At 44.6% G+C, this 144,179-nt stretch overlaps 5 protein-coding genes across 9 annotated transcripts; 3 read left to right on the top strand and 2 right to left on the bottom strand.

The window, feature by feature from the left end:
* The first annotated feature begins 24,782 nt into the window (after positions 1–24,782).
* On the top strand, positions 24,783–53,165 carry PHAF1 (phagophore assembly factor 1). 2 transcript variants are annotated; one of them, XM_077288305.1, is made up of 17 exons: positions 24,783–24,842; positions 28,137–28,262; positions 30,380–30,462; positions 31,021–31,104; positions 31,184–31,227; positions 32,828–32,907; positions 33,002–33,096; positions 33,217–33,314; positions 33,405–33,517; positions 40,583–40,716; positions 42,085–42,168; positions 48,790–48,872; positions 49,890–49,933; positions 50,035–50,078; positions 51,035–51,093; positions 51,937–52,009; positions 52,738–53,165. In XM_077288305.1, the coding sequence occupies exons 2-17, from the start codon at positions 28,199–28,201 to the stop codon at positions 52,825–52,827; spliced, it is 1,272 nt and encodes a 423-aa protein (XP_077144420.1). In that variant the 5' UTR covers positions 24,783–24,842; positions 28,137–28,198; the 3' UTR covers positions 52,828–53,165. The 2 variants fall into 2 exon arrangements, with proteins under 2 accessions (XP_077144420.1, XP_077144421.1); XM_077288306.1 differs by lacking the exon at positions 24,783–24,842 and adding an exon at positions 25,834–27,045.
* Positions 53,166–61,134: 7,969 nt separating this feature from the next.
* Positions 61,135–75,481, bottom strand: B3GNT9 (UDP-GlcNAc:betaGal beta-1,3-N-acetylglucosaminyltransferase 9). The gene is made up of 2 exons (XM_077288307.1): positions 75,056–75,481; positions 61,135–63,774 (listed from the first exon to the last, which is right to left on the bottom strand). Exon 2 carries the CDS (start codon positions 63,718–63,720, stop codon positions 62,470–62,472), a length of 1,251 nt encoding a protein of 416 aa, XP_077144422.1. The 5' UTR covers positions 63,721–63,774; positions 75,056–75,481; the 3' UTR covers positions 61,135–62,469.
* Positions 75,482–79,262: 3,781 nt separating this feature from the next.
* Positions 79,263–106,205, bottom strand: TRADD (TNFRSF1A associated via death domain). The gene is made up of 5 exons (XM_077288314.1): positions 106,102–106,205; positions 86,574–86,713; positions 86,005–86,285; positions 84,752–84,947; positions 79,263–82,955 (listed from the first exon to the last, which is right to left on the bottom strand). The coding sequence occupies exons 2-5, from the start codon at positions 86,701–86,703 to the stop codon at positions 82,651–82,653; spliced, it is 912 nt and encodes a 303-aa protein (XP_077144429.1). The 5' UTR covers positions 86,704–86,713; positions 106,102–106,205; the 3' UTR covers positions 79,263–82,650.
* On the top strand, positions 105,842–115,480 carry PDCD2L (programmed cell death 2 like). Of its 4 annotated transcripts, none has more exons than XM_077288312.1 (8): positions 105,842–105,864; positions 107,502–107,611; positions 108,239–108,402; positions 109,535–109,604; positions 111,268–111,596; positions 111,765–111,872; positions 112,908–113,053; positions 113,132–115,480. In XM_077288312.1, exons 2-8 carry the CDS (start codon positions 107,504–107,506, stop codon positions 113,263–113,265), a joined length of 1,059 nt encoding a protein of 352 aa, XP_077144427.1. In that variant the 5' UTR covers positions 105,842–105,864; positions 107,502–107,503; the 3' UTR covers positions 113,266–115,480. The 4 variants fall into 4 exon arrangements, with proteins under 4 accessions (XP_077144427.1, XP_077144424.1, XP_077144426.1 ...); XM_077288309.1 differs by lacking the exon at positions 105,842–105,864 and adding an exon at positions 107,101–107,258; XM_077288311.1 differs by lacking the exon at positions 105,842–105,864 and adding an exon at positions 107,164–107,284.
* Positions 115,481–128,380: 12,900 nt separating this feature from the next.
* Positions 128,381–133,851, top strand: FBXL8 (F-box and leucine rich repeat protein 8). The gene is made up of 3 exons (XM_077288308.1): positions 128,381–128,471; positions 129,864–130,037; positions 131,296–133,851. The coding sequence occupies exons 2-3, from the start codon at positions 129,886–129,888 to the stop codon at positions 132,293–132,295; spliced, it is 1,152 nt and encodes a 383-aa protein (XP_077144423.1). The 5' UTR covers positions 128,381–128,471; positions 129,864–129,885; the 3' UTR covers positions 132,296–133,851.
* The last annotated feature ends 10,328 nt before the right edge of the window (positions 133,852–144,179 follow it).

A 144,179-nucleotide genomic window follows, 5' to 3' on the forward strand; every position in this document is an offset into this window, starting at 1 on the left:
CCTGTCGCGGTACCCCCTCTCCCTGGGACCTATAGACTCCGGCGCTTTACACCCTGGGATCGGGCCACGGGTATGGAGCACTTCTTAAAGGCCCCGATCTCGCCGATCACCTTACCGAGCGAGGTCTATGCGGAGCTACGGCCGCCAGAGCGAGAGTAAACCTCGATGCCATGGATATGTAAATAGTTAACTGTTTGTTTCCCTGCTCTTTGCTGCTTTAAACCCGACTAGGGTTATTCTTAAAGGGATCCCTTTGTTTACCCGGGATCCCTATAGCTTTTATTTTTGTTTTCCTTTGCTGCTCCTTTTAACCCCCTATTTGGAAAAGACTGCTGGATCATGAACACTGCATGATTACAAACTCCTTGTAAATAGTTTGCACCTTCTTAAAGGTGCCCTCTACTGGTTTTATAAAAGAAAGGACTCTTTGCGAAGAAACTGTTCCTGGAAGCAGTACCGGAGTCCTTGCTGCGTACGGACTTGCAGCTTGAGAAGTTGCACTACCTCATAGAGACTTGGTCCTCTCTTAAAGGGAACGTTCATCCATAGCACTTAAAGTATAAAGATGCCTTAAGAGAAATAGTGATAATGCTTATATGTAAAGTTATATGTAGTCAGACAGTTGATAGTAAGAAATGTTTAATGATGTGTCAGAGAATGAGGACAGGAAGTGGACCCGTACGGGGTTAGTCGGTGAGTCCTCCTAGGAGCCATACAGAGATGGCTCGGTGATCCTGAACTGAGAGATGGATGATACGTTCTATACTGTGTATAGCAGCAGAAAGGCAGTAGGTCCGGGCTGAAAGGGGCGGTCCTGTAACAGAACGAGAGGCAGTAGGCCTGGGGCAGATAGACAGGCAGGCCTGCAGATGTAAAGATGGAAAATGAAGGAAAAGTTGATTAGCCTTATAGCGTTTTATAAGAAGGTCTTTAGTGGATTCAGTGTGTACATCCTTAAAGGCAATGTTAAATTATTGTTCAAAAATTTGCACTTAATAGAATACCCGGATGGGTAAGAAAAGTTATTTATAGTATGTTATTTAAAGTATTTAACCATGTTGTAACGTTCAAGTGTTCTCACCTCCCGTATAGGGAAGCTCTGTTCAAACTTGCTTAATGTTATTGCATTTCAAAAATTGTATGTCTTTTCGCTGACATGTACTGTTGTTTTCTTCCCAGTCCAGGAGTACTGGATTTAACCGGGGGGGAATGCAGCGCCCCAGAGTCCTGGTCGTTGCAGTACTGATGCTCCGCCGCTAAGGGGGGCTATGGTACGTCTAATGGCACTGAAGGAGTTCTTCTGACCAGGTATCACAGTCACCAAAACACTTCACAGTCTGGCCTCCAGGGGGAGCTAAGGGTGCTATGTATTAGGCCACTCCTCACAATCTGGTAAAACTGGGGGTTAGGCAGAAAGTGAGACAGAAGCTGACTGGGAATCGAACAGGCAACATCCTGTGGCAGAGGGTGTTGCGGGGAGAGACTCAGGGGGGTCCCTGTCAGGGGTGGGATCCTGGCAGAGGCCTAGCGAACAGAGAGAACGTTACGGGACCGCGTCTGCACTTGATCGCGGCGGTACCCTAAGAAAGGACAAGAAGCGAGGTATATTGTGCTGAGTGAGAAACGAGATCAACGCAACAAGGAGAAATACCAGTAGGAGTCGTGCTGTAAGACGAGGCAACATCCTACTGAGGCGCGTAGCCGGTGGCCGGAACGCCGAGGAAGTACTAGGCTCCAAGCAATACTTCAAACCTACGGCAGGACAGTCAGCTATAGGCGGGCTGTCTCACACAAATCACCTACGAAGACACAGGGGGCAACAATAGGAGAGGGGCGACGCTAGGGTCCCGGAAGAACTCCGAGCCTACCCGTCATACGGGTGCGTCCTAGCCATATCATCTGGGGGACGAAGAAGAACATCAGAATCGAGTTGTGAGGGAACTTCAGAAACAGACACAACAGTTGTGGGGACTATCCCGTAAGCACAGCAGGGGAGGACCACAACACACAAGCGCTAGAAGGTAGGCACAGATTTCCACCTGCAAAGGGAACTCTGGAGGTGCCATCGGACCGGCCGGACTTGCGCAGCCCGGTTAACCATATTCCGGACTGAGGATCCTGGGACCTTCAGTAAAGAGGTAAAGAGACTGCAACCTGGTGTCCTCGTTATTTAACCTGCACCGCACCACCACAACATCATCACCATTCCCTCTACCTTCATTGTACGCCCCTCAGCAGGGTCACGGACCGGGTCTAGCCACCGTGACAACCCCAGAAAAGAGACTCAGAGGCCCGGTACCGGGTACCCCTCGGCCCTGCGACAGTGGGGGCGCTACACCACTAACAGAAGGTCATCCAGATACGGCACTACACTGTGTTCCAAATTATTATGCAAATTGGATTCAAGTGTCATAAAGATTTAATTGTTTTGTTTTTCAAATAAACTTATGGATGGCATTGTGCCTCAGGGCTCAATGGATCACTGAAATCAATCTTAAACACATGTGATAATTGGTTTTCCAGGTGATTCTAATTAAAGGAAAACTACTTAAAAATGATGTTCCACATTATTAAGCGGGTCACAGTTTTCAAGTAACATGGGAAAGAAAAAGGATCTCTCTGCTGCTGAAAAGCATCAAATAGTGCAATGCCTTGGTGAAGGGATGAAAACATTAGAAATTTTCCAAAAACATAAGCGTGATCATCGTACTGTTAACCCCTTACTGACCTCGGACGGGATAGTACGTCCGAGGTCAGCTCCCCTGCTTTGATGCAGGGCTCCGCGGTGAGCCCGCATCAAAGCCGGGACATGTCAGCTGTTTTGAACAGCTGACATGTGCCCGCAATAGGCGCGGGCAGAATCGCGATCTGCCCGCGCCTATTAACTAGTTAAATGCCGCTGTCAAACGCAGACAGCGGCATTTAACTACCGCATCCGGCCGGACGGCCGGAAATGACATCATCGCCGACCCCCGTCACATGATCGGAGGTCGGCGATGCTTCAGAATGGTAACCATAGAGGTCCTTGAGACCTCTATGGTTACTGATCCCCGGCAGCTGTGAGCGCCACCCTGCCACACCTGCATTTCTGCTATGTAGCAGAGCCAATCGTGTTGTGCCTGCTTTTAGCCTCCCATGGAGGCTATTGAAGCATGGCAAAAGTAAAAAAAAAAAAGTTAAAAAAAATGTGAAAAAAAAAAAATATATATAAAAGTTTAAATCACCCCCCTTTCGCCCCAATCAAAATAAATCAATAAAAAAAAAATCAAACCTACACATATTTGGTATCGCCGCGTTCAGAATCGCCCGATCTATCAATAAAAAAAAAGAATTAACCTGATCGCTAAACGGTGTAACGAGAAAAAAATTTGAAACGCCAGAATTATGTTTTTTTTGTCGCCGCGACATTGCATTAAAATGCAATAACGGGCGATCAAAAGAACGTATCTGCACCAAAATGCTATCATTAATAACGCCAGCTCGGCACGCAAAAAATAAGCCCTCACCTGACCCCAGATCACGAAAAATGGAGACGCTACGAGTATCGGAAAATGGCGCTTTTTTTTTTTTTGCAAAGTTTGAAATTTTTTTTCACCACTTAGGTGAGAAATAACCTAGTCATGTTAGGTGTCTATGAACTCGTACTGACCTGGAGAATCATAATGGCAGGTCAGTTTTAGCATTCAGTGAACATAGCAAAAAAGCCAAACAAAAAACAAGTGTGGGACTGCACTTTTTTTGCACTTGGAATTTTTTTCCCGTTTTCTAGTAAACAACATGGTAAAACAATGATGTCGTTCAAAAGTACAACTCGTCCCGCAAAAAATAAGCCCTCACATGGCCAAATTGACGGAAAAATAAAAAAGTTATGGCTCTGGGAAGGAGGGGAGTGAAAAACGAACACGGGAAAACGGAAAATCCCAAGGTCATGAAGGGGTTAAGAGATTTGCGGCTGTATCTGAGCACAAATGTGTTTGTGCTGATAAAGGCATAATGAGGAAGATTTCTGCCAGGCAAGTTCATCGGATTAAGAGAGCAGCTGCTAAAACATAACAATGTCACAAAAAAACTTCAACAAGCATCCAGGGTTGCGGAGCGGCGTTGGAAGAAAACACGCCTGCCAGACGACTTCACTGCCTTCAAACAAGCTACTGTACATTTGACTTCAAATCAGCCCTCACCTCTGCTAAACAGACCTATTTCACTAACCTTGTATCTTCACTATCCTACAACCCAAAACAACTGTTCAGCACATTTAATTCCCTCCTCCGCCCACCACTGCCACCTCCAACTCCCTTCATCTCTTCCGAGGACTTTGCCACCTACTTCAAAAACAAGATCGACCAAACAAGGCAAACCTTTACTTGTCCACCACCCCAACCACTCCATATACCAGACCTCTGCCCTTCCCTAATAACCTCCCTCTCCAACATCACTGAAGGAGAGCTTACTCGCCTCTTTTCCAAATCACACCTCACCACCTGTGCACTTGACCCCATGCCTTCCCACCTGCTCCCCAACCTCACTAACACGCTTTTTCCAGCCCTAACCCATCTCTTCAACCTATCGCTCTCTTCTGGTACCTTCCCCTCTGCCTTCAAACATGCCACCATCACAACCATCCTCAAAAAACTAACCTTGACCCAACTGCTATGCCCAGCTATTGCCCCATATCACTGCTCCCGTTTGCTTCAAAACTCCTTGAGCAGCATGTCCATGGTCAACTTTCCTCCCACCTCTCATCTAACTCTTTCCTTGACAACCTCCAATCTGGCTTCCGCCCCCACCACTCCACCGAAACTGCCCTGACAAAAATTACTAATGACCTAGTCACAGCCAAAGCTAACAGACAGTTCTCCATCCTCCTCCTTCTTGACCTGTCCTCTGCTTTCGACAGTCGATCACTGCCTACTGCTACAGATTCTTTCTTCCCTTGGCATCAAAGACCTCGCCCTGTCCTGGATTGCCTCATACCTATCCAACCGCACATTTAGCGTTTCCCACTCCCACACTACCTCCTCATCCCGCCCTCTCTCTGTTGGAGTCCCTCAAGGCTCTGTCCTAGGACCCCTACTTTTTTCCATCTATACCCTTGGCCTAGGACAACTCATAAAGTCCCATGGCTTCCAGTACCACCTGTATGCAGACGACACTCAGATCTACCTCTCTGGCCCAGATGTCACCTCCCTGCTGTCCAGAATCCCGAAGTGTCTGTCAGCCATATGCTCCTTCTTCACCTCTCGCTTCCTAAAACTCAATGTAGACAAAACCGAATTCATCATCTTTCCCCCACCTCACGTATCCCCCCTACCCAATCTATCTATTATGGTAAACGGCATCACGCTCTCTCCCGCTCCTGAAATCCGCTGCCTCGGGGTAACTCTTGACTCTGCCCTGTCCTTCAAACCTCACGTCCAAGCTCTTGCCACCTCCTGTCCCCTCCAACTCAAAAATATTGCCAGAATCCGTTCCTTCCTCAGCCCACAATCTACCAAAACTCTTGTGCATGCTCTCATCATCTCCCGCCTCGATTACTGCAACACCCTCCTCTGTGGCCTCCCCGCTAACTCTCTTGCACCACTCCAGTCTGTCCTCAACTCTGCTGCCCGCCTAATCCACCTCTCTCCTCGCTACTCCCCTGCATCTCCCCTCTGCAAATCCCTCCACTGGTTCCCAATCCCCCAACGAATCCAGTTCAAACTACTAACACTGATCTACAAAGCCATCCACAACCTGTCCCCTTCCTATATCTCTGAACTAATCTCCCACTATCTTCCCTCACGTAATCTTCGTTCATCCCAAGACCTCCTACTCTCCTCCACACTTATTCGTTCCTCACACAATCGCCTCCAAGATTTCTCTCGAATATCCCCCATCCTCTGGAATTCCATGCCTCAACACATCCGATTATCCACCACCCCCGGATCCTTCAGACGGAACCTGAAAACCCATCTCTTCAGGAAAGCCTACAGCCTACAATAACCGAGCCGCCGCCTCACCACCGCCAGAGCCGCCGCCGCCTCACCCCTACTTTCTGTCTCTTCCCCACTATCCCATAGAATGTAAGTCCGCAAGGACAGGGTCCTCTCCCCTCTGTACCAGTGTGTCACTGTAAACCTGTTTACTGTAAATGATATCTATAACCCTGTATGTAACCCCTTTCTCATGTACAGCACCATGGAATTAATGGTGCTATATAAATAAATAATAATAATAATAATAATAATAATAATAATAAAAAGCCATTACAAAGCAGCAAACAGATATTTGAAGCTGCTGGTGCCTCTGGAGTCCCTTGAACCTCAAGGTGTAGGCTCCTTCAAAGGCTTGCTGTGGTGCATAAACCTACTATTCGGCCACCCTTAAACAGTGTTCACAAGCAGAAATAGTTGTATTGTGCCCACACATACATGAAGACTAATTTCCAAACAGTCTTGTTTACTGATAAGTGTTGAGCAACCCTGGATAGTCCAGATGGATGGAGTAGTGGATGGTTGGTGGATGGCCACCATGTCCCAACAAGGCTGCAACGTCAGCGAGGAGGTGGAGGAGTCATGTTTTGGGCCGGAATCATGGGAAACAGCTGGTAAGGCCCTTTAAGGTTCCTGAAGGTGTGAAAATGACCTCTGCAAAGTATATAGAGTTTCTGACTGACAACTTTCTTCCATGGTATAAAAAGCAGAAATGTGCCTTCAGGAGCAAAATCATCTTCATGCTGACAATGCCCCATCTCATGCTGCAAAGAATACCTCTTTGTCATTGGCTGCTATGGGCATAAAAGGAGATAAACTCATGGTGTGGCCACCATCTTCCCCTGACCTCAACCCTAAAGAGAACCTTTAGAGGATCATCAAGCAAAAGATCTATGAGGGTTGGAGGCAGTTCACATCCAAACAGCAGCTCTGGGAGGCTATTCCAACTTCATGCAAAGAAATACAAGCAGAAACTCTCCAAAACCTCACAAGTTCAATGGATGCAAGAATTGTGAAGGTGATATCAAAGAAGGGTCCTATGTTAACATGTAACTTGGCCTGTTAGGATGTTTTGGCGTTAAATAGCTTTTTTGTTCAGTGAATGTGACCTCCTAATGCTGCAAATTCCACAAATGAGCATTTTCAGTTCTTTAAAACATATCAAATATTTAGAAATTCTACTGTGCATAATAATTTGGAACAGTGCATTTTGAGTTTTTATTCATTTTGGAGATTATACTGTTATCATTGGGAGGTTTCTTCAATAAAATTCGATGTATAATCTAACGGGTGATGACTTTTATTAGACTGAGGGTACCGTCTCACAGTGGCACTTTTGTCGCTACGACGGTACGATCCGTGACGTTCCAGCGATATCCATACGATATCGCTGTGTCTGACACGCAGCAGCGATCAGGGACCCCGCTGAGAATCGTACGTTGTAGCAGATCGTTTGGAACTTTATTTCGTCGCTGGATCTCCCGCTGTCATCGCTGGATCGGTGTGTGTGACAGCGATCCAGCGATGCGTTCGCTTGTAACCAGGGTAAACATCGGGTTACTAAGCGCAGGGCCGCGCTTAGTAACCCGATGTTTACCCTGGTTACCATCGTAAATGTAAAAAAAAAAAAAAACAGTACATACTCACATTCCGGTGTCCGTCAGGTCCCCTGCCGTCAGCTTCCCGCACTGACTGTGAGCGCCGGCCGGAAAGCAGGGCACAGCGGTGACGTCACCGCTGTGCTCTGCTTTTACTTTACGGCCGGCGCTCACAGTCAGTGCGGGAAGCCAAACAGTATGTACTGTTTGGGTTTTTTTTACATTTACGATGGTAACCAGGGTAAACATCGGGTTACTAAGCGCAGCCCTGCGCTTAGTAACCCGAAGTTTACCCTGGTTACCCGGGGACTTCGGCATCGTTGGTCGCTGGAGAGCTGTCTGTGTGATATCTTTTGGTTGAAGCACCCCATAAGCCCATGCATTGAGTAGTGGGAATAGGAGCTGGTACAGCGCATCGTGGCACGCCGTTAGGTGATCGCGAAAAGCAGCAGTGCGAGTATTTATTCTTTTTGTTGGACTATTTGAATACTGTTTTTTTCATACTCAGCACGCTGCTGGCGTTTCATTCTAGGCGTTTACCTACAGGGTGATCAATCACCAGCTGTGTTTTTCCAACATGGAACCAGCATCCTTACCCCTCTCTAACGGACTGTTAGCAGGACGGGAGAATGTGGACTCTTTTTTTACTGAATGTGAGTCACAAGAAGATGTTTTTACTTTGAGCACTAAGACTTTGGAATATAGACTTTTTAATACAGCGGAGAGGGAAGTTAATTTGTTTTGGACTAATAATTCGTTGAAGTCGTATGTCGACTGTGGACGTGTACCTCGCGGCCTGAGGGTCTTAAAAGAGATGTCCCAGTTCAGAGATAACCCTGTTTTTGTCATGGAGTGGGAAAAGATCTTGCTTAAATGTTCCCAGGACTTACTCCGATTAGTGTTACAACAAAACATCATGAATTATGAGACCACTAAACTCGAGTTGAATAAGACAAAGGAGGAACTAAAGACTCGCCTAACGGAAGCCCAGTGGGCATCAGTTGACAAAAAATTGGACATCAAGCTGGTGAATTTGCAAACAGAAATCAAGCAGAGGAAGCGTGATAAATTTATCCGCGATAAGAATGACTTCGACACTGGCAAGGTGTTTACATGGAATAGATATGGCCACCAACAGAGTAACCGCAGATCAATGAGGAGGAATTATAGAGCTAGAAATTCTAAGAAAAACAACAGGAGAGACTATCTTACCACCGATTCAGACTCTAGCGCCAATGAAGACAGCTTGGCGGAGGTCACCATTGAGACCCAGACGGGTACAACCTTACCTGTTGCAGCCCCTTTAGACGGGGGACACGCCGGGGGGGGCGCAAGAAATCCGCCCCGAAAAAGGAAACAGGTCTCATGGAGACCGATGGTATAAATAAATTACCGGTTCATACTGTGATAAATTTGACTGACCACGTTTTGACGCAGGCTCATTACAGGGTTCTCTCTAAAGGTCTTAATTACTGTTTACCAGAATCGTTTGATCTAGCACAATTTAAAGTGGATCTTTATAAAGCGGTTAGGAAAATTCATTTACATAAATTCTTTAAAAATACAACACAAGAAGTGGCACATAGCAACCCGGGTGAGGTTCCATGTAAAGTGGGCCCTTTAGGGTTCATGGTGGCGGATGATGGGCATACACAATCACGGCAGGATGCAGACCTATTGCTTAGTCTCACAGACACTGGACCAGTGATAACCCAGTCTCGTGCAACCCCCACGGAACGTTTTTTAGGGGGAGTAAAATCTACTTTTTCACCCCCCGTTTCCCCGGGTAGCCCCATAGACATTTTCGAGGCACGGGTCAATAAAGATATGGAGGCATTGCTATATCGTACTACACCACCTAACCTCACTAGCATAGAGTTTTCCGCACTTAGAGAAATACAGGGTTGGTCTGACGTGATAGTGCGCCCTGCGGATAAAGGGGGTAATATAGTGCTTCTTTCTAAGGAGCAGTATATGATAGAAGCACTCAGGCAGTTGTCTGACGTCTCAACGTATAAGAAATTAAAAAATGACCCCACACATAAATACAACAATGAGTTGCGTACTTTTTTGCGACTACAGGTGGAGAAACGTGTTCTCTCAACAAAACAGGCCGAGAAGTTGATAGCTGAATTCCCGAAAAAACCGTGTTGGTATTATGTTCCTAAGGTGCATAAAAGCCTGGTGAGTCCTCCGGGTCGTCCAATCGTGTCGGGGGTGGGTTCGGTTACAGAATCTCTATCCAGATATTTGGATTGGTTACTAAGACCCCTATTGAACGACGTACCGTCCTATGTAAAAGATACTGGTCATTTTTTGCGCATTATGCGGGGCTTCCAATGGCAGGAGGGGTTTAATTTAACCTCGGTAGATGTGGAGAGTCTTTACACTCGGATCCCTCAAGATCTGGGGGTGGAAGCAATCAGGGAAGTTCTGATGCACACACCTACGGACACAAACACCATTGAGTTTATTTGTGATGCCTTATTATTTGTCCTTAAGCATAATGCTTTTCAATTTGACAACACATGGTATATACAGGAGGAAGGTACAGCCATGGGCACGTCAGTCTCTTGTACGTTCGCCAATCTATTTCTAGCTGTCCTCGAAGAAAGGTTTGTTTATTCAGTTTCTAACCCCTTTTTGAAACATATCAAACTTTTTATTAGGTATGTCGATGATATCATGATTGTATGGGATGGAGATCAGGCTAGTTTTGCACAATTTGTACAGTATTTGGGACAGGTCAACACGATGAATATGAGGTTCACATCCCAGTATGGGGGCAAAGCTTTGGAGTTTTTAGACGTCAAAGTAGAGATTGTGGATGGCACGGTTCACACCAGTGTTTTCCGCAAACCGACTTCCACAAACTCTTTACTCCACTATGGGAGTGCACATCCCCAATATACTAAATGTGCCCTACCATACAGCCAATTCCTCAGGGTGAGGAGACTTAACAGCACAGTAGGGGGTTACAAGGAACAATCTACAGAGATGTATAAACGCTTCCGGGATCGGGGCTATCCTGCCCCGGTTTTGGATGCGGCTTTGAAAAGGGTTGAGGTGAACACAGGGCGTTCTACTTCGGATCTAGACCCTGGACGTAAGAGGGGAAAGGAGGGAAAAGAACATTTCGTTTTTTCTTTCAAGTTTAGCTCTATGGATAGAGAAATTAGGTCCGTGATTAGGAACAACTGGGATATCCTGTGCAGGGACAGTGATCTGGTTGATAAGACATGTAATGGTCCATTGTTCGCGGCTTGTCGCGGTAAGAATATAAAAGACCTGTTGGTACATAATCGAATACGGTCCCATAGCAATAATTGGCTGTCGGGGAGTACTCCGAAGGGCAATTTTAAGTGTGGGCACTGTAGTTTCTGCCCCTACCACCTGACCGGGAAAACTTGCAAAATAGGCCCTATCGAGCACTTGGTACGTGATTTTATTACATGTAGAAGCACACATGTAGTATATGTGATATTTTGCCCTTGTGGCTTCTATTATATAGGTAAAACCTTCCGTCCGCTCTTCGTGCGTATACGCGAACATTTTAACTCTGTAAAAGGGGTCTGCAAAGGGGTCCCTCGCTTCATTCGTCATGTTAGACAGTTCCATAATGCTGATATTAAGTTGCTTTCTTTTGCAGGAATAGAAAGAGTTTCACTGCCACCTGGTGGCGGTGATTTGAATAGGACTCTTCTGAGAAAGGAAGCGATGTGGATTATACGTACAAATGCACAAGGACCGCTGGGACTTAACGAGAAGATCGACATGTCGGTCTTCTTGTGAGATTCCTTTTATTCTGCCGCTATTGTATTTACTGATTATCCAGTCTTATGTATTGTTTGTGATTTTGTTTTTATTATGCACCTTGTTTGCTACGGTTTAATATGTGTTAAGTGTTTCACAATTAGTTCAACGGGAGGTGTCAGATGTGGTGTCAGAGGGAGGGGGGGAGGGGTTTTGGTAGCTATATCATTTGCCTCACTTCCCCCCTCTGACATCGGGATCTGTGGAAGCGCATGTAGCGCGAAACAGCTGTCATCCCTGGACACCATGCTCTCCCTGTCCGTGTCCATGTTCTAATAAAGACTTTTTTAGCATCGGGAATGGTGAGTGCTGACCATTTTTTCTTTTTTGTTTTGGTCATATGCATATCTTTTGGTTGAAGCACCCCATAAGCCCATGCATTGAGTAGTGGGAATAGGAGCTGGTACAGCGCATCGTGGCACGCCGTTAGGTGATCGCGAAAAGCAGCAGTGCGAGTATTTATTCTTTTTGTTGGACTGTCTGTGTGACAGCTCCCCAGCGACCACACAACGACTTACCAACGATCACGGCCAGGTCGTATCGCTGGTCGTGATCGTTGGTAAATCGTTTAGTGTAACGGTACCCTGACTGTCATTTGCACCGAACATTTAGGAAAATCTGATAAAAATGTAATTTGCATAATAATTTGGAACATAGTGTATACAGACGCCTGGCCTCCGGATAAAGGAGACTACTTCCCCCATTATTTTGGAAAATACTCTTGGAGCAGAGGAGATCCCAAACGGAAGGACGTTGAACTGATAGTGCTCTATTAGATGTCCCTTCTGTACTGCAAATTTGAGATACTGACGATGTCTCTGGTGAATGGGGATGTGAAAGTAAGCATCTTTCAGATCGATCGTAGCCATGAAGGAGTGCGGGCTTATCAAGGGAATGGCATTTTTCACTGATTCCATCTTGAACCTTCGGTATTTGACATGCCGGTTGAGGCCCTTTAGATTTATAATAATACGGGACTCGCCCGATGGTTTGGGAACCAGAAACAGACGGGAGAAATGCCCCCGATCTCTGATTCCAGAACCCGAGATATTGCATTTGATATTTTTAGGGCCCTGAGACCCGACTCTAATATGGCCTGGTCTTTCAAGGAGGGAAGGGCGGTAATCTTTAGACCCGAGGGGGGGAGGAAATGAATTCTATTAAGAGACCCTCTTTGATGACGTTGAGGACCCAGGGGCAATTGGTGATGTTTTGCCACTGGAGTACAAAATTTGAGAGTCTCCCCCCCACCGGGTCGAAGTCACCGCTTTTCCTGCTGAGACTGCTGTTGCTGCTGCTGAGGGATAAGGATATTTCTTCCCCCTCCTTTCGGGTAACTCCATCTCCCGGACTTGCCTTTTCCTCTCTGAGAGGTTTGGGCCTGAAAGGGACGAAAAAACTTCTTTTTGGGAGCTTTTTGTTCCGCGAGGGCTTTTTTTCTTATCGGTTGCCTTTTCCAAGATGTCATCTAGGGAAGGTCCGAAAACATAGTTACCCTTAAACGGTATGGCGCATAATTTGGCTTTTGAGGTTATATCACCAGACCACATTTTTAGCCAAAGCGCCCTTCTGGCTGAATTAGTCTGTACCAAAGACCTCGCAGCAATTCTGATGGTTTCCATGGATGCATCCGCTAGGACACCCGTGGCTCTAAGGAGACTGGGTAGAGAGTCTAGCAATTCAGCTCTAGAAGTGCCCTGGGATATGTGGGATTCCAGTTCTCCTAACCAGCGAAAAAGTGCTCTAGCCACACATGTGGAAGCAATATTGGCTTTGAGTGCTACCGTGGAGGTCTCCCGCGATTTTTTTAACAGACTTTCTATTTTTCTGTCCATCGGATCTTTTAATTGTGACGAGTCTTCGAATGGAAGAGCCGTTCTCTTAGCCACTCTTGCCACTTGTGAATCAACCTTGGGGATATCCCATTTGGACGAATCCCCTTCTCAGGGGAATCTATGCTTCATCTCTGATGGGGTACTGAGACGTTTTTCAGGTAGTTCCCATTCCTGATCAATCATATCAGATATATTTGAATGAATCGGGAACCCCACCCGTTTACCCTCAGTTATACCACCAAACATCTGGTCCTGTATGGACTGCGGTTCTGACTCTTCCTCCAGCCCCATAGTACTGCGCACTGCAGCCACTAAGTCCTCAACCTATTCTGAAGAGAAAAGATATTTCCTAGCTTCAGACGTTATAGGGGACGTAGGTTCTTCCCGACGACCCGAGGATGAGGCATAGGAGAGGTCTGATTCAGAATTCTCATCCTGGAGTTTCCTTTTCTTAGCTGGGGAGAGTGGCGGTGGGGGTGGAGGGGTAAAGGCCGCTAGGGATGATTGCACCTCTTGCTTGACCAAGGAGCGGATTTCTTCTAATAAAGAAGGTTGCTCTGCCCTGACAACCTTGTCAGTACAGGTCCTGCAGAGTTTTTTCTCCCATAAGGGTGGCAGCTTAATGTTACAGATGGCACACTTCTTTTTTGCAGTAGTTTTAGGGGCAGACTTTTCTCCATGAAACGAGAGGGGAGAGAGAGTCACTACTAATAATACCCCTAGATCACTACCTAAGGACCCCTGTCCCTGCAACACTTACTGTGGCAGGGGCAGCGCTGGGCTCTGCAGGCGCAGGGCAGGTACTGCTCTCCATGGCAGAAAAGGGCTTACCTGCAAAGTTTTCTGGCAGGTTTTATGCTCTGTAGCATGTCCCTGCCCCCAGCGGTTGTAGAATCCTCCTCCCCTCCATGGTCCCGGGTGGAGGACGGCGTCCTGCACGAGGCACCGCCGGCGGAAGTGCCTCCAGTGAGCGCCGAAAAGACCGGAAGTGACGCGCGCGATCACTTCCGGGTCGCCAGCGGCGTGCAGAGGAGAGGAGACCGGAGAGCTCAGGGAGGACTCCGGTCGGGATCACTGGCCTGCTTTGCCCTCACGGGGGCACGGGAACGGTCCCGAGGACACCGCAGCGCAGCGCGACGGGAGCAGCACGAAAGGGGGAGGTAAGATACGACCCCATGCTGCCCGGATTTACATAGGCAGAGCCTTAGTAGGTGCAGTAGTTACCGGCCACCACAGCACACGAAGGAAACCTCTCCTGACCCATGGGGAACAGGAAAGACACTGGTGAGGGGGAGGTGGGAGGGCCTTTTAACCTCTCCGTATTTCCTGTTCCCGATTAGGGCAAAGAGGCAACCTCCATATGCCGTCGTGGAAGGTGACTAGAGAAAAAGGCAGTAATGCACAAAAGGTAAAAAATGTTCAGAGTCCTGACACGTATATACTCCCGCAGCCCCCGATGTATACACAGACCCGTATATACTCCCGCAGCCCCCGGTATATACACAGACACGGATATACTCCCGCAGCCCCCGGTGTATACACAGACCCGTATATACTCCCACAGCCCCCAGTCTATACAGACCCGTATATACTCCCGCAGCCCCCGATGTATACACAGACACGTATATACTCCCACAACCCCCGGTGTATACACAGACACGTATATACTCCCGCAGCCCCCGGTATATACACAGACCCGGATATACTTCCGCAGCACCCGGAAAGACACGGATATATTCCCGCAGCCCCCGGTGTATACACAGACCCATATATACTCTCGCAGCCCCCGGTGTATACACAGACCCGTATATACTCCCGCAGCCCCCGGTGTATACACAGACCCGTATATACTCCCGCAGCCCCCGGTGTATACACAGACCCGTATATACTCCCGCAGCCCCCGGTGTATACACAGACACGGATATACTCCCGCAGCACCCGGTATATACACAGACACGTATATACTCCCGCAGCCCCCGGTGTATACACAGACCCATATATACTCCCGCAGCCCCCGGTATATACACAGACCCGTATATACTCCTGCAGCCCCGGTATATACACAGACACGGATATACTCCCGCAGCCCCCACTGTATACACAGACCCATATATACTCCCGCAGCCCCCGGTATATACACAGACACGTATATACTTCCGCAGCCCACGGTGTATACACAGACCCGTATATACTTCCGCAGCCCCGGTATATACACAGACACGGATATACTCCCGCAGCCCCCGCTGTATACAGACCCGTATATACACATATACCGCAGCCCCTGGTATATACACAGACACGTATATACTCTCGCAGCCCCCGGTGTATACACAGACCCGTATATACTCCCGCAGCCCCCGGTGTATACACAGACACGGATATACTCCCGCAGCGCCCGGTATATACACAGACACGTATATACTCCCGCAGCCCCCGGTGTATACACAGATCCATATATACTCCCGCACCCCCCAGTGTATACACAGACCCGTATATACTCCCACAGCCCCTGGTGTATACAGACCCGTATATACTCCCGCAGCCCCAGTACATACACAGACCCGTATATACTCCCGCAGCCCCCGGTGTATACACAGACCCGTATATACTCCCGCACCCCCCGGTGTATACACAGACCCGTATATACTCCCACAGCCCCCGGTGTATACAGACCCATATATACTCCCACAGCCCCAGTACATACACAGACACGGATATACTCCCGCAGCCCCCGGTGTATACACAGACCTGTATATACTCCCGCAGCCCCCGGTATATACACAGACACGGATATATTCCCGCAGCCCCCGCTGTATACACAGACCCGTATATACTCCCGCAGCCACCGGTGTATACACAGACCCGTATATACTCCCACAGCCCCAGTACATACACAGACACGGATATACTCCCGCAGCCCCTGGTATATACACAGACCCGTATATACTCCCGCAGCCCCCGGTATATACACAGACACGGATATACTCCCGCACCCCCCGGTGTATACACAGACCTGTATATACTCCCGAAGCCACCGGTGTATACACAGACCCGTATATACTCCCGCAGCCCCTGGTATATACACAGACCCGTATATACTCCCGCACCCCCCGGTGTATACACAGATCTATATATACTCCTGCACCCCCCGGTGTATACACAGACCTGTATATACTCCCACAGCCCCCGGTATACACTGTGTTCCAAATTATTATGCAAATTGGATTTGTTTTGTTTTTTAAATAAACTCGTGGATGGTATTGTGTCTCAGGGCTCAATGGATCACTGAAATCAATCTTAAACACATGTGATAATTGGTTTTCCAGATGATTCTAATTAAAGGAAAACTACTTAAAAATGATGTTCCACATTATTAAGCAGGTCACAGTTTTCAAGTAACATGGGAAAGAAAAAGGATCTCTCTGCTGCTGAAAAGCATCAAATAGTGCAATGCCTTGGTGAAGGGATGAAAACATTCGAAATTTCCCGAAAACTTAAGCGTGATCATCGCAGTGTTAAGAGATTTGTGGCTGTATCTGAGCAGAGATGTGTTTATGCTGATAAAGGCATAATGAGGAAGATTTCTGCCAGGCAAGTTCATCGGATTAAGAGAGCAGCTGCTAAAAAGCCATTACAAAGCAGCAAACAGATATTTGAAGCTGCTGGTGCGTCTGGAGTCCCTCGAACCTCAAGGTGTAGGCTCCTTCAAAGGCTTGCTGTGGTGCATAAACCTACTATTCGGCCACCCTTAAACAGTGTTCACAAGCAGAAATGGTTGCATTGGGCCCACACATACATGAAGACTAATTTCCAAACAGTCTTGTTTACTGATAAGCGTTGAGCAACCCTGGATGGTCCAGATGGATGGAGTAGTGGATGGTTGGTGGATGGCACCATGTCCCAACAAGGCTGCAACGTCAGCAAGGAGGTGGAGGAGTCATGTTTTGGGCCGGAATCATGGAGAAACAGCTGGTAGGGTCCTTTAACGTTCCAGAAGGTGTGAAAATGACCTCTGCAAAGTACACTGTATAGAGTTTCTGACTGACAACTTTCCTCCATGGTATAAAAAGCAGAAATGTGCCTTCAGGAGCAAAATCATCTTCATGCATGACAATGCACCATCTCATGCTGCAAAGAATACCTCATTGGCTGCTATGGGCATAAAAGGAGAAAGACTCATGGTGTGGCCACCATCTTCCCCTGACCACAACCCTATAGAGAACCTTTGGAGTATCACAAGCAAAAGATCTATGAGGGTGGGACGCAGTTCAAATCAAAACAGCAGCTCTGGGAGGCTAGTCTGACTTCATGCAAAGAAATACAAGCAGAAACTCTCCAAAAACTCACAAGTTCAATGGATGCAAGAACTGTGAAGGTGACATCAAAGAAGGGTCCTATGTTAACATGTAACTTGGCCTGTTAGGATGTTTTGGAGTTAAACAGCTTTTTTGTTCAGTGAATGTGACCTCCTAATGCTGCAAATTCCACAAATGAGCATTTTCAGTTCTTTAAAACAAATCAAATGTTTAGAAATTCTACTGTGCATAATAATTTGGAACAGTGCATTTTACGTTTTTATTCATTTTGGAGATTATACTGTTATCATTGGGAGGTTTCTTCAATAAAATTCGATGTATAATCTAACGGGTGATTACTTTTATTAGACTGACTGTCATTTGCACCAACCATTTAGGAAAATCCGAGAAAAATGTCAGTTGCATAATAATTTGGAACACAGTGTATACACAGACCTGTATATACTCCCGCAGCCCCCGGTATATACACAGACGCGTATATACTCCCGCAGCCCCCGATGTATACACAGACACAGAAATACTCCCACAGCCCCCGGTATATACACAGACCCGTGTATACTCCCGCAGTCCCCGGTATATACACAGACCCGTATATACTCCCGCAGCCCCCGGTGTATACACAGACACAGAAATACTCCCGCAGCCCCCGGTGTATACACAGACACAGAAATACTCCCGCAGCCCCCGGTATATACACAGACACAGAAATACTCCCGCAGCCCCCGGTATATACACAGACCCGTATATACTCCCGCAGTCCCCGGTATATACACAGACACGTATATACTCCCGCAGTCCCCGGTATATACACAGACCCGTATATACTCCCGCAGCCCCCGGTGTATACACAGACACAGAAATACTCCCGCAGCCCCCGGTGTATACACAGACACAGAAATACTCCCGCAGCCCCCGGTATATACACAGACACAGAAATACTCCCGCAGCCCCCGGTATATACACAGACCCGTATATACTCCCGCAGTCCCCGGTATATACACAGACACGTATATACTCCCGCAGTCCCTGGTGTATACACAGACACAGAAATACTCCTGCAGTCCCCGGTGTATACACAGACACAGAAATACTCCCGCAGTCCTCGGTGTATACACAGACCCGTATATACTCCCGCAGCCCCCGGTGTATACACAGACCCGTATATACTCCCGCAGTCCCCGGTGTATACACAGACCCGTATATACTCCCGCAGTCCCCGGTGTATACACAGACCCGTATATACTCCCGCAGTCCTCGGTGTATACACAGACCCGTATATACTCCCGCAGCCCCCGGTGTATACACAGACCCGTATATACTCCCACGTCCCCCGGTGTATACACAGACACGGATATACTCCCGCAGTCCCCGGTGTATACACAGACACGGATATACTCCCGCAGTCCCCGGTGTATACACAGACACGGATATACTCCCGCAGCCCCCGGTGTATACACAGACCCGTATATACTCCCGCAGTCCCCGGTATACACAGACCCGTATATACTCCCACAGCCCCCGGTGTATACACAGACCCGTATATACTCCCGCAGTCCCCGGTATATACACAGACCCGTATATACTCCCGCAGCACCCGGTGTATACAGACCCATATATACTCCCGCAGCCCCCGGTGTATACACAGACCCGTATATACTCCCGCAGTCCCCGGTATATACACAGACCCGTATATACTCCCGCAGTCCCCGGTGTATACACAGACCCGTATATACTCCCGCAGCCCCCGGTGTATACACAGACCCGTATATACTCCCGCAGCCCCCGGTGTATACACAGACCCGTATATACTCCCGCAGCCCCCGGTGTATACACAGACCCGTATATACTCCCGCAGCCCCTGGTATATACACAGACCCGTATATACTCCCGCAGCCCCCCGTGTATACAGAGACCCGTATATACTCCCGCAGCCCCCGGTATATACACAGACCCGTATATACTCCCGCAGCCCCCGGTATATACACAGACCCGTATATACTCCCGCAGTCCCCGGTGTATACACAGACCCGTATATACTCCCGCAGCCCCCGCTGTATACACAGACCCGTATATACTCCCGCAGCCCCCGGTGTATACACAGACACGTATATACAGGTCCTTCTCAAAAAATTAGCATATAGTGTTAAATTTCATTATTTACCATAATGTAATGATTACAATGAAACTTTCATATATTATAGATTCATTATCCACCAACTGAAATTTGTCAGGTCTTTTATTGTTTTAATACTGATGATTTTGGCATACAACTCCTGATAACCCAAAAAACCTGTCTCAATAAATTAGCATATTTCACCCGTCCAATCAAATAAAAGTGTTTTTTAATACCAAACAAAAAAACCATCAAATAATAATGTTCAGTTATGCACTCAATACTTGGTCGGGAATCCTTTGGCAGAAATGACTGCTTCAATGCGGCGTGGCATGGAGGCAATCAGCCTGTGACACTGCTGAGATGTTATGGAGGCCCAGGATGCTTCAATAGCGGCCTTAAGCTCATCCAGAGTGTTGGGTCTTGCGTCTCTCAACTTTCTCTTCACAATATCCCACAGATTCTCTATGGGGTTCAGGTCAGGAGAGTTGGCAGGCCAATTGAGCACAGTAATACCATGGTCAGTAAACCATTTACCAGTGGTTTTGGCACTGTGAGCAGGTGCCAGGTCGTGCTGAAAAATGAAATCTTCATCTCCATAAAGCATTTCAGCCGATGGAAGCATGAAGTGCTCCAAAATCTCCTGATAGCTAGCTGCATTGACCCTGCCCTTGATGAAACACAGTGGACCAACACCAGCAGCTGACATGGCACCCCACACCATCACTGACTGTGGGTACTTGACACTGGACTTCAGGCATTTTGGCATTTCCTTCTCCAGTCTTCCTCCAGACTCTGGCACCTTGATTTCCGAATGACATGCAAAATTTGCTTTCATCAGAAAAAAGTACTTGGGACCACTTAGCAACAGTCCAGTGCTGCTTCTCTGTAGCCCAGGTCAGGCGCTTCTGCCGCTGTTTATGGTTCAAAAGTGGCTTTACCTGGGGAATGCGGCACCTGTAGCCCATTTCCTGCACACGCCTGTGCACGGTGGCTCTGGATGTTTCCACACCAGACTCAGTCCACTGCTTCCTCAGGTTCCCCAAGGTCTGGAATCGGTCCTTCTCCACAATCTTCCTCAGGGTCCGGTCACCTCTTCTCGTTGTACAGCGTTTTCTGCCACATTGTTTCCTTCCAACAGACTTACCATTGAGGTGCCTTGATACAGCACTCTGGGAACAGCCTATTTGTTGAGAAATTTCTTTCTGGGTCTTACCCTCTTGCTTGAGGGTGTCAATGATGGCCTTCTTGACATCTGTCAGGTCGCTAGTCTTAAGGCCCCGTCACACTAAGCGAGGTTGCTAGCGAGATCGCTGCTGAGTCACAAGTTTTGTGACGCAACAGCGACCTCAGTAGCGATCTCGCTATGTGTGACACGTACCAGCGACCAGGCCCCTGCTGTGAGATCGCTGGTCGTGTCGGAATGGCCTGGACCTTTTTTTGGTCGTTGAGGTCCCGCTGACATCGCTGAATCGGTGTGTGTGACACCGATCCAGCGATGTCTTCACTGGTAACCAGGGTAAACATCGGGCCGCGCTTAGTAACCCGATGTTTACCCTGGTTACCAAAAAAAACAAACACTACATACTCACCATCTGTTGCCCGTCAGGTCCCTTGGTGTCTGCTTCCTGCTCTGACTGCCGCCGTAAAGTGAGAGCACAGCAGTGACGTCACCGCTGCGCTCTGCTCTCACTGTACGGCGACACACAGTCAGAGCAGGAAGCAGACGGCAAGGGACCTGACAGACATCAGATGGTGAGTATGTAGTGTTTGTTTTTTTTGGTAACCAGGGTAAACATCGGGTTACTAAGCGCGGCCCTGCGCTTAGTAACCCGATGTTTACCCTGGTTACCCGGGTGCTGCAGGGGGACTTCGGCATCGTTGGTCGCTGGAGAGAGCTGTCTGTGTGACAGCTCCCCAGCGACCACACAGCGACAAAACAGCGACGCTGCAGCGATCAGCATCGTTGTCTGTATCGCTGCAGCGTCGCTGTGTGAGACGGGGCCTTTACCCATGATGGGGGTTTTGAGTAATGAACCAGGCAGGGAGTTTTTAAAAGCCTCAGGTATCTTTTGCATGTGTTTAGAGTTAATTAGTTGATTCAGAAGATTAGGGTAATAGGTCATTTAGAGAACCTTTTCTTGATATGCTAATTTATTGAGACAGGTTTTTTGGGTTATCAGGAGTTGTATGCCAAAATCATCAGTATTAAAACAATAAAAGACCTGACAAATTTCAGTTGGTGGATAATGAATCTATAATATATGAAAGTTTAATTGTAATCATTACATTATGGTAAATAATGAAATTTAACACTATATGCTAATTTTTTGAGAAGGACCTGTACTCCCGCAGCCCCCGGTGTATACACAGACCCGTATATACTCCCGCAGCCCCCGGTGTATACAAAGACCCGTATATACTCCCGCAGCCCCCGGTGTATACACAGACCCGTATATACTCCCGCAGCCCCTGGTGTATACACAGACCCGTATATACTCCCGCACCCCCCGGTGTATACACAGACCCGTATATACTCCCGCAGCCCCCGGTGTATACACAGACCCGTATATACTCCCGCACCCCCCGGTATATACACAGACCCATATATACTCCCGCAGCCCCCAGTATATACACAGACACGGATATACTCCTGCACCCCCCGGTGTATACACAGACCCGTATATACTCCCGCAGCCCCCAGTATATACACAGACACGGATATACTCCCGCAGCACCCGGTGTATACACAGACCCGTATATACTCCCGCAGCCCCCGGTATATACACAGACCCGTATATACTCCCGCAGCCCCCGGTATATACACAGACCCGTATATACTCCCGCAGCCCCCGGTATATACACAGACCCGTATATACTCCCGCAGCCCCCGGTGTATACACAGACCCGTATATACTCCCGCAGCCCCCGGTGTATACACAGACCCGTATATACTCCCGCAGCCCCCGGTGTATACACAGACCCGTATATACTCCCGCAGCCCCCGGTATATACACAGACCCGTATATACTCCCGCAGCCCCCGGTGTATACACAGACCCGTATATACTCCCGCAGCCCCCGGTGTATACACAGACCCGTATATACTCCCGCAGCCCCCGGTATATACACAGACCCGTATATACTCCCGCAGCCCCCGGTATATACACAGACCCGTATATACTCCCGCAGCCCCCGGTATATACACAGACCCGTATATACTCCCGCAGCCCCCGGTATATACACAGACCCGTATATACTCCCGCAGCCCCCGGTATATACACAGACACGGATATACTCCCGCAGCCCCCCGTGTATACACAGACCCGTATATACTCCCGCACCCCCCGGTATATACACAGACCCATATATACTCCCGCAGCCCCCAGTATATACACAGACACGGATATACTCCTGCACCCCCCGGTGTATACACAGACCCGTATATACTCCCGCAGCCCCCAGTATATACACAGACACGGATATACTCCCGCAGCACCCGGTGTATACACAGACCCGTATATACTCCCGCAGCCCCCGGTATATACACAGACCCGTATATACTCCCGCAGCCCCCGGTATATACACAGACCCGTATATACTCCCGCAGCCCCCGGTATATACACAGACCCGTATATACTCCCGCAGCCCCCGGTGTATACACAGACCCGTATATACTCCCGCAGCCCCCGGTGTATACACAGACCCGTATATACTCCCGCAGCCCCCGGTGTATACACAGACCCGTATATACTCCCGCAGCCCCCGGTATATACACAGACCCGTATATACTCCCGCAGCCCCCGGTGTATACACAGACCCGTATATACTCCCGCAGCCCCCGGTGTATACACAGACCCGTATATACTCCCGCAGCCCCCGGTGTATACACAGACCCGTATATACTCCCGCAGCCCCCGGTATATACACAGACCCGTATATACTCCCGCAGCCCCCGGTATATACACAGACCCGTATATACTCCCGCAGCCCCCGGTATATACACAGACCCGTATATACTCCCGCAGCCCCCGGTATATACACAGACCCGTATATACTCCCGCAGCCCCCGGTATATACACAGACACGGATATACTCCCGCAGCCCCCGGTGGAGACACAGACATGGATATAGTGCCGCTGCCGCAGCCCCCGGTATATACACAGACCCGTATATACTCCCGCAGCCCCCGGTATATACGCAGACACGGATATACTCCCGCAGCCCCCGGTGGAGACACAGACACGGATATACTCCCGCAGCCCCCGGTGTATACACAGACCCGTATATACTCCCGCAGCCCCCGGTGTATACACAGACCCATATATACTCCCGCAGCTCCCGGTGTATACACAGACCCGTATATACTCCCGCAGCCCCCGGTGTATACACAGACCCGTATATACTCCCGCAGCGCCCGGTGTATACACAGACCCGTATATACTCCCGCAGCCCCCGGTGTATACACAGACCCGTATATACTCCCGCAGCCCCCCGTGTATACACAGCACGTATATACTCCCGCAGCCCCCGGTGTATACACAGACCCGTATATACTCCCGCAGCCCCCGGTATATACACAGACCCATATATACTCCCGCAGCGCCCGGTGTATACACAGACCCGTATATACTCCCGCAGCCCCCGGTATATACACAGACCTGTATATACTCCCGCAGCCCCCGGTGTATACACAGACCCGTATATACTCCCGCAGCCCCCGGTGTATACACAGACCCGTATATACTCCCGCAGCCCCAGTACATACACAGACCCGTATATACTCCCGCAGCCCCAGTACATACACAGACCCGTATATACTCCCGCAGCCCCAGTACATACACAGACCCGTATATACTCCCGCAGCCCCCGGTGTATACACAGACCCGTATATACTCCCGCAGCCCCCGGTATATACACAGACCCGTATATACTCCCGCAGCCCCCGGTATATACACAGACCCGTATATACTCCCGCAGCCCCCGGTATATACACAGACACGGATATACTCCCGCAGCCCCCGGTGGAGACACAGACACGGATATAGTGCCGCTGCCGCAGCCCCGACCTCCTCTCCGCCATCCCCCCCGCACTGCCTCCTCCTGCCGCTAGGCGGAGCTAAGTTTCACTTTACGGCTGTTCTCTCCAGAACCGGAAGTTTTGCAGCAGCGACCGGGAGAAGAACATAAACAGAGGTAAGAGCAGTGCGGGGTGTAGACGTGTCTGTGGTGGGCACCGGGTAGGAGCGTGGCTGACACACGGGAACCCCGGGGCTTCTACTGCAGTGGTGGCACAGGCGACGGCTGCTTGGGGCCAGGGGCTGGGAGGGAGGCTTCTACCTGTGGCTCCGCACCTGGTGTGGGACTACAAGGCTCAGCATGACCTCTTAACCCGTAGTGACCACAGACTGGTGTATGGGGGTGAATATGTATAACTGACCCCACTGTACCATAAGGAGGTGTGTATGTATATATATATATATATATGTGTGTGTGTATCCTGTATGTATCCTGTAGGTATCCTGTAGGTAGGTATGTGTACATATACTGTAGGTAGGTATGTGTGTATGTATGTATGTGTGTGTATATATATATATATATATATATATATATATATATATACTGTGTGTGTATGTATGTATGTATGTATGTATGTATATGTATATATATATATATATATATATATATATATATATATATATATATATATATATATATATATTCCCCATTGTGATTGATGGGACTCATGACATGGTGGTGTCCTGCTGGTCTCTGGGCCGCTGCGGCCCCCCAGGACATCCTGCCCTCGATCTCGTACGCCTTGGCCATATTCCATTTTCAGCGTTGGGGTGGGCTACTACACTATCACAGGCTTTTTTGGGGGAAAGGGGGTGGCAAAATACGGACTTTTGGGGGCAGGGTACTCTGATGGACACCTAGGGATACGTTTCGGCCTCGTTCAGACATCGCTTTTTCCCGTCTGGCTTCTATCCCAGGTATAGATCTCGTACACGCTATAGTTTGCACCGTCGTCGTGTCCTGACCAAGTTTTCCGCACTAAAAAAAAAAAACGACTTCTCCGATTTTTGATCAGTGTCACCAATCAATGCGAGTCTCTAATTCCGGGAGCCATCAGAGATTTACCTGGGGTTTTTTTTTTATAGGAGAAATTTGATGAAAAACTGATACTTGGAGCCAAACTTACATTTTTTTTTTTTTTTTTTTTTTTGTGCGTACTTGAAAAATCGCTGACACCTGAACAAGGAGTATGTGAACAGGGCTTTACGATAACTTAGAAATTGATCCATGTTCCTTACTAAATGAGGGTTTTTACACTTCCTTCATTACTTTCCCACCAGTCTCCCGTGATGTCCCAGCACCAATAAAAACCCTTGGTTTGGTCAAATCTGTTTCTAGGGGCAATGATTATGTCCTAGCATTTAGGATCTGTGTGAATGAGATCTTGGGCGTGTAAGAACTTGTGCTCATCAGTCTTCAGTCCTTGTGTGCAAGTGTCAGATCGCTAGCGGTCCACTGCAAAATATCAAAAAGAACTCCGGCACACACTTCGGTCCACTGCAAAGTACAGTTTATAGCCAGAGATCAAGAAATATCTAAAATAATAGCAGATGGGTGCAGGTAATGACATCCCCTATGCTCAGCCAGCACTGCCTCCAGTCTTGTGACAAGCTGCAGCGGTCACATCCCAACTCCTCAGATCCAGGGTGTATTAGGCACAGGAAATGTGCATTGAAAAGCGCACAATACATGAGTAGTTTTTTATAACCCCCTTAACATATAGCAGAAAAAACATCTGCACAGATTTCAGAGCATTCTGCAGATTTGCAAATCTGCATGCCATCCATTATTTTGAGGATTTTTTGCATGCATTGCAGCCCTTTATCTTGCAGTCTCACCTGAAAATGACAAACGGACAATCCCTGCATGTGTTGCGCCTGGCGAACATAGTATTCGAGTATGCCGAAGACCCTCCATTAGCACCCGAGCATGCTCAGATAACACCTTATCCCATCACGCTCGCTCATCATTAGTGGTATCCATTATAAATGAGTCACTACAGTGAGGGAAGCCGTGATTAGCGCTGCTCATAAATCATCTGACGTTTCATTATCTGCACGAATTAACGTTTCCAGCTTGTTAATAATGTTCATTAATTAAACCTCGATATTAAAAATTCCAGTGCTTAAAAAAAGAAAGAAAAAAAAAACACCATACCTGCTCCGATACAATGAATCGCCTTTTTAGGTGTCGGAGCTTCTATAAGATCCTCAGCGCCCAGCGGCACGATCTTCGGGTGGCTATCGGATCTTGAAATGCGGCCACCAGTTTTCTGTTGAAAATCTGGACCCTGACATTTCTTCAGAGGAAAATATACCAGGTAATTGTATTTCATTGGTGTTGTATATTGGAGCAAAGTTCAGTCGGATCACGTCGGACCCCCACCGGTCTGATATTGATCACATATCATAAGTTAAATGGCCGTATAAATCAGGCCGAGATCAGAATGCAATGCACGGACTGGCCAGCGGCTCTACCTACCCGAGAGTGACATCTTCATATATTTCTATGCACTGTGTTTCATTATCAGTCTGATTTATATGGACCCTAAAGAGAAGTCCTAAATATCACGTCATTGGTCCAAGCTGTTATTTCCTGCATTAACATTCATTATCCTATCCATTATACCGACATGAGGATAGGTGATGACCTGCTGATCGGTAGACCACGACACTTTTACCCCCTGTAGTGTAGAGCAGCAGTGCGGGATCCAGTCATTCCCAATGGAGCTGTCGAAGACATTAGCTCTTTTTTCGGCATCCCCATAGAGAATGAGTGTTGTAACATTTTATAATGGTGTCCTATTGAGGGGGGTGGGGGAGTCCTTATTCCGCCAATTGGAGCGGGTCCCGTCTGTCAGACCCCACTGTTCAGTTATTATCGGGGAACCCCTTTAATTGTGAATCGAACTGTTCTGGAGTTGCCTAATTTCCAGTTGAGGAAATGTTGTGAATACTTTTAACCTCCTATGGGGGTCCTGAATCGATGTACCTATAGTCGTCTAAAGACCCCGCATACACATCAGAGAAGAAGCATCGAACCATAATGAACAATCGTTGGCTGCCTCACCAACTATTCTTTTCGATTGATGCCCGAACGTTGAAAAATTGGGTGTATTGGGATGTTTCTTGTATTTTTGGCCGACCATGAGCACTAGATGCAACATCATCTGAAAAAATCCAACATTATCGATGCCATCTGAGATGTTCTTTTTTTTAAGATGGCCATGTGAGGAATGACTGGTTGTCGGCTCATATTTGTCTTGTGTGTATTTGGGGCGTTAAGGAACTGTTCACATTATGTTTCACTTAAGTCTGATGGAAACTCTTAAACGAAGCTCAGATCCGCAGATAATGACTGAAGATGGATAACCCCAATGTATGATGATCTCCGTCTTCTTGTCCTTTGCAGGTTCAGACGTGGTAACATTCTGGATCTCAGCTGACCTCCAAGAATCCCCCTGTCCTGAGCCAATGCTGGATCTGGAGGTTGTGCCAGAGAGATCCCTGGGCAACCAGCAATGGGAATTTACATTAGGTAGGAATTATACCAAATTATTTTCTTTTTAAATTCCATAAATGTTTACAGGTCAAAAATACAGTATGTCCACCAGGGTCTAATGATGGCTGGAATTATCCTGGCAAACTATGGTGGCCATATATTTTAGGTCGGGTTCAGATGACTGCATCTCGCAATCTAAGGCCTGCTGTCTCTCAAATCTTGTCCTCCCTCTATCTAAAACTTAATCTATCAAAAACTGAGCTCTGTATTTCCTCCCACCACTAACCTCCCCAAACCCAATATTGCCATTTCTGTGTAGCTCCACCATTTCTCCCGAGCACCATGCCCACTGTCTTGGGGTTATATATCACTCAAATCTTTCATTCACTCCCCACTTCCCTCATGTCATCTACACCTTAAAACATATCTAGTATTGGACTTTTTCTTACCTTTTGACTCTGCAGAAACTCTTCCTGTCGCTCTTATTCATTCTCATCTGGACTATTGTACCTCTCTACTAATCGTCCTCTTTTTTAATAAATTCTCCCTTCTCCAGTCCGTCCTGAATGCAGCAGCCAGGATCACATTCCTCTCCAGCCTCTACACCGCTGCCTCCACCCTGTGCCAGTCATTGCACTGGTTACCCATCTGCTACAGATTTCAATATAAACTTATCACTCTCACCCACAAAGCGCTCCATGTTCAGCACCACCCTATATCTTCTCACTCGTCTCCGTCTACCACCCTCCCTGTGCCCTCAGTTTTGCTAATGACTGAGCTAAACTTCCAGCCTCATATATGCCTACGAAGGTGTCAGGAGTCCCGCCATAAGTCCGGGTGCTGAGGTCTTTATCCAGACTGTGAAATATGACCATTTACACTGCACGATTACTGTGAACGGAGGACACTCATTTCATGATGATTATGCAGTGTAAACAGGCTGCCGATCCCCCGATAAACAAGCAAAACTCTCGTTCGTGAAATGGAACGATCTAAATAGCACAAAAAAGCATTGTTCTCGGCAGCACGTCATCCTGTTTACCCAGAACAGTGGCATCCAATACACACGAGGGGTGCAGGCCAGCCACACGTAACCTGGTCCATATTCGTGGACTACATGAATCAGAGGCACCTAACAAGGAAAGCAAAAAGACATTTGGTGTGTAAAGGTTAGTTAGACAATGAATGCGAGACATACGGGGATTGTGGCTTATGTATTATTACACGAGCCACATCCTGATCCTGTTTGTGAAGCTTTTTTTGGCACGTGCCTCATGCCGTCACCTGTTTTAAGGACTCTGACCTCCTCTTTCCTCTGCTGTTGCGACACAAGGAATATCCTGAGTCATTTTGGGAGCAGTCATCTTACCCTTTTTGTTTGTTTTGTTTTTTAAACGCTTGTAAAAAAAAAGTTTGATTGCCCAATAAATCCATGGTTTATAATCACGCCATTATTAGGGGTACAAATAGAGACGCACGGCCTGAATGCTGTCTCTGGCCTTTTGGCTAAAACACCCGTGTCGTCCTCTTATCTCTCCGTAGCCCTTTAACCTCTGGTCCTTTTAAACCTTTTAAAGACCCCTTGGCACATAAAACTGACGGTGAACAAAACCCCCTGATCTGAATGGGTTCAGGGACAGCCTACTCTGTATAGGGGATAGATGTCGTGAGAGATAAGGATCCAGATAAGGATTTTGGACTTCCGATCTATCACCAGAGATGACTGTCAGCACCTCTCCCATAGAAAACAGATAGCCGCCAGCTGATCCATAGTTTAGCCAACAGGTTCTCTTCTCAGCATCTCACATCATAGTTTCTAAGATTTCTTCCATATATCCCACCATATAATGCAGTTTGCTACCCCATGATTCCGCTCAACCCTCCTCCTGACCTCTGAATGAAGGATCGTCTGCAATGGTAACATTGGAACTGTGCTGTACAGGGAAATGGCTCTTTATTTTTTTTATTTATTTATTTATTTTTTTTAAGCACCAATTCTCCAAACCAGGAACAGATATATTGGAATTCTTACCGGTCCTCCGACGATAAACGATACTATTTTCTTGTGTCGTTTCTGTCGCTTTAGTAGAAGTGCAGAACAGGGTGGTCTTTATTCCTGATCTACAGATGCTAACATCGCCTCTCGTTTACAGGCATGCCCCTGGCTCAGGCAGTGTCCATCCTCCAGAAGCATTGCAGGACCATCCGAAATGTGCAGAACCTCTATAGCGAGCAGGTAGGTCACCTCTCATCTGCCAGGGAATAATGGAAACCATTTACTTTTCATGATTTATGGAACCGGCGTAAATCATTGTGTCTGGGAATTGCAGAATTGACAGAGCGGAGCCGACTCGGCTGGTGCAGAGAAATGATAATTCCCTCCCCAGCCCACCTGTGACCAGAGAAACCCTTTAAGTAGTAGGTTCCTCTATAAGTATGACAGCTTGTAAGGATATGTGTCCACGTTCAGGAAACGCTGCGTTTTTGACGCAGCGCTGAGCCGCAGCGTCAAAAACGCAGCGTCCAGATGTTACAGCATAGTGGAGGGGATTTAATGAAATCCCGTCTCCACTGTGCATTAAAAAACACATGCGTTTTTCCCGCAAAAACGCACATGCGGTGCATTTTTTCAGAACGCAGCATGTTGCTACAATGAGCAAAACACGCAAGAACACCTGCCAGTGACCTCAGGTGCATTTTTGGTCAGGATTTTACCTGCATAAAATCCTGACCAAAGCCTGAAGCAAACCTGAACGTGGACACATACCCTAAATAAGTCTTTTCCCCTCCGCAGTGTCCTCTGAATCACGACCTCATCCTCAGCCTGACTCAGGACGGGATCAAACTGCTGTTTGATGCTTATAATCAAAGGCTAAAGGTGAGCGGCTTGTGGACCTCCATTACCAGCGCCGAGCCGGACCACGCTGACCTCTCCAAATCTTTATGTCCCCTCACAGGTGATAGAAGTCTACGATTTGTCAAAAGTGAAATTAAAATACTGGTGAGTGCAAATACCAGGACGCGTGTCTACCGCCATGATTGCTGGTCTGTTTCAATCGTGCGAACGGGATGGGATAAGGTGTTATCTGAGCATGCTCAGGTGTTAACCGAGTGACTTCGGTGAGCTCAAAAAATATGTTTGAGTCCCCGCGGCTGTTCGACAGCCACAACACATGCAGGGATTGCCTAACTGGGTTGCTGCTGTCGAACAGCCACGGGGACGCAAACATATTTTTTGAGCTCACCGAAGTCACTGGGTTAACACCCGAGCATGCTCAGATAACACCTCAGCACGTTCACCACTAATAGGGATATTATAAAAGTTGTGATGGGAGGCCTACTGAACACCCATGAAGCTCAGCCCGCTGCTGGGTTTTACCGGAGCTCGTCTTTGCTATGTACTAAAATATCGATGTATTGCAGTATATATTACTCCATTCATCACAGGTTGAGGTCCCCTAAGGGAAGAAGGGGGCAAAGACTAAAGAAAAAAAAAGAGAAAAATTTTGCAAAATTAGTAAAAACAGCTCTAGAAGTTTGGATTATCTTATTGTCCCAATTTAAAAAAAAAGATTTGGTATCCGTGCATCCGGAAAAGTTTAATGTGTGATCATAAATTACTGTAACTGTGTGCGACTGTCTGCCACTGTCTTTTCACCTATTTCTTTCTTTTGTGAGGCAGTGACTTGTCACAGGTAGGGGTCGCTGTGTGTTCACCCCAGGTTGTGCATGGAAATGTATGAAGTCCATAGGTGTACATGGGAGTCACGGATTTCCGGTCCGGGTTTTCCATGTGGCTGGAAGCCACAGGTTTGTGTGTTTAAAACCCTGCAGTAAGGGGTATGGGGGTGTCAGGACAGGTGCAACATCAGTGTCAGTCTGGTGTGTGCTGGTGTGCAGAGCAGAGGCCTGCGGAGCGCTGGCTGAGTGCATGGAGGCACAGGCCAGCGGAGCCAGCACCCAGGGCAGCTGAATAGCCTGGCACCCGCATTGTATACAGTGATGCAAGTCGTCCATGGTAACTGATCTCGGATGTGGACAGTCCTGTGCCCGAAGGTGGATGTCCTGCGCCCGAAGGAGTCGGATGTGAACAGTCCTGTGCCCGAAAGAGGACTGGCATGTGTAACGATTGCAAACAGGTGGATATGGTGCCCGGCTGCTATCCGGAGGATATCCTGGATTGTGTACAGCTGTGTGAGTAGAGAGACTGTGATACAGGGATGCAGGACTCCCACGAGAACTGGTCAGAGGATGGCTGGCGTGTGTAGTGCCTGCAACATATGAGGCTGTGTATAGAGACTGTAATATGGCGTGCGGTCGCCCCACGGATACTGGACAAGGAGAGGTCCGGTGTGTTTAGGGACTGCAATCTAAAAGCCATGTGATGTGTAGTGCTATGAAACCGGCACTGAGAAGAGATGCAACTGTGTGTATTGAACTTTGATGACGTGTACTGTATAACGCTATGCACCTTTATGTGTGAAGTAACACCGTAAAGAGACTTTTGTGTTTGAACTTTGTGGGTCACTGCCTCTTCACTGTGTACGATGCTACCACGGCATTACACGTCTCAAATTTTTTTTTTTCCTTCCTTGTTCCAGTGGGGTTCACTTCAACTCGCAGGCCATAGCTCCCACCATAGAGCAGATAGATCAGTCGTTCGGAGCTACGCATCCTGGAGGTAAAAGCCGCCCGCACCTCTTTATATAAGGAACCCACAGATAATGGTGCACATGGGGGAAGACCGGAGTAATTATTATTTTTGTTCATTGCAGTATATAACTCAGCAGAACAACTGTTCCACCTCAACTTCCGCGGTTTATCTTTCTCCTTTCAACTGGATTCTTGGACAGAAGCTCCCAAATACGAGGTGGGTAACCTTTCCGTACATCACCGCTCTGTAAGGGGTTAATATGCACAATACAATGTTTTTACTTGTTGAATATGTACGTCGAGAATAAAAGCAAATTATTTTCTCTGCTTTTTAAAGCCCAATTTTGCTCATGGATTAGCGTCAATTCACATACCGCATGGAGCCATGGTGAAACGCATGTACATCTACAGCGGGAACAGCCTGCAAGATACAAAGTGAGGAAGTGCGGCAAACTTTATCCAAGCCTAATTATTGATTTATTTTAATAGACATGCCATGATTGATACTGATTTGTGTCTTCACAGGGCCCCTCCTATGCCTCTGAGCTGCTACCTGGGCAATGTGTATGCAGAAAGTGTCGATGTCCTGCGGGATGCATCTGGCCCTTTAGGACTGAGGCTTCGTCTCATCAGCACAGGTCATTTTTTCTTTTTTTTTTTAACATTTTTATTTGCTCTTGTTTCTGTTGTTCCATTTATAATGATTAACTTTCTTGTGAATTTGCTATAAAAAAAATCTTGGACAGAATTAACAGTACATACAATGGCTTGCAGAAATGTTTAACCCCTTCATGACCCAGCCTATTTTGGCCTTAATGACCTTGCCATTTTTTGCAATTCTGACCAGTGTCCCTTTATGAGGTAATAACTCAGGAACGCTTCAACGGATCCTTGCGGTTCTGAGATTGTTTTTTCGTGACATATTGGGCTTCATGTTAGTGGTAAATTTAGGTTGATAATTTCTGAGTTTATTTGTGAAAAAAACGGAAATTTGGCGAAAAATTTGAAAATTTTGCAATTTTCACATTTTGAATTTTTATTCTGTTAAACCAGAGAGTTATGTGACACAAAATAGTTAATAAATAACATTTCCCACATGTCTACTTTACATCAGCACAATTTTGGAAACAAATTTTTATTTTGCTAGGAAGTTATAAGGGTTAAAATTTGACCAGTGATTTCTCATTTTTACAACAAAATTTACAAAACCATTTTTTTTAGGGACCACCTCACATTTGAAGTCAGTTTGAGGGTTCTATATGGCTGAAAATACCCAAAAGTGACACCATTCTAAAAACTGCACCCCTCAAGGTGCTCAAAACCACATTCAAGAAGTTTATTAACCCTTCAGGTGTTTCACAGCAGCAGAAGCAACATGGAGGGGAAAAATTAACATTTAACTTTTCAGTCACAAAAATGATCTTTTCGCAACAATTTTTTTATTTTCCCAAGGGTAAAAGGAGAAACTGGACCACGAATGTTGTTGTCCAATTTGTCCTGAGTACGCTGATACCTCATATGTGGGGGTAAACCACTGTTTGGGCGCACGGCAGGGCTTGGAAGGGAAGGAGCGCCATTTGACTTTTTGAATGAAAAATTGGCTCCAATCTTTAGCGGACACCATGTCGCGTTTGGAGAGCCCCCGTGTGCCTAAACATTGGAGCTCCCCCACAAGTGACCCCATTTTGGAAACTAGACCCCCCAAGGAACTTATCTAGATGCATAGTGAGCACTTTAAACCATCAGGTGCTTCACAAATTGATCCGTAAAAATGAAAAAGTACTTTTTTTTCACACAAAATTTCTTTTAGCCTCAATTTTTTCATTTTCACATGGGCAACAGGATAAAATGGATCCTAAAATGTGTTGGGCAATTTCTCCTGAGTACGCCGATACCTCATATGTGGGGGTAAACCACTGTTTGGGTGCACGGCAAGGCTCGGAAGGGAAGGCGCGCCATTTGACTTTTTGAATGGAAAATTAGCTCCAATCGTTAGTGGACACCATGTCGCGTTTGGAGAGCCCCTGTGTGCCTAAACATCGGAGCTCCCCTACAAGTGACCCCATTTTGGAAACTAGACCCCCCAAGAAACTAATCTAGATGCATAGTGAGCACTTAAAACCCCCAGGTGCTTCACAGAAGTTTATAACGCAGAGCCATGAAAATAAAAAAATTATTTTTCTTTCCTCAAAAATGATTTTTAGCCCGGAGTTTTTTATTTTCCCAAGGATAATAGGAGAAATTGGACCCCAAATGTTGTTGTCCAGTTTGTCCTGAGTACGATGATACCCCATATGTGGGGGTAAACCACTGTTTGGGCGCACGGCAGGGCTCGGAAGGGAAGTAGTGACATTTGAAATGCAGACTTTGATGGAATGGTCTGCGGGAATCATGTTACGTTTGCAGAGCCCCTGATGTGCCTAAACAGTAGAAACCCCCCACAATTGACCCCATTTTGGAAACTAGACCCCCCAAGGAACTTATCTAGATGTGTGGTGAGCACGTTCAACCCCCAAGTGCTTCACAGAAGTTTACAACGCAGAGCCGTGAAAATAAAAAATCATTTTTCTGTCCTCAAAAAAGATGTTTTAGCAAGCAATTGTTTATTTTCACAAGGGTAACAGGAGAAATTGGACCCCAATATTTGTTGCCCAGTTTGTTGTGAGTATGCTGGTACTCCATATGTGGGGGTAAACCACTGTTTGGGCGCACGTCAGGGCTTGGAAGGGAAGTAGTGACATTTGAAATGCAGACTTTGATGGAATGGTCTGCGGGCGTCACGTTGCATTTGCAGAGCCCCTGATGTGCCTAAAAAGTAGAAACACCCCACAAGTGACCCCATTTTGGAAACTAGACCCCAAACGGATCTTATCTAGATGTGTGGTGAGCACTTTCAACCCCCAAGTGCTTCACATAAGTTTATAACGTAGAGCCATGAAAATAAAAAATAATTGTTCTTTCCTCAAAAATTATGTTTTAGCAAGTAATTTTTTATTTTTGCAAGGGTAACAGGAGAAATTGGACCCCAATAGTTGTTGCCCAGTTTGTCCTGAGTACGCTGGTATCCCATATGTGGGGGTAAACCACTGTTTGGGCGCACGTCGGGGCTTGGAAGGGAGGGCGCACCATTTGACTTTTTGAACGCAAGATTGGCTGGAATCAATGGTGGCGCCATGTTGCGTTTGGAGACCCCTGATGTGCCTAAACAGTGGAAACCCCTCAATTCTAACTTCAACACTAACCCCAACACACCCCTAACCCTAATCCCAACTGTAGCCATAACCCTAATCACAACCCTAACCCCAACACACCCCTAACCACAACCCTAACCCCAACACACCCGTAACCCTAAATCCAACCCTAATCCTAACTCTAATCCCAACCCTACCCACAACTGTAACCCCAACACAACCCTAACCCTATCCTTAACCCTAACCACAAGCCTAATCTTAACCCTATTTCCAACTCTAGCCCTAATTCCAACCCAAAGGGTACCGTCTCACATAACGATTTACCAACGTTCACGACCAGCGATACGACCTGGCCGTGATCGTTGGAAAGTCGTTGTGTGGTCGCTGGGGAGCTGTCACACAGACCGCTCTCCAGCGACCAACGATGCCAAGGTCCCGGGTAACCAGGGTAAACATCGGGTTACTAAGCGCAGGGCCGCGCTTAGTAACCCGATGTTTACCGTGGTTACCAGCGTAAAAGTAAAAAAAACAAACTGTACATACTCACATTTCGGTGTCCTTCAGGTCCCTTGCCGTCTGCTTCCCGCTCTGACTGAGTGCCGCCGTACAGTGAGAGCAGAGCGCAGCGGTGACGTCACTGCTGTGCTGTGCTGTGCTCTCACTTTCTGGCCGGCAGACAGTCAGAGCGGGAAGCAGACGGCAAGGGACCTGAAGGACACCGAAATGTGAGTATGTACGGTTTTATTTTTTTTACTTTTACGCTGGTAACCACGGTAAACATCGGGGTACTAAGCGCGGCCCTGCGCTTAGTAACCCGATGTTTACCCTGGTTACAAGCGAACGCATCGCTGGATCGCTGTCACAACGATCCAGCGATGACAGCGGGAGATCCAGCGACGAAAGAAAGTTCCAAACGATCTGCTACGACGTACGATTCTCAGCAGGGTCCCTGATCGCTGCTGCGTGTCAGACACAGAGATATCGTATGGATATCGCTGGAACGTCACGGATCGTACCGTCGTAGCGATCAAAGTGCCACTGTGAGACAGTACCCTAACTCTAATTCCAACCCTAACCCTAAAGCTATGTGCCCACGTTGCGGATTCGTGTGAGATTTTTCCGCACGATTTTTGAAAAATCCGCAGGTAAAAGGCACTGCATTTTACCTGCAGATTTACAGCAGATTTCCAGTGTTTTTTTGTGCGGATTTCACCTGCGGATTCCTATTGAGGAACAGGTGTAAAACGCTGCGGAATCCGCACAAAGAATTGACATGCTGCAGAAAATACAACGCAGCGTTTCTGCACGGAATTTTCCGCACCATGGGCACAGTGGATTTGGTTTTCCATAGGTGTACATGGTACTGTAAACCTGATGGAAAACTGCAACGAATTCGCAGCGGCCAATCCGCTGCGGATCCGCAGCCAAATCCGCTGCGGATCCGCAGCCAAATCCGCTGCGGATCCGCAGCCAAATCCGCTGCGGATCCGCGGCCAATCCGCTGCGGATCCGCGGCCAAATCCGCACATGCCATAACCCTAACCCTACCCCTAACCCTACCCCTAGTTCTAACCCTAACCCTAGTTCTAACCCTAACCCTAGTGGAAAACGAAAAAAAAAATATATATATATTTTCTTTATTTTATTATTCTCCCTACCTATGGGGGTGATAAAGGGGGGGGGGTATTTATTATTTTTTTTATTTTGATCGCTGTGATAGAACCTACCACAGCGATCAAAATGTACCTGTAAGGAATCTGCCGGCTGGCAGATTTCGTCGGGCGCACTGAGCATGCGCCCGCCATATTGGAAGATGGCGGCGCCCAGCGAGGAGACGTACGGACACCGGGAGGATCGGTAAGTATGAAGGGGTTGTGGGGGGGTGGATTGGAGCACAGGGGGGGTGATCGGACCACAGGGGGGGTGAATTCAAACAAGGAGTGAGCGGACAGGAGGACGGGGGAGCCGGCAGGCGGACGGAGGGGACCGGACCCCATAACGGAGGACTGGGGGGGCGATCGGTGGGTGTGGGGGGGGGGGTCACTTGAGTATTTCCAGCCATGGCCGATGATATTGCAGCATCGGCCACGGCTGGATTGTAATATTTCACCATTTTTTTCGGTGAAATATTACAAATCGCTCTGATTGGCAGTTTCACTTTCAACAGCCAATCAGAGCGATCGTAGCCACGGGGGGGTGAAGCCACCCCCCCTGGGCTGAAGCACCACTCCCCCTGTCTCTGCAGATCGGGTAAAATGGGAGTTAACCCCTTCACCCGATCTGCAGGGACGCGATCATTCCATGACGCATACGCTGCGTCATAGGTCGGATTGGCACAGACTTTCATGACGCAGCGTATGCGTCAAAGGTCGGGAAGGGGTTAAAAGTTAAAAAAAAAATGTCGCCGGGCGCGACCAATTAGTGAAGCCAGGGCCAGCTCCAGGTTTTTGAGGGCCCCGGGCAAAAGAATCTGACAGCCCACGTAGCATATAACACAGCCCACGTAGTATATAGCACAGCCACATAGTATATTGCACAGCCACGTAGCATATAACAGCTCATGTAGTATATGGCACAGCCACGTAGTATATAGCACAGCCACGTAGTATATAGCACAGCCCACGTAGTGTATAGCACAGCCCACGTAGTGTTTAGCACAGCCCACGTAGTGTATAGCACTGCCCACGTAGTGTATAGCACAGCCCACGTAGTCTATAGCACATCCCACGTAGTATATAACACAGCCCACGTAGTATATAGCACAGCCACATAGTATATTGCACAGCCACGTAGCATATAACAGGTCATGTAGTATATAGCACAGCCCACATAGTATATAGCACAGCCCACGTAGTGTATAGCACAGCCCACGTAGTGTATAGCACAGCCCACGTAGTATATAACACAGCCCACGTAGTATATAACACAGCCCACGTAGTATATAACACAGCCACGCAGTATATAACACAGCCCACGTAGTATATAGCAATGTGGGCATCATATCCCTGTGAAAAAAGAAGTAAAATAAAAATTAGTTATATACTCACCTTCCGGTGGCCCCCGGATGAAGCCCAGGCCTTTAGCAATGCTCCTTGTGACGCTTTGTTCCCACTAATGCCTTGCGGCAATAACCCGTGATGATGTAGCGGTCTCGCGAGACCGCTACGTGATCTGGGGTCATTGCCGCAATGCATGCTTGGGACCGGAGCGTTGGGAGGAGCGGTAAAGGCTGGCGCAGAAGGTGAGAAAATATGTTTTTTTTTATTATTATTATTTTTAACATTGTGTCTTTTTACTATTGATGCTGCATAGGCAGCATCAATAGTAAAAAGTGAAGTGGTGTTTAAATCCCACCCCAATATCGCTGATCGGTCGTGGCTGGCCAATCAGCGACGCAGGATTTCCGTTACAGACAGACGGAAGTTACAGACGTATGTGTGTGTGTATATATATATATGTATGTGTGCGTGTGTGTGTATACATATATATATATATATATATATATATATATATATATATACACACACACACACTATATATATATATATATATATATATATATATATATGTATATATATATATATATATATACACACACACACACACACACACTATATATATATATATATATATATATATATATATATATATACATATATATATATATACATATATATATATATATATATATATATATATATATATATGTATATATATATATATATATATAGTGTGTGTGTGTGTGTGTGTGTATATATATATATATATATATATATATATATATATATATATATATAGTGTGTGTGTGTGTGTATATATATATATATATATATATATATATATATATATATATATTAATATTAAAGTTCAAATCAACCCCCATTCAAGTAAAGCAATAAAAATAAGAAAATACACATATTTGGTATCACCACGTTCAGAAACGCCAGAATTTCATTTTTTTTTTTTTTTTTGGGTTGCTGCAACATTGCATTAACAGGCGATTGGAACAAATATCTACCCCAAAATTGTATCTATAAAAATGTCAGCTCTGTACTCAAAAAGTGAGCCATTACCCAGATCCCGAAGAGTGGAGACGCTACGGGTTTCGGAAAATGGTGCCATTTTTTGTTTATTTTTTATCAAACTTTGGATTTATTATCACCACCTAAAAAAGAACCTAGACATGATTGGTATCTGAAAACTCGTAATGACCTGGAGAATCATCATAATGGCAGGTCAGTTATAGCATTTGGTGAACATGGTTTAAAAAAAAAAACAATTGTGAAATTGCACTTTTTTTTTTGCAATTTCACCACACTTGGATTTTTTCCATTACACGATATGGTGAAACCAATGATGTCAAAGTATGATGATGATGAAAAGTACAACTCATCCTGCAAAAAACAAGCCCTCACATGGCCATATTGATGGAAAAATTAACACGTTATGGCTTATGAATCTGCTAATATTGCTTAATAAGAATATTCAGCTGATGCAGTGTGTTTTTTGCAGGCTGTGGTCCTGGAGTGATGGCGGAGGCAAAGACGCGGATGTCTGAGCGCTGTGTACATTTTGGAGACTCCTGCCAGGATGTGTTGAGCACTCTCGGTGCCCCTCACAAAATCTTCTACAAGTCTGAGGATAAAGTGAGTAGACAAAAGGTGGACAATGATGAGTGAACGTGCCGGTATAAGGTGTTATCTGAGCATGCTCGGGTGCTAACCCAGTGTCTTCGGCATGCTCGAAAAATGTTTGATTTTTTTTTTATGTACGTTTTCATGGTAAAATAAACGGTTAAAACTACAACTCTCCTACAAAGAAAAAAACAACATTTCAGTCGGTTTCATCAGTAGAAAACGTAACAAGTTGTGTCTCTTGGAAGAACTTGGGGGGAAATCTAGGCCACGGTGGGAAGGGGTTAATAGATTCGGAATATGTGTCATTTTATTACTATGTTAGTGATTTGTAGGAGTCCTGACCTCCTGTGAAATGTTTTGCTTGTGGTAGTGATGTCTCTTAGTCACTAGGTAGGAGCTGTGAATATTTTTGGCATGCTGATGAAGTTCTTATTCCATAATGTGATAAATGATTCTTCAGCTGCCCACTCATAACTGTGACGGAGGTGATGATGCCCACTGGGTGTGGGAGAGCAGACGAGAAGAGAACTCTCCTACCCCTTGTCCTGTCCTCTGCGGCTCTTCTTTTGGTGTGATGTCATTTGGGAATCAGCAAAGACGTCACTCTAATCAAGAAGAAGGTAGGAGGTGGTTCTCTGCTCTCCCGTCCACATGACCTGCTAATTAATTCGCACCAACTTTAAAATAATAGTGATGATAATTTAAAGGCAATCGATCAGTAGGTTTAATCTTAGAGCAGTATGATGTAGAAGCAGAGATCCTGATTCCAGTGATGTCACTTATTAGGCTGAGTGCTGTCATTCCAATACAATCAGTGTTTTATAAGCAGGCGATTATCGCTGCCAGGACTAGGTCTCACATGCCAGGCAGTCCAGCTGCTCTGGTTAACCCTGCCCCTACCACTGATTGGCAGCTTCCTGTGTACACTGTCAGCAAATAGCCAATCAGGGGTGTGGGCGGGGTTATACACAGCTCAGCATTCAGAGAACTGCTACATCTACAGCAGAGAAAGCAGTGATTGTATCGGAACTACACTAAGCAGCCCAGTAAGTGACATATCGCTGGAATCGGGATCTCTGCCCCTACATCATGCTGCTCTCAGATTACACAGAAAACAAACTGCTGACTGATTCCTATTATTGTGATATTGTCCAAGAGAAAAGCAGAGAGCTGGACACTACAGATGTCACTTGGATACACTCTCGGGCCCTAAGGTATCTCCCCGGTCCCACCCAGCATTGTCTTAGACATTGGTCGTAATACACAAAACAATCGATATCTGCACAGTGTTCATGTTATGTATTATGTGTTCCCTACGAATTCTTTAATTTTTTTTTTTTTTTCAAACCGCTCATTTATCTCCTTTCATTTTTGCAGATGAAGATTCATTCCCCGTCCCCCCACAAACAGGTTCCTGCCAAGTGCAACGATTATTTCTATAATTATTTCACCCTGGGAGTGGTGAGTATTTCTGCCAAGACTCCGGCTCTTTCCACATCACTTGTCATAGTTGGAAATATATTCTGATTTACAGAATGAGTACATTCAATACACAGCCATTTTCCGCATAAAAAAGCAGAAATTATTGTTACGATTCCTAATTTTTCAGCTTCCAAAAAGCAAGGTGACAGGGAGTGTCGCAGGGGCAGGAAGGACCGTCGAAGCCTAAAAGAAAAGCAACAAAACTCTAATCCGCAACAAAAAAGCATAAAAATCCACAATTCTTGAAGCAGATTTTTCATGAATTTTTTTTAAGTTGGAAAAAAAAAATCATTAGGTATATATTTCGGTATATACCTCCAATATACACTACTACATACATTGCCAAACCACATAGTATACTTTTTACTTAAAAGGGGTTTTCAGTGCAGCTCTTATTTCCAGCCGCTGCCAGAAGTGAGTGGGGTATTGGACGAGAGTGAGAACTGATCTTATATTGGTGACCTATTGGAAGGGTATACCATGAGTATCATATGCTTGTGGTTTCTAATGCCTGGACAGTCTTTTGACCTCCCATTGGGTGCCCAGTAAATGGTGGTTGCAGCCCAGTTCTATGTTCTCAAAATCTGTTGCGATGCGGCTAATGTGCGTGTGTCTATTCTCCAATGGTTCCCACCAAGTTACCTGCCACTCACCTATATATACCACGCAGATTTTAAGTTCATAATTTGCACAAGGGCTTAGATCTTCCCATTAAAATCATTAGGATCTGATCTTAAAATGCTTTTTTCTCTATCGCCTCTCATTGGGGGACACAGGAACCATGGGTGTATGCTGCTGCCACTAGGAGGCTGACACTATGCAAATAAAAAAGTTAGCTCCTCCTCTGCAGTGTACACCCCACCGACAGGAAGTAGGATATTCAGTTTAGCTTAGTGTCAGTAGGAGGTGGACACGGGTCTTTCATTAGACCCTTATCTACCTCAATGTGCGTCGTTTTCTTTCAGGTTTTCTGGAGGGATACAGGGTGAACAGTCACACCTGTATTCCCACAATACGGACTATGAGTACGGCGTGTACTGCCACCCCGTATCCTCATAGATCCCTCAACAGGACCATGATCCTAGCACACAAGTGTGCTCAGAAGTCCCGTCCTAGCTCCGTCTCCCACCCGCTCGCCCACCAGAGCCTGTCGGTTGGAGGAGACGAGGACGTCCACCAGCAAGTTCAGGACATCTTTTTGCATCCGGCATAATGAGGTATATTTCTTTTTCCTCAGGTTTTTTTCCGGAAGAAGATATACAGATGAAGAAGGTGAGTATTTAGAAGGTGTCCCATCTGTTTCCTTCAGGACCTTTAAATTAGGGATTCCCTTTAGGGAGGTGGGGGGCTTTTTCCTAGGGGAAATATCAGGGTTTTCAGCAGCTCTTTTAGCCCTGCTCAGGCCTCCTTAACTCCCCCCAACAACCTTCCCCCCCAGTCTGGACGCGGGCTCCGACGCTATTTGAGGGTCTACCTTTCTCAGTGGCACAGGACGAGATGTTCACTGCGGCAATGGCTTATTCGCCTCCTCCTCTCATTCAGGTGGTTGCCGGTGTCTAACCTAGACCCCGGCTTCTCAGGCCTACGGCGGTATGACGGCCGCCGGTTTCTAATCTAGGCCCCGGCTTCTCTGGCCTACTCTAGCGCAGTAACTCCGCCCCCTATTTGCTCTCCTTCTTGCGGGCTTTCTCCCGCCCGTATCTTCTTCCTGCAGGGCGTCTAGCTCCGCCTCCCATAGCAGTGCCCGCAACTGGTGCCATATTGATTACCCTGGTGTGTGGGCTTGTCTCCGCCCACTTCTTCCCAGCCACCGCTCTACAGCCGGCACCATCTTCCTGCCCCAGGCTTGCGCTGTCGGCCCCGCTCCTCTTCCAGTTTTAATAGCGGGCCTTTTGCCCTCCTTTTCCTGGTGCAGCATCCAGCACGTCTTTTATGGTTCCTCTGGCGTCGCCATGGGTCATTGCATCCAGCGGTGCATCTGTCTGCAGGACCTGCTCCTCTACAGCCTGGAAGCTACAGGACATCTGCTGTAAGTATCTCTACACAGCAGACTGACACTTCCCTCTGCCTCCGTCACCTAACCCTCTGGCACCATGTCTAATTCTAAGGGAGAACTCTCCCGTCCTCCTGCTTATTCTGCTATTTTGGTCCGTCACTTTGTATGTTCGCCCTACATATGCAGATTTCCCTCCCTCTGTCAGGACTGCAACAGCTCCGCGGTGCCCACCGCCCTGGACACCCCTGCTGTCCGAGGGAGTGAGTTCCCTATCCCAGGGTGGGTCTCCTCTCTGTCCTAATCCCTGCGATCTCAATCAAGTTTCTCAGACCCTAGTGTCTGTGCTTGATAGGTTGCCCCTGACGTCTTCCGCTGTGGCCATCGGGTCACAGGAGGCTCTGTCCGAGTCTACCAAGATTGGCCACAAAGGATCTAGACAGGATCGCCGGTCTGAGGGTTTTTAATTTTTTTTCCCGGTCTTCCTCCCCCGAGTCAGGCGACGCGTTCTCGGATGCACCTTCGTAAGATGTGTTGAAGCTGGATTCTAACCAAATCGCTAGCAGGAGGGATATGGTTCAGAACCTCATTGCTGCAGTTAACCAGACCTGTGGCATCAAAGACTCCGCTACGGAACCCGCAGATCAGGCGGTTTCGTTTAGACGGTCCAAACCACCTTCCAAAGTTTTTGCCCCTCATTCTGAGTTCGAGGAACTGATGGCCAGAGAAAGAGAGAATCCGGCCAGATGCTTTCAAAGAGGACAGCGCCTCGGCGTGTTATATCCTTTTTTTCCCCAGAGCACTGCCAACTGGACAGCTTCTCCTCCGTGGGCCCGCCAGTCTCCAGACTACACAGTCCGGCCCTTTTCCTGGTGCAGCATCTTTGAAGGAATCTAATGGTAGACATTTAGAATCCTTTGCGAAGTCCGCCTTCAAAGCGGCTGCATCCACTCTTTGCCCAGCTTTTGCCTCCTCATGGGTTTGAAAGTCTGTGGCCAAATGTGCAAAGCAACTCCGTCAAGGCACTCTGGCTGGGCCCAACCAGAACAGCTAGCGGAGCTTACCAAACAGATTTCTCATGCGAGTGAGTATTTGGTCTCTGCCTCCCTGGATGCAGCGTCTCGTGCAGCTCAGGCATCCAGCAATGTCGTGGCCATCCGCCGGACAGTTTGGCTTAAGGCCTGGCAAGCGGACCTGTTTTCTAAGAAGGCACTTACCACCTTGCCCTTTCAGGGATCACGTCTTTTGGTTCCAGACCGGTCCGAATTATTAAGGACACGACCGGGGGGGACAAGTTCCCTTCTCCCCCAATCCAAACATTGCCGACCTCTTCCTCTACAGCATAGGTCGCAAGCGCGCCAAGATAGGAAGAAGTTTTCCTTTAGGGCCACTTCTTCCTGGCTCTCCTGCTATTCCCAAGGAAGATTCACCAGGTCTAGACCTGGAAGATGTACCTTGGCATGATTCTCACTGAAATCCCGGCGCATCGCCCAAGCTAGGCGGTCGCCTTCCTTTCTTCAAAGACGTTTGGCTTATGGCGATGGAGGATGCATGGGTCAGGGAAGCGATATCCTCGGGATACAAAATTGATTTAGCTTCTCAGCCCTGGGATCGTTTCTTTGAATCTCGCCCTCCAAAAGACCTGACTTTGGTTCCGGGTTTCCTTGCAGCCATCGCCTCTCTCCTCAGCGCGGAGGTAATCGTTCCCGTTCCAGAAAGAGAAGGATTCACAGGCTTCTACTCGAACCAATCTCGGTTCTCAAGTTACGAAATAAAAGGGTTCGTCTACGACTTTCAGAATGGAATCCCTTCGTTCAGTAATCACTTCCATGGAGGCATAGGAATTTCTGTACTCCATAGACGTTCTGGACGCCTAATTTCATGTCCCTATATTTCCAGGACATCACAGATTCCTGCGCTTTGCGGTACATCAGGATCATTCCCAGTTGGTCGCCCTGCTTTTCGGTCTCGCAACCGCTCCCATGGTTTTTACAAAGATCACGGCGGCGCTGATAGCCATCTTGAGAGTCGGGAATGGTACTTTTCCGTAGCTCGACGACCTCCTCATCAAGGCTCCGTCCTTTTCTCAGGCTCACGAGAGCCCGTCCATCGTCCTCGACACTCTAGCTCGTTTCAGGTGGCTTGTCAACAGGAAGAAATCCTGTCTTGTTCCCTCCCAGCGCCTCGTCTTTCTGGGCATGCTCTTCGACACTCGTCAGACCAAAGTCTTCCTCCCCGAAGATAAGAGATCCATCCTTCGTCGGGACTTACGCTTGCTCCAGGGTCCTCGCCTTCTCTCCTTTCGATCGGCCATGAAGGTTCTGGGGAGGATGGTAGCAACATTGGAAGCGATTCCCTTCGCCCAATTTCAATCTCGACCTCTTCAGCAGGCCATTCCGTCACAGTGGGACAGGTCTGTCTTCTTTCTGGATCGTCTGATCCGACTCTCTTCCCGGGTCAAGCGGTCCCTCAACTGGTGGGACGTCACTTCCCATCCCCTAGGGCAGGTCCTTCCTTCCAGTTCACTGGCGGGTGGTATGACGGACGCCAGCCTGCTCGGCCGGGGTGCGGTGTTTCGCCACCTGACTGTTCAGGGTCGTTGGTCGGCGCCGGAGTCTTCTCTACCGATCAACGTCCTCGAGATTCGGGCCATCCTTTTCTCCCTTCGTCACTGAGAAAGGATTCTCAGGGGTCTTCCTATCCGAATCCAGCGGACAATGCCACGGCGGTGGCATATGTCAACCTTCAAGGGGGGATTCGGAGCTCCTTGGCTGAGGTATCCAAGATCCTCCTCTGGGCAGAGGCAACGGTTCCGCTGTTGAAAAAGTTCAAAGCGGAAGGGGTGCCGGTTATTCTGATTGCCCCAGACTGGCCCAGGAGAGCTTGGCTTGCGGAGATCGTCAATCTTCTCGCGGACGCCCCTTGGCGCCTTCCAGACGGGCCCGACCTGCTCTCTCAGGGTACGATTTGCCACCCGAATTCTCGGTCGCTCAGTTTAACTGCGTGGCTGTTGAAACCGCAGTTCTAAGAGTGTCCGGCCTTTCGGACCGGGTGATTCACACCATGATCCAGGCTAGGAAGCCTTCGTCTTTCAGGATTTACTATCGTACCTGGAAGGCTTATTTCCGTTGGTGCGAGTCCAACTGCGTTTTTACCTAGGTCCCTTTTCTTGCCTTCCATTTTGGCTTTCCTTCAGGCAGGACTGGATTCGGGCCTTGCTCTTAGTTCCCTGAAGGGCCAGGCTTCTGCCCTCTCCATCCTTTTTCAGAAGACTGTATCTTCTCGGCAACAGGTTAAGACCTTCCTTCAAGGAGTGGCCCATGCTGTCCCTCCGTTCAGGGCCCCTGTGGATTCATGGGATATAAATCTGGTACTGGACGTTCTGAGGGTTTCCCCCTTTGAGCCTCTCAGGGAGGTTCCCCTGTCGCTTCTATCTTGGAAGGTGGCGTTTCTTGTGGCCATCACTTCTATCCACCGCGTTTCCGAGTTGGCGGCCCTCTCTTGCCGATCTCCTTTCTTGGTCATCCAACAGGACAAGGTGGTCCTCAGGCCTCCGCCTTCCTTCCTTTCTAAGGTGGTTTCCACCTTCCACCTCAACGAGGGCATCGTTCTACCTTCCTGTTGCCCAGCTCCGACTCATCCTCTGGAGTGATCGTTGACCAAGCTGGACCTCGTTAGGGCAGTGAGGATCTACCTGGATAGAACGTCCGCTTTCCGGAAGACGGATTCTCTTTTCGTCATTCCTAATGGCACGCGCAGAGGCCTGCCGGCTTCCAAGGCAACTATTGCTCGTTGGATCAGAACGGCAATTTTGGAGGCTTACCGGGTCAAGAACAGAGTGCCTCCTCCGGGGATAAAGGCTCACTCGTCCTGGGCAGTCTGCGCCTCCTGGGCGGTGCACCACAGGGCTTCCGCCCTACGGCTCTGCAAAGCGGCAACCTGGTCTTCCATCCACACGTTCGCCAAATTTTACAAGGTCCATACCTACGCTTTGGTGGATGCCAGCCTAGGCAGAAGGATCCTGCAGGCGGCAGTGGTGAGTCCTTTGACCTGATGGAAGTCTGTTTTGTCCCACCCCAGGGACTGCTTTGGGACGTCCCATGGTTCCTGTGTCCCCCAATGAGAGGCGATAGAGAAAACAGGATTTTTGGTTGCTTACCGTAAAATCTGTTTCTCGGAACCTTCATTGGGGGACACCGCGCCCTCCCAAGTTGAACAGCTCTGTTTATTGTGTTATACTGTTAACGTTCGAGTTCTTTGAACACTCTTTGAGTGTTTGAAACTGTTAAACTGTAAAGCGCTGCGGAATTTGTTGGCGCTTTATAAATAAGATTATTATTATTATATTATTCTTTCTCTTTTACACGTTGCTTCTCCTACTGCTTTCTCACTAACTGAATATCCTACTTCCTGTCGGTGGGGTGTACACTGCAGAGGAGGAGCTAACTTTTTTATTTGCATAGTGTCAGCCTCCTAGTGGCAGCAGCATACACCCATGGTTTCCTGTGTCCCCCAATGAAGGCTCCGAGAAACAGATTTTACGGTAAGCAACCAAAAATCCTGTTTTTTTTTTTACTTTTTTTTTTTTTTTTTATCTCCGCTTCCAGGATATTCTATTTGATGCAAATACCCACAGCGCCAAGAAGTTTGTATTGCACACAAATTATCCAGGACATTACAATTTTAATATGTGAGTAGACTCTTTAAATGAAACGTCTCGTGATTTGCTGTCCGCTCCGGGTGGGTACTGGCAGCGGTCAGGGAGACCTGGCAAATTTATGGAGACTGGTGTGTGGGCAATGCTCCAAATAAGCAGACGAGTTAACGTCCGCCAAACTAGACACATTTGGTTGATGTGATTTTTGCCTAAACGATTTCTCATGACTTACCTTTGGTATTGGCACCAGTTTAAAGTCTGCAGTTGCTGGACCCACTAGTACGCCTTATGTACATGCCAGTACCGATGCCAGTCCTTGTCTTCATGCTTGTGTGAATTATTTATACTCGAATGTTATTAGGTGGATGCTAGTGGGCAACTACAGGGCAGTAGTAGGGGTTTAGCACCGCACAGTTGTCGCCTTTACTGCTATTCCACATTGATATCCTAGTACGATATTCTGGGAGTAAGAGGGCACAATCTGTGGATAGTCATCCATGTTTGCTAGATGCATTTTTTTTTTGCAATTTATGAGACTAATTATATGTATTCACTGATTGGGGGCATACACATGATATAACCACTGTCTCTACTGCCTTCCCTATACTTTTTCATGGGTTCATACGTTTACAATGTAAAGAGAAGCAAAAGCCCCTGTCATACAATTCTGGCAGTGGCTTTTCTTTCCTGAAAACTATCAGCCAATAAAAATCCAAACACCTGATCTTGTTCCCCCTCGGCAATATATTTTAGGAGGTGGCTGTGCACCTCAGATCGCGAACCGGTCCTGACGAAATTGGCGGATTTTGCCAGCCAATGTATATGAAAGCTTTAAGACTCCCATTAGACTAACAGTGGCCATAGAGCGCTTCTGTGTATAGGTGAGAGGGGTCAGATTATCACTCCACCTACGGCCATCTAAAGTGTATTTAGTTGTGTTATTGATGCATGAAAGCACTCAGTTATATGGAACCAGTTATATGGAACTAGTTGCATATAATATAGATAATTTTGTCATAAAACTAGTTCCCTCCTTTCCCTTTTTCTCAGATATCATCGTTGTGATTTCCGGATTCCGTTAATAGTGAAGAAAGGTGAGCTTAGCGCTGACCTGCATTTTCTTCTACTGTGACCCATCTCCTTCCAATGTTAGAACATGACAATATTATTTATTTTTATTTTATTTTATACTTAGACAACTCTGAAACACAGACTGAAATCTGCACCACGTACAGCAAGGTGAGCCGCACACATGACTACTTGTAGGCTGGGCGATGCCGCCATTCAGCTCCCCAACAGTGGTACCTTTATGATCGGCGGTCGGGTAATAGCCTGTTTCACACCATTATTCTGCGCTCATAGAAAATCTTATCGACAGCACACCTCTTATTTACACAAGTCCATGTGCTGCCGAGAGCGATTTTTATTTCGAAATTGGTTTAGAAATCATTACAGTTCACTAACAAAGCTCTCTATGTCCGTCTCAGGTGATTGATGGCCTGTTTTATATGGGACTGTAGTCAGGAACATCCTCTTTCCTCAGTTAATGGCTCTTCTCAATAGTCCATAACATTTTTTGGTTTTCACTAGTGAGGAGCGAATGTGCTGGGATAAGTTGTTATCTGAGCATGCTCGGGTGCTTGCAGAGTGTCTTTGGCATGCTGGAAATATATGTTAAACAGCCACAACACATGCAGGGACTGTCTGTTTATTAGGCAATCCCTGCATGTGTTAAGTTTCGAGCACGCCGAAGGCACTCGGTTAGCACCTGAGCATGCTCAGATAACACCTTATCCCAGCACATTCGCTCATCACTAGTTTTCACGCCTGCCGTCTGTATCCAGCATACTTCTTAAAATAATTAAGCCAGGATGGCAGGATACATATAACTTGAAAGAGATTTTTCGTTTGTGGGATGACACCACCTCCAATTGGGACATTACATACTCCTTTTCCAATTTTTTTTATTTTTTTTATTTTTCTATTTTTTTATTTATTATTATTATTTTAATTTTTTTTATTTAGTAGGTATAGGGAATTCTTAGTTGTACAGTGTAAGATCTGGAATATCTTCTGATGCATTGGCACTGAAGCTAAATTAGTGGATTCATAAATGATTGGAAAAGAATAGCTGACCTGGTATTAGTGTTAACCTGTTTTTTTTTGTTTTTTTTTTGTTTTGTTTTTCTCACAAGTGGGACAGTATTCAAGAACACTTGGGCCATCCTATGGAGAAGCCAGTTGTCCTTCACAGGTGAAATGATATTTTTTTAGTCTCGACGCGAAGCAAGGTCTTAAAATAAATATATATATATATGTGTGTGTGTGTGTAGTATTTATTCTGATAGGGGTCAGGTTTTAATTTCTTTCCAGCACCACATTTATTATCTCTGCTGTCCCTTTATCTGCAGTAGCAAGCGATTTTAAGACTTTCTTGAATATTTATTTCTGGGATTTGAGCTGGATTTCCACAGCACAATTGCGATGTTAACCCGCCCACTGATTGACTATTTGCTAGCTAGTTTAGGCAGACTGACCACCGTTTTATATGCACTGAACGATGGTTAAAATTTGGCGTTCCATGCACATATAACATCATGTTCTCGGCAGCACATGTCCTGTTTACACGGGGCAACGTCCTGCCAAAAACAATGATTTTCTGAGCTTTGTCAAGGAACAAGCTCTTTGTTCATTCATCCAGTGTTTCGAGGGCCTGTTTAGGACCGGGTAATGGGGAACAAGTGTAACTATAAACAATTTATCATTTGTTATCCAGTCATCTAGATTGCAAGACCGGGCCATTACTTTACAATCCGTTCATAAGGTGGGGTCTGCCTTATAACACTGCTGGAAAAAGAAGCGTACAATCCCCTCTCTCTTTGTCATTATCTGTGGGGGTCCCAGAAGTCGCACCCTCATAGAATTGATGTCTTGGCAATTATTGCAGAAAGCCTCTCCCTTTTTTTCTCCTGCTTTACCATTCGGCTGGCAAGGTGGCGGTACAAGAGCTGCTGCTCCCTATTGTAGCTCTATACATTTCATCCCCATTATATATATCAATCTGTAATCCTACATAATCGCTTTATTCATTTTGCAGATCTTCCTCGCCAAATAACACAAACCCATTTGGATCAACTTTTTGTTTTGGTCTCCAGAGGATGATTTTTGAGGTTAGTAAATGGCATTTCTGTTCTTGGGGTTCATTCTTTTTCCCCATTCACCGTGTTCACTAACTGCAGAAGAGCATCTGTCCTGATCTAGGCTGATTGAGAACTGAAATGTTTGGTGGGATTTTTACAAAGATTTATTGTGTTGTATTGTAATTATTATTTTCTTTTATTTTAATATTTTTTATTTGTTATTCTTGTAATCTTTATTAGTAATAAAACAAATATTAAATATTACAAGAATAATAAAACAAATATTAAATAAAATAATTACAAGAATAGAACAAATAATATTATCATTCTTGTTATTATTATTTTATTAGTTTTATTATTCTTTAAGTATGTGTGTGTTTACCTTTTTTTCTTCAATATGAGAAATTGCCACTGACCAATCTGTAATAAAAAATAGGAATCAATGAAGCTTGGACTGATTTTTGCATACAAGAAAAATCGGTGACGTGTGAACGAGCCCCAAGCCGTGTGCCATTATTTCCGTATTGCACAGCTGTTATGACTCACACTCCTGTTTCATATCAGCTTTAGTACTATATTGTCTTCATTTTCTATGAAAAAGAACGTCCATGATAAGAAGTGCGTCGTCTTTCCATATATGTTGCCCTACATAGTTTTTTTTGCTCCCCTATGTCATGTATATTTCTTATTTTGCCAGTGTACTAAACAGTTTCATTGCAAATCAATTTGTTGAATTAATTTTTTTTAAATTATTTTAGGTCATGCAAAACAACCATATAGCATCAGTTACCCTTTACGGAGCGCCAAGATCCGCTGTGCATCAGAAAGCACCTGAGCTGAGCCAGTGAGCAGGAGAACAGCGGGTGAGGTTGTACAGCCCAGCGTGCCTTCACTTGCTGACAGATACCCCCGGGAATCGCAGCACTGTTCTCCGTGGGCCATGCAGCAAGGAGATGCATGGGATGTGGGTGTCTGCGCTTGTCGCCTCGTTTTCCGGTTCCTGCCAGGCATCCTTATTTTTATTTTTTTGCAGCCGACGTGCCCTCCGTGTCCCTGTATCCTCCTACTGCAGAATGTCAGGGCCTCCGCTGCGTGTAAAAGCACAAAAAGCTGGAGCCGCGTTCCGGAACGGGGCGTGAGGAGCCTTGTGTGTTTGTGTTTAGTTGACTTCATGTGATGGTCACATCTGTATATATTCCTATCCATGGGTTACTATTCGTGTGGGGTAAGGACAGTCTGACATGTAATTGGTGTGTTTGAATGTATGCCTAGATCTATATATACAGCCACGTCTTCAGGGGCCGCACATCTTGGGACTCCACAGCTCCAATACACACAAGCTGCCATCTTGTGTGGATTAGGTGCCGCACATCTTGGGACTCCACAGCTCCAATACACACAAGCCGCCATCTTGTGTGGATTAGGTGCCGCACATCTTGGGACTCCACAGCTCCAATACACACAAGCCGCCATCTTGTGTGGATTAGGTGCCGCACATCTTGGGACTCTACAGCTCCAATACACACAAGCTGCCATCCTGTGTGTATTAGGTGCCGCACATCTTGGGACTCCACGGCTCCAATACACACAAGCCGCCATCCTGTGTGGATTAGGTGCCGCACATCTTGGGACTCCACGGCTCCAATACACACAAGCCGCCATCCTGTGTGGATTAGGTGCCGCACATCTTGGGACTCTACATCTCCAATACACACAAGCCGCCATCCTTTGTGGATTAGGTGCCGCACATCTTGGGACTCTACAGCTCCAATACACACAAGCCGCCATCCTGTGTGGATTAGGTGCCGCACATCTTGGGACTCCACAGCTCCAATACACACAAGCTGCCATCTTGTGTGGATTAGGTGCCGCACATCTTGGGACTCCACAGCTCCAATACACACAAGCTGCCATCCTGTGTGGATTAGGTGCCGCACATCTTGGGACTCCACAGCTCCAATACACACAAGCTGCCATTTTGTGTGGATTAGGTGCCGCACATCTTGGGACTCTACAGCTCCAATACACACAAGCCGCCATCCTGTGTGGATTAGGTGCCGCACATCTTGGGACTCTACAGCTCCAATACACACAAGCCGCCATCCTTTGTGGATTAGGTGCCGCACATCTTGGGACTCTACAGCTCCAATACACACAAGCTGCCATTTTGTGTGGATTAGGTGCCGCACATCTTGGGACTCTACAGCTCCAATACACACAAGCCGCCATCCTGTGTGTATTAGATGCCGCACATCTTGGGACTCCACAGCTCCAATACACACAAGCCGCCATCCTGTGTGGATTAGGTGCCGCACATCTTGGGACTCCACGGCTCCAATACACACAAGCCGCCATCCTGTGTGGATTAGGTGCCGCACATCTTGGGACTCCACGGCTCCAATACACACAAGCCGCCATCCTGTGTGGATTAGGTGCCGCACATCTTGGGACTCTACATCTCCAATACACACAAGCCGCCATCCTTTGTGGATTAGGTGCCGCACATCTTGGGACTCTACAGCTCCAATACACACAAGCTGCCATTTTGTGTGGATTAGGTGCCGCACATCTTGGGACTCTACAGCTCCAATACACACAAGCCGCCATCCTGTGTGTATTAGATGCCGCACATCTTGGGACTCCACAGCTCCAATACACACAAGCCGCCATCCTGTGTGGATTAGGTGCCGCACATCTTGGGACTCCACGGCTCCAATACACACAAGCCGCCATCCTGTGTGGATTAGGTGCCGCACATCTTGGGACTCCACGGCTCCAATACACACAAGCCGCCATCCTGTGTGGATTAGGTGCCGCACATCTTGGGACTCTACATCTCCAATACACACAAGCCGCCATCCTGTGTGGATTAGGTGCCGCACATCTTGGGACTCTACATCTCCAATACACACAAGCCGCCATCCTTTGTGGATTAGGTGCCGCACATCTTGGGACTCTACAGCTCCAATACACACAAGCCGCCATCCTGTGTGGATTAGGTGCCGCACATCTTGGGACTCCACAGCTCCAATACACACAAGCTGCCATCTTGTGTGGATTAGGTGTTGCACATCTTGGGACTCCACAGCTCCAATACACACAAGCCGCCATCCTGTGTGGATTAGGTGCCGCACATCTTGGGACTCCACGGCTCCAATACACACAAGCCGCCATCCTGTGTGGATTAGGTGCCGCACATCTTGGGACTCTACATCTCCAATACACACAAGCCGCCATCCTTTGTGGATTAGGTGCCGCACATCTTGGGACTCTACAGCTCCAATACACACAAGCCGCCATCCTGTGTGGATTAGGTGCCGCACATCTTGGGACTCCACAGCTCCAATACACACAAGCTGCCATCTTGTGTGGATTAGGTGTTGCACATCTTGGGACTCCACAGCTCCAATACACACAAGCTGCCATCCTGTGTGGATTAGGTGCCACACATCTTGGGACTCCACAGCTCCAATACACACAAGCTGCCATCCTGTGTGGATTAGGTGCCGCACATCTTGGGACTCTACAGCTCCAATACACACAAGCCGCCATCCTGTGTGGATTAGGTGCCGCACATCTTGGGACTCTACAGCTCCAATACACACAAGCCGCCATCCTGTGTGGATTAGGTGCCGCACATCTTGGGACTCTACAGCTCCAATACACACAAGCCGCCATCCTGTGTGGATTAGGTGCCGCACATCTTGGGACTCTACAGCTCCAATACATACAAGCTGCCATCTTGTGTGGATTAGGTGTTGCACATCTTGGGACTCTACAGCTCCAATACATACAAGCCGCCATCCTGTGTGGATTAGGTGCCGCACATCTTGGGACTCCACGGCTCCAATACACACAAGCCGCCATCCTGTGTGGATTAGGTGCCGCACATCTTGGGACTCCGCAGCTCCAATACACGCAAGCCACCATCCTGTGTGGGTACAGAAGATATAGGCTTTTTTTGTTTGTTTTTTTTACCCCCATACGCATGGACGCTGTGGAGGGCTTGTTTTTTTCAGATCCTGCGTAATTCCTACAAATCTGAAAGGGAAGTATTGATTTCAAGAATAAAAAAATATTTTTGTAGATGTATAGAACGAATTAACATCGACAATCTCAAGCAATTAAAAAAGAATCCTAATGATCACATACGGGGGTGTCCTATACTGCAGGTCTCATCAGGTACCATCCTCTATGGATGTAAAGACCCCCATACACATTAGATAGCTGTTGGCCAACGATAGATTGGGCTGCAGTACTCATCTCCCCTATATACAGTTATGCCCAACTCGCCCTGGGCGCTGCCGTGATCTCTATGAGAAAGTCGCTGCCAAACTCTTTTGGCAGCGGCTTATCTCCTGCAGAACTAAAGGATCAGCCGTCGGAAATTCATCTGTCGGGATGAGTCGGGAGGACCACGTTAGACTGTCGGTATCGGCTTGTTCAGCCAACTTTAATCTGTACGAGGACCTTAGCTATACAGGATAAGGATGTGATTTATGGGTGTGTGTCCGTCTTCACACGTAGAAAGGCGTGCAGCTCTGCGAACACATTTCATTGCTTGTTTTCATTCTGATCCTGATTTAGAGCTACATTAACAATCCTTCAAGCTGAACTCTTCCAGCATTCCTACCTGGATCAATGCTTGGTCCGGTGATTTTTTTTATTATTTTGCTCCCCTGCCTAGACACGAGAGTTGAGCAAAAGATTTGCAGGATCCTGATCCAGTGACCTCATTAATAGTATGCTGGAACAAAGCCCAGCAAACTTCCTCCCACTTGATTACATCTTTCTGATTATTAGGCCTGGCTTAACATCAATGTACAGGGACGAGACACCTGCCAGCAGGTAGCAGGGGATTTGCCACAGACTACCAATGAGGCTACTACAAAACTTTTTTCCCAAGTCTACCTGTTCCCCCTACATTTTAGGAATTCAGCTCAAGTTTGTCAACTTTGTTTTTTGTTAGCCAGCAGAATTGGGAATGCAGCTCTGAAGTACCTTGCAATAATCCTTGATGACAGTGTGTATTATAAGTAATGAAATGTATTTACAAACTTGCTCGACTTTTTATGTAGGTCGTATCTAGCGATGAATCATGGCGGACACTGATGTGATGCCGGGAGCCGCTCTCCCTCTCTACGTTTTGCTGCCAAACAGCATTGCCGATATTTCAGGGAATTGGCATTACGTTGGGTATTGGTAACCTGTAAACTTTTGCACTTTAAAGTGATTCCATCACCTAAAGGTCAGGGGAGAGAGGGACTCTGTGGGGGCAATAATGGCCGCTGCTTCCTTCCACTCGGTCACCTCCTCTGCTGTTTTCCAGGTTTTTGGTGCACTTTAAAAAAAAAAAAAGGGTGTTTTGGGGTTTGTAACTCATCACCCGAGCAGTGTGTGACCCCCCCCCACGAGCCCTGCCGTCTGTCAGTGTTTGTGGCCCGCCTCATCGGAGAAGAGAAGCACCCAGTACAAATGTTCTCATCGCCTATTATTATTATTATAATTTTTTTTTTTTTTTTACCATTTGCACTACATACACTTTACTTGGTCAGTCACTGAACATCATCTGAGGGATCTTTTACGGATGTTCAGGCATTGAACAAAGCGATTTATTTATACGGTGGGAATTAACCCTCTCCTCCCCATTTTCCCCTCAATCATTACTTGACAAACCGATCTCTGTTGTACCCAATTCATCTCGGCTTTCGATTTTTATTTTTTTGCTTTTATGTCCATTTTTGTTAATTCTTTTTATATATTGTTTTTCTCTAGCAGTCTTATAATTACTGAAGATGTGATGTTACTATTTTTTTTTTTTTGTTAAAGCTCGTTATAATTTGTTCCTGCTCCTGTATGGGTAACGTCCTTCTAAGCCAAACGTCCCCCCCCCCTTGAAATGCGTTCTCTCTTACTAAGATTTTTATCCTTTCTTCTTAGACCGTAGCCAAAGACTTTGCTCAGCATGTGCGTCTGGTAATTTTTGCCTGAGAATTTGCAATGATGTTTTAATACCTGTTATGTATTGATCCTGATATATCGGACGCGACAATAGGTTTAGGCAGATAATTTGCCTATATAAGATGACGGATCAGGTGGGAAAGGCTTTACTAGGTTTTTGGAACTATTTTTTTTTTTTTATTATTATTATTTCTTTTACGCCTTTCTTGCCTGTATCCTTTATGAATTCTTCAGCATCCTGTGTTATTCTTTGATTATTCCGAGCATGTTACAGGCCGCTATACCCCAAGGAGGGGTAGGATATTGAGGCATGTAAAAAAAAAAAAAAAAAAAATTGCGCCTTCGATAAAAAGAAAAACTTGGCCCAAAATTACCCTAAGAGTGGGAGGGGGTGCAGGGGAGAGGTTATGTATAACTATGTATCCCATTTGTAATATTTTGCTGTAACAACTTGTGATATATGGACAAAATTTTGTGTGTTTTCCACAAAGAAAAATAGTGTACAGATTTTTGTATATATGATCTTTTTTGTAAGACTAAATTGTGTGTAGATAAAATAAATTTTCAGCATAAGAGCCAGAATGAAAAAGAGGAGACAAACCCCCAGGACAGTTTTCTTATATCTTGTAGTCTTCCTTCATCCAGGATCAGATATGCATTTTTTATTTTTTTTTCAATTATTATTTTTACATTATTATTTTTTTTCTGAATAATCCCCACATTATGTAGGTTGCAAAGTGATATCCAAAATGTAACAGTAACATTGCATCCTATAAATTCTAAAGTGCTCACAAAATTGAAGCATTCCCCGAATACTGGAAATGTGCAATATTTTACTGATAGATCCCATTGACTTATTTTAGTTCACAAGTTTAGTAGCACTATTCTGGAACTAGGAATAGAGTCACTATATCGTATTAACAGCCGACATTTCCTGTGTGTGCTGCTTTTTAGAGTCCACTTCTCCGCATCTTAGGAACATCTTCTGTATCAATTCCCTGAATTGGGTTTATAGCTATTGGCAGATATGTAAAGCTTCTCATAAATGTTCCACATTTAATTTTTCTAGTGTCTTTTGGGGCTGGCAGACCATCACCTAAGGAGTCACACACATTAACTAATGCAAGTGGGTTCGAAACTTGAAAATGGTCCTTTTAAAGGGGGAGCTGTGACTTGTCATTAGTATTTTTTTTTTTTCATCTTGTGTAAACGCCGCTGTTCTCATGAGTCTGGCATTGTTTTTCTTTTGTTCCTGCGCCTCTCCGTTCCTGAGATATGTCCCTTCTTTCTTTTGTATAAAATGTAGTCTTGTTAGCGGAGTGGGCGTGATCATCATGAAGATTCCACCCACTCAGAAGAGCTAAGGCCACGCCTACGTAGCGGGAAAGGCTAAAATTACATGCACGATAGAGATGGCCATATCTCCGGAACGGAGAGGCACAGGAACAAAATAAAAAAATACTCCAGATTTAGGGAGACAGTGGCGTTTAGATCAGATAGAAAAATTACATATTTAAAAAAGGAATATTAAAATGGCTAACTCCTTGACTCTACTCTGCTCACATGATTATCACTGGTTATTGGGTGTTATTACTCCTATACATACAGAAGCACATGATTCAGGCATTCTGCACCTCCTGAGCCTCTTTTACACCCCTGTGTGCATATGTCTGTCATCTCAAACACATGTATGTCCATTTATACAAACTCCTAACTGCCTTTATTCAGCCAAGATATTATGTGATCAGTGATGTGGATGGTGATTTGAAGCCAAAAAGTTTGACCCCCATTCGATCAAAAAACATTTTGTGTAAGGTGAGGGTATTTTCAGGCTTTGTCCTCCATTTTTGGGGTTTGTATCCCATACTGCACATTACCCTCCAGTCCTGGGGTAGCCTCCTCTTTTTGAATATCTGCCGCTCAAGTCTATTTTTGTTTACATTGCTCATCCCTCAAAGTATTATGTCCGGTAGGTCATGGTGACATCACCTGTCCATGTAAGATAGAGACTGATGTACATGGGGGACGGGGAGCATCATTTGGGCCAAGAAACAGAATTACTTTATGAATTTTAATAGACGTTTAGAAAATATTGTGGGGTTCACAGCCTAAGATTTTATCTTGTGCAGGGCTTTTTATTTCTGTACAGGGTCAGTTCAGGAATTTGTTTCTTTACAATTGAATAAAAGGGTGTTTGTGATCATGCTTTTATCTTGTTTTACTACTATATATAAGTTTATTTTATTTTTTTTTAATAAATACTCTGGAATCTGATCTGTAGCCCCGAACAGCATGTGTACCCACTGGTCAATAAAGGGAGACCCTTGGTCACAAATGTTTCTCTTGCCGTCGATATATTTTTCTTGTGTGTGTGTCGCTGTGAACTCCCAAAAATTTTTACCGAGTACTCAAGACGCAGCCAATTGCAGAAGATTCTAGCCGGACTGCCATTTATTCCCTGCTATTGCATCAGATCCATACATGAGCTACAAAGTCCATCACATGGATTAGAATTATAGCTCTAAAACTTCTAAGCTATTAAAATTCAGGGGTTTTTTCTTTTCTTTTTTTTTCTTTTTTTTTTCATTAATGGGTCATGATTAGTGATGAACGAGCGTGCTCATGTGCTGAGCGAGTGTGCTCAGGTGCTGAGAGAGTGACTTCCTCGTGCTCGAATACTATGTTCGAGTCCCCGCTGCTATTCGACAGGAGCAACACATGCAGGGATTTTCTGTTTGTTAGGCAATCCCTGCACTTGTGGCTGCTGTCGAACAGTCGCGGGAACTCAACCATATTTATCGAGCACGCTAAAGACACTCTGCACCCGAGCATGCTCGAATAACATCTTACCCAACCACGTTCGCTCATTATCACTACTAGTTACCCCAAAATCTTTTTGATGTCCTTTCTTGAAGAATGGGTGACAAAAGGGAAAGTTTGGAATGATCCTTGAAGACTTTAGAATCTTTGTTCCTTACCTTGTTTTATGGAAGATTCTTTCACCCACCTTCTCCAATATTAGGATCTGATCCTCAGAAGGGGAAGCCTAGCTGCAACCACCTGCTCAAAAAGTATGCAAAGATAGTTATGGGTGGTCCGCATCCCCTTGTGGTGGTAATAAATTGCACTTGAGTCACCTACTACATGGTCATTGGAAAAATGCTACAAAAACAAGACATGTTGAACAGAAAAGCCATGTTTCAGTGCATTTATTTAGACACAAATCCATTATTGAAAGTTTTGAGATATATTTTGCAGCCTGTGTGTGAGGCTCGGGCTACACCAAGACCTTTTTGTTTTCCTATGGACATTTTTACTTTATTTTTTTGGAGTGATGGCTAACCCTTAGCCTTGGGCTATGTTCAGATGAAGTTATTGGGGATGGTCCAAAACGAGTTTTTCAAGTGTAAACCACTTCTAGAAACACACTTTTTTGTATCAGTTTGTTTTCCTAAAATGTCTACGAAAGCAGTTTGGATGAGTTTTTTAATGTATTTTTTTTACACTTTTTGTATGGAATCTGATACTGTTCTAGCAGGAGCTCAATCCAAAACAACATCATTCACTTATAAATTGTCTGGAAAAAAAAAACTAAATATGAACAGCAAAGTGGATAAGCATAGAAATACATAGGAAGAGCCCTTTTTGGCAAGTTTGTGGCATTTTTAGAGCAAAAAGTTCTAAAAAAAAAATGTGTCTGCACATAGTTTCAGCGCACGTATCCAGAATGCTACCAAACTTTGGTAATTGCTATATATCTAAGAACTGCACATCTGAATCAAGCTTTTACCATTAATTGCCTGTACTTTCTGCAAAAATCACTGTACACCGCACTTTTTGCCACGTGGTTCTCATCTGCATGGGACTGACCGTGGTTCATCTGCACTCAGTACAAGTGTATGGGCGCCTGTACAAAATCTCTGATTACAAAAAACTTTTAAAGAAGTTCCTTGGGGGCAGGGCCTACCCTGTGACTTTGTGTAGCGCTAAAGGATGGTTTTTAGTTTTCTACAGTCTTGGTGTAGCCCTACACCAAATATCTGTGTAGCCCAAAGACTTCCATACACCGTGGATAACTATCAGACAAACGCTCCTTCGGCCAATCGTTAACTTTTTCCACTTCTGCATCAAGGAGTGGAGATAGATGGAAACCAAGCTGGTGGGAAGGTGTATAAATATGGCCCTGACATGACTCACAAAGCGCTTGTACTTGGTTTGAACAGTCATTCTGTGCTGAATAAGTCCATTTAGCAGGACTGTATCAGTGCAGAGTGACTGTTCAACCCAAGTACAGGCTCGGTGCACCCTTGACGTGGCCAAACCGATCAGTCCACCTACTTGTTTTCCTTCTTTCTCCACCCCTTTCTATTTGAGTCACAGCTCTGCCTTGACACGTGCCAGAGAAGGGCAGAGATAGGTGTAGGTGGGAAGGTGCAGTGATCTGTTTGGCCACACCAAGGGTGCACCGAACGCGTGTATTTGGTTGGTACAGTCCCTTTAACTTTTTTCCATATTTCTGCTTCGTCTGGTTACTGCTTTTTGGTAGTTGATAGTTTTGGTACTTTAGAAATTGGTTGTTTTGCTTTCTTTCTTTTCCAATGAAAAGGTTTTTTTATCCTCTGCTTTTGAGAACACGGCACTTGTTGGCTATGAAGAAGATTCCACATCAGCCATATCTCTGCTGCCTTCAGGCTGTGCACCACCATTAAATCCCGGTAGAAGCAGGGATCAAATGTCTGCAAATGGGGAGCGGCTGATGGTTTTGTAATACCAAATGTTTTAAACCCAGCATGAAGAACTGGTGTGAGATGAATCCTTTGCAAGCACATGCCCAGGAACACATCATCTATGGGGAAAAGCTCGACTTCATTGCAGGACTTGGCTAGTTTCTTCATTGTGATGCCTGACATTAAGAATCCTCCTCCACCAGCGTATGCTGGATACGTTCCTAGCCCGTACATTGTCTCGGGTATGTAATATTTGCTTTTCTTCGATCTGATTGGCTTCGCGTTATTGATAATGTCCCCAACAAACAAGTCTGCGTCGGGATCCTGAGACTGCAGGAAATTGATAAGATTCTCTACATTGACAAACACGTCGGCATCTCCTTTGAATATAAATTTGACGTTGCTGCAATGCTCCGCCGCCCAGCTAAGAAAGTGGATCTCTTTCAAGGTTAAATTGAAGAAAGTATCAAGAAAATCCCATAATAAAATATCTTTGTAGTAATGACTTTCCTGCTGCATGAGGGATTCCCACATAGACACTGATGTTTTATTCCTGGGGATCCCCAGTAGGAAGACTCTTCGTACCCGTGCCCCATTAATGACCCCTTCCCTTCCCCAAGTCTTGCGGACACTTTCACGCCGATCAAAGTCTTCCACAATGGATTTCACAGCAATAAGAAGGAAAGAGTCTCCTGGTGGCTTGTTACATTTATTTGGCTGATTGATCAGCAGGGTGAAGTTGCGGTAATCTTTGTTCTTTAGATACTGTTGAAAGTCAAATGGTGGCACCGTGACCACCGAAGAACCAGAAGGTTTTACCTCTTCACTGGCCTCCTGGGCATTGTATGCATCGGAGAGGAGTTTGGCTTTACCTGGACTCTCCTCAGACTCGAAGAAAGTCTTCGGCTTCACAGTCTGTGGTGGAACCTTTGGTTTGTTTGGCTTGGCAGGAGAGGTTTTTTGTGTTGGTCTGAACAAAGCATAAAGTAACGTACAAAGGGCAATCACCAAGAATAAGGTGCAGAAGACATCTCCCTTCAGCCGAACTCTCATCGTTGACTCACCATCAAACCGTGTTAGTTTCTTAGGTCAAGAAAAGTAACCCATCTGGAAGACAAGAAAAAAATATTACAGGGAGGATGATGGCTATGGGAGAGCATAGATCAGATATCCCACACATGGTGGGAGCACGACTATATATTTCTTTTTGACAGCGGATGGCTTTTGGTGGTCTGGTATGGCCAATACGTTGACGACGTCCAGATGTAACCACCATACCAGACCTTATCGAATACATGATTGACAACATGCTTAATCTTAGGTTTACACATGAGGTCCAGGAGGAAGGAATAGTGTTTTATACATCATGGCAGATGGGAGTATAAGTATGATAGCTACTACTACTTTAATGAAAGCCCTTATCTGGGAATACTTCAGTCCATTCATGATCTTGTCACCCCAAATATATGTTGAAGGTGATAACAATAGGAAAATTAGCACAGGCAAAGGAAACTGATCGAGCAAAAATAAAGGAATGATGAACTATAAAAATTAGTCTGCTCATTCACAGAGAAGACGGGAAAATGGACAAGAGAGAGCATCATTACTTTTCAACGAGAACAGTAGGTATCACATCAGGAAGTTCTCTAACAATGAAAACTCCTTACTAGTGATGAGCGAGTGTGCTCATTACTCGAGTTTTCTGAGCATGCTCGGGTGTTCTCTGAGTATTTGTAGGCATGTTTGAGTCTCCGCAGCTGCATGATTTGCAGCTGCTTGACAGCCTGAACACATGGGCATTCCCTAACAAACAGGCAACCCCTGCATGTGTTCAGGCTAACAGCCGCAAACCATGCAACTGCGGGGACACAAACATAATCTGTGAGCACGTCCAAAATACTCTGTGAACACCGGAACATCCTTGGAAAACTCGAGTAACGAGCACACTCGCTCATCACTACTCATTACTTGTTTTCCGTACACCATGTAACATTGAGTTTTATAAAATTAAGGATGTTGCTTTTGCTCTATTTCTCAGTGTTATGAAGTATTGAGGAAGATCATAGCTAATGAAGTGACACATCGCCGGAATCTATTCCCCTACATCATGATTACATAGCAAAAACCTGCTGAAAGATTCTCTTTAACCCCTTTCTGCCAGCTGACGGAAAGGTACGTCAGCTGGCAGATCCCCCGCTTTGAGGTGGGCTCCGGCGGTGAGCCCACCTCAAAGCCGCGACATGTCAGCTGTTTTGTACAGCTGACCTGTGCGCGCAATGAGCGCGAGCGGATCGCGATCCGCCCGCGCCCATTAACTAGTTAAATGCCGCCGTCAAACACTGACAGCAGCATTTAACTAGCGCTCCCGGCCGCGCGGCCAGAGTTACTCGCACCGCTGGCCCCCGTCACATGATCGGGGGTCAGCGGTGCATTGCCATAACAACCAGAGGTCTCCTTGAGACCTCTATGGTTGTTGTTGGCCGATTGCTTTGAGCGCCACCCTGTGGTCGGCGTTCAAAGTACACCTGCCTTTCTGCTACATAGAGGTGATCTGTACTTCACCTCTATGTAGCAGAGCCGATCGTGTAGTGCATGCTTCTAGCCTCCTATGGAGGCTATTGAAGCATGCCAAAATTATTTAAAAAAAAGTTTAAAAATATAAAAAAAATAAAAATATATAAAAGTTCAAATCACCCCCCTTTCGCCCCAATCAAAATATAACAATAAAAAAAATAAAAAATACACATATTTGGTATTGCCGCGTTCAGAATCGCGCAAAGGATTAACCTGATCGCTAAATGGCGTAGTGAAAAAAAAATCAAAACGCCAAAATTAAGTTTTTTTGGTTGCCGCAACATTGCATTAAAATGCAATAACGGGCGATCAAAAGAATGTATCTGCACCAAAATGGTATCATTAAAAACGACAGCTCGGCACGCAAAAAATAAGCCCTCACCTGACCCCAGATCACGAAAATTGGAGACGCTACGGGTATCGGAAAATCGGGCAATTTTTTCTTTTTTTTTATTTAGCAAACTTTGGAATTTTTTTTCACCACTTAGATAAAAAATAACCTAGACATGTTAGGTGTCTATGAACTCGTAATGACCTGGAGAATCATAATGGCAGGTCAGTTTTAGCATTTGGTGAACCTAGCAAAGAAGCTAAACAAAAAACAAGTGTGATATTGCACTTTTTTTGCAATTTCATCACACTTGGAATTTTTTTCCCGTTTTCTGTTACACAGCATGGTAAAACCATTGATGTCGTTCAAAAGTACATCTCATCCCGCAAAAAATAAGCCCTCACATGGCCATATTGGCTCTGGGAAGGAGGGGAGCGAAAAACGAAAAAACGGAAAAAGCTCCGGGGGTGAAGGGGTTAAGCACATCGTTTGAAATGCGTCGATTCATATTTGGATCGATGTATCCCATGTTGTTCTAGACACAGTTTATAATAATAGCTGGTAACAAGTTATTTTCTCACGGTAAGTCAATAGTAGATGGTTCATCTTTGACTTCAACCATTGGTAATGATGACATCTTGTACCATAGTGACATCAAATATAATTTTGGCCCAGCAGAGTTTACTTATGCTCATGTATTATTTTACAAGTAGGCCACATCCCCACACATATATAACACCTTTACTAATAATAAACTTCATTTGAAGGTGGTACAACAATGCCACTGGTCAATATGTTCATCTTTAATTCCTTGCATTTGATATAGAAATATGTTCACCTAGCAAAATATCTGGTTTTCACTCAATACCATAGTGATAAAAACTGACTCGAGATAGTCCACCATATAGTATAATACACTCACCAATTGTCCTCCATATAGTATAATACACTCCCCCAAGTCCTCCTTATATTATAACGCACTCCCTATAGTCCTCCATATAGTATAATACACTCCCCATAGGCCTCCATATAGTATAATACACTCCTCATAGCCCTCAATATAGTATAATGCACTCCCCAAAGTCCTCCACATATTATAATGCAGTCCCTATAGTCCTCCATATAGTATAATGTACTCCCCATAGTCCTCCATATAGTATTCTGCACAGCCCATAGTCCTCCATATAGTATAATGTACTCCCCATAGTCCTCCATATGGTATAATGCACTCCCCTTGGTCCTCCATAGAATATCATGCACTGCCCATGGACCTCCATACTCTATTATGGCTACCAGTCACTGATTTACAAAAAAAATACAATATTCACCTCTCCTTGTTCCACCCTATGCCCTGTCTCCTGAGCCTGTTGTGTGAAGCGCCGCACACCTCAGTACAGTGGGTGCGCTGTAATAACGTCATCACATCTGCTGCGCTGAGACGTCAGACACCGAGGAAGAATGATGGGGAGAAAGTGTCAGCTGATGCTCCCTCCTCCATCATCATTGTTCACAGTGACGGGCAGAGGGGGGACTTGATGCGGTCACTGGCACATGCCTCACCCAGCTCACGGGCCCCATGGTATTCACATGCCCTGCCGCCATTAGTGGTATGCCACTGCACATCAGTAATAGATAAAAACGCATAAGAAAAATATAAACAATTATTTATTTTCAAAGACCTGCTTCCATCTGCAGTTATAGCCGAAAGTGTTGACACTCTTGAAATTGTTCCAGAAAATGAAATATTTCTCCCAGAAAATTATTGCAATTACACAACAATTACATTGTTACACACGTTTATTTCCTTTGTGTGTATTGGAGCAACACAAAAAAATGAGGAAAAAAAATACATTATCTTACACAAAACACCAAAAATGGGCAGGACAAAATTGTTGGCACCTTTCCAAAATTGTGGGAAAATCTCTTTGTTTCAATCATGTGATGCTCGTTCAAATTCACCTGTGGCAAGTGACAGGTGTGGGCAATTTGAAAATCACACCTGAAACCAGATAAAAAGGGGAGAAGTTGACTCAATCTTTGCATTGTGTGTTTGTGTGTGCCACACTAAGCATGGAGAACAGACAGATGAGTGGAGAACTCTCTGAGGACTCAAAAAATACAGTTATTGAACAATATCAACAATCTCAAGGTTACAAGTCCATCTCAAACACATTAAGATAAAGGATTGCGCTTCAGACTGTTACCCCTTAGCATAAACCAAAGAGTTACCCAGTGATTCCTCCTAGCAGCTAACAATCCAGAAGGAAACACCGGAAATACTTTTTATTTTTATTGTGGTTTTTTAGTTATAATTTATTTAATCTGGTTGTTTATATTGAAATAAAATAGAAGTAAACTGTTCCATGTCAACATGTCTCCGTCCTACTCCCATGCGAAGCTATTCACGGAGCGATCAGTATAACAGTGTCTTGTATCCAGTGAGGAAGTCTATTAGATACTTTTTAGCAAGTTTTATTATTTCTTAGAACTAATTTAATGAGTATAAGATTGGTCCCCAGGTAGTGAAGGGTGAATGTCTTATGTGACGGTTTTGGCTGAAGCAGCTGGGAAGTATCTCTGGAAGCTGGCCTGGTTATGGAAAGTTCACTTTCTAAGACCTCGAAGAACCTATTGCCAAAAACAGAGCTTTTGGCAAAGAAAATCCAATTTTCCTATGTTTAATAATTTTCTACAGTTATAAAATTCTCAAGTTTCGAAAAAAAAAAAAATACAGGATGGGGCTCACAATTCATGGCATATAAAGTTAAACATGTTCAGTGGAATATGACCTATGTAGAATATAAATGTATCGAGGAACAATGAGCATTTATTTTCCAGGTCTGGGGATTAAAACCAAAGTGTGAACTTTATGGATGTCTGAGAGCGGGAAGACTTGGAGTCTGCCAGTGCTTGCTAGTTTCTCCAGAAAATGGATTCCTGTAACCTGGATTTATCAGAAATGATTGTCATTTCAGACTTGTCTCCTATGCCCAATGGACGCTTTCCATAGGATTTGGAATAAATGTCACTATTAGGACTATATGACTGCTTTTTGGTCATGAGCAGCCATCTGGATTTGGTTATGGAGAAGTTTGGCTTTTGCATTTTCTCCTGTCAGATGGGAATGTCCCTCTCAGTAATACATGCTGGATGGGGAGTGTCCCTCTCGGTAATACATGCTGGATGGGGAGTGTCCCTCTTAGTAATACATGCTGCATGGGAGTATCCCTCTCTGTAATACATGCTGGATGGGAGTGTCTCTCTCTGTAATACATGCTGGATGGGAGTGTCCCTCTCAGTAATACATGCTGAATGGGAGTGTCCCTCGGTAATACATGCTGGATGGGAGTGTCCCTCTCTGTAATACATGCTGGATGGGGAGTGTCTCTCTCAGTAATACATGCTGGATGGGGAGTGTCCCTCTCAGTAATACATGCTGGTTGTGAGTGTCCCTCGGTAATACATGCTGGATGGGAGTTTCCCTCTCAGTAATACATGCTGGATGTGAGGTCTATGTCTTTCCAGGTTACTGCTGACTTTACTATCTCTCATATGTCAACAGGTCTTCATTTCTTTCCAATTAGAATAAATTATTTAATTTAAGACGCTCGTGCCCTAATTTTTGGGGTTCTAAAAAAAATGCTTGAGTCACTGTGGCTGCATGACTCTGGCTGTTCAACAGCTACAACACATGCAGGGACATACAACACATGCAGGGATTGTTTAACGAACAGGAAATCCCTGCATGTGTTGCGGTTGTCGAACAGCCGGGAGACATGCAGCCGCGGCGACTATCCATGATGATATCTTGCTGCAGCGGTTCTCTGACAGCTTAAAAACTCTCTAAGGCGACGTGCACACAACGTTTTTTAAACTTGGAAGAACCCATCAAGCTTTTCAAGAAGAAGACATTTCAAAAAACTCTGGATTTTTTTTTCATGAAGTGTCTTTTGTGGAATATTTTTGAACATTTCCTGAGTGATTTTATGATAGTTTTGGCCACTGGTGTTTTTTTTTAGCATTTTCCTTTGGATTTGGTGACTTTTTTTTGCTGTCATTTTAATGAATTGCAGGTCTTCTTTAGAGATGGTGTGATTTGTGTCCCATATTAAATTTTAGTTTCATCTGGTGCTGAAGCGGTTAATGACCCTTTCTATGCTGGTTAGAAACATGCAGCTCCATTTCATCTGCTTCTGATCTGGTCATTACTTTGTCCTTTAAAAGCTGGCCAGACCTTCCTGTTTCTGCTGGTGAAAGATTCGTCTTCCTGTGCTCTGTGCTAAAGCTAAGTGGTTGTAGTGGAGTTGCTGTAGAGGTGTTCAGTGGTTTGCTGTAGTACGTGTGTGTTTATCTCCTGGTCCCTGTTCCTATTTAGTTTATTCCTCCCTGTCCCTATCCTCCTCCCTATTGTTTGTTAGTGCTTTTGTATGATAGAAGTTTTCTGTTATCCCTGTTTTGTCTTTGTATCTTGTTTACTTTACATTTCTGTCCCAGGCCTCATGGTGTGGGGGGAGGGGACAGATCAGGGTTTAACAGGAGCATAGTAAGATCAGAGACTTCAGGCCTCTCTACCTTCAACAGTATCCCCGTGACAGGGATAGTTAGGGTCCCAGTTCCAGGGACAATTTGAGGCCCCTATCCCTTACTGTCATAGCGTGACATAGATAACTGTCCATTTTAAGACAGCAGGCACACGGCAAAATTAAAAGTCCCCCATTCTTGAGAACGGAGAGGGTTTTTAATGGAAAGTATATGGAAAAAAGTTTCTTGTTTTTGCACGCACTTTGTAATTTTACCCATTGAAGAACTTGAGGCGACCCCTTTAAGTCAGTCGTCTGTAACCTTCAGCTATTCAGTTCATGTAAATCTATGTCTCCCAGTTTCAGAACAGCTGGAGAGCCGCAGGTTGCAAACTAAAGCCTTAAGGAATAAACCTCTGACTCGGGAGGATTTCTATTTCCTGTTGTCTTTTTTTTGTGCATCACATATTTTACTAATAAAAGCAGCATCTGTCGGAGAATATCGTCCTTAAAACAGGTCAAGATTAGAAAAAAAGGTGCACTGGAATATTTGCTGGAATTAATGAAATATGCAGAAGTGCATTATGTAGCAGTAGATTATTCTTACAAAATGGCTTTTTCATAGCCCAAGTGTATGTATGTATGTATTTATATACACGTATGTGATGCAGAACAGATTCGACTGGACCGTGCATGCCGTATGGGGGGAAAATAAAAAATGCTCGTTATTTTTGTCTTTACCTGTTTTTTTTTGCAACTTTTCAAAAATGCTTTGGGGAAGAATTTGCCAGATCGCAAAAAAATTAGCCAAATTGAAAATTCCGTTACTCCAGGCAAGGACTGGAGTAAGACGTGCAACAACCAAAAAAAAGGCATTTGGCAAACGTATTAATATAATCAGGCTAAAATATAAAAATAAACATAAAAAAAATAAAAAGAGATAAAAGACAAAGAAGACTTAAAAAATTGTGCAAATGCTGTAAGGAATAAGGCGCAAATACTAAATAAGGAGCAAAAAGTGGAGAAACAACCATGATAAATCGGGACCAGTATCTCTCCTGGAACTGTGAGAAATGAGATGTCCCCAGGGAGTGAAATGTTCTTCTGGTTGACGAGACACAGACTGAGCCTCCAGGACGTTTTGTAACTTTCCATGGGCTCGGTTACATTATTATCAGATTCTTCAAAGAAGAATTAAGCGAGAAAGCGTTCTATAACTCTGGTGGTATTTGTAAATTTATTAGCTTTTTGTATTGTTTCGGTGCATGTATAAAAGAAGACAAAAACTACATAGTATTAAATATTTACCAATAAAGATCCACCATAACCTATATGTCCCAATCCTGCTGTCATGTTCCCTTCATTCTGTCTCCTAAGAACGAATAATGTAGAGACAGAGACCCTGATTCCAGTGATGTGTCACTTACTACTCTGCTTGCTACAGTTTTGATAAAATCAGCAGGAGATTATCACTAGAGGACTAGTAGACCTGCTGCTGTGTAGTCCAACCCCGCCCCCACCGCTGATTGGCACAGTGTACACCAATCAATGGTGTGAGCGGGGGTTATACAGAGCTCAGCATTCACAGAACTGCTAGATCTGCATCAGAGGGATTTTATCAAAAGCGACACATTGCTAGAATCAGCCCCTACATCATGCTGCTCACAGATGGGCAAAAAACTGGTGATAGATTCCCTTTAAATGCCAGATTTGCTCAAGAAATTGAACCATAGAAATAATGATATCTTGAAATCCAGATATATTGTCCTCCCTGTGTATATAACCTACTTTCCGCACTGACTTCATGGAGCTGATTTGCGACAAGCTTCTCATCTGTGGAGCAGATATTCTTTCACAATCAATATGATACATGATATATGTGACACAGCCAGAAAAGACCGACTGAAGTGGAAATTATTCTCCATTCTCCATTATTCTCTGCTCCATGAGTATATGACTAAACGTGGCTTGGGATTTATGCCGGACATTTTGGCAACCATAGAATGCCCTAACAGAAGGGGACACTGCAGTCAGTCGAGCACCCAATCCTGAAGATTTCGCTCCTCGAAATGTCGCAGTCAGTGAGCCTGAGTTTTTTAGATAAGCGAGTACACAGAATTGTTTTCCCTTTGGCAAAAATAGAACTTTGAGACTTTTTTTTATTCATTTTTAGGAGAATAGGAGAAAGATCTAACAGTTCTTTGGAACATTGAATCATTCAAAAGTGTTGCCAAGTTTTTCTGGATGATGTAAAGTTTGATAGATCAGTCGAAAAATATAAGGCAAAAGTTGAAGTACAACTCTGAACTAAATGCACCATTTGGGGGTCCGATTGTACATGGAACCTATCATGTTATAAAATGGTCTCAGATCTGCAGGCGGGAGGTGATAGAGCAGGGGAAGCTGATCAGATTGATATATATTTGGTGGAAGAAGTTGTATTCTATTCTTTGGTGTTTGTATGAGTCCGGTAGGCGGTCCCTATATACATCTGAGTCCGCTGGGCGGTCCTACTGATAATTGACAATCTTCCCTTTATGATTGCTCATGTAGAAATAACTGCCAATCACTTGTAGGACCACCCACAGCTCTGCTCTACACTGCAGCGCTAATTGTCCAGCATTTCTCACTAGATTTCCCCTCTGCAGAATATCTCTAATTTTCAGTCATCTCTGAGCTAGTGGGAGACCACTAGTTAGCTGACTTGGGATCGTGATGATGGTACTAGAATTCTTCCATAAAGCTTAGGGCTTGTAAAATTGACCTATAATACATTATTAAAGCTTAAAGGGGTTATCCAGGACTATATGTTATTTTTTTTACTATGGGTCTAAGAACTAACAGACAGAGGTAGTTCCTAACTACCTGCCTGTGTGCTTGGTGCTAATCTCTGACGGCGCAGAATGGTCATGGATCGCTCCTGTCAGCGATTCAGTGGCTTCCCTGACATCACGTCGACAGAGCAGTGGCTTCTCTTCCACTCTGCTCTGTTGACGGGGCGTAACTGCTGAAGTCATGCTGATTGTCAGCCGGCTCCCCACTACCTAACTGCGGGGAGCTAGCTGTCAATCAGCATGACATGGGCAGTCACCCACCATTGACAGAGCAGCCTGGAAGAAGAAGAAGAGCTGCTCTGTTGACACGGAGCAGCTGAATCGCCGGCAGTAGCAGTCAGTTACCACTCTGAACCGGCACTAGGTAAAACAGGCGGATAGTTGCCTCTGTTAGCTTTTAGGCCCATAGTAAAAAAAAAAAAAGTCCTGGATAATGCCTTTAAAGGGTTATTTCCATGATTTTATCACCTATCTGTGATAGAGCCCAGTATGAAGGGAGCAGTGGTCTGAAATGTGCCCCATCATGGAGTATTCATTTTCCATGGGACTGCTGGATAAAGCTGTGTGGTGGGTACAGAGTCCCCTAGAGAATGAATGGAGTGTTGGTGTGCATATTTTGTTTTTGTTCCATTGATAGAGCCCCATTCTCAGAACCAGTGGAGGTCCCTGATGGATCTGCAAGTTATCACCTATTCTATTGATAGGTTATAATTTTTTAATGAAGGCAATTAACCCTTTAACCACTCCCAAATTGAAAATTTAAGGTCCCAGGGAACGGGAAACTGATATATAAGGGAGTTGTTTGATGAGGTCCTTACACACAGGGACAAACAAAACTCTACAGCGTAAGGTGTTATCTGAGCATGCTCGGGTGCTAACCGAGTGACTTCGACAGCTGCAACACATATAGGGATTTCCTGTTTGTTAGACAATCTCGGCATGTGTTGCGGTTGTCGAACAGCCATGAGACATGCAGCCGCGTGGACTCGAACATATATTTCAAGCACGCCGAAGACACCCGGTTAGCACCCGAGCATGCTCAGATAACACCTTTATCCCAGCACGTCCGCTCATCACTAATTTGCACCTTTTTTGTCTAGTCTAGTTTTTGGCATTTTTTTGCCTGTTTTTATTTGTACCTTATTTTTCTTTTAATTTGAACCTTTTTAAAGTCCAGTTCGTCAACTGCATTTTTTTTTAAAGTTATTCTTCTATCTTGTGTTCACTGACATTTTTTGTACCAAAAGTCACATGTTCCGTTGAAAATGTCGCAAAATCTATACATAAAAAAAGAGCAATTTTGTCTTTGTGCACCTTTAAAAATGACTTACAAAAACATCAATGAATATCAAAAGTTTAAAAAAAAGAACGTGAGTTAAAAAACAAACAATGCAAACGATGAACCAGACCCTTAATGTTCATATCTGCTTTCGTCAATTTTGTGGATCTGATTTGACTCGATTGACCATAGGAGCCAAAAAATGAAAATGGCGCAGTGTCTGATCCATCACATGACAGAGGCCAATACCGCCTGAAGGTCCTGCCTAGAAAAAAAAAAGTACACCATGCATGACGGAATCTGCCATGACACAGCGCCTCTACCTTTCCTACCGGGGTTTGAGAGTTGGACAGGGGGCAACTATCTGATCACTGGGGGTCTAACTGCTGGGAACTGGGGCTCTTGGCCATGCGCTCTGCTGCTCCATTCATTCTGATGATCAGCGCCCAGAAATCTAAGGCGCTCTCACTAGAATGAATGGCGCCGCAGAGCGCATGATCCACTTCCAATCCATTCAGCGGGGGGTTCTTTAAAGATCGCTGAGGACCATAGTGGTCGGACCCCAAATGATCAAAGTGTTATGGGATAGGGGTGACTTTCAAAATGTAGAGTATCCAACGAGAGGGTTCTAGAATTAGGAGTGCAGTATTTTCGGAAGGGTCCCTATGCCATTATATGTGGAGACATAATACTGATACCCATAGGATAGATGTGTGAGTTATCAGCCGGCACTTAGCGCACATTTTATAACCAGTGTGAACATGGTCTTAGGGTCTCCACGCGCGTTTCCATGTTCATCATCACATATGTCCTCCCCACCGTCTAACCCGTCATCAGATATACGACCTACCTTCTCATATTTCCCAGATTTTCTGCCAGGAGCCGCTTCATGGGCAGCTTAGCTCCCCAGGCGCCGAGTCTCGATCCATCTGTGATGTGGCAGAAAGCAACAAGTTCTGTGCACTGATTTTAGAAAGCAGAAAACTCAGGGGGCCGCCACCGCCACCGCCGCCGGATCCCCCACAACGGGTCTGATTATTTGCCAGACTGGACATGACAGGGGAGGGAGATGATGGGGAGGAGAAGGGCACTTAAAGTGGCAGATGTCCTATTGCTGCTCCATACAGGACCCTTCTCGGGCTTTTGTTTCCTTTGTGCGAAGCCTTTTTTCTCCGCGCTGCCAAATAATCACATCTGGATTTCCTTCAATCTGTGCATTCCATAAGCCTCTCCTCCAGAATAAGAGCCGAGGCTGAGCCAGAGGCAGGACCGGACTTGTGCGCGAACACGGCAACATTTGTCTTATGTCTAGTGCCTGAATATCTGCAGCTATAGGGAGCAGATGGAGCAGTCGCCTCCTCACCCTGGTGCCTATAGGACACAGGCGGATAAAGGGTTATTCCCAAAATATTACAAGTCCCCTATACATGGGATAACGGATTGCTGGGATCTGAAGGAACCCGAGAACAGGACTCTGGATTCTGGAGATTGGGCTCTGCAGAGATCCGATTCCTGGGTGCTGAAGCCCCCTTCTCAGGATCACAGGGGGTCTAGGCATTAAGATCCTCAGTGATAAGTTAGATATCCCCTATACTGTGACAAGGGTATAACTTCATATTTTTGGAATAACTCTTTAACCCCTTCACCCCCGGAGCTTTTTTCATTTTTCGTTTTTTGCTCCCCTCCTTCCCAGAACCATAACTTTTTTTTACATTTTTCTGTCAATATGGCCATGTGAGGGCTTACTTTTTGCAGGACGAGTTGTCCTTTTGAACGACACCATTGGTTTTACCACGTCGTGTACTAGAAAACGGGAAAAAAATTCCAAGTTCTGTTAAATTGCAAAAAAAGTGCAATCCCACACTTGTTTTTTTTGTTTTGCTTTTTTATTAGATTCACTAAATGCTAAAACTAACCTGCCATTCTGATTCTCTAGGTTATTCCGAGTTCATAGACACCAAACATGTCTAGGTTCTTTTTTTATCTAAGTGGTGAAAAAAATTCCCAACTTTGTAAAAAAATAAAATAAAAATTGCGCCATTTTCCGAGACCCGTAGCATCTCCATTTTTCGTGATCTGGGGTCAGGTGAGGGCTTATTTTTTGTGCGCCAAGCTGACGTTTTTAATTATACCATTTTGGTTCAGATACGATGTTTTGATCGCCTGTTACTGCATTTTAACCCCTTCACCCCCAAGGGTGGTTTGCACGTTAATGACCAGGCCAATTTTTACAATTCTGACCACTGTCCCTTTATGAGGTTATAACTCTGGAACGCTTCAACGGATCCCGGTGACTCTGACAATGTTTTCTCGTGACATATTGTACTTTATGAGAGTGGTAAAAATTCTTTGATATTACCTGCGTTTATTTGTGAAAAAAAACGGAAATTTGGCGAAAATTTTAAAAATTTCGCAATTTTCCAATTTTTATGCAATTAAATCACAGTGATATGTCACACAAAATACTTAATAAGTAACATTTCCCACATGTCTACTTTACATCAGCACAATTTTGGAACCGAAATTTTTTTTTTTAGGGAGTTATAAGGGTTAAAAGTTGACCAGCAATTTCTCATTTTTACAACACCATTTTTTTTTAGGGACCACATCTCATTTGAAGTCATTTTGAGGGGTCTATATGATAGAAAATACCCAAGTGTGACACCATTCTAAAAACTGCACCCCTCAAGGTGCTCAAAACCACATTCAAGAAGTTTATTAACCCTTCAGGTGTTTCACAGGAATTTTTGGAATGTTTAAATAAAAATGAACATTTAACTTTTTTTCACACAAAATTTACTTCAGCTCCAATTTGTTTTATTTTACCAAGGGTAACAGGAGAAAATGGACCCCAAAAGATGTTGTACAATTTGTCCTGAGTACGCCGATACCCCATATGTGGGGGTAAACCACTGTTTGGGCGCATGACAGAGCTCGGAAGCGAAGGAGCGCCATTTGACTTTTCAATGCAAAATTGACTGGAATTGAGATGGGACACCATGTTGCGTTTGGAGAGCCCCTGATGTGCCTAAACATTGAAACCCCCCACAAGTGACACCATTTTGGAAGGTAGACCCCCTAAGGAGCTTATCTAGAGGTGTGGTGAGCACTTTTGACTCACCAAGTGCTTCACAGAAGTTTATAATGCAGAACCGTAAAAATAAAAAATCATATTTTTTCACAAAAATGATCTTTTCGGCCCCAATTTTTTATTTTCCCAAGAGTAAGAGAAGAAATTGGACCCCAAAGGTTGTTGTACAATTTGTCCTGAGTACGTTGATACCCCATATGTGGGGGTAAACCACTGTTTGGGCACATGGGAGAGCTCGGAAGGGAAGGAGCGCCGTTTGACTTTTCAATGCAAAATTGACAGGAATTGAGATGGGACGCCATGTTGCGTTTGGAGAGCCACTAATGTGCCTAAAAAACATTGAAACCCCCCACAAGTGACACCATTTTGGAAAGTAGACCCCCTAAGGAACTTATCTAGAGGTGTGGTGAGCACTTTGACCCACCAAGTGCTTCACAGAAGTTTATAATGCAGAACCGTAAAAATAAAACACAAATTTTTTCCCACAAAAATTATTTTTTAGCCCCCAGTTTTTTATTTTCCCAAGAGTAACAGGAGAAATTGGACCCCAAAAGTTGTTCTCCAATGTGTTCCGAGTACGCTGATACCCTATATGTTGGGGTAAACCCCTGTTTGGGCGCACGGGAGAGCTCGGAAGGGAAGGAGCACTGTCTTACTTTTTCAACGCAGAATTGGCTGAAATTGAGATCGGACGCCATGTCGCGTTTGGAGAGCCCCTGATGTGCCTCAACAGTGGAAACCCCCCAACTATAACTGAAACCCTAATCCAAACACACCCCTAACCCTAATCCCAACGGTAACCCTAACCACACCTCTAACCCAGACACACCCCTAACCCTAATCCCAACCCTATTCCCAACCGTAAATGTAATCCAAACCCTAACCCTAACCCTAACTTTAGCCCCAACCCTAACTGTAGCCTTAACCCTAGCCCCAACCCTAACCCTAGCCCTAACCCTAGCCCCAACCCTAACCCTAGCCCTAGCCCTAAGTCTGCAGTCACAGCCTACAAGTCTGCAGTTACTCTAAGGTTGGACAACCCCTTTAAGTTGCAGCTTTGAGCTACTCAGTCAACCTAGATGGGAAAATAAGAAAAATTAATTTTACCCCTCAGTTAGGGTATGTTCACACATAGCGGGTTTTTTTTCCGCGTGAAAAAATGCAGCTTATTGGCAAAAAAAAATACATTCAGTGTATTTTTCATGTGACTTTTTTTATGCATTGATTGCAATGGGTAAAAAATTGCATTAAAGCTTAAAAAGCACAACGAAAAAAAAAACGCATCATGTGCATTCATTTTGTTGCGACTATGAAAAAAGAAATGTAGCGTCTTACAGTTCCAGCAAAGTGGATGAAATTCATAGAGATTCAGTTCTTATGCAGTTGGCCACACACATGAGATCACCGCTGGCCATGTGCTAGTTTGGCCGACATCTATTTATCCTGACCGCTACGTGCGTTCTTGGATCAGCCGAGCGTCCATGTTTATATTAATGGGGAGAGGCAAACAAGCTGCTGCCAGAACACTTCTGGCAAAAGCATATCCCCAAAAACAACAAAGAATTGGACAAGTTAATAGTTAAAGGGAACCGGTCAAATACATTTTAACAATTAAACTAGTGCCACGGCTGTCTAGGTCGTAAAACACCAATAAAAATGATACCTGTCTTGTAAAAATCCGATGTGCCATCGCTGAGAAACGAGATCTTTTAAATCACATACAAAATAGTCTGGAAGTGCTTTGGGGGTGTGTCCATTCCCTGGTTAATTTGCATGTGGATTCAAAGCTAATTTTCTCAGCGATGGCACATCTGATTTTTACAAGACAGGTATCATTTTTATTGTTGTCTTATGACCTATTCAGCCGTGGCACTAGTTTAGTAAAATTGAATTCCTTTTGAAAAGGTTTCTATACACATTATATTGTCACAGTATCTGCCTATGAGTCAGGATCGAGACACAGATGGAAAGTGAGAACGATATCCTTTTTATTACAACATTGTCTTTATAACAATCCTCTATAGAATCTTTCCATAAATGGCAGAAAAAAATTGTAATGTTTTCTTATTACTGCACCTTCCATATACTGCACTGCACATAGTAATAATACATCAGTTACGTAATGAAGCGTGGAGAACGTAGCAGACATCCCTGGCCTTGATTATTTCCTTTTTTTTTGGGGGGGGGGGGACAAAATTTTAACCACCCTTATGGGCTGCAGATTGTAGACCTGTGGTCCTGAGCCTATGGCTCCGCAGCAAATGTGGAACTACAACCCCCAGAATGTACTGATTATCCTCAAAAATATAATTTGTAGGAGTGTATGGGTGTGTTCACACTGACTGCCAGTCGGCCCTAATGCTGAACCTCTGGGTCCAGCGCTGAGTCCCCACCGCTGCTCCTGATGTATGTTATTGTCTGCAGCGCTGACTTTGCATTGAGAACGCTGCAGCCAATCAGAGAGTTGTCTGTTCATGTAGATTCCACGACCAACTGAGTTCACTGATTGGCTGCCACTCTGTGATATCAGCTCTGCAGGCAATAACACACTGGGTGCAGAGGTGGAGACTCAGCATTTGGACCAGGGGAGAGTGAGTTGAGTGGTTTGTTTTAAACACATTGCAGGGTGGAGACAAGGGGTGGAGACTCAGAGCTGGACCAAGGGAGAGTGAGTTGAAATCCGTTTGTTTTAAAAACACTGCAGACTGGAGACAAGGAGTGGAGACACTGTGCTGGACCAGGGGAGAGTGAGTTTTGCTCAATTTGTTTGTTCTAAAAACTCTGGAGACGGGGTGCAGACACTGTGCTGGACTAGGGGAGAGTGAGTTTTGCTCAATTTGTTCATTCTAAAAACACTGCAGACTGCAGACGGGGTGGAGACTCAGCACTGGACCAGGGGAGAGTGAGTTCACCCACTCATTTTGGAAGCATGCTGGGGTCAGGGTGCCCCTTTTTTTTCCCAGGTACCCCATATAATCAGCATAGGCTCTATGGTATATACAGCACTATATCACTTTCCAGCTAATTTGGAGTAGGAATCTACATATATCTCAGAAAATTTTATAAAAATAAATAAGGAGCATGGTGCTATAATACAATATCAAGACACATAAATCTGTATACAAACCCTACTATCCGCATACCAAGTAGAGAATATATTTGGCTTCTTCCTGGCATTCTGGGACGTATTGTAAGGGTTATCCGGGATTAAAAACATGGCACATATCAAATAAAAAATAAAAAAACTAAAAAAAAATTAACACACTGCCACCTCTGTCCACAGGATGAATGTGCTATTGCAGCTACGGTCACGGGAATTAAAATGGCCATATTTTTCTACCTCTATATAACCCTCTTTATGGCGAAAATGGAGTAGCCTTCAACAGAATATTATAAAAAAAAAAAAAATGTAAAACTCACAAAACAGACAGAACTGGCAAAAAAAAACTGGCCAAAAATCCATAGCCAGTATCAGCTCCATTATCAGGATGAAATATGTATTCCACTACTCCCGGCTACAGTGTTTTTTTTTTTTTTAAAACATACAGCGCCCCCTAGAGGCAAAATTTCATGTAATAGATTTGGGACATTATTGTTTAGCTAAGAGTAAGGAATGGGTTAAATAAAAAAAAAAAGTCGATAGACATCTCTACAATTCAAGAGTATAAAAAAAATGAATGTTTGTCATGTCAGACATACCATTAAAAAGCTCAGAAAAAGACAGATAACAGAGTTAAGAACTACTTGACAAAACAAGCTCACGTTTTCCTCCCCTTATTCCTGGAGCCATAACTTTTAGATTTTTCCTTCTATATAGGCGTATGAGGGCTTGATTTTTGCGGGACGAGTTGTAGTTTTGAATGACACCATTCATTTTACCATATAATGTACTGGAAAATGGGGGAAAAATTTTCAAAAAGCGATGAAATGGCAAAAAAAAGCTATTCTGACATTGTTTTTTTTTTTTTAATTTATTTTTATGGTTGTTTCTTGTACTATAAAAATGATCCAGCAGGGTGATTTTCCAGGTCAGTGCAATTTACGGTTATATCAGACTTGTTTACTTTTTTTTTTTTTTTACATTTCAGTTGTGAAAAAAAATAAATCGGAATTTATAAAAAAAAAAAACAACTCACAATTTTCTGAGATTTTTTTTAAATTTTTCCTTTCATACACCTGTGTGGTGAGCTGAAGTTTCTATTGATACTACTTTTGTGTACATACAATGTTTGCTTTTTATTACATTTTCGGGGGAGGCAGAGGTGGCAACCAAAAAACCCCGACTCCGACCATACAGGCTAATTAACTTTATATCTTGATAGATTGGACTTTATGTATGTAGCTATAAAAAATATGCTTACGTTTTTTTTTTTTATTTCTTAATTTTTAAAGATGGTGATTTAAATATATACGATATATATTATATATATTTTTTATTTTATTTTGTAGTCCCCTTAGGGACCATTTGATCAATTCTTCAGCAACTTAGGCTGATCTACATTGGCACCCAACAAAATTGGCATAAGTTTTATAAATCACGGAATACCCTGAGGGAAAACAGAGTATTTTTGAAGAGTTTTTTTAGACCAGAAACTGAGCAGAACCTCCAATTTTTTAGGAGTTTTGAGATTTTAAGGAAGATTTGGAGAGTTTCCTCCTAAAAAAAAAAAAAAAAAAAAACTCAGTGTGAACATACCCTTAAGGGTGCATTCACACTAAGCTTTGTTTTTTTTTTCAAGAGTTTTGGATTTTTAGGAGAAATTTTTTTTCAAACTGCCACAAGGAGTTAAAAAAAAACATGTTTTTCGATTGGAGAGTTTGAAGGTTTCTGCTCTGAAAACGCAGAAAAAAGCCCCAAGCCTCACTGGAGAAGGCCATCATGGTTGGAAGAATATAAGAAACACGGCGTAGAGGAAGACCAGCAACCCGATGGCTTGATACTATCAAAATAATGGTAGAGAAGACCCTGGTGGACCTATCTAGGCTTTGCCAACATAGATCTTCCTACAGGTCGTTCGTCCAGCAAGTCACCATGGCTCAAGATCGATCCAAAGGCCGTTAAAAAACAACAACACTCCTTTACACAGAAAAAAAAAGAAATGTTATGTCTATGGCCACACTAATCAGAGAGTGTTCATGACTTTTCAAGATAGTTTAGATAGAGGACCAGGTCCAAGCTGACAGTCCATTACTTACATTATTGACAATAATAATGATAAGCCCCTTGAACACAGCTAGGTGAGGTATGGCTTGTAACTGAGCAGTGGGTGAAGCCCAGAACTTGACTTCACGTCACTAATTTGAAGGCATAAAGTGAGTACAGAAAATGCAAAAGTCCACCTCGATCAGGTCTCCTAATTCAGTCCATTTTCTTGCACAGGTAGCAGTTTCTCAGCTATACCAGTCAGTCCATTTTCCACCAGGGCATCCACAAGTCTCTCTAACGTGCCTTTCTTTCCTTCACAATCGATGAAACGCTGAAGCATCTGGTAGGCTTGTTCATACAGACCTTCTCTATGGTATTCGTAGGCCACGTTTTCTATGGCTGGGTCTTCTAAAGCTCGGCAGGTCTCCTTCAATGTTCTGCCCACCTTTTTCCAAGATGTTCCTACAGACTTGGCGAAGATCTGGTGATGTTCTTGAGTCAGGGGCCTGTCAACTGAAAGACACCATTGGATTAACAAAAAAAAAGAAAATGGAACATGAAGAAACTCAAACTTCTATTTCAAGAAATCAATGTGTAGGTGCCTTATCCTAACCTACAAGTGAAACCTCTTTGAGACAACCACCCAAAACTGCATTCAAAAGTCTTATTCTTAGGGTTCGCTCACACTAGTGTAGAAATCGGATGAGTGCAAGAAGCTCTACTTTCTTTTTCTTCCACCCACATCTTAGCTGCCTTTGGGACTATATACACTGATGAGCCATAACATTAAAACCTAAAATATTGTTTCTGCTCCCCCCTCCCAAAAAAAGCTTGGACAAGTCAAGGCATGGACTCCACAAGACCTCTTCAGATACTCTGGGGTATCTGGTGCTAAGACTTTAGGAGTAGATTTTATAAGTGATCCATGGATCAATCTTGTTTTTCCAGAGAGGCTCGATTGGATTGACATCTGTGGAATTTGGAAGTCAACCCCTGAGGCTAAGGTCACACGGTCAGTATTTTGTAAGCCAAAACCAGGAGTGGATCAGTCAGAGGAAAAGTATAATAGAAACGTCACCACTTCTGTATTTATCACCCACTCTTAGTTTTGGCTTGCAAATACTGATGTGAAATACTGACCAAATCCTGAACGTGTGAACGTGGCCTTAAAGTGTTATTGCAATTTCTGATAACTTTTGAAAAGTCAGAAGCTTTAGGTCCCGGGGGCTGAGACACTTACCAATTGCTAGAACAGAGGAACAGAAGTACTCAGCTGGGTGCCGCTCTTTTCGGAGACCAAAGATGGGCTCACTAGAAAGTCTATGAGGAGGCATTCGGTCTTTGGCTAAGAGCTTCTTCTGTATTTGTAACCTTTATTAGTGGGCTTAGGACCCATATGCTTCAAAATCAAACCTTCTGACATATCTCTATAATATGTCAATTGGTTTCTGACAGAGCAGTTAGACATTGTACCATGTTGTCAAAATTTTTTTGCAGAGGCCATTACCAGTAGGGTTGCCATAATGGTCTGCCTGGACCCAAAACTTTTGAGCAGAACATTGGTCAGAACATCACCCTATCTCTCCAAGCTTGCTGTCTACCCGTATGGCATCCCAGGTTCATCTCTTCCCAAGGTACACACAGGCATGGCCATTCACATGATGTAAAAAAAGAAATGTTTCATTAGGCCAGGCCATTTTCTTCCATTGCTTCATGGTGTAGTTCTGTTGCTCATGGGCTCAATTTAGGGGCTTCAGGGTCCAACATGTGCACTCTGATCTTTCTGTAGCTGATGACCCCCCAAATACCCTCCCCTCCGTACAGTATAATTCCCACAAAGTGAATTCCCCCCACAACAGTGTTCCCCTAGAGTACTCCCTCACACAAAATATGATGACTCCATAGTACACCACAGACAGTATGATGTCCCCAAAGTTGCCCTACACAAATTGAGACCCCCACAGACAACCCCACACAGTATAATTCCCCATTTCCACACACCCCTACAGTATAATGTCCCACACAGAAAAATGTCCCCACAGAGTATAATGCACCCACTTACCCTGTTCTACAATATGACACCCTCACAGTTCCTCCACACATAATGATGGCCACCCCGGCCCCCCACGCAGTATAATACCCACACAGCTCCTCTCCCACTGTATGAAGCAAGCAGAGATGCTTTATTTGTTTGATACCTTTCTTTTTCAGCAAATTATGCTACATTAGTTCTTCTACGAGAATGGCCCCGACGGGTTAACCCCAATTTCCCCCATTACACAGTGTGACTGACGTTAGACAGAACTTACTGAAGTCTTTTCCTTGGAATTTAAAAGTGCTTCCTTCCGATGATACTGATCGGAGAGTGTGCGGCTGAGATCCCAGGTTGGAGTTCTGTGGAGTCGAGGACGGAGGCGGATTGCTGTTTTCTGGTGGTGGACCCAATGAAATACTCATAAAAAGTTTGTCCAGGTCCGCAAGTTCATCATCCTTCTGATAACTTGGCTAAAGGAGAAGACATAGTGTTATATCACTTCATGGGAAACGGGCAGGACTTCCCTTTCTCTATAGGAACCAGATTATTAGCAAGTAAGTGGAAACAAGTACCGGGCACTTCTACCCTACATGAAAAAAAAATGAGGGGTTTATATTCGATGTTTACTATTGGACCTCCATTATTCTATGTCCAATACACAGCCCGAATGCCGTGCTTCTGCTTTAGATGGAGCCTACGATAAAGAAGCAGAATGGAATCCAACGTCAATGTGAACAAAGCCTTGGTTGCTGACCTTTAGGTACACTGTGATTTAGTTTTAGTGTTTTTGTTTTTTTTATCACAAGGACTACATCCTAAAAGGCCTTCTCCACCTTTGAGGATTTGTGTTTCTTCTTTTCTTAAATGGATGTATTTGGGGTTAAAAAATAATTTTTGCAATTGGGTGTCATTAAAATTTTTGCCCCGTTTGGCTTTCAAAGCCCTTTTGTTATTATTATTATTATTATTATTATTTATTTATATAGCACCATTGATTCCATGGTGCTGTACTTAAAAAAGGGGTTACATACAAGTTACAGATATCACTTACAGTAAGCAAACTAACAATGACAGACTGATACAGAGGGGTGAGGACCCTGCCCTTGCGGGCTTACATTCTGCAGGATTATGGGGAAGGAGACAGTAGGTTGAGGGTTGCAGGAGCTCCGGTGTTGGTGAGGCGGTAGCTTCGGAAGTGATGAGGAGCCAGCGGGTTATCCAGCACATTCAACTTTGATGTGGTCAGTGGTCGTAAATCAGCTAAAAGAAGCTCAGAAAAGAGAAAAAGCAGTTACAAATTCCTTAGAAGACCATCATAATGGGCCGACTGATGAATCCTCAGTTAACTCATTCTGGAAGCTGCAGAACGCAAACGGCGTAAAATTTCTAACGAAACCCAACTGCCCCCCAAAAAACACGATTTTTAGCTCAAAATATATGCATGAAAGTAAAAAAAAAATTGGTCCAATAGGTGGATGACCCTTTTAACACATTTTTACATTTTTCAGAAATAAAATGTAAAGTTACCCTGCAAGAGGAAATATAATACAGACATTTCTCCTCTTCGTCCAGTTGGGTGTCGAGCTTCTGTGCGTCCACTTTAAGCTCAAGAAAGATTTCTAGAGGCTCCATTTTTAGGCATTGACTGAGCTGATTTTGTAGGTGCTCATGAATCTTCTTCTCCCTGTATCCCCGAAGGAACCTCTCGCAGGCCTTCATTCCGTAAAATTTCAAGTGAAGGATTAGTTGGGGGTCACTTTCACAAATTTTGAGGATCTCAATATAGTTTGGGGATTCTCCGGAAAATTCTGGAAATCATAGAAATAAAAGAAAAGGCTTAAAAAGGTGACCCTTAAAGCGGGTAATCACAAAAAGTGCAGCAACAATTGATTCTGTAAGATCATTGCTGATGTATTTCCTCCATCTGATTGCTCCAGACCAGCAAAGTGCCAAAACTTCTGCTCTTATAGAGGCAATCACACTCGCTGATGAACAATTAACCAAGAGCATTTGATTAGCAGAATTTTTTTTTAAATATTTTTTCTCATTACTGTGTACATATCACTTCCAGCAGTCGGTATGTACAGGAGTCTTACCTGAAATGACGTTCCTGAGTACACTGTACACCATGGATTTGTGCTTAACATACAGATCGGGTAACGAGGTTGGATCCGACTGGATAAAGAGGAAAACGCTCCCAATCCAATCACTTGGATAGGAATTCATCTTTGGGGGTCTGAAAAACAAAAGACAACCAGAGGGAAAAAGTATGATCACCATTGTATGGTTTATATCCAGACACAGTGGGGAAATATTTGATACACTGACAATTTTGCAAGTTTTCACACCTGTAGTGCCACTGGTACACAAAGACAGAATAGGGCCCCTGTGCAAGAACATTATAGGGGCGCATTGTAGCCCAATAGTTCATCATAATGCACTATTCCACCTGTCTTGGAGTTGGTAGTGCCCTCCTTACCTCTTGGGCCCCTATGCAGCTGCACACATTGCACCAATAATATGTCCGCCCTTGCATACGGCAATGTGTATAATACCATGGTGTAGAATGATGGTGAAGTGACCAGGCAGGTGGGACTGCACCCTGGAGAACACACACTTTGGATTTTGGGTGCACGCTGGTTAGCGACCTTCTGCTCAATCTGCTGTCTTCAGCAAATTGCATAATCATCTTCTGCAAACTTCGAAAGCTGCTTTTTTTAATCTTATACAGTTTATACAAAAGTAGGTAAAATTTGAGGAAACAGTCATCCATAGAGCTGACACGGCTTTTTCTAAAGAGCGTAACACGTACTTGTATTGTCCTCTCCTGATGTCTACATTGAGCATAGCACCATGATGTACGCAACAATCAGCTAGCAAATCGTTATTGGAAAAAAGTGCACACTGTGATGGATTTCTTGCTGTTTCCCTGGATTATAAATCATTGAACCTTGGGCTTAGAAATGGACCTGCATTATGGTGGCAAAACTCAACCCAACCAATCGTCCAACCATAGGTGCAGAAATTCACCTGCATTCTGGAAACAAAAATACCTGCCTAACAATAGGTCCAACCACATGCACAGAAATGCACCTGCCTTATGGCACATTCATGGGTTCAACCATGTGCTTAGATTTGCACCTGCATTATGGATGCAAGTCTCATGGCTTAACCACGGGTGTAAAAATGCATCTGCAAAATGGCCACACATCACAGCCTAACCATGGGGTTGGAAATGCACCTGCTAGGATAGTTAGATAAGCAAGGTGGGGCAATACGCCAGTTTAAAGAAATGCGTTTTTAGGCCATACTTAAAACTCTGGACATTGGGAATTAATCGAATTGTCCGGGGTAATGAATTCCAGAGAATTGACGCAGCTTGTGAGAAACCCTGGAGATGGGAATGGGAGGTGGTATGACCCCAATGGCGAGGGTCTCAGAGAAATCAGCAAGTCTGCGAAGTACAAAAATCCAGCTCATAGGGCAGTGGTAGCTGGGTTGACCATATATCTACTCCTAACGCCAACACTAGAAGTAGCCGGGGAACATGCCTACGTTGGTCGCTAGATGTCTCGCGCCAGCCGGAGAGCTAACTACCCCTAGAAGAGGAAAACAAAGACCTCTCTTGCCTCCAGAGAAAAGACCCCAAAAGTAGGATACAAGCCCCCCACAAATAATAACGGTGAGGTAAGAGGAAATGACAAACACAGAGATGAACTAGGTTTAGCAAAGAGAGGCCCACTTACTAATAGCAGAATGTAGTAAGATAACTTATATGGTCAACAAAAACCCTATCAAAAATCCACGCTGGAGATTCAAGAACCCCCGAACCGTCTAACGGCCCGGGGGGAGAACACCAGCCACCCTAGAGCTTCCAGCAAGGTCAGGATACAGATTATATACAAGCTGGACAAAAATGCAAACAAAAACAAATAGCAAAAAGCAAGAAAGCAGACTTAGCTTAATCAAGCAGGAACCAGGATCAGTAGACAAGAGCACTACAGATTAGCTCTGATATCAACGTTGCCAGGCATTGAACTGAAGGTCCAGGGAGCTTATATAGCAACACCCCTGACCTAACGACCCAGGTGAGCATACAAGGGATGACAGACATACCCAGAGTCAAATCACTAGTAGCCACTAGAGGGAGCCAAAAGGTAAATTCACAACAGGGAGGTTTGAATTATTGAAGATATCAGTTTTAGGTCATTAGCAGAACGGAGGGAGGGAATGAGTAGGGTGATACACAGAGATGAGGGAGGAGATGTAGGGTGCTGCTGAACTGTGGAGCGTTTTGTGGGTGAGTGATATGTTTTTATTGAATTCTGGAGCGGATGGGTAACCAGTGCAATGACTGGCACAGGGTGGAGGCATCAGTGTAGAGGCTGGAGAGGAATATGATCCTGGCTGCTGCATTCAGTATGGACTGGAGAGGGGAGAGTTTGGTAAGAGGGAGGCCGATTAGTAGAGAGTTACAATAATCCAGACGAGAATGAATAAGAGCTACAGGAAGAGGTTTTGCAGAGTCAAAGGTAAGAAAAAGCCGAAGTCTAGAAATGTTTTTGAGGTGTAGGTTACATGAGCGAGTGAATGATCGGATGTGGGGAGTGAAGGAAGATCTGAGGCAAATTTGACACCAAGACAGCGGGTGTGTAGCTGTGGAGTAATGGTGGAAACCCACATGGAAATGGCAAAATTGAGTTTGGGAAGGTTAGTGGAGGGAGGAAACACAAGGAGCTCAGGTTTTGACAGATTCAGTTTTAGATATAGGGAGCACATGATGTCCGAGACAATGGAAAGACAAAGACTGGTATTTTGTAATAATGAGGGGTGGTGTCAGGAGACGATGTGTATAGCTGGGCAAAGTGGCGTAACTACAAAGTGCGAACTTTCAGATGGGGCCCCCCACGCCAAAATATTTTCCTCCCAAATTCATATTTTCCCTATTCATTTTGCACACTATAGCTTTATTGCAAAGTTGTATAATGTGACCTCATACAGACACTTGCCCAATTATAGTGCTGCACAAATGTTATGGCCCCCATATAGTGCTGCACAAACGTTATGGCCCCATATAGTGCTGCACAAACGTTATGGCCCCCATATAGTGCTGCACAAACGTTATGGCCCGCACAAATGTTATGGCCCCCATATAGTGCTGCACAAACGTTATGGCCCCATATAGTGCTGCACAAACGTTATGGCCCCCATATAGTGCTGCACAAACGTTATGGCCCGCACAAATGTTATGGCCCCCATATAGTGCTGCACAAACGCTATAGCCCCATATAGTGCTGCACAAACATTATGGCCCCCATATAGTGCTGCACAAATGTTATGGCCCCCATATAGTGCTGCACAAACGTTATGGCCCCATATAGTGCTGCACAAACGTTATGGCCCCCATATAGTGCTGCACAAACGTTATGGCCCGCACAAATGTTATGGCCCCCATATAGTGCTGCACAAACGTTATGGCCCAATATAGTGCTGCACAAACGTTATGGCCCCCATATAGTGCTGCACAAACATTATGGCCCGCACAAATGTTATGGCCCCCATATAGTGCTGCACAAACGCTATGGCCCCATATAGTGCTGCACAAACATTATGGCCCCCATATAGTGCTGCACAAATGTTATGGCCCCCATATAGTGCTGCACAAACGTTATGGCCCCCATATAGTGCTGCACAAACGTTATGGCCCCCATATAGTGCTGCACAAACGTTATGGCCCCCATATAGTGCTGCACAAATGTTATGGCCCCCATATAGTGCTGCACAAACGTTATGGCCCCCATATAGTGCTGCACAAACGTTATGGCCCCTGTTGTGAACTCTGTGTTCAGGCTCCCTCTTGTGGTCACTGGTGGTATGGTGTGACTTTTGCTTTGGGCTCCCCCTGGTGGCTTTGCCTGTTATCCTGCTGGTCTCTGGCTATCAGCTGGTTCGTTATCCTCTGGGAGGTTCCTATATAGCTCTGTTTTACTTCCACTTGTTGCCGGCTGTCGATGTAATCAGTGCTACTCAGATTCCTTCTGACTACCTTGCTCCCAGTCCATCCAGGATAAGCTAAGTTTTGTTTGCTCATTTTTTGATCAGCAGTGTTTATCATGTTTTCTGTTCCAGCTTGCTAAAATGTAATTCCCTCGCTTGCTGGTTGCTCTAGTGGGCTGAGTTTCTCCCCACACACCGTTAGTTGGTGTGTGGGTTCTTGAAATCTCAGGATGGATATTTTGTAAGGGTTTTTTATTGATCGCATAGACCCCTGCTCTATTTTCTGCTTTCTAGTACTAGTGGGCCTCTTTTGCTGAATCTGATTTCATCCCTATGTATGTGCCTTCTTCTTACTTCACCGTTAATATTTGTTGGGGGCTTCTATATCTTTGGGGATTATTTCTCTGGAGGCAAGCGAGGTCTTTCTTTCTCTTTAGGGGTAGCTAGTTCCTCAGGCTGGCTCGAGACGTCTAGGAATTTTTTAGGCACGTTCACCGGCTACCTCTAGTTGTTTTGGATAGGTTCAGATTTGCGATCAGTCCAGTTACCATCTCCCTAGAGCTTGTCCTTAGTTTAATCACTTGCTGATCTATTTGTGATCCTCAGCCACTAGGGATCATAACAGGCCCCCATATAGTGCTCCACAAACGTTATGGCCCCCATATAGTGCTGCACAAACGTTATGGCCCCCATATAGTGCTGCACAAACGTTATGGCCCCTGTTGTGAACTCTGTGTTCAGGCTCCCTCTTGTGGTCACTGGTGGTATGGTGTGACTTTTGCTTTGGGCTCCCCCTGGTGGCTTTGCCTGTTATCCTGCTGGTCTCTGGCTATCAGCTGGTTCGTTATCCTCTGGGAGGTTCCTATATAGCTCTGTTTTACTTCCACTTGTTGCCGGCTGTCGATGTAATCAGTGCTACTCAGATTCCTTCTGACTACCTTGCTCCCAGTCCATCCAGGATAAGCTAAGTTTTGTTTGCTCATTTTTTGATCAGCAGTGTTTATCATGTTTTCTGTTCCAGCTTGCTAAAATGTAATTCCCTCGCTTGCTGGTTGCTCTAGTGGGCTGAGTTTCTCCCCACACACCGTTAGTTGGTGTGTGGGTTCTTGAAATCTCAGGATGGATATTTTGTAAGGGTTTTTTATTGATCGCATAGACCCCTGCTCTATTTTCTGCTTTCTAGTACTAGTGGGCCTCTTTTGCTGAATCTGATTTCATCCCTATGTATGTGCCTTCTTCTTACTTCACCGTTAATATTTGTTGGGGGCTTCTATATCTTTGGGGATTATTTCTCTGGAGGCAAGCGAGGTCTTTCTTTCTCTTTAGGGGTAGCTAGTTCCTCAGGCTGGCTCGAGACGTCTAGGAATTTTTTAGGCACGTTCACCGGCTACCTCTAGTTGTTTTGGATAGGTTCAGATTTGCGATCAGTCCAGTTACCATCTCCCTAGAGCTTGTCCTTAGTTTAATCACTTGCTGATCTATTTGTGATCCTCAGCCACTAGGGATCATAACAGGCCCCCATATAGTGCTCCACAAACGTTATGGCCCCCATATAGTGCTGCACAAACGTTATGGCCCCCATATAGTGCTGCACAAACATTATGGCCCCCATATAGTGCTGCACAAACGTTATGGCCCCATAATGACACTTGCCCCATTTGCTGTTGCTGCGATGAAAAAAAAAAATCACATACTCACCTCTCCGTCGCTCAGGCCCCCAGCACTTTCAATATTCACCGCTCCTCGTTCCATTCGCTGCTCCATTTTCCACCTCCTCTGCACTAACGGTCAGACAGAGGGCGCGCACTAACTACGTCATTGCGCCCTCTGTCCTCAGCGTCACTGCAGAAGACGGAGCGGCGGCTGGAACGAGGAGAGGTGACTATCACGCAGCGCTCCCCTCCCGGTTATACTCACCTGCTCCTGGCGCGGTGCAGTCCCTGTTTCCCCGGCGCTTCTGCTTCTCTCTGTACTGAGCGGTCACCGTTACCGCTCATTACAGTAATGGATATGCGGCTCCGCCCCTATGGGAGGTGGAGCCGCATATTCATTACTGTAATGAGCGGTACCATGTGACCGCTCAGTACAGGAAGAAGCCGGGGCGCTGGGCAGCCAGGGACCTGCAGAGACCGCGCCAGGAGTAGGTGAGTATAATTAGACAGCCCCCGCTCCCTGGCCCTGCCAACCCCCTCCTTGGACCGCCGCATCATCAGGCGGCCCGCTGGCGCCCCCGTCGGCTGCGCCCGGGGCACATGCCCCGGCCGCCCCCCCCCCCCGGATACGCCACTGCTCTGTCCTGCCGGGCCCCTGACCCGCCAGGCCCGGTCGCAGCGGCGACCGCTGCGACCACGGTAGTTACGCCCCTGGCTGGGCGTCATTAGCATAGAGATGGTACTGAAAACCAAATCTACTGATTATTTGTCCAGTAGGGTCAGTATACAAAGAGAAGAGGAGGGGGCCTAGGACTGGTCCTCAGGAACCCCGGACAATAAGGGGAAGGGGAGAAGAAGAGGAGCCGGCAAAAGACACAGTGAAGGAGCGGTCAGAGAGATAGGAGGAGAACCAGGAGAGTGTGGTGTGCCTGAGGCCAATAGAGTGGGGCATAGTGAGGAGGAGCTGGTGATTCACAGTGTAGAATGCCGCGGAGAGATCCAGGAGAATCAGCAGGGAGTAGTGACCATTAGATTTAGCTGTTAGTAGATCATTAGAGACTTTAGTGAGGGCAGTTTCGGTAGAGTGTAAGGAGCGGAAACCGGATTGTAAAGGGTAAAGAAGAGAGTGATCAGAGAGATAGCAGATGAGACAGGAGTGGACCAAGCGTTCTAGGAGTTTAGAGATGAAGGAAAGATTAGAGACAGGTCTGTAGTTAGATTTTTTTAAGTAATGGATGTATGATGGCATGTTTAAATGAGAAAAGAAAGATACCAGGTATGAAAGAGAGATTAAATATTTTAGTTAGGTGAGTGGTGGCAGCCGGTGAAAGGGACTGAAGAAGATGTGAGGGAATAGGGTCACTACCGCAGGCATTAGGGAGAGAAGATAGAAGGAGCCTGGTCACTTTTTGATCCGTGACTGGTGACAACTTTATGGCTGCAAGCCCATCCTTGGGCACCACTATTACTTTTTTGTAAAATTTACATATCTTTTCTCTGACCCTAAATTTTACATATCTGCCGTGAGCTAACGTCTCTTCCACCCCTCTCTCCCTTTTTCCTACTAAAGCCATATTTGTGCTCACTTTCCAAAGGCAGCGGAGTAAAGAAGAAGCACATTCTTAGCCAAGAGGTAAACCAGTTTTTGCAATGTAAGGGTAAGTCTCCACGTTCAGGATTGCATCAGGATTTGGTCAGGATTTTCCATCAGTTTTTGTAAGTCAAAACCAGGAGTGGGTGATGAATACAGAAGTGGAGCATATGTTTCTATTATACTTTTCCTCTGATTGTTCCACTCCTGGTTTTGGCTTACAAAAACTGATGGAAAATCCTGACCAAATCCTGATGCAATCCTGAACGTGGAGACTTAAAGGCCCCGTCTCACTAAGCGATTTACCAACGATCACGACCAGCGATACGACCTGGCCGTGATCGTTGGTAAGTCGCTGTGTGGTCGCTGGGGAGCTGTCACACAGACCGCTCTCCCCAGCGACCAACGATCAGGGGAACGACTTCGGCATCGTTGAAACTGTCTTCAACGATGCCGAAGTCCCCCTGCAGCACCCGGGTAACCAGGGTAAACATCCGGTTACTAAGCGCAGGGCCGCGCTTAGTAACCCGATGTTTACCCTGGTTACCAAAAAAAACAAACAGTACATACTCGCCTTTCGGTGTCCCTTGCCGTCTGCTTCCTGCTCTGACTGAGATCCGGCCGTACAGTGAGAGCAGAGCGCAGCGGTGACGTCACTGCTGTGCTCTCACTTCTCACTGTACGGCCGGCAGTCAGTGAGAGCAGGAAGCAGACGGCAAGGGACCTGGACACCGAAAGGCGAGTATGTACTGTTTGTTTTTTTTGGTAACCAGGGTAAACATCGGGTTACTAAGCGCGGCCCTGCGCTTAGTAACCCGATGTTTACCCTGGTTACCCGGGTGCTGCAGGGGGACTTCGGCATCGTTGAAGACAGTTTCAACGATGCCGAAGTCGTTCCCCTGATCGTTGGTCGCTGGGGAGAGCGGTCTGTGTGACAGCTCCCCAGCGACCACACAGCGACTTACCAACGATCACGGCCAGGTCGTATCGCTGGTCGTGATCGTTGGTAAATCGCTTAGTGAGACGGGGCCTTTACCCTAATTGTTTGTTGGTAAAGAAAGGAAAACTTGTGGCTCTGGAGGATCATGTTTCTTCAGGCTCACTAGTGCAGAACGCTGTCTAGAAGTGGACGAGTTAAATTTTGCAGTGAACCATCACACAAGGAAGTCTCTCCGTTAAATACCTAGAATTAGCCTGTGTCATCTCACAACCTAAATTACCTAGTATTTACCTTGTACTTCGAAACCACAGCTACTATTCACCACCACTACTACACCGGACATGTTTGCTTAACATCATACATTAGATAACTGCAACTGAGTATAATCCAAATGAATTTTATTACAAAAAATCAAACAAACAATAAACAAAACAATAAAAAGAGAACCACAGATGCCAATAATAGGACACAACATTCCCAGCACTCCAGATGAATAATACTATAAATATAAGTACCATAACAATGCCATATAAAGTGCATAAGAACAGGCTAGACACTAGTCTGTGCAACTGTTTTATAATAAATAATTGACACTTCACTAAATCCCACTTGAATGGGTAAAGTGCATAGTGCATAAGAGGCCAAGATGGACCATGGGAATGCAAAGGGTAATTAAACCAAAAAAGGCATGATGTACTTACAGAATAAACCTGGGTGCTGGTGGCCAGTTGGTCCCTGCCGCCCCAACGCACGTTTCGTCGAGACTTCTTCAGGAGGCGTGCATTGGGGAGGGGGTTCCAACTATTTAAACGCACACTGACCAATCAGACTGAATAATTCCTGATTACTACAACATTGTAAACCATACCGTGGGTGCACAGCCCACTGCCGCTTACATCACGTCCGGTATTGACGGCGCATGCGCCGCCTCCATGGCTACCAACAAGGGCCATCACGGGAGCGGCCATGGAGCGCAAACACAGAGCGCCGTCATGGAGACGGCGCCCACGTGCAGCGCGCCGGGTGCCGCCCACATAATGACCCGGCGCTACAGAAGTGGCGCACGCGCACACCGGACATGAGGTGATCTTGGCCAGGAAGGCTCAGGATGTGTAAGTGCTAAAGAAAAACAGGGAGCGCGTACTACATAATAGTAGCAGTAAGCGCATACTAAGTAATAACAGTTGACACTAAATATAAATGTTAAACAGTGCTAGAAATACAAATATTGCAATATGACAGTGATTGTCAGGTAAACCAAGCCTGACACTCAATACACAGTGTAAATATTACATAGCAATGAACAATATATATTAAACAGTAGAAAAATATGTTTAAAAACATAAAACAATAATAATAAATATGCATATATACAAATAAGTGCATAGGAAATGAAATTGAATAATCTATGTTGTGCAACATAAATAATATAACATATCAAAACTACAGTGCAATAACACATATGGTGAAAAATTCAGCAATATTGTTCCCTCCGGCATTATGAAATAGGCTTTTCTCCAGCACGGCCGTTCACAATTTCAAAGTACAAGGCAGTATATACAAGGCGGAAACCAATAGGTCAGCACTAAAATATTAAAAACAAAGCAGAGAATAAGCATACAGTAAAAAGTACAATAGATATAGACAAATAAATAAAAAACCCCACCCCCATAAAAAACGTGAATGATGTCTCAAAGAAATGATCCAAACCCAAATCCCTCATTTAGGCCGCCGGGAGCCACTGTATTAAGTCGGTATATCCAGCGGCTCTCCACCCTAGCCAGGGCTCTAAATAGATCTCCACCTCGTGGGCCCAAAGAAACCTGGTCAATGGCCTTAATTTTAAGTTTGTTGGCATTACACTCATGATGTAGGAAAAAATGGCGAGGCAGCGTCTTTAGAGAGCTCAAAGCTTTGCACGTTTTGGCCTTTTCTATATCACGCACATGCTCTCTTGTCCTGATTTTCAACTCACGGGTAGTCATCCCAATATAAACCTTATTGCATGGACACTGTGCGTGATAGATTACGCCTTTAGAGGCGCATGTGAGTCTATGACGGATTTTAAAACATCGGCCACCCTGGAGATTAGAGAACTCTTTGCTCTTAACATGATTCTGACAGCCCTTACAGAATGTACAAGGGAAGAAGCCATATATAGAATCACTTGCTCCTTTGACCTTGTCCCTACCTGGAGAATAGTGGCTTTGAACTAACAAATCTCGAAGATTATCAGATCTCTTGGCTGTAATTGATGGCCTATCAGGTAAAATAGTATTCAAGATAGGGTCAGACCGCAGAATACCCCAATGTTTGTTGATAATTCCAACAAACTCCTTCCACTGACTGTTAAATGGGGTGATAAGTCTCACCTGCTTGTCGTCTTTATCTTTGGATGAAGTTCGATATAAGAGATCATTGCGAGGAGTTGAACACGCTCTTTTATAACCCCGACGGATTTGTTGATGGCTATAGCCACGTTCTCTGAAGCGACAATATAAATCACGGGCCTGATTCTGGAATTTTTCCTGACTGGAGCAAATACGCTTGATTCGCAAATGTTGTCCAATTGGGATACCATTAATGGTAGACTGACGGTGTGAAGAGCTTGCATGGAGCAAGGTGTTGGTAGCAGTAGGTTTCCGGTATACATTAGTTTCAATCAATCCCTGTTCAGAAATACCAACATCGAGATGCTCTTCACACCGTCAGTCTACCATTAATGGTATCCCAATTGGACAACATTTGCGAATCAAGCGTATTTGCTCCAGTCAGGAAAAATTCCAGAATCAGGCCCGTGATTTATATTGTCGCTTCAGAGAACGTGGCTATAGCCATCGACAAATCCGTCGGGGTTATAAAAGAGCGTGTTCAACTCCTCGCAATGATCTCTTATATCGAACTTCATCCAAAGATAAAGACGACAAGCAGGTGAGACTTATCACCCCATTTAACAGTCAGTGGAAGGAGTTTGTTGGAATTATCAACAAACATTGGGGTATTCTGCGGTCTGACCCTATCTTGAATACTATTTTACCTGATAGGCCATCAATTACAGCCAAGAGATCTGATAATCTTCGAGATTTGTTAGTTCAAAGCCACTATTCTCCAGGTAGGGACAAGGTCAACGGAGCAAGTGATTCTATATATGGCTTCTTCCCTTGTACATTCTGTAAGGGCTGTCAGAATCATGTTAAGAGCAAAGAGTTCTCTAATCTCCAGGGTGGCCGATGTTTTAAAATCCGTCATAGACTCACATGCGCCTCTAAAGGCGTAATCTATCACGCACAGTGTCCATGCAATAAGGTTTATATCGGGATGACTACCCGTGAGTTGAAAATCAGGACAAGAGAGCATGTGCGTGATATAGAAAAGGCCAAAACGTGCAAAGATTTGAGCTCTCTAAAGACGCTGCCTCGCCATTTTTTCCTACATCATGAGTGTAATGCCAACAAACTTAAAATTAAGGCCATTGACCAGGTTTCTTTGGGCCCACGAGGTGGAGATCTATTTAGAGCCCTGGCTAGGGTGGAGAGCCGCTGGATATACCGACTTAATACAGTGGCTCCCGGCGGCCTAAATGAGGGATTTGGGTTTGGATCATTTCTTTGAGACATCATTCACGTTTTTTATGGGGGTGGGGTTTTTTATTCATTTGTCTATATCTATTGTACTTTTTACTGTATGCTTATTCTCTGCTTTGTTTTTAATATTTTAGTGCTGACCTATTGGTTTCCGCCTTGTATATACTGCCTTGTACTTTGAAATTGTGAACGGCCGTGCTGGAGAAAAGCCTATTTCATAATGCCGGAGGGAACAATATTGCTGAATTTTTCACCATATGTGTTATTGCACTGTAGTTTTGATATGTTATATTATTTATGTTGCACAACATAGATTATTCAATTTCATTTCCTATGCACTTATTTGTATATATGCATATTTATTATTATTGTTTTATGTTTTTAAACATATTTTTCTACTGTTTAATATATATTGTTCATTGCTATGTAATATTTACACTGTGTATTGAGTGTCAGGCTTGGTTTACCTGACAATCACTGTCATATTGCAATATTTGTATTTCTAGCACTGTTTAACATTTATATTTAGTGTCAACTGTTATTACTTAGTATGCGCTTACTGCTACTATTATGTAGTACGCGCTCCCTGTTTTTCTTTAGCACTTACACATCCTGAGCCTTCCTGGCCAAGATCACCTCATGTCCGGTGTGCGCGTGCGCCACTTCTGTAGCGCCGGGTCATTATGTGGGCGGCACCCGGCGCGCTGCACGTGGGCGCCGTCTCCATGACGACGCTCTGTGTTTGCGCTCCATGGCCGCTCCCGTGATGGCCCTTGGTGGTAGCCATGGAGGCGGCGCATGCGCCGTCAATACCGGACGTGATGTAAGCGGCAGTGGGCTGTGCACCCACGGTATGGTTTACAATGTTGTAGTAATCAGGAATTATTCAGTCTGATTGGTCAGTGTGCGTTTAAATAGTTGGAACCCCCTCCCCAATGCACGCCTCCTGAAGAAGTCTCGACGAAACGTGCGTTGGGGCGGCAGGGACCAACTGGCCACCAGCACCCAGGTTTATTCTGTAAGTACATCATGCCTTTTTTGGTTTAATTACCCTTTGCATTCCCATGGTCCATCTTGGCCTCTTATGCACTATGCACTTTACCCATTCAAGTGGGATTTAGTGAAGTGTCAATTATTTATTATAAAACAGTTGCACAGACTAGTGTCTAGCCTGTTCTTATGCACTTTATATGGCATTGTTATGGTACTTATATTTATAGTATTATTCATCTGGTGTGCTGGGCATGTTGTGTCCTATTATTGGCATCTGTGGTTCTCTTTTTATTGTTTTGTTTATTGTTTGTTTGATTTTTTGTAATAAAATTCATTTGGATTATACTCAGTTGTGGTTCTCTGGATCCATTTTGTGTTGACATATATCAGTTTGAGTTTTGGTCCTATTTATTATGCTCTGGGCATTTATATAGTGTTTAAATTAGATAACTGCAGCAGGGGGTGTTCAAAGCAAAAACAAGTCCATCATGTAGATGGTTATTTCTGGGTCACTTATCAATCAGTCCTTGTTACTTGACGCCAAGGTCAAGCCAAGTGATCAATGTCAATGTTTGATTCTCAAAGGGCCCTATTATTCAAGGAACATCAGATTCCTGTACAGTATGCAATACCAATGTCTACCATGTCTGGAAGACGATGCCAAGCCATTAAAAAAAAAAACAGGACCATATCTCCAAAGTTCATGGACATCAGAACTTCAGATGATATTGAGAGACAAAGATTAGCCAATCAGAATTTAATTACTTGATCGTTTTTGTTTTCAAGGTAGAAAAGTCCATATAATAAGTGATTATCAGCGGTTTTCTCCTCTCCTTCGACTTAAAAACATGAGCACTGGACAAGCTGTTTGTTCAGGTATATGGAAAAGTTGGGAGAGATAGGTGTCTTCTGAACTAAAGTTCAACTGACAGCTATCTCATGTCTATGGCCAAGTTAAAGGGGATCTACCCCTTGTCATAAATATGTATTTTTTTTTCAACAGGTTTAAATGCAGAGCTTCTCCTGAATCCGGCGCTGTTTTTCTTTTGTTTCTGCGCCTCTCCATTCCTGAGATATGACCCCATCTTCTCTGTATGTAAATCTCGTCATTTATCAAAGTGGGCGGAGTTCTTGAGAAGACTCCCACAGAGAAGAGGTCAAGTCCACGCCCCCTTAGATGACAAGCCTAAATATATATACAGGAAGAGAGGGCCATATCTCCGGAACAGAGAGGAGCAGGAAAAAAAAGAAAAAACTACTCCAGATTCAGGAGAACAGCAGCATTTAAACCTGATAAAATAAAGATGACAAATTTGTGGCAAGTGACAGGTCCTTTTAAAGTCTTTTATGCCCTCTTTCATGTTTATTGACTGCAAGATTACTATCCACTAAGACAAAACTGTAAGCTTAGCCTAAAAGGGGCGTTCCCATCTCCAAGATCCTATCCCAATATGTAGAACTCTAATTATAAATGTAGTATAGTTCTTCTGATTTGCTGTGTCTCTTACCCCATGAGCAGATCATTGCACTACCTTAGGTATCAATGGTTACTACCACTAACAACTATCTGTCACTACATGAGTGGTCATAACCATGGATGCCTAAGATACTGCACTGCCCTGCACATGGGGTAAGAGACAGCGAATCAGAAGAACTATACTACATTTCTAATTGGAGGTATTTGCGAATATTATTATTATTACACCTACTACATATTGGGATAGGATCTTGGAGATGGGAATACCCCTTTAGCTTAAGGCATATATGTATTGTGACATATATCTTACGAGAAGACACACCTGCACTCAGGGAGTGGTTGTGCTTCTGGGAAATCTCCTAATCAGTTGTAATGGGAGGATCAGCAAAGGAGGAAATTATTGTCTGTGCAAGGAGTGCTGGTCGTATATACGGTAGGTTAAAAAGTTGCCAAAGTCCAGAGATGACTGTCTCTGTGTTTCAGCATGGAGAGAGGACAAAACTGATCTCAGACTCTTCTTTTGGTGGCTCAGAGGTTAACAGTGTATCTTTGCAGCACTGGAGTCCTGGGTTTAAATCCCAGCAAAGACAACAGCTGCATGGAGTTTTTATGTTCTCCCCGTGTTTGCGTGAGTTTCTTCCGGATTTTCAGGTTTCCTCCCACATTCCAAAGACCTACTGATAGGGAATGCAGATTGCGAGCCCCAATGGGGGCAGGGATGATGATGTCTGTAAAGCGCTATGGAATATGATGATTCAGGAATTATCTGCCTTTATTAAAAAAAAAAAAGAATGTGCATTGAATTTCCAGTATCCCAATCCTTCTTTCCTCCCACAGATGAGTCGGAATTATTGTCCTTCACTGCAAAATGTCACCCACGTGCACCTGAGGAATCTCCAGCTTTATCATTGACGTTTCGCCCTTATCGACACCTCTGGAGTCACGGGCAACCCCAGTTATAGTAAATATTTTTTTTAAGTTTATTAAACATTTGTCTTTTTCCAATTGTATTATCAACATGAGGAACAATTAAGTCTGCACGACTCTTCTGCAAACGTGAAATTCCTGTAAAATGAGTCAGATTGATATTCAAAAGAACACAAGGTGTAGAAAATAAAGCGCAACGTCAAGGTACAAATACCCAACAACAGTGCAAAGACTCGAAGGTAAAAGCAAAAGGAGGAAACAAATACACAAAACTATACACAATTATGTACATTTTATGCAGAATTCTGGTCAGTTCGGAACAGTCACCAGTGTTCCTCTTAAAGGGATTATACAGGGTTATGAAAACATGGCTTCTTCTGAAAACAGCACCACACTTGTCGACAGGCTGTAGTTAGTATCGCATCCTAACATGCAATGCACTCGTACCTAGAATAGTGAATGGATGATTCAGATGTCTGTGAATGACCCCGAGTGGTCCCCGAAAAATCAACAAGACATGTCATATTTTGATCCGGGTGTCAGATCAAAATCAGCAATGCAATTACGGGTCTGTGAAACAATGGGACAGCACTAGGAAGCCACATGCGTGTTGTCCAATTTTCACAGACTAAGGCAAGCCTCACACTAGCGAGTTTTACGGACGTATGAGCGCATAAACTACGTCCGTAAAATACGCATAACACACGGCACAATGAATCTCTATGGCCCAGCTCCTATCTGCCGTATATTACGCATCCGTATTATACGGTCTTGTACGGCCGTAGAAAATCACAGCATGCTGCGTTTGTCACCGTATTGCGCAAAAAAATCACCAATGAAAGTCTATGGGGGCGAGAAAAATACGGATTCCACACGGACCAGCAGTGTGACTTGCGAGAAATACGCAGCGGTGTTAGTGAAAAGCCGGTAATTCAATTGCCGGCTTTTCATTTCTCCTTCACAAACCCGACAGGATATGAGACATGGTTTACATACAGTAAACCATCTCATATCCCCTTTTTTTTTGCATATTCCACACTACTAATGTTAGTAGTGTGTATGTGCAAAATTTGGGCGCTGTAGCTGCTAAAATAAAGGGTTAAATGGCGGAAAAAATTGGCGTGGGCTCCCGCGCAATTTTCTCCGCCAGAGTGGTAAAGCCAGTGACTGAGGGCAGATATTAATAGCCAGGAGAGGGTCCATGGTTATTGGCCCCCCCTGGCTACAAACACCTGCCCCCAGCCACCCCAGAAAAGGCACATCTGGAAGATGCGCCTATTCTGGCACTTGGCCTCTCTCTTCCCACTCCCGTGTAGCGGTGGGATATGGGGTAATGAAGGGTTAATGTCACCTTACAATAGCAAGGTGACATTAACCCTTCATTACCCCATATCCCACCGCTACACGGGAGTGGGAAGAGAGTGGCCAAGTGCCAGAATAGGCGCATTTTTCTGGGGTGGCTGGGGGCAGATGTTTATAGCCAGGGGGGGCCAATAACCATGGACCCTCTCTAGGCTATTAATATCTGCCCTCAGTCACTGGCTTTACCACTCTGGCGGAGAAAATTGCGTGGGAGCCCACGCCAATTTTTTCCGCCATTTAACCCTTTATTTTAGCAGCTACAGCGCCCAAATTTTGCACATACACACTACTAACATTAGTAGTGTGGAATATGCAAAAAAAAGGGGATATGAGATGGTTTACTGTATGTAAACCATGTCTCATATCCTGTCGGGTTTGGGAAGGAGAAATGAAAAGCCGGCAATTGAATTACCGGCTTTTCACATATATCGCGCTGAATTAAATATAAATACAGAATATATATATATGTGTCTCAATGACATATATATATATATATATATATATATATATATATATATATATATATATATATATATATATATATATATATACACTGTATATATGTTTTACTGAACATTTGAGCACATAAATCCATTAGATGTCGGTTTTGCAAGCCTGCGAGAAAATATCGCAGTACGGATGCCATACGGATTACATACGGAGGATACCATGCGCAAAATACGCTGACACACCCTGCCTACGGATGACATACGGACCACTATTTTGGGGACTTTTCTGCGTATTACGGCCGTAAAAAACGGACCGTATTTACATACGCTGAGTGTGAGGCCGGCCTAATAGGTAAGAAAAGATGGAGAATTTTTTTATTAGTTTTTATGTACAAGAAAAATTGATGAAACTCGGACTAAACTTTGATAAAGCTCTGACAAAACTCTGATAAAGCTCTGATAAAGCTCTGATGAAGCACTGATACAACGCTGATAATACTCTGATGAAACTGATAAAACTTTGATGAAATTCTGATAAAGCTCTCATGAAACTCTGCTGAAACTCATGAAACTGATAAAGCTCCAATAAAGCTTCAATAAAGCTCTGATGAAACGACGATAAACTGATGAAACTCTGATAAAGCTCTGATAAAGCTTTGATGAAACTCTAAGGGTATGTGCACACGCTGCGGATTTTGCTGCGGATCCGCAGCGGTTTCCCATGAGTTTACAGTACAATGTAAACCTATGGGAAACCAAATCCGCAGTGCACATGCTGCGGAAAAAAACACGCGGAAACGCAGCGGTTTATTTTCCACAGCATGTCAATTCTTTGTGCGGATTCCGCTGCGGGTTTGCACCTGCTCCAATAGAAATCTGCAGGTGAAAACCCGCAGAGGAAACCGCGATAAATCCGCAGTAAAAACCGCAGCGGTTTTTCACTGCGGGTTTTTCAAATCCGCTGCGGAAAATTCCGCAATGGAATCCGCAGCGTGTGCACATGGCCTGATAAATCTCTGATGACGTCTGTAAGACGTAACAGATGAAACTCTGATAAAGCTCTCATGAAACTCTACTGAAACTGATGAACTCTGATAAAGCTCTGATGATTCTCTGATAAAGCTTTGCTAAAGCTCTCGTGAAACTCTGCTGAAACTGATGAAGCTCTGATGAGACTATCACCGAAATCACTGATGAAACTCTGATAAAGCTTCAATAAAGCTCTGATGAAACTCTGATAAAGCTCTCATGAAACTCTGCTGAAACTGATGAAGCTATGATGAAACTCTGATAAAGCTCTGATAAAGCTTCGATAAAGCTCTGATGAAACTCCGATAAATCTCTGATGAAACTCTGTCATTTTTTCTTGTTTGTGAAAAAAACTAACGTGTGAATGAGGCCGTATGCTTAAAGGGAACCTGTCACCACGTTTTTGGAAGATGGGATAAAAATAGCGTTAAATAGGGGCAGAGGTGGGCATTACATTAGTGTGTTTGTTATGCGTTTATTACCCACCTAAGTTGCCGAAATACCTTTGCAAAGTCTCCGTTTTCGCCTGTCAATCAGGCTGGTCTGGTCAAAAGGGCGTTGTCTTCCCCCAGATTTTGCGTAGTTTTCCGTTGGTGGCGTAGTGGTGTGCGCATGCCCAAGGTCCCGAATCCTCTGCCAGGGGATTTAAAAGAGCGCGCTGTTCGTTTTCATTGGTGATCGGTGGGCGCGGCCATCTTCCTTTGGCCGCGCGTGCGCAGAAGCGGCGCTCTGCTGGCCGCGGCTTCAGGAAAATGGCCGCGGGATGCCGCGCGTGCGCAGATGGATATCGCGGCGGCCATTTTCCTGAAGCCGCGGCCAGCAGAGCGCCGCTTCTGCGCACGCGCGGCCAAAGGAAGATGGCCGCGCCCACCGATCACCAATGAAAACGAACAGCGCGCTCTTTTACATCCCCTGGCAGAGGATTCGGGACCTTGGGCATGCGCACACCACTACGCCACCAACGGAAAACTACGCAAAATCTGGGGGAAGACAACACGCCCTTTTGACCAGACCAGCCTGATTGACAGGCGAAAACGGAGACTTTGCAAAGGTATTTCGGCAACTTAGGTGGGTAATAAACGCATAACAAACACACTAATGTAACGCCCACCTCTGCCCCTATTTAACGCTATTTTTATCCCATCTTCCAAAAACGTGGTGACAGGTTCCCTTTAAAATCTAAAGTGACGGTGGGGAATATATACAGAAGGATCTAATTTTTTTGTTCTGCCAGATACCAGCAGCTGCCTGACAACTGTCCTGAGCTTATCCAGCTTTGGACTTCAGCCTCTGCTGCCGCTGGTTCACGACCTGACTGTTTCGGTGTGCTCCTGCCTCTGACGGTGTGGCCTGTGGGCACCGGCTGTCACAGATATAACCCTTACGGTAGGTCTTGGTACCAGTCTCCGTACTCGGTGCACAGCATGGCTCCTCACACCGGTCAGGGTTACTGTCGCCCCTGTACTCTATGCTTCTAGTACAGGTGAACACGTTACGTCTTCAGGTTTTGGTGTCTCGTCTGGTCTACCCTACTAAGACGATAATGTTGTAACAAGAGCGCCCCCCCTGGTCAGCAACCTGACCCCGCCACCATCACACCGTGTCCAAACTGCCATTATTTACCTGTTTTCCCAAATCCAGCAGAATGTCAGCTCTTCCGAAATCTGGTGCAGCTCACACCCCGGCCTGTGACATCGCGGCTTCCCCACACCCACTTAACACTTCATCTGCCAAAGAGAACAGGAAACTGCATGAAGAACAAGAAATCCGAAACCAAAAACAGCCCTGTATGTGCTGAATGCTGAGAGTGCCCCACAGCGCCCCCAAGTGATACGTGACGGTGGACGCCATTGCAACACAAGCACACACCGACACCGTGCTTCCTGTTTGGGTTTCTTTTATGTGAGTTGCTACATTTAGCAACAATAAAAAAAAGAAACCGCCCAATCACATTGATACACGGACTGGCTGGCGGCTCCCCCGACAGATGCACAGACCTCTATAAAGCTATCGCGCTCAGGTCGGGGAAGCCGCCGGCCAGTCTGTGCATTGCGGGCCGATTTATACAGCCCTTTCCCTGCGCATTCAGCTTTGATGTGGTCTCTGGTCATAAATCAGAGCTCAGAAAAGAGTAAAAAAATCAGAAGGAGCTCACTGACAGATTCTCAGTTAACTCCTCCTGCAGCCAGCAATGAGCATTGCAACATAGAGGCTGTAGAAGGCAAATTCTACATTTAAAAAAATTAAATCCAATTGCAAAAATAATTTTAGCCCAAAATACATGCATTAAGTTAGAAAAATGTCCCCAGGTGGACAATCCGGTTTGGTATACCCTACATGCCTGTGATGGATGGGAAACCTTGTGCATGCATCTTCCCCCACAGACCAGAACAGGAAGGTGTGAATAAAAAACTAAAAAAAAGTATTATAATAATAATAATAATAATAATAATAATAATAATAATAAAAAGCCTTCCTTGCACCTGAATGATCGCAGCTAAATCTGTCCGGCAGCAAAGGTGTTAAAGAAACGCCCCGCCTACTTTTCTAGAGGCCGGGCTCTCAGTCGTTGGTCGCTTCCTGCTAAATCGGATTGGCTGCGCTGCTGTAAAGTGGTCAGCTGATCCTAGCTTGTTAGTGATTGGCTGTTGTGTACGTAGTCATTAGCAGGTTAGGTTGTTGTGTGTTTGTGTGACTTGCTACAGGCAGCACGTGTTATTATGGAGAGGCCTCGGGTAGTGGCCGCCGGGTGACGTTACTGTGACGTCCTAGGGCTTCAGGTAACCGGAGCTCGAGGCAGGAGCTGGTAATACACGAAGGGTGTGATCTGGGAGTTGTAGTTCTCCAACAGCTGGGTTGCTGCAAATTTCACTCAATCGTTGCTCCTAGGTTAGCTGAAGTGTAAAGCGTAGACTTCCCGACTTCCCTCCCCCATGCTTTACACTGCAGCTCTGCTTGTTTTAATTTTTTCTAATTTTCTTGCTTTTTTTTCTGCAAAATTGACTGTGCTTTCTTGTCTAAAGTGATGGCGCAGCCGTCCTCTCAAGAGCAACGTGTCCTGCTGGGCTTTAAAGATGCAGAACTGGAAGGCAAGGCTTCATCCTGGGATGTCAGCAAGATCGGCGGTCTGCCGGTAAGATTGGCCGGGGGGGGGGGTTAGTTTGATCATACCGTAGAAGTAATGAGAGGGATGAGCTCTGATCGCCGTCCGCACTGCTATAATGGGATCTGTTTGCTAGAGGAAATCTCCATCCCTTTCTGCAGACAAAAGCTGCTAGGACTCTGGTGATGATAACTGCTAGGACTCTGATGATAACTGCTAGGACTCTGATGAAAACTGCTAGAACTCTGATGAAAACTGCTAGGACTCTGATGAAAACTGCTAGGACTCTGATGAAAACTGCTAGAACTCTGATGAAAACTGCTAGGACTCTGATGAAAACTGCTAGGACTCTGATGAAAACTGCTAGGACTCTGATGATAAAAACTGCTAGGACTCTGATGATAAAAACTGCCTCTCTGATTGGTGTCCATGATACTGTTTCCAAATTACCAATTAATGCTTTGATTTTACAGGAGAACGCCCGTGTCGCCCATAATTCTGCGCATCCTACTGTAACGGTCCCATGTTTTTCCAACTTAAACAGCCTTCCTTCTGTAAAATCAAGTCTGTCTTTAATACGCAGCTCTGTCTGGTGTCACCCTTCAAGGACCCTCCGGCTCAAGGGATTTAGTCATTGCCTGTTTTTATATTTCGCAGCACCACGTGCCGCAGCTGAGGCTTGGTTTCCCTACATGTCCTCTGTGTTCATCAGTCCTCCGTCACATCGTCCAGGTGTACTGCCCCCTAGAGGGCTCACACTACCATCGTGTAATCCATGTGTTCGCGTGCAGTACAAAGTCATGTTGGGGGAAAGCTGAAAGGTAAATTGTCTGCGGCTGTGCCCATTTACTGCACAGTCTAATGCTGCCCAATGTAGATTAGGTATTTACCACAGATTAACATTTCCGGTCACACTCCGACTAGACGTTTCCAACCTGGTTTAATTCACTTGTATTGAACGAGGCTGTGCACGTCTAGTTGGCATGTGATCACATACTTGTGGTTAGGCGCCCGTCTCCGGAGAATCCTTGCAGTGGGGGTGCTGTGAAGGTTCACAATATGCCGTCATTGTCACTAAGGCCAGGCAACCTCCTTTGAGGGTGTTTCTAGAATTATAACCTGTCCATTCTATGGGTGATCAGTGACTAATCACATGGTGCCGCTCCATTTATGGGACTAACGGAGATCGCCGACCATTGTATTGATGAGAGCTTGAATGCAGTGGCACCGCCTGGCATTGTTCGTTCTTGAGAATGTCGCCTCCTGCTGGAGTGGTATAGTACTGTAGGGCATTGCATTGCGTTTCTGTGATTGAACGTATCTGGTTGTGCTTTATGGATAATTTAGAGTTTAAACACATGTTCACACACTGGTAAACAATACTTTTTTTTCTGCGGGTGACTACACCAAATATACATTAGCAATCTGCTCTAAGAATTGTTTTGCTGAATTTAAAGAAATAAAATAAAACATTTCTTATGCATTTTTGGTGCTGATTGAATTATTTTTAAAGGGGTTTACCAGCCTTAGAGTGACTGCAGACTTGTATGGGTTCCCCGGGAGCGGGCGGTCATGTGACCACAATTATGTGATTTACATATTTCCACCCACATTCCGACTAGTCGTGTGCGGCTCGCTCAGTACACTAGCATTAAGCAACGCTGGACAAGTCTAGTCGGCATGTGACCACAATTATGCAAATCCCATGCCCACTGCTCCCTGTACCAAGGGTGTGCCATGTGAGGGTTCGCAAGTCTTCAGTCATAGTGTCTGCAGACTTGTAGCTCAAGGCTAGGCAACCCCTTTAATACTATTTTTTTTTTTTACCTCGGAAATGCTGGACTCCTGGTGTGTGTGGTGTTTTTTTTTTTTTTGTTTACAATTTTTTTTAGGCTTAACATAGGATCCTAAATCTTGTAAATGTAAATTGTCTTTTTTTTTTTTTTTTTACAGCTGGGTGGCATTACGATCGCAGTGCCCCGAGACCCATCACCCAGCGGTCACACAAGCCGTCCCAAAGCAGGTATATCAGTAGGAATGTCACGCCACATACAGTTATATGAAAAAGTTTGGGCACCCCTATTAATCTTAAGCTTAATGTTTTATAAAAATAGTTTTTTTTGCAACAGCTATTTCAGTTTCATATATCTAATAACTGTTGGACACAGTAATGCTTCTGCCTTGAAATGAGGTTTATGGTACTAACAGAAAATGTGCAATCTGCATTCAAACATTTGACAGGTGCATAAGTATGGGCACCCTTATCATTTTCTTGTTTTAAATACTCCTACCTACTTTTTACTGACTTACTAAAGCACTTTTTTTAGTTTTGTAACCTCATTGAGCTTTGAACTTCATAGCCAGGTGTATGCAATCATGAGAAAAGCTACTTAAAGTGGCCACTTGCAAGTTGTTCTCCTGTTTGAATCTCCTCTGAAGAGTGGCATCATGGGCTCCTCAAAACAACTGTCAAATGATCTGAAAACAAAGATTATTCAACATAGTTGTTCAGGGGAAGAATACAAAAAGCTGCCTAAGAGATTTCCACTGTGAGGAACATAGTAAGGAAATGGAAGAACACAGGTACAGTTCTTGTTAAGGCCAGAAGTGGCAGGCCAAGAAAAACATCAGAAAGGCAGAGAAGAATGGTGAGATCAGTCAAGGACAATCCTCAGACCACCTCCAGAGATCTGCAGCATCAACTTGCTGCAGATGGTGTCACTGTGCATCGGTCAACTATACAACGCACTTTGCACAAGGAGAAGCTGTATGGGAGAGTGATGCGAAAGAAGCCGTTTCTGCAAGCACGCCACAAACAGAGTCGGCTGAGGTATGCAAAAGCACATTTGGAGAAGCCAATTTCTTTTTGGAAGAAGGTCCTGTGGACTGATGAAACCAAGATTGAGTTGTTTGGTCATACAAAAAGGCGTTATGCATGGCGGCAAAAAACACAGCATTCCAAGAAAAACACTTGCTACCCACAGTAAAATTTGGTGGAGGTTCCATCATGCTTTGGGGCTGTGTGGCTAATGCCGGTAGCGGGAATCTTGTTAAAGTTGAGGGACGCATGGATTCCTCTCAGTATCAGCAGATTCTTGACAATAATGTTTATGAGTTACGCAGGGGATGGATCTTTCAGCAAGACAATGATCCAAAACACTTGCAAGAAACAATTACACTGTTCTGGAATGGCCATCCCAGTCCCCAGACCTGAATATCATTGAACATCTGTGGGATCATTTCAAGAGGGCTGTCCATGCTCGGCGACCATCAAACTTAACTGAACTGGAATTGTTTTGTAAAGAGGAATGGTCAAAAATACCTTCATCCAGGATCCAGAAACTCATTAAAAGCTACAGGAAGCGACTAGAGGCTGTTATTTTTGCAAAAGGAGGATCTACTAAATATTAATGTCACTTTTCTGGTGAGGTGCCCATACTTATGCACCTGTCAAATTTTGTTTGAATGCAGATTGCACATTTTCTGTTAGTACAATAAACCTCATTTCAAGGAAGAAACATTACTGTGTCCAACAGTTATTAGATATATGAAACTGAAATAGCTGTTGCAAAAAAAACAATTTTTATAAAACATTAAGCTTAAGATTAATAGGGTGCCCAAACTTTTTCATATAACTGTATTTACATGAAGACCTATTTGTTCAAGGTTCGTTGGTTTTTATACAGGAAGACAAGATGGCCGCTACAGACTGGTGTGAGGACGCTGATGATTGGGGGTTGGATGCGGCTGAACCAACAATCTCCCCCAATGCGTCTCGTGCCACCTGCTGCCTGGCGGCACCGGCGCCCACAGACTGGACGGCACAGCTCCAGGACCTCTCCCTCACCGACACGTCAGACACCGTACAGTCTGGGGATGCTGTCTTCAGATCTTATTACATAGCGGTCGCAGAGGAGGAGGATTGTGCCTGGGACACGGATCTGGATCATGCACGCCGTCTCCTTAAGGATTACGAGAAGCGGGAGGAGGCTGTGGAAATGGCGGACCCTGAGAGGTGAGAAGAAATGATGGGCGCCACAATCCAACCTTCTGTTATAGGGGTGGGGGTATAATGCCGAGCTGAGGAAAGCTGAGTGACTACCTGAGTGGGAGCTATATTGGCGGCCATATTGGTTGGCATGGTTACAGTACACCTGACCCTTGTGGTAAATTCCTTTTTCAGCGGTGATGGAGAAGGTGAGAAATATGAGAAGTGCGACCTGCCGAGGCGAGATGTTGTGTTTCACAAGTTTTTGAAGAAGATCTCCAAGTGCCATCAGCAAATCCTTAGGTTGGTGAGAGAAAAGTGTATGTGTGTTTTAATTTTACCTCATTTTGGATCCTTAAAAAAACCTAAATTAAAAATGTTGTTTGGGTAATTCTGTCTATAACACATGGACGTGTTGGGTTGTTCCGAGGGCGGGACGTGCTGCGCGGCTCAGCTCCATCCGGCGGGTACTTGCCACTGCAGAATGGGTTCTGTCTACGAGAGTAGGAGCTGATCCACAGCGTTCTGTATCGGCCGCTACATGGTGAACAGAACGGCCCTGTACAGTGTTTTGTCACAGTGAAGGACAACTGCTTGGTGGGGACGCCGGAGTCGCACCTATACCGATCGCATATTGATCTGAATTAGCTGAAGAGCAAAAAAAAGGGGAAAATGGGGTCTGGTCTTATCCAGGTTTAAAAGTTATTCTAACCTGGTAAGCATAACACTATAAGGCATATCATTACAGCCGCTGCAGGTCCATGGCTCCTCTGACCAGTAAAGGGGATAAACGTGGATGTTCGGCGCTGCTGGTGGGTAAGCATGCAGACGCGTTTCGCCGTTTTCATACTGCTTCCTCAGGACATAACCACACCTAAGGAAGAAGTATGAAAATCTCGATTCACGCCAACTAATACGTTTGCGGTTTTTAGCTTTCTGCATACTGGATCTGTGTTTCTCCCCACCAGCAGCGTGGAACATCCATGATCTGATAGAGATGACTTTTTCTTAGTCTAGCTCATCCCTATCTGATGGTTAAAGAATCCCTTTAAGATCATGACATGTACAGTGCGGGTGCCATCTGTATTACACGGTCAGCACCCGAGAACAATGGAAACTGTTGCGATCGGAACCAGTTGTCAAGTGTGACTGAGGCATTTAATAGGAATCCAACATGGCCGCTCTCAGGGTGAAGCGCAGTGTTCTGCCACAGGGCACGATTGTGCAGTGCGGATGGATGTGGGCTTTCATAGGAGACCAGTAATTTAACAGTTCACTTCAATAGGCCATATACATGAAGTTATATTGTATCATGCAGTTTATTGTGCTATTCTCCAGATACTCATGGAATGGAAGCCCTCTATATATAAGCCCCCCAGAGGCGACATCACAGCCTCCTTCATGTCTGCGTTGTGGAGCACCGAGAGTCTTCGAGTTCCAGCTCATGCCCGCTCTGGTGACAATGCTGCAAGGATCCAATGCTGGTAACACAATCGACTAATCTGACACTTATGTCCGATATTAACAATCTATGGTGCATCTGATGCTTCTTTATCCTACAGATCTGGCGCTGGAGTTTGGGACAGTTTTCATTTTCACCTGTGAGAGGAGCTGTTGGGAGAATGGTGCGCAGACCCCCGTGCAGGAATACTGCATAGTACAGGAAGACCCCGATCAGGGATACTTCAATGAGTGAAACGGGACATTGTTCTTGTTTATTATTTATTTATTGTTCTATGACCATCACTGCTGCTATTGAAGGACATGTTTGGTGCATCTTCCACAGGGACAATGTAAAATATAAATGGTCAAAATCTTAGATTTTCAGTTTTAACCACATGACAGTCATCACATGCACAAAGAATATCATTATCTTGGTGTTTTCTCCTTAAACCATACCATCATGTGTGGTTAGTAACCTGCAGGTTAGGGCCAATCCGTAATGTGAGGATGATGCTTGGGTAATAGCATGGACCTAAACAAGGGGCTATTCTGGATGGCAAGCAAACGGGCTGTAAGCTTAAGAGCCACGGATGTAGACAACCACATAAGCTGAAGATGTAAAGTACACCAGGAATTGCTGCAGAGTAACGTTAAGAAGTCCAAATACTAGTTTATGCCCACAGCGGATGAAGAGTCAAACAGCAGGTCAGGAAGTACATGCAGGTTGTAGAAGCCATAGGCGTTTGCAAAGCTGTTTTCAGTGTAATGTGCAGAGACTCTAAATAAGTCTCTAGTTCTTACAGCAGACGAAGGGTTAATCGGCAAGTCTGAGGAGCAGTAGATTCATTTTGTAGAAAGTACAGGAGTTTGCAGAGATGATTGCAGTGTACTGTAATCACTCATTACCAACCCCTAATTATATACAGACCACCTAAGCATACTTCTACACTGCTGGACCAGTTTGAGTATGTTAATCCATTCTGGACATATGTCAAGTTTTCTGGGTGCTTCCCGTAAATGACCCTGCAGAGAAGTCCTAATGATCGTGAGGGCACAGGACTAGTGATGAGCGCAAGTGCTTGTTACTCGAGTTTTCTTAGGGTACTCCTGGTATACTCATGAGTATCGCGGGTGCGTGAGTGACATGTTCGAGTTTCCGAACCCCCTTGTTTTGTGACTGTATTTAAATCGAAGGAGTATAGCTGAAAACGTCTACTTTCCCCAAAAACAAGCTTTCATATAGCTCTGTGTTTTTCGGACTATAAAGCGCATCTCAAATTTCAGGGAGGAAAACAGAGAAAAAAAAATTACTATTAAAATAGTGGTCCGAATTTAGCTTACTGGGATTTAGCCAAAATCTAAATCTGTGCATGCGCCCAAGCCCAGCGCTGGGAAATCAATGTACACGGTCTCATAGTCTGAAAAATACTGTAAGGCTGTGTGCACACGTTGCAGATTTTTCGCGTTTTTTTTCTTGTTTCTTCGCTATAAAAACTAAAAAAAAAAGCATACATTATGCATCGCATCATTTAGAATGCATTCCGCAATTTTTGAGCACATGATGCATTTTTTTCCGCTAAAAAAACGCAGCATGTTCATTAATTTTGTGAATTTTTGTGCGGAGTTCCCACTATATTACTGCATTGGCAACCTCCGGAAAAATCCGCAAAAAAATGCACCAAAAACGCGATAAAAACGCATGCGGATTTCTTGCAGAAAATGTCCTGTTTTGCTCAGGAAATTTCTGCAAGAAATCCTGAACGTGTGCACATAGCCTAAGTGTGTTATGGCTGTAGTTATACTGACTCGAAGAATAAAGCTGTCTGATCACTTTTACGAAGCAGTGAACAGCATAAAAGAAAGAAATCCTCAATTGCTGGTTTTTGTTCATTTTGTCTCCTAAACAGCGGAATAGAAAGTGATTAACCCCTTTACCCCCAAGGGTGGTTTGCACGTTATGGACCGGGCCAATTTTTACAATTCTGACCACTGTCCCTTTATGAGGTTATAACTCTGGAACGCTTCAACGGATCCCAGTGATTCTGACATTGTTTTCTCGTGACATATTGTACTTCATGATAGTGGTAAAATTTCTTTGATATTACCTGCGTTTATTTATGAAAAAAACGGAAATTTGGCGAAAATTTTGAAAATTTCGCAATTTTCCAACTTTTAATTTTTATGCAATTAAATCAGAGATATGTCACACAAAATACTTAATAAGTAACATTTCCCACATGTCTACTTTACATCAGCACAATTTTGGAACCAACATTTTTTTTTTTCGTTAGGGAGTTATAAGGGTTAAAAGTTGACCAGCAATTTCTCATTTTTACAACACCATTTTTTTTTTAGGGACCACATCTCATTTGAAGTCATTTTGAGGGGTCTATATGATAGGAAATACCCAAGTGTGACACCATTCTAAAAACTGCACCCCTCAAGGTGCTCAAAACCACATTCAAGAAGTTTATTAACCCTTCAAGTGTTTCACAGGAAATTTTTGGAATGTTTAAATAAAAATGAACATTTAACTTTTTTTTACAAAAAATTTACTTCAGCTCCAATTTGTTTTATTTTACCAAGGGTAACAGGAGAAAATGGACCCCAAACGTTGTTGTACAATTTGTCCTGAGTACGCTGATACCCCAAATGTGGGGGTAAACCACTCTTTGGGTGCATGGGAGAGCTCTGAAGGGAAGGAGCTCCGTTTGACTTTTCAATGCAAAATTGACAGGAATTGAGATGGGATGCCATGTTGCGTTTGGAGAGCCACTGATGTGCCTAAACATTGAAACCCCCCACAAGTGACACCATTTTGGAAAGTAGACCCCCTAAGGAACTTATCTAGATGTGTGGTGAGCACTTTGACCCACCAAGGGCTTCACAGAAGTTTTATAATGCAGAGCTGTAAAAATAAAACAAATTTTCCCACAAAAATTATTTTTTAGCCCCCAGTTTTGTATTTTTCCGAGGGTAACAGGAGAAATTGGACCCTAAATATTGTTGTCCAATTTGTCCTGAGTACGCTGATACCTGATATGTGGGGGGGATCCACCATTTGAGCGCATGGCAGAGCTCGGAAGGGAAGGAGCATCATTTGGAATGCAGACTTAGATGGATTGGTCTGCAGGCGTCACATTGCGTTTGCAGAGCCCCTAATGTACCTAAACAGTAGAAACCCCCCATAAGTGACCCCATATTGGAAACTAGACCCCCCAAGGAACTTATCTAGATGTGTTGTGAGAACGTTGAGCTCCGAAGTGTTTCACTACAGTTTATAACGCAGAGCCGTGAAAATAAAAGTCTTTTTTTTTTCCCACAAAAATTATATTTTAGCCCCCAGTTTTGTATTTTCCCAAGGGTAACAGGAGAACTTGGACCCCAAAAGTTGTTGTCCAATTTGTCCTGAGTACGCTGATACCCCATATGTTGGGGTAAACCCCTGTGTGGGTACACGGGAGAGCTCGGAAAGGGAAGGAGCACTGTTTTACTTTTTCAACGCAGAATTGGCTGGAATTGAGATTGGACGCCATGTCGCGTTTGGAGAGCCCCTGATGTGCCTAAACAGTGGAAACCCCCCAATTATGACTGAAACCCTAATGCAAACACACCCCTAACCCTAATCCCAACGGTAACCCTAACCACACCTCTAACCCAGACACACCCCTAATCCCAAACCTATTCCCAACCGTAAATGTAATCCTAACCCTAACTTTAGCCCCAACCCTAACTGTAGCCTTAACCCTAGCCCCAACCCTAACCTTAGCCCTAACCCTAATCCTAGCCCCAACTGTCATGATCTCTGCAAGCAGAGATCATAGCAAGCCTATAGAGGGACAAGCTCTCGGAAGATGGAACTATACTGACCATGAACTAAGCCTGCCGCGCAACTAGAAATAGCCAGGTAGCATTTCCTATTTATTGCTAGATGCCCAGCTCTGGCCTAAGACCTAAATAGCTAGCAGAGGGAAATATAAGACCTGGCTCACCTCTAGAGAAATATTCCAAAGAAGACAGTAGCCCCCCACATATAATGACGGTGAGTTCAGATGAAACAACAAACGCAGCAGGAAAATAGTCTTAGCAAATTTGAGGTCCGCTTACTAGATAGCAGAAGACAGATAGTATACTTTCATGGTCAGCAAAAAAACACTAACAAAACACCATCCAGAGATTACCTTAAACTCTGGCATTAACTCATAACGCCAGAGTAGTAATCCCTGATCAACGAGAGCTTTCCAGACACAGTAACAAAACTTCAGCTGTGAACTGGAACAAATAGGCAAAACGAAACATGGACAAAAGTCCAACTTATCTAGTAGTTGTCAGAAGCAGGAACAAGCACTGAGAGGCATCAGATAACATTGTTGACCGGCAAGAAACCACCAGAGAAATGAGCTTAAATAGCGACACCCACTACTGATGGAACCAGGTGAAACAGGAAAGAGGATGACAAGTCCAATTCCACAAGCGGCCACCGGGGGAGCCCAGAATCCAAATTCACAACAGTACCCCCCCCCTCAAGGAGGGGGCACCGAACCCTCACCAGATCCACCAGGGCGACCAGGATGAGCCCTATGGAAGGCACGAACAAGATCAGAAGCATGAACATCAGATGCATTGACCCAAGAATTATCCTCCTGGCCGTAACCCTTCCAGTTGACCAGATACTGGAGTCTCCGTCTGGAAACACGAGAGTCCAAAATTTTCTCCACAACGTACTCCAACTCACCCTCAACCAACACCGGAGCAGGAGGCTCAACTGAAGGTACAACAGGTACCTCATACCTGCGCAATAACGACCGATGAAAAACGTTATGAATGGAAAAGGACGCAGGGAGGTCCAAACGGAAAGAAACAGGATTAAGAATCTCCAATATTCTATAAGGGCCGATGAACCGAGGTTTAAACTTAGGAGAAGAGACCCTCATAGGGACAAAACGAGAAGACAACCACACCAAATCTCCAACACAAAGCCGAGAACCAACACGACGATGACGGTTGGCAAAACGCTGAGTCTTCTCCTGGGACAACTTCAAATTGTCCATAACCTGCCCCCAGATGTGATGCAATCTCTCCACCACCGCATCCACTCCAGGACAATCCGAGGATTCCACCTGACCGGAGGAAAATCGAGGGTGAAACCCCGAATTACAGAAAAACGGGGACACCAAGGTGGAAGAGCTGGCCCGATTATTGAGGGCGAACTCTGCCAATGGCAAAAAAGCAACCCAATCATCCTGGTCAGCAGAGACAAAACACCTCAGATATGTCTCCAGGGTCTGATTAGTCCGCTCGGTCTGGCCATTAGTCTGAGGGTGAAAAGCAGATGAAAAAGACAAATCTATGCCCATCCTAGCACAGAATGCCCGCCAAAATCTAGACACAAATTGGGTACCTCTGTCAGAAACAATATTCTCAGGAATACCGTGCAATCGGACAACATTCTGAAAAAACAGAGGAACCAACTCAGAAGAAGAAGGCAACTTGGGCAGAGGAACCAAATGGACCATTTTAGAGAAACGGTCACAGACCACCCAGATGACAGACATCTTCTGGGAAACAGGCAGATCTGAAATAAAATCCATCGAGATGTGTGTCCAAGGCCTCTTAGGAATAGGCAAGGGCAACAGCAGTCCGCTAGCCCGAGAACTACAAGACTTGGCCCGAGCACAAATGTCACATGACTGCACAAAGACTCGCACATCTCGTGACAGGGAAGGCCACCAGAAGGATCTTGCCACCAAATCCCTGGTACCAAAAATTCCGGGATGACCTGCCAATGCAGAAGAATGTACCTCAGAGATGACTCTACTGGTCCAATCCTCCGGAACAAACAGTCTATCAGGCGGACAACGATCCGGTCTATCCGCCTGAAACTCTTGCAAGGACCGCCGCAGATCAGGAGAAACGGCCGACAAAATTACTCCCTCCCTAAGGATAGCTGTGGGTTCAGCATTACCAGGAGAGTCCGGGTCAAAACTCCTAGAAAGGGCATCTGCCTTAACATTCTTAGAACCCGGTAGGTATGACACCACAAAATTAAAGCGAGAAAAAAATAAAGACCAGCGCGCCTGTCTAGGATTCAGGCGCCTGGCAGTCTCAAGATAAATCAAATTTTTGTGGTCAGTCAATACCACCACCTGATGCTTAGCCCCCTCTAGCCAATGGCGCCACTCCTCAAACGCCCACTTCATGGCCAAAAGCTCCCTATTCCCAACATCATAATTCCGCTCTGCGGGCGAAAATTTGCGAGAAAAGAAAGCACAAGGCCTAATGACGGAGCAGTCGGAACCTTTCTGCGACAACACTGCCCCAGCTCCGATCTCCGAAGCGTCAACCTCAACCTGAAAAGGCAGATTCACATCAGGCTGACGTAACACAGGGGCAGAGGCAAAACGGTGCTTAAGCTCCTGAAAGGCCTCTACAGCATGAGGGGACCAATTAGCAACATCAGCGCCATGTCTGGTCAAATCAGTCAGTGGTTTAACGACATCCGAAAAACCAGCAATAAATCGGCGGTAAAAGTTGGCAAAGCCCAAAAATCTCTGAAGACCCTTTAGAGAGGAGGGCTGAGTCCAGTCACAAATAGCTTGCACCTTGACGGGATCCATCTCAATGGAAGAGGGAGAAAAAATATACCCCAAAAAGGAAATTTTCTGGACCCCAAAAACGCACTTAGACCCCTTCACACATAAAGAATTAGACCGCAGAACCTGAAAAACTCTCCTGACCTGCTGGACATGAGAGTCCCAGTCATCAGAAAAAATCAGAATATCATCCAGATATATTATCATAAATTTATCCAGAAAATCGCGGAAAATATCATGCATAAAAGACTGGAAAACTGAAGGGGCATTAGAAAGACCAAAAGGCATGACCAAATACTCAAAGTGGCCCTCGGGCGTATTAAATGCGGTCTTCCACTCATCCCCCTGCCTGATCCGCACCAAATTATACGCCCCACGAAGATCAATTTTAGAGAACCACTTAGCACCCTCTATACGAGCAAACAAATCAGTAAGCAATGGCAATGGGTATTGGTACTTAACAGTGATCTTATTCAGAAGCCGATAATCAATACATGGTCTCAAAGAGCCGTCCTTTTTTGAGACAAAGAAAAACCCAGCTCCCAAGGGAGAAGAAGATGGACGAATATGTCCCCTTTCCAAAGACTCCTTTATATATTCCCGCATAGCAGCATGTTCCGGCACAGACAGATTAAACAAACGACCCTTTGGATATTTGCAACCCGGTATCAAATCTATGGCACAATCGCACTCACGGTGCGGAGGTAACGACCCAAGCTTGGGTTCGTCAAAGACGTCTTGATAATCAGAGAGGAACTCAGGGACTTCAGAGGGAATGGACGACGAAATAGAAACCAAAGGTAAGTCCCCATGAATACCCTTACATCCCCAGCTCAACACAGACATTGCTCTCCAGTCCAAGACTGGATTGTGAGACTGCAACCATGGCAATCCCAGTACCAAATCGTCATGTAAATTATACAGCACCAGGAAACGAATAATCTCCTGGTGATCCGGATTGATACGCATGGTTACTTGTGTCCAGTATTGTGGTTTATTATTAGCCAATGGGGTGGAGTCAATCCCCTTCAGAGGAATAAGAGTCTCCAAAGGCTCTAAATCAAAACCACAACGATTGGCAAAGGACCAATCCATAAGACTCAGAGCGGCGCCAGAGTCAACATAGGCGTCCGTGGCAATGGATGACAAAGAGCAAATCAGGGTTACAGACAAAATAAACTTAGACTGAATGGTGCCAATGGAAACAGACTTATCAAGCTTCTTTGTACGCCTAGAGCATGCTGATATAACATGAGTAGAATCCCCACAATAGAAGCACAATCCATTCTTCCGTCTAAAATTCTGTCGCTCGCTCCTGGACAGAATTCTATCACACTGCATACTTTCTGGCGTCTTTTCCATAGACACCGCCAGATGGTGCACCGGTTTGCGCTCCCGCAGACGCCTATCAATCTGAATAGCCATTGTCATGGACTCATTCAGACCTGCAGGCACAGGGAACCCCACCATAACATCCTTAACGGCATCAGAGAGACCTTCTCTGAAAGTTGCCGCCAAGGCGCACTCATTCCACTGAGTAAGCACAGACCATTTACGGAATTTTTGGCAGTAAACCTCAGCTTCGTCTTGCCCCTGAGATAGTGCCATCAAAGTTTTTTCTGCCTGAAGTTCCAAATGAGGTTCCTCATAAAGCAAGCCCAAGGCCAGAAAAAACGCATCCACATCGCGCAACGCAGGATCCCCTGCTGGCAATGAGAAGGCCCAATCTTGAGGGTCACCCCTGAGCAAGGAAATCACAATCCTAACCTGCTGAGCAGGGTCTCCAGCTGAACGAGACTTCAGGGACAAATAAAGCCTACAATTATTTCGGAAATTCTGGAAGCTAGCTCTATTCCCTGTGAAGAACTCCGGCAAAGGAATTCTCGGCTCAGATACTGGAGCATGTACCACAAAATCTTGTAAATTTTGTACTTTCGTGATGAGATTATTCAAACCCGCAGTTACACTCTGAAGATCCATTATTGTCAGGTGCACACAGAGCAATACAGAGATTAGGAGGAGAGAGAGAAAAAAGACTGCAGCAAGGCAAACTGGAGGGAAAAAAAAAAAAAAAAAAATTCCAGCAGACTTCTTATAACTCTCCTTTCTCAACCTGGGTGTTTAACACTTTATTGGCCGGTCAAACTGTCATGATCTCTGCAAGCAGAGATCATAGCAAGCCTATAGAGGGACAAGCTCTCGGAAGATGGAACTATACTGACCATGAACTAAGCCTGCCGCGCAACTAGAAATAGCCAGGTAGCATTTCCTATTTATTGCTAGATGCCCAGCTCTGGCCTAAGACCTAAATAGCTAGCAGAGGGAAATATAAGACCTGGCTCACCTCTAGAGAAATATTCCAAAGAAGACAGTAGCCCCCCACATATAATGACGGTGAGTTCAGATGAAACAACAAACGCAGCAGGAAAATAGTCTTAGCAAATTTGAGGTCCGCTTACTAGATAGCAGAAGACAGATAGTATACTTTCATGGTCAGCAGAAAAACACTAACAAAACACCATCCAGAGATTACCTTAAACTCTGGCATTAACTCATAACGCCAGAGTAGTAATCCCTGATCAACGAGAGCTTTCCAGACACAGTAACAAAACTTCAGCTGTGAACTGGAACAAATAGGCAAAACGAAACATGGACAAAAGTCCAACTTATCTAGTAGTTGTCAGAAGCAGGAACAAGCACTGAGAGGCATCAGATAACATTGTTGACCGGCAAGAAACCACCAGAGAAATGAGCTTAAATAGCGACACCCACTACTGATGGAACCAGGTGAAACAGGAAAGAGGATGACAAGTCCAATTCCACAAGCGGCCACCGGGGGAGCCCAGAATCCAAATTCACAACACCCAACCCTAATCCTAACCCTAGCCCTAATGGGAAAATGGAAATAAATACGTTTTTTTAATTTTTCCCTAACTAAGGGGGTGATGAAGGGGGGTTTGATTTACTTTTATAGCGGGTTTTTAGCGGATTTTTATGATTGGCAGCCGTCACACACTGAAACAAAATATTTTTTGCGTTACCACATTTTGAGAGCTATAATTTTTCCATATTTGAGACCACAGAGTCATGTGAGGTCTTGTTTTTTGCGGGACGAGTTGACGTTTTTATTGGTAACATTTTCGGGCACGTGACATTTTTTGATCGCTTTTTATTCCGATTTTTGTGAGGTCAGAATGACCAAAAACCAGCTATTCATGAATTTCTTTTTGGGGAGGCGTGTATACCGTTCCGCGTTTGGTAAAATTGATAAAGCAATTTTATTCTTCGGGTCAGTACGATTACAGCGATATCTCATTTATTTTATGTTTTGGCGCTTTTATACGATAAAAACTATTTTATAGAAAAAATAATTATTTTGGCATCGCTTTATTCTGAGGACTATAACTTTTTTATTTTTTTGCTCATGATGCTGTATGGCGGCTCTTTTTTTGCGGGACAAAATGACGCTTTCAGCGGTACCATGGTTATTTATATCTGTCTTTTTGATCACGTTTTATTCCACTTTTTATTCGGTGGTATGATAATAAAGCGTTGTTTTTTGCCTCTTTTTTTTTTTTTTTCTTACGGTGTTTACTGAAGGGGTTAACTAGTGGGACAGTTTTATAGTTTGGGTCGTTACGGACGCGGCGATACTAAATATGTGTACTTTTATTGTTTTTTTTTTATTTAGATAAAGAAATGTATTTATGGGAATGATTTTTTTTTTTTTTTTTTTTACACATGTGGAAATTTTTTTTTAAACTTTTTTACTTTGTCCCGGGGGGGACATCACAGATCGGTGATCTGACAGTTTGCACAGCACTCTGTCAGATCACCGATCTGACTTGGAGCACTGCAGGCTTACCAAGCGCCTGCTCTGAGCAGGCACTCGGTAAGCCACCTCCCTCCCTGCAGGACCCGGATGCCGCGGCCATCTTGGATCCGGGACCTGCAGCGAGGAAGGAGGTAGGAGACCCTCGGAGCAACGCGATCACATCGCGTTGCTCCGGGGGTCTCAGGGAAGCCCGCAGGGAGCCCCCTCCCTGCGCGATGCTTTTCTATACCGCCAGCACACCGCGATCATGTTTGATCGCGGTGTGCCGGGGGTTAATGTGCCGGGGGCGGTCTGTGACCGCTCCTGGCACATAGCGCCGGATGTCAGCTGACACCCGGCCGATCACGCTGGACGTACTATTCCGTCCTTGGGAAGTAGGGCCCACCCCACATGGACGGAATAGTATGTCCAATGACAGAAAGGGGTTAAAAAATGTGTGCCAATAAAAATGTCAAGTCTTGCAGCAAAAAACACAGTCAGCAGTAAGCCAAAAAAAAATATGGCTTTCAAAAAGTGATTATGCGAAAAAACTGTATTTTGTAAAAAAAACAAAAAAAAACGCGTTTAGTTTGATGGCAGCCAAACATAAAAAATGGTATAAATGTGGTATCGCCGTAATTGTACTGACCTGAAGAATATCTGTGTTATCCCTTATAACCAATTCTTCACCTGCTATTTTGATCTGATTATTCTGTCTCCCAAAGATCGCAGTAAGCCTCGGTGCACATTTATCCTGCGCTCTTCCCTGAGCGCTTACACCAGGGTTTCTATGTAAATTTCTGAAATACGTGCTTCAGACAAATTTCAAGATGGATAATTCACTTTAATGAGGGAGATTGAGTCACTTTGGACTACCATCTGGTCTGTGATCCAGCAGTTTCCGTTCCTGTTACACATCATTTTAGGCATTCACAAAAGTGCGGTCAGCTGAAGTTTTGTGCACTTTTGAAAAGACGGACACCACTGAACAGAGGCCAAAGTCCAGTGTAATTCTATTGCCTCATTACTGAATGGATATGCGGTTCACATGAAACCCCCCCCCCCCAATGTATTTGAGAGATGTAGACGGAAACCCGCTGTAAGTGCTCTGCGTAGAGGGCAGGATAAATGTGAACTGGCCCAAAATGTTCTGTACCCCAATATGCTACAAATAAAATCTTCATCTCCATACAGAAAAAAGCCCTCAGGTCTGTCATGTGTTAACAGAAATATAGGGGGTTTCCACAATATTGGTAGCACACAGCCTCTGGAAAAGCGCCATGGCTCCATCACCAAAAAGAAATTAATCAAAACTGTCCTCACAAATCCAACCCCCCTCCCTTTTCTGAGACCCACAATGCCTAAACCGCATTACGCATCCACATTTGGCATTTCTGTAGCGATGAGTCTGCTTAATTTACGAGGTGCGTGTTTCTAGGAGCCCAAACTGGGCATAATGTATGGGCACTACAATGTACTGGGCACTACAATGGCAGTTTACAATTTCACTCAGCAGTATCCACTGCTGCTGATTTCGGGAAGACACCATGGAGTCAAAATCGACACTACACCTATAAATACATTTCTATAGGGGTGTAATTTCTAAAATGGGTTACTTGAGGGGGGATTCTGCTCTTCTTGCACTTAGGAGCTGTGACTAACGCTACTCACTACTCATGGGTAAGCCGTGAGACTAGATAGTTAAGAGTTCCGAGGATAACTACCAAGAAAGTACATCATAGACAGGGGTGAGAGGAAGAAGTAGTCAGAAAACAGTCCAAGGTCGATATTCCAAGAAGTTGGGTAGCACGGTGGCTCAGCGGTTAGGGTTCTTGGCTTCAAATCCCACCAAGGACAGCATCTGCAAGGAGTTTGTATGTTCTCCCCGTGTTTGTGTGGGTTTCCTCCGGGTACTCTGGTTTCCTCCCACACTCCAAAAATATTTCCTGGGCAATTTTTATTGTTTATTAAAGAAAGCACTATTGTTTTTTCAATTAAAATTGCTCAAAAAAGACACCCAGACATCTTTTGAGCTTTCCCATTGTCTTCTAATATAAAGTATACAGCATCTTCAGAGTGGAAAATGCCTGAAGAATGGTCCGCTCATTTCTTTAAACCACTGGGCGTATTTGGAAACAAGAAAAGACAATATGGACAGCATGCCGTTTTTAAGTAGAAATGCTTATGTTGTTGGCTTTTTTTTTTTAGCATTTAGCTAGTGCTTTGTCAGGTGGTTTTTCAGGTGGTTTTCACAGCTGAGTCCCCCTGAAAAAGACATCAAGTGCGAAGGGTGAAGTCCCTCCCTGGAGAGCTTTGCTGCTACTGAAAATCGGTTCCATTAATTTGAATGGGGTTATTTATGATGAATGTGGGAAAAACAAAATCCACAGCAAATTTAACACCTGTGATGTTCCAGGTGAGGTGCAATGGTAAAGGCATACGGATTTATGATGGGTTGCTGCGATGTTGTGGTGTCTCCAGGTAAAACTCAATTGTTTTACACGTTCTGCCCGCAACGGCATCGAAAACTGATAGAACCGGATGCAGTTTTTCGACTCTTTCAACTGCACATACACCATAGCATCTATAGCTACCGTCACCGTAAATTAACCGCATCTCATGTTGTCTTAAACCTCCCCTTCGTACACAATACTCGCCAATCTCACCCTTGCCCCCATACACAGGAACGATTGCCCTTGTGCTCCCCATGTCACAACGCTTCTGTTCTTGGGTTATGTCCATAGAAAACAAAAATCACCAGATCTACAATCTTGTAAAATCTGTATGGAGGCCTTAATAGCCCTTTTAGACCAGCCAACTGCGGTCGTTTACTGTACGATCGTTCGTGCTATCGTTCTGTGCACATATTGTTGTAATCAGCCGCACATCGCCTGTCTACATAACTCATTTTGCTCCTGTTTAGACACCAGGAGTGGGAGAACAAGCGGTTGCCCATGTAAATGGACCTTAATGCTGCCTTAAATTTCTGACACTCTCTTATCAAGCCAACGTGAAAGACAATGTTTGCTCTTGATGCTGTGAGTCCTGGTAGCATAAATCAGATCACACCATCACAATGGAATATGGCCAAACGGAAGGTCGTAGGCAGGGTAACTTCACTTCAACAAACAGTCAACTATGCTACACCCCTGTGTGACTGCAATAAAGGGCAAGCACAATTGAACTGCTAGGAACATAGTATAATGTATAAATATAACACATAATGCTCCCAGTTTTGTATCTTCTGTTTTCAGCAGCGCACCACTCCCCTGCCTTCCTGTTTGTTGAGGGGTGTTGCTCTCCTGATAATTGACAGTTCAGACCAATGGCATAGTTGTACCACTAGCCTGAAAGGTGCTCTCTCTAATACAGAGAGGCCATTGTATTGTAAGTCTATATATATAAAGCTGAGTGTGTGTATGTATCAAGCCACGCCCACTCCACATAACCCCACCCACTCCACACGAACCATATTGTTAGCGCACGCAGTCGGAGACACATTCACATCGAAAGCCACCCTGCAAAACTCACCGGCTGCGACGTCCCAGCCGCTGCGAGCGACTATCAGGACCGCCGCCTTGAGAGTATCAGTGCGTGGCAGGCACAGGCCACATCTAGCTCCTTTGTGTCTAGAATGTAGTTGCTCCTGTGAGGCATGACGTCAAGGGAAAGTGAGGAGCCTCATAAATTACACTGCTGTACTCCTTATAGGAAGTTGCTGTACATGTGTGAGGGGAACAGAAGCGAGGTGAAAATGAGAGGAGTGAGGTGAAAAAGAGAGGAGCGAGGTGAAAATAGTGGAGTGAAGTGAAAAAGTGGAGTGAGGTGAAAATGAAGAGGTGTGAGGTGAAAATGAGTGAGTGGAAAATGAGAGGAGTGAGATGAAAATGAGAGGAGTGGTGAAAATAGTGGAGTGAGGTGAAAATGAAGAGGTGTGTGGAAAATCATAGGAGTGAGGTGAAAATAGTGGAGTGAAGGGAAAATTGGAGTGAGGGGAAAATATGAGGTATGAATGGAAAATGAGAGGAGTTAGGTGAAAATAGAGGAGTGATTGGAAAATGACAGGTGTGAGAGGGAAATGAGAGGAGTGAGGGGAAAAATGAGGTGTGGGGGAAAATGAGTGGCGTGATAGGAAAATGAGAGGTGTTAGGCGAAAATGAGGTGTGAGTTGAAAATGAGAGGAGTGAGGGGAAAATAGGTATGAGTGGAAAATGAGGAGTTAGGTGAAAATAGTGGAGTGATTGGAAAATGAGGAGTGGGGAAAAATGAGAGGTGTAAGGGGGAAAATGAGACGTGAGGGGGAAAATGAGAGGTGTGAGGGGGAAAATGAGAGGTGTGAGGGGGAAAATGAGAGGCGTGATGGGAAAATGAGAGAAGTGAGGTGCTGCAGCAGTATGAGGCTGTGTATGGAGAAGAGTGAGGCGCTGCAGGTGGAGGCTGTGTATAAGGCCACATTCACATGTTCAGTTTATCAAAAGGCTCTTGAATGAGTTGAAAATTAAATACTATCAATATTTGGGTAATCATTTAGTTAATTTGTGTTGCAAATCTGTAGTGTTGAGTATATGATGTGAAATGTTTTTATGTGCAATTTAATCATTATAACTTGTTATAACTAACCACAGCTAGATACTATGCCCGGGCAACGCTGGGCTCTTCAGCTAGTACTTTATATTTTTGGGGTGTAAACTACCTTGTAAATGTGGTCCACTGATACTTGAGGTGTGAAAAATGCAGCAATGTTCCCTTTAGTGGGCCAAACATTCAGATTGAGAAGGGGTTGTCCTAGTAGTGAACAACAGCTTTAACGCTTCTATTTACTTTGCAGCAATTTTTCACACCTGCCTAAAACTTTTGCACAGCAGTGTATATTCCATGCAGCAAACCACAGCAGTCATGTTCACTGGTATCTTGCTCCGCCACTCTTTCTGCTCGCTCTCTCGCTCATTCTCATTACTGGTTTCCTGTGTCATCTGACGGGAATTCCCCAATGGCGGCTGATGGGAGGGATTCAGATCAGGTTTCAGGAAGCTTTTTCCGAATTGCACGGTGGTGAGTATCTCAAGGGTCTGTACTAATGGCTACAATGCAAGAAAAATGCCACTGGTCTCATAGAATAGAGCGCAGGGCCGATTACTACTAGTGATAAGCAAGCATGCTGGGATAAGGTGTTATCTGAGCATGTTCGGGTGCTAACCGAGGGACTTCAGCGTGCTTGAAAAATATGTTCGAGTCCCTGCAGCTGTTGGACAGCAGCAACACGTGCTGGGATTGCCTAAAAACTATTTTTACTGCTTCAGGGTCTCAAATAAGCAAAAAAAAATTACAACCTGAGCTATTATTCACCCTCCCTGGGTCTCATGCTGCCCTTTTGCTGTTACTCCGGTGATAGTTTGCAGCATGCAGTGGTGACAACGCTGCTGACAATCCCTGAGCTCAGCAACCCTGCCAATGTAAACGGTGCGAGATGCTAAGCTCAGTGATTGGCTGCAGCGCTGTCATCGATACACAGTAACGTGAGATGCAGTGCAGGAGGGTGAATAACAGCTTGCTTTTTTTTTCTTTTAAAGGGGACCTCTTTAGTTCAGCAGGGACCCTTTTTTAACCCTTTAAATGTTTTGTCGATCTCATTAGTTTCATAGGGATGTCTATCTACATTATGAACCCGACAGGCGATCCATGCTTCCAGAACCACGGGCGGCAAGAATCAGACGTGGCTCTGTCATTTCAGCCATGTTTTCTTCTAAAATGCTGCAGTGTTTCAGAGAAAACATAGTTTGAAAAGTTGGCCAGAGTCTATACATCATGGATGACTTGTCCAGTATTGGCCCCCTGCCCTGCTATTTGTGAGTGACAGGTCTCTACTTCCATGTGTATATAGGGAGAGATCTGTCAAGCAAGCAGAGTGGGTCTTGCTTGCCTTTTTGACTAGTTCTTCTGTTCTGCTGGATGCAGAATGAGCTAACTGAGAATCTATCAGTGAGCAATTGTAACTCTTATTTGTCTTTGTCTGAAATCCTGACCACAAAGTTGAATGTGCAGTGAAACAAAGAGCCTATAAAAGCCAAACAGTGCAAAATTGCTAATGAAACCAAATTGCAAAAAATAATTTTTATCCCCAAAAATTATCATTTAAGTAAAAAAAAAAATTGTCAACCCCTTTTACCTTTGTATGAAGTGAAGCACCAACGTATCTATGTGGACTCCAGCCAGGCATGTCCCTATAGGTTGTCCTACACCTACTCACAATGAACCTGTCCTTGGTTGTGCAATGCAAGTCATGTGGCGCCACCCCTTAGAAGACCGTCTCATTTTACACCTGTCGTTTATGAGCGAGAGCTGTAAAGAGCTAAAAACCATTGCAACCAATGCTAGACGACTGAGGAAGAGCTATAAATCCTGTACAAGGAGCACTTCTTACCCGAATTTTGCTTTTATACCGAGGTTCACCTGAAACTAAGACGCAATGGAGCAACAATGGGACTACATGCCGCAGGAGATTCTGGCCCAAATATTCTACTACTTACCCCTTACAGATCGAAGGGCTGTGTCACGGGTGTGCCAGTCCTGGTCGATAGCAGTGGCATCCAGCTCGGTCTGGCACTACACAGAAATCAGGTAGGCACTTGAGTACACTTGGTTAAAGCGTTGCCCGTGTTTGGGTCACATATTTTCTTTAGCCTCACTTTGTATTCAGTTTTTATTTTCATTTGATAGAGTATAAAGAAAAAAATAATTGGTAAAAATGTGAGAAGTCAGTATAGGGTGCAGTGCCTTGAGAAAGTTTTCATACCCTATCAACTTTTCCGCATTTTGTTATGTTACACCCACAAAAGTAAATGGATTTTAGGGGATATACCAACACTAAGTAACAAGTATTTTTGAAGTGTAAAATACATTTTAAATATATTTTTTTATAATTATTTTGAAAATAAAAATTGAAAATTGAGATGTGCATTTGTATTCAACCTGCTGTAGTCTGAGACGGCTAAATAAAATTCTGAGTGACCAATTGCCCCCAGAAGTCACACAGTTAGTAAATTATGCGTGTCATTATTCTCAGTATAACAACAGCTGTTCTGGGAAGCCCTCAGAGGTTTGGTTGAGAACATTGGGGATCAAACAGCATCATAAAAACCAAGGAACACACCAGACATGTCAAGGATAAAGTTGTGGAGAAGAGTAAAACAGGTTTAGGTTCTATAAAAAGCCCAAGCACTGAAAATCATCCAAAAATGAAATGATTGCCAACCTACCAAGACATGGCCATACACCTAAATTGACATCCCAAGCAAGGAGAGCACTAATTAGAGACAAACTGCAGCAGTGGCCAGTCTCCAAGCAAGGAGCGCCACTGTACAAGCTTTTTTTTTTAAATCTGGCCTTCTTCCGTGCCACCCTTAATCTGCGGAGGTATATCTGCCTCACAGAGCACCCACTTTGGGAGAACGGCACAACCATGTAGCTGGTTAGAACTGTCAGTCAATCAGGAGTGCACTGCCCCCCAGAAAGCAGCAAACCAAGAGGCTGAGGAGCCATGTGCTCCTGATTGAGAACGTGAGACTACCATTTTACAACACGTCGTACATTTTTAAAAGTACCAGTATAAGGCAGAAGGACCTTTTTGATCCTCTCAGACCACATAGCCTGTGTGTGACTTCAATGTCTGACCCCCTATAATTTTACTCCTGTGTTTTTGTTTCTGAGTCTTTTGAAAGAACCTAAATAGGTAGGGGCTATTTGGTGTAATCTGTATTTTGTTTTAAAGTCATTGTAATAATTGGTGTATTTAGAGGTCTCGAAAAATCATCCATGAAAAAGGAGGTGGAATTTACATTAATTCTTCCTAACTACATATGTTTCCATTTTTTTCAAGTTGGGTATCAGATGAAGATCTTCTATCCATCGATGGTCTGCAGGATTTTGTTGGGCAGATAAGAAATTTGAAAATTGTATTTGACCAAGCCAAAGAAGGAACACGAAAAAATGTCATCCAATTCCTAATCTGTTTGGCTAAACAGAGCAGAAAGCTGGAGAGTTTGAACATTACATGTTGTGGGGAGAACCCATTTTTCTACTCTGGGCTGGAGATTTTGGACAGTATCATGGAGCTGTGTCGGAAAGAAAGCCAAATAGACCTCCACCACGTTGATTTAAGGAAACTGCCCTTTACCCTCAGTGATGGCTTCACACGACTCATCGCCTCTGGGAGTCCAAATCTTCGTAGTTTGTACATCAATAATAGAACGTTAGTTTGCAAAGTAACTCCTGACACTCTGATGCAAGTTTTACAAGTGTGTCCTAACCTGACCTCTATAGGGGTCTTCTACTCTAGTCTTTCTAAAGATATATTTCGAGAACTGATGAAGCCAGAAAGACCACCCTTTCGACAACTTGATATTTTGTGTAAACATCTAGACAAGTACACCGTTGCTATTTCTGATGAGGTTTGGGGAGAGCTATGTCAACGTCACTCTTCTTTCACTGTGGATCTAGAATTTGACCATACGGTTCCAGCCTGGAAAATTCCAAGAATCCTAATGCCAAATATGCCCATGGCCAACTTACAACTTAACACTTACAACGAAATGACAAATCAACTGAGATTTGTCAGTACTCACTATACTCGAACTTTGAGGAAACTTGTCGTCCAGACGACACCTTCAAGTGCTCTTAACACAAATCTTATTGGCGTGGCTGAGAAATGTTCTGAATTGGAGGAAATTCATTGCTACTGTGTGGTGTGTCCAGATGTTATTCAAGCTTTCCTCAAGAACTGTCCACTCCTGAAGAAGTATACCCTTAAAATTGTTAAAGAGAATAATCCTTGGAAGGCAACCTATCACCAACCGGCTTCAAATACATCCAAGGACTAGAGGAAAACTGATTTCGATCAGCACAACATTCTGACACAAAACATTTTTGGGCCTTCTCAATAATCTCACTGACAAAAGCCTATCTATGTAGGATGAAAGGACTCCAAAAGCACACACCACTGTACCTACTCTCTACTCCAATGTAGATCACAATCCTATGACTCTCTAGGCCCTAGACTTGACCTGTGGCAGGAGCTCCTGGGTTGGGGATGGGCTAATGTTGTAATTGTAGATGTCTCATTGTGACAGAACATCTACATGTATTTTTCTTTAGAAATAATTAGTTGGGGAGACAAGTTCCTTCCAGATCATGGTCTTCTACAACCATGTTCATCCATTCATGAATAATCAGAAAACAGATGTGTCCTCTCTTAAAGGTTGACCGGTGAAAACAGCCACCACTCCAATCACTTTCTGTGGGTCTGAGCCCCACAGTGAATGAATGGAACCATAGATGAGTGTGTGAGCTGCCATGCTATTGTCCCATTTTGCCAATTGATGCAGGTACTAGCAGTTGGACCTCCACCGATCAATAAGTTACCACCTATCCATTGTTTAGGTGATAACTTTGTTTTCCCTCAACATCACCTATTAGAATTTCACACCCCAAACTATGTCTATGCACATGTAACTCTTTCAAAGCGTGCAACAGCAATACCTTTACATGGTCAGTCTGTTCCTCTGTTACTGGGAAATCGGCAATTAAATATGTAAATATGGCTGAAGGACTACTTCTATATCTGAAGCATCCGTCACTCCAGCTCTATTCCCCGCCCAGTGCCGCCTCCTCCAGCTTGACAAATGTCTCATTTGTTGCTGTCTCACAGCATAGAGGCTGTCAGCCAAGCAGGAGGAGGCGGCGCTAGTCAGAGAACTACAAATAGTTCTTTGAATTGACTTGAAAATGAAGCTCTAGATCTGGCTAGGTGGAAAATAGAGCTGGAGTGACAAAGCTTCATTTGCATATCAATTCAAATGCTGATTTTTCCGTAATAAAGGAACACAGTCAGCCATTTTGCCTTCTTCTGAGTGCCAGTAAGGGTTTAAAAGAAAAACTGTTATACTGACCGATTTTTAGCCCTCCCCATACTTGTGTCCCACCATTGCCCGTGTTTTCCGATCAATCCTTTTCGTTATGCATCTTCTGGCGAGTACTATCACCGACTCACGTCATTGACATTAACTCCTACACCCCCAAGCGATTTTCTATTTCATTTTTGTTTTTTTTTCCCCTTTTTTATTTCTTTTTTCTTTTTCCATCAATATAGCTGTACGGGGGAATGTTTTTTGAGGGACCAGTTGTACTTTTGAAAGACACCATTGATTTGACCACATACTGTAGTGGAAAACGGAAACAAAACTCCAAGGGTGGTGAAATTGCAAAAAAAATATGCAATTCCACAATTGTTTTTTTGTTTGTTTTTTTTTCATTTACCATGTTCACTATATTGTAAAACTGACCTGGTAATGATTCCCCAGTTCAGTACGAGTATGCAGATATCAAACATGTATAGTTTCTTTTTTATTTAAGTAGTGATAAAAAATTCTGAACTTTGTATGAATTTTTTTTGTGTGTTTGTTGCCAGTTTCCGAGACTAGTAGCATTTTCATTTTTTAGCATATGGGACTGTGTGAGGGTTTATTTTTTGCGCCATGAGTTGACATTTTTATTGATAACATTTTATTGTAGATATGATGGTTTGAACACCTTTTACTGCATTTTAATGCAATGTTGCGACTACCCAAAAAACGTAATTCTGGCTTGTACATTTTTTTTTCTCGTTCCATCTTATCAATTTACTTTATATGTTCATAGATTGGACATTTCTAAACACAGGGATACCAAATATGTGTATTTTTATATATATTTTTTAAGTGTTTTATTTTTAATGGGGCAAACTTTTGTGTTTTTTTATTTTCCTCTTTTTTTTTTTACTTTTTACTGTGTTTAATAGTCCCCTTAGGGTATGTCTCCACGTTCAGGAAACGCTGCTTGTTTGATGCTGCGCAGCGCTGCAGCGTCAAACAAGCAGCGTCCAGATGTTCCTGCATAGTGGAGGGGATTTGATGAAATCCTGTCTCCACTATGCGTGGAAACCCGCACGCGGCGGCCCTGCGACTACGGACATGCTGCGCGTCTTTTCAGATCGCAGCATGCCCGTACACCTTGCGGGGACGCAGCGTCCCCGCAAGGCATATCACAGGTCCCTATGGGAGAGAGCGATCATCCCGGATGTGAAGAGTTAACACATCCGGCATGATCGCGTCCCATTAAGGGGGCGGGGCTTAGCGCCGAGCGGCTTCGCCGCTGCGGCGATACCGCCGCCCATCTGTACCGTGGAAACATACCCTAAGGAGACTTGAAGCTGCGATCTTCCAATCGCCTACTGCAATAGATTTCAAGGCTTCAGCAAAAATCACGATCTCCTATGCACGACCCCCAGCTGTCATGACAAACCATAGGCGCCCCGTGACAGGGTCACACCGATGGGCTGTACTTGTGACGCGCTCACAGATGATGCATGTTAAATGCTGCCGGCAGTGATTGACAGGCATCAGGCATATACTAATACAAATTCTGAAAAAACACATATTTATGCCCAATGCAGCCCAGAAAAGAAAGCCATAGATAAGACAGGTGATGTGAAGCAGAACTACCACTATGTGAGGGTGCTAAAATGTTTATGTCCATAAATATTGGGACAGTTAATAGATAAGGAGTGTGAATGTTTTATTGTCCTCTGATTGGGGTCTGATTCTTTGTTATGATGCCCCCACACAGTGAATTGGCTCCTCAGACCGTGTGAGGGCATCATAACAAAGAATCAGGCCCCAGAGGACAATAAAACACTCCTTCTCTATGAACTGTCCCAATATTTATGGACATAAACAATTTAGCACTCACATAATGGTAGTTCTGCTTCACATCACCTGTCTTATCCATGGCATTTTTCTGGGCTGTATTGTGCATAAATATGTGTTTTTTTCAGAATTTGTATTAGTCTATGCCTGATGAAGGGGCCTGGGTAGTCTGGAAAGCTGCAATTTGTTCCATCTTTTCAGTTAGCCATTAAAAGTTATCAACCACTGAGGACTCTCAACTCTAAATATTTTTCACCTCACTTTAGAAATTGAAATCAATGAACAGATTGGTTAGATGTGTTGGGCAGCTATGTCTATTTTACCTGACCTTCCCATAGGTGCCGGGAGTCATATTGATGACTTACCCAGAGTTTAGTGCTCAAGCAGCGTGATGGCCCAGTGGTTAGTGCTGCTGTCCAATGCTGGTGCCTTGGGTTCAACTCTGACTGAGGACATTGAGATTCCTCCACTCAGGTGTGTTTTAGAAATTGTAGTCAGCGATTGTAATAATACCTGCTCTAGTTTTTTCTGACCTTCCCATAAATGCTGAGAGTCATATAGATGACTTACCCAGAGTTTAGTTCTCAAACAGCATGATGGCCCAGTGGTTAGCACTGTTGCTGTCCTAATGCTGGTGTCCTGGGTTCAACTCTGACTGAGGACAATTAGATTCCTCCTCTCAGGTGTATATTAGAAATTGTAGTCAGTGATTGTAATGGTACCTGCTCTGGTTTTTTTCTGACCTTCCCATAAATGCTGAGATCCTATTGATGATGTGGCCAGAAATAAACTCAGGCAGTGCAGTGGCTCAGTGGTTAACTCCATTGCCATCCTACACTTGGGTCCTTAGTTCATCTCTGACTGAGGTAAATGAGATTTGTCCTCTCAGATACATCTTAGAAAATGAAATCAGAGACCTCAAATGAAACCTGCTCTTCCTTTTCATGACCTGTCGATGGATACTGATAGGCATATTGATGACCTAACCATCAGGTAATACTATCGTGGCTCAGTGGTTTGCTCACTTACTCTTCAATGCCTGGGTTCTTAGTTCTACTCTGACTGAGATTGGCGTAATTCTACCTCTCAGTTGTACTTTAGAAATTGCAAATGAACCTGCTTTAGTTTTTCATGACCTATTGTTGGGCACTGATAGACATATTGATGACCTAGCCATCGCATAATTCTCAGGCAGCACAGTGGCTCAGTGGTTAGCGCAATTACCTTACAAAGCTTGCGTCCTTAGTTCAATTCTGACTGAGGTCTGACTAATTCTACCTCTCAGTTGTATTTTAGTAATTGCAAATGGACCTGTTCTAGTTTTTCCCTGATCTTCCCATTGGTGCTGGTAGTACTATCAATGACTTTGCCAAAAGTTATCTTCTGAGCAGCACAGTAGCTCAGTGCAAGGCACTGGTGCTTTGCAGCATGGCATTCCAGGGTTCAAATCCCACCATGGGAAATTGCAAATTAACTTGGATTAGAACTAGAACCCTGGAATCCCATGCTGCAAAGCATCAGTGCTTTCCACTGGGTTGGAAGCTGCTCTAGTTTTTTCCTGATCTTCCCATAGGTGCTGATAGTACTATCAATTACTTTGCCAAAGGCTATTTTCCAAGCAGCATGGTAGCCCAGTGGAAAGCACTGATTCATTGCAGCATGGGAGTTGAGGGTTCTAATCCCACCATCAGAAATTGCAAATGCACCTACCCCAGTTTTTCCTGATCTTCCCATAGGTGCTGGTAGTAATAACCTTTGGAAAAGTCATTGATATCTTCCATGCAGCTCAGTGGAAAGAACAGGTGCTTTGCAGCATGGTAGTCCAGGGTTCTAATCCCACCATGGGAAATTGTATATGGACCTTCTCTAGATTTTTCTGATCTTCCCATTGGTGCTGGTAGTAATATCAATGATTTTGCCAAAAGTTTTATTCTACGCAGCATGGTGGCCCAGTGGAAAGCACTGATTCTTTGCAGCATGGTATTCCAGGGTTCTAATCCCACCATGAGAAATTGCAAATGGACCTGCTCCAGTTTCTCCTGGTCTTCCCATAGGTGCTGGTAGTAATATCAATGACTTTGCCAAAGGTCATTTTCCGAGCAGCATGGTGGCCCACTGGAAAGCACTGATGCTTTGTGGCGTGGGATTCCAGGGTTCTAGTTCTAATCCCAAAAAGAGAAATTGCAAATGGACCAGCTCTAATTTTTCCTGATCTTCCCATTGGTGCTGGTAGTAATATCAATCACTTTGCCAAACATTATCTTCTGAGCAACATGGTAGCCCAGTGGAAAGCACTGATACTTTGTAGTATTGAAGTCAAGGGTTCTAATCCCACCATGAGAAATTACAAATGGACCTTCTCTGTTTTTTTTCTGATCTTCCCATTTGTGCTGGTAGTAGTATCAATGACTTTGCCAGAGAATATCTTCTGTGAAGCATGGTAGCCCAGAGGAAAGCACTTGTGCTTTGGTGCATGGGAGTACAGGGTTCTAATCCCACCATTGCAAATGGACCTGATTTTCCCATATATGCTGGTAGTAATATCAATAACTTAGAATAGGTTATCTTCTGAGCAGCATGGTAGTCCAGTGGAAAGCAATTGTGCTTTGAAGCATGGGATTCCAGGGTTCTAATCCCACCGTGAGCAATTGCAAATTGTCCTTATTTAGCTTTTCCTGATCTGCTCATTGGTGCTGGTAGTAATATTAGAGACTTTGCCAAAGAATATCTTCTGAGCAGCATGGTAGCCCAGTGGAAAGCACTGATGCTTTGCAGCATGGGAGTCCAGGGTTCTAATCCCACTGTGAGAAATTGCCAATGGACCTCCTTTAGCTTTTCCTGATCTTCTCATTGGTGCTGGTAGTAATATCAGTGACTTAGAAAAAGTTATCTTCTGAGCAGCACTGTAGCCCAGTGGTGAGCACTGGTGCTTTGCAGTATGGGATTCCAGGGTTCCAATCCCACCATGGATGACACTGCAAGGAGTTTGTATGTTCTCCCTGTGCTCAGGTGGTCTGCCACCCATGCTCTAAAGACATACAGGTAGGGTCCTGTGATGATGGTGTAACCTGTGCAGCTTGCCCCTTTCCTTGGGCAAGTATCCTGATTGGATGAATGTTCTGGTACAAATAATAAGAAATTCACTTGTTGACTGAGCTGTGCACTCTTTATTTTTAGAGTGCATAGAACTGAGCTGCTCATTTAACAAGTGAATTTCTTGTTATTTGTACCAGAACATTCATCCGATCAGGATACTTGCCCAAGGAAAGGGGCAAGCAGCCCTCCTGAATGCTGCACAGGTTACACCATCATCACTGGACCCTACCTGTATGTCTTTAGAGCATGGGTGACAGACCATCTGAGCACAGACAAACTCCTTGCAGTGTCATCCATGGTGGGATTAGAACCCTGGACTCCCATGCTGCAAAGCACCAGCGCTTACCACTGGGCTACCATGCTGCTCAGAAGTTAACTTTGCCAAAGTCAGTGATATTCCTACCAGCACCAATTGGAAGATCAGAAAATACTAGAGCACATCCGTGTGCAATTTCGCATGGTGGGATTTGAACCATGGACTACCATGCTGCAAAGCACCAGTGTTTCCACTTGGCTACCATGCTGCTCGGTAGATAACCTTTTCTAAGTCATTTATATTACTACCAGCAGCAATGAGAAGATCAGGAAAAGCTAAAGCAGGTCCATTTACAATTTCTCATGTTGGGAGTAGAACCCTCAACTCACATGCTGCAAAGCACCAGCACTTTCCACTGGGCTACCATGCTGCTCGGAAAACATCCTTTGGCAAAGTCATTGATATTACTACCAGCACCGATGGGCAGATAACAAAAAGCTAAAGCAGGATGATTTGCAATTTCTCATGGTGGGTTTAGAACCCTGGAATCCCATGCTGTAAAGCACAAGTGCTTTCCCCTGGGATACCGTGCTTCGCGGAAGATAACCTTTGGCAAAGTCATTGATATTACTACCAGCAACAATGGGAAGATCAGGAAAAACTAGAGCAGGTGCATTTGCAATTACTAAATAAAGTACAACTGAGGTAGAGTTACTTAGACCACAGTCAAACTTGAACTAAGTACCTAAGCATTGAAAGATAATTGAGCTACCTACTAAGCAATCATGCTGCCTGAGAATTACCTGATGGCTAGGTCAACAATACACTCACCGGCCACTTTATTAGGTACACCATGCTAGTAACGGGTTGGACCCCCTTTTGCCTTCAGAACTGCCTCAATTCTTCGTGGCATAGATTCAACAAGGTGCTGGAAGCATTCCTCAGAGATTTTGGTCCATATTGACATGATGGCATCACACAGTTGCCGCAGATTTGTCGGCTGCACATCCCAAAGATGCTCCATACAAGGCAGGATGGATCCATGCTTTCATGTTGTTTACGCCAAATTCTGACCCTACCATCCGAATGTCGCAGCAGAAATCGAGACTCATCAGACCAAGCAACGTTTTTCCAATCTTCTACTGTCCAATTTCGATGAGCTTGTACAAATTGTAGCCTCAGTTTCCTGTTCTTAGCTGAAAGGAGTGGTACCCGGTGTGGTCTTCTGCTGCTGTAGCCCATCTGCCTCAAAGTTCGACGCACTGTGCGTTCAGAGATGCTCTTAGGCCTACCTTGGTTGTAACGGGTGGCGATTTGAGTCACTGTTGCCTTTCTATCAGCTCGAACCAGTCTGCCCATTCTCCTCTGGCATCAACAAGGCATTTCCGCCCACAGAACTGCCGCTCACTGGATTTTTTTTCTTTTTCGGACCATTCTCTGTAAACCCTAGAGATGGTTGTGCGTGAAAATCCCAGTAGATCAGCAGTTTCTGAAATACTCAGACCAGCCCTTCTGGCACCAACAACCATGCCACGTTCAAAGGCACTCAAATCACCTTTCTTCCCCATACTGATGCTCGGTTTGAACTGCAGGAGATTGTCTTGACCATGTCTACATGCCTAAATGCACTGAGTTGCCGCCATGTGATTGGCTGATTAGAAATTAAGTGTTAACAAGAAGTTGGACAGGTGTACCTAATAAAGTGGCCGGTGAGTGTATGTCTATCAGTATCCACTGACAGGTCATGAAAAACTAGAGCTGGTCTATTTGCAATTTTTCATTCAAATAATTTTTATTGAAAATTTTCTCAAACATGTCAACAAGACATAACACGAAAGGGGAGGAGGTGGTGAGGGTCAAGGGGCTAGGGAAAAGGGGTGGCACATGAGGACGTAGGGGAAGGGACAAGAACAAGGTAAGACGACAAATATGATCTACGTACGCAGCGTAGATAGTTTACACAACTATAGCAACTTTTATAGGTGAATATTTATATAACAATCAGTAGTTGGTACAAACCGGTAGCAAGTAATGTTGGTGTAGCAACCTAGAAAACTGAATACCTCTGATTGATTTTATTAGGAAAATCAATAACTCAAGTATTTTATGTAGTAGAAGAAATAAACAATGTAAGTTTAACATTTATCAACATTCTGTAACTACAAGAACCCACATATGTATGACCAGATATATTAGGGATAAATCTCTAACCAGCGATGCCATTTGATGGCAAATTTTTTAAAACCTGCATTGGCAATGGAAAATTTATATTCGTAAGACTTATGTAGGGAGACCAGGTCGATAATTTCTTGCGTTGTAGGAGGGCATGGTTTATTCCAGTGAAATGCAATGGAATTTTTAGTTACGAGGAGAATATGTGCCACAATGGGCCTAAGGGAGGGGTTAATACGATTAATACCTATGGACAGCAGTGCTAGTTGAGGGGAGAGGACAATCTTCCCTTTTGCTAAAGTGTTTATAATGTTGGAGATTCCTCGCCACAATGGCTTCAGTTTAGGGCATTGCCAGAAAATATGGAGTATGTTTCCCCTTTTCCCACAGTTCCTCCAGCAGTCAGGAGAGATGCTATCATATATGGCGAATAGCCTTGAAGGGGTTAGATACCACCTAGATATCATCTTGAAGAAGGACTCTTGCAGGGTTAAGGAGACCGTGGACGAGTAAGTGTAAGAAAGGGCCCCCTCACACTCTTCCGTCTGGAATGTAATTTGAAGGTCTCCCTCCCACTTAATCATGGAAGCAGTTTTGGAAAAGACCATATTCTTGCTAAACCACCCATAAATATACCTATAGCTCCTGAAGATGCTATGGCCTGGATTACACAGCAGGTTAGCAGAAGGTTCTGAAAATGATGGTTTATTTGCGATAATTTTTTTTACTTGGTCTTTTACTTTCTGGTAATCCCAGAAGGCTGAGGACGGAACGGCAAAAGTATCTCTTAGTGATTTAAAGGGAAGGAAATTTTTTCCATTGAAAATATCCCTGAGTTTCAGAATTTGGTGATTTGCCAAAATGGGGTTGATTATTTCATTATATGTACTAAAGACAAAGTATAAGGGCAGGTTTCCAAGTGTTTTAAATTTATTTGGCTTGGTGTTCAGGTTGGCAAATTCACGCCATGCATCACATGACGCCATGAATACCGGGTGTGATCTATGGCTCCAGTTTTTAGATTTTAGAAGTTGCTTGATAATTAGGTCTTTTGGCGCTTGGTTTAAATTTATGAAGGTTTCTAAATCTACCCATGCAGGGGTGTCATCTGTGGCCCACCAGGAGTAACTCTGTTTTATTATGTTAGCATTGTAGTGCGCTATTATATTTGGAAGACCCATGCCTCCTGAGTGTTTGTTTTTATATAGTACTCCCTTGGCCACCCTAGCTCTCTTATTCCTCCAAATATATGTGTTTATTAGCTTTTGGATATTATTCAAGTATGGGGTGGGGATAGGGGCAGGGATAGATCTGAATATATATAGGATTTTTGGTAAAGTGAAACATTTGACAGCCAAATTCCTTCCCCACCATGTCAGGTCTTTGCCGGAAAAAAACCCTAGGTCGAGTGAAATATTTTTAGTCAGCAAATCTAGATTTGTTGATATTAGTGTGTTGAGGTCTCTGGTGATTTTGATACCTAAATAGGTGATATCCTCCTCTGCCCAACTCCATGGCGTTTGTTTTTTAATCTCTTTAATTTGTCTGTATTAAGGTTAAACTGAAGGATTTGGGATTTAGCCTCATTTATCTTAAAGTAGGAGATGCTAGAAAATGTCTCAATCACTCCTCGTACTCTGGGGATGGAGGTCATAGGGTTAGTCAGTGTTAGGATTACATCGTCTGCAAACAGACCGATTTTGTAATTTTTAGAGGGCGTTTGAAATCCTGAAATGACCGAGTCCTCTCTGATTCTTTGGGCCAGTGGTTCCATCGCTAATGCGAAGAGCAAGGGGGAGAGGGGACACCCCTGACGGGTACCATTCGATATATCGAAAGGGGTTGATAAATGGTTGTTGGAGAAAATTCTTGCTGAGGGTTTTGAGTAAAGGGCCATAATAGCGGACATGCTTTGTGCGTTAAAGCCAAAATGTTGCAAGGTGGATCTCAAATTTTCCCAATTGAGCCTATCAAAGGCCTTTTCGGCATCCAGTGAGACGATCACAGAAGGAACATTTTTTGAGTTTATTATTTTTATAATATCGATAATCCTTCTGGTGCCATCCACCGCCTGCCTATTCCTGACAAAGCCAATCTGGTCCTTGTCAACAATTTTTGGCAGAAAACCATTAATCCTGTTTGCTAGTAATTTGGCGTAGATTTTAATGTCCGAGTTGACCAGTGAGATCGGCCTATAGTTTGCGATATTGGACATGTCCCCCTTGCCCTTCGGGATTAGTATTATTGTGGCCTCTAGAATCTCTCGGGGAAAGGAACCTACTTTGGCCGCTTCATTGAATATTCTTGAGAGAGAGGGAGCAAGCAATTCTTTAAATGTCCTGCAGTACTCATTTATGAAGCCATCTGGCCCCGGAGACTTAAACTGTTTTAATTCTCCCATCGCCCCCAGAACCTCCTCTGTCGAGAATGGGGCATTAAGGTCCGAGAGATTTTCCTCTGATAATTTTGGTAGGGAAAGGGCGTTTAGAAATGTAGAGGTATTTAGTTGGTTGGATTGGGGAAGGTTAGGGTCTGCTTTGAGATTATAAAGTTTAGAGTAAAACAGGGCGAACTCATCTACCACATCCTGAGGATGATGCAGCAGGGTTCCTGTTGGGGATTTAATTTTGTTGATGGTGTTTGCAATTCTCTGCTTTTTCAACCTACACATCATGTGTCTTGTGGGTTTGTTTAACGAGGAGTAGTTTTTAAACTTGGAGGATTTGACCGCTGCGTCATAGAATGAAAATATGAGGGTTCTGAGTTCCTGTCTGCGATTAATTATTTCGGAGTGTTTGATGAGGGGGATATAGAATTTGACTGAGCCATTTCTTTAGATCTAATTAGGGCCTGGAGTTTTTATTTTTGCTCTGGTTGACCTCTTTTCCCTTGCCGATATCTGCATCATTATGTGTTATGACCCCAGTGGACAGGGTCTCAGAGGAACGTGTAAGTCTGCAAGATACAAAAATCCAGCTCATAGGGCTGTGGTAACTGGGTTGACCAAATAGCTACTCCTAACGCCAACACTAGAAGTAGCCGGGGATCATGCCTACGGTGATCGCTAGATGACTCGCGCCAGCCGGAGAATCTAACTACCCCTAGGAGAAGAAAACAAAGACCTCTCTTGCCTCCAGAGAAAGGGACCCCAAAGCAAGATACAAGCCCCCCACAAATAATAACGGTAAGGTAAGAGGAAATGACAAACACAGAAATGAACCAGGTTCAGCAAAGAGAGGCCAGCTTACTAATAGCAGAATATAGCAAGATAACTTATCTGGTCAACAAAAACCCTATAAAAATCCACGCTGGAGATTCAAGAACCCCCGAACCGTCTAACGGTCCGGGGGGAGAACACCAGCCCCCTAGAGCTTCAAGCAAAGGTCAGGATACAGATAGGAACAAGCTGGACAAAAATACCAAACAAAACAAAAGCAAAAAGCAAAGAAGCAGACTTAGCTTGAAAAACAGGAACCAGGATCAGAGGACAAGAGCACA

The sequence above is a fragment of the Ranitomeya variabilis genome, chromosome 2, assembly GCF_051348905.1.
Source record: "Ranitomeya variabilis isolate aRanVar5 chromosome 2, aRanVar5.hap1, whole genome shotgun sequence".
Lineage (NCBI taxonomy): Eukaryota > Metazoa > Chordata > Amphibia > Anura > Dendrobatidae > Ranitomeya > Ranitomeya variabilis.

Coding starts and splice junctions, on each gene's coding strand:
- PHAF1 (XM_077288305.1), top strand. CDS start 28,199: ATGCTGGATCTGGAGGTTGTGCCAGAGAGATCCCTGGGCAACCAGCAA. Junction 31,105..31,183: donor CTTATAATCAAAGGCTAAAG/GTGAGCGGCTTG, acceptor GTCCCCTCACAG/GTGATAGAAGTCTACGATTT. Junction 42,169..48,789: donor ATTATTTCACCCTGGGAGTG/GTGAGTATTTCT, acceptor CTCCGCTTCCAG/GATATTCTATTTGATGCAAA.
- B3GNT9 (XM_077288307.1), bottom strand. CDS start 63,720: ATGAGAGTTCGGCTGAAGGGAGATGTCTTCTGCACCTTATTCTTGGTG.
- TRADD (XM_077288314.1), bottom strand. CDS start 86,703: ATGAATTCCTATCCAAGTGATTGGATTGGGAGCGTTTTCCTCTTTATC. Junction 86,286..86,573: donor ACTCAGGAACGTCATTTCAG/GTAAGACTCCTG, acceptor TATGATTTCCAG/AATTTTCCGGAGAATCCCCA. Junction 82,956..84,751: donor ATTCCAAGGAAAAGACTTCA/GTAAGTTCTGTC, acceptor GGTGTCTTTCAG/TTGACAGGCCCCTGACTCAA.
- PDCD2L (XM_077288312.1), top strand. CDS start 107,504: ATGGCGCAGCCGTCCTCTCAAGAGCAACGTGTCCTGCTGGGCTTTAAA. Junction 107,612..108,238: donor GCAAGATCGGCGGTCTGCCG/GTAAGATTGGCC, acceptor TATATTTCGCAG/CACCACGTGCCGCAGCTGAG. Junction 113,054..113,131: donor GCTGCAAGGATCCAATGCTG/GTAACACAATCG, acceptor TTTATCCTACAG/ATCTGGCGCTGGAGTTTGGG.
- FBXL8 (XM_077288308.1), top strand. CDS start 129,886: ATGGAGCAACAATGGGACTACATGCCGCAGGAGATTCTGGCCCAAATA. Junction 130,038..131,295: donor TGGCACTACACAGAAATCAG/GTAGGCACTTGA, acceptor ATTTTTTTCAAG/TTGGGTATCAGATGAAGATC.